Source organism: Girardinichthys multiradiatus, chromosome 20 (assembly GCF_021462225.1).
Source record: "Girardinichthys multiradiatus isolate DD_20200921_A chromosome 20, DD_fGirMul_XY1, whole genome shotgun sequence".
In the NCBI taxonomy this organism is placed as follows: Eukaryota; Metazoa; Chordata; class Actinopteri; order Cyprinodontiformes; family Goodeidae; genus Girardinichthys; species Girardinichthys multiradiatus.
In genome coordinates, this window is record NC_061812.1 from 2228505 (window position 1) to 2372683 (window position 144179).

A 144179-nucleotide genomic window follows, 5' to 3' on the forward strand; every position below is an offset into this window, starting at 1 on the left:
GACGTGTGTGCGCAGGCATGGACAGTGTGTGGCAGCGATCAAAAGTGTGACTTAACTTTATTAAAAGAAATGACCAGTCTGCTCAGTGCAACAATGAGTAAGGCTATATCATGCAAAGGAGGGAGCACAACCAACATGATTAAACACCTCGGATTCATGGTATAGAAGTAACAGGACGTCCTGTCTTTTACCCGCTGCTCCGGTCTTTATCCACTGCCTATACCTCTGCTGCTTTTTACTCTGCTGCCTCCAACGACGACGACACTCAGCCTGGCACCACACCGCAGTCAGAATTGGGTCAGCAAAATGATAAATATGTCTTAAACCGCCATTGTGGGAGCTAACATGTTATACTCGACCTAAAAAGGTGGGTCAACTCAAAGGTACCCAGCAAATGTTAACCCATGTTTTTATTTATAGACAAATGACCTGAAATGGTTAACATTAGCCATGCAGGTGACCAGACATGATGTGCACCATAGCATCCAAGGGAACGATGTTGGTGCATCAGATTGAAGAGTGCCACAGAAAGGTCACGGCATATATGTGGAATTACCAACATTTAGGTTAGTTAAGCAACAACGATGACAGAAAGGCTAATTAATAGTCCACCCTGTAAGTCCACAGTAACAGGTACATCACATGTTAAAAGAATTGGAATTGAGAATCGTGAGGACCAGAACCAAATAGAGGAATCAGAATCGTTCAAATTTAAATGAAAAACTAAAGATCAGAGTCTGAGGTTCCCCAAGCAGGCACCGTCCTGTCAACTGTTACATCCTGAGATCCTGTTCTGGTTCCCTTCTAGTCGAGTCCAATCTAAACAGAAACAGGCATGGACTTGTTTTTTGAGTCAAATTCGTCTTTAGTTGGAACATCGCTTAAAGATTTTTGGGACAGTTTGAGGTGACTGTAGTTTTGCTTAACGTTGCCAACTGATGTGGAAATATGTCCCAGTTTCAGCTCCCTCACCCTGCCCTGCTGCTCACCTCAGGGTTTTATCGCCCTCAGATAAAGTTACTGCGCCGTTGCTTGTAAAGTTCAAACCCTGCGCAGCATGAAGGCCTATCATTGAGTCAGTGAGCAGGATGCAGCCGTAGGCAAAGCCGTGCTGCAGGTCTCAGTTCTGCTGGTATGCAGCCCTGCACAATCTGAGTTACCTGACGCAGCTTTTTATCTGAAGGACCTTTGTGTTTGAGTGGATGCTGAAATTTCAAACGCTTTACAGGTGTCCTGTCATCCGAAGTACTACGCTTTGTTCCCTGCTGGTGTAAAACACAAATATGGAGGTGCTGATGGGAGCTTTGGGTGGTGACTGTAAAACCAGGCTGTGGCATGCCTTATTTTCACAGATTTAAAAGATATTTAAATGTGGCTGTAATTTAAGTGCACTACAGTTTTATTGTGTTGACATTATTTGAATGATCTTAGAGTTTTTATAGTGGTTTTCGTTTTTTGATTCTTTGTACACAGACAGTGTATTTGAATGTGAATTGTAGGAGTTAAAACACAACCTCTTGGTATTTCTATTTCACTTTTTATGAGACTTTGTGGTAATTTTGCCATAAAGATTCTGAGTTGAACCATCGTAAAGCTACAACAAGTTGTCATCTGCAAAACAGTAGAAATTAATATTCAATTTACAGAAAAAATTGCCAAGGGAAAGAATGTGGTGATGAAGAGAAGGGGCACTAGCAAAGAGCCCTGGGGGACACCTCTGGTAACGGGTAAGAGGTAAGATCTGAGGGGTTTGAGTTGGATGAACAGAGTGCCGTCAGAGAGATATAAGTGAAACCAGTAAGAGGTGTGTGTGTGATGCCAATGGAAGATACGCTGTTGAGGAGGATGATGTGCATCAAAGGTTGTAGTCAGATTGTGATGTAAACCGCAGTCCGCTGCCATGAGGAGGTCATTAGTCATTTTTATAAGAGCAGTTCTGTGATTTGGCAGGCCAACAAACCAGACTGAAAGCCAGAGGCGGTTTTGAGTAAAATGGGAGTTCTTTTTGTTTGTTTTGTGAAGTATGGGGTCTGAGCGCAGAGGCTGGAGTCTCTAGTGAGGGTAAGACCACTATTGTCCCCAAGCAAGTGGGGCAGGCAGCAAGGTCACTTAAAATGTCAGAAACTGTAGCGATGATGGTTGGATAGGGACCAATCAACTAAACACACTATCCATTCAAATGAGCTGAAGGCAGGCAAAGATACAGGCAGGATGCTCTAGTCAAGTCAAGTTTATTTATATAGCGTTTTCGGCAACAAGGCACTCAAGGAGCTGTACATAAGGAAAAACATTACAATGATACAGAAAATCAAACAACAGAAAAACAAATTAAACGACATTTATAATCCCTGGGGGTTTACTGGTAAGAGGTGGTTCTAATCCAGTCTTTCTAATAATCTAAAAATCTAGGAATCCTGATAAACTGGATCACTGGTATAAAACAGTTATAGTCCAAACTTTCAAATACTAATAATGTTTGTCTTTTACTGGTATGAAATAGTTGTAATACAATCCTTCTAAGAAATCTAAAAGTCTTTTTTCCTGATTGGCACCCTCTCAGTTTATGGTTATGTGTCCAAACTTGTTTCTAAATGGATAAAGGATAACATAAGGTTTCTGTAACGGCCGGGCGAAAGGTGTGAGGTCACATTTTACGGTAGTGGTTGTTTTGGATCTCCAGTACATCATTATTGAACACGCAGGAAATGTTTTCTTTATGGGACATTTTTTAAAAGTTCACGATGTGATTTGTTCACATTCTGTCACTTTCTGCCTTTCTCTGGATTCTTAAGGTTTCACTGTTTGAAACCTTTTGGATTTGAGTCACAATGATAGGAGACACAACAAAACAGAAAGTTAGGTCAGGTGTCTCTAAAACACTTAGACCTATTGTCCTTGGATCATGTGTGTGTGTGTGGTTGGGTGAGGGGGAGGGTGTTTCTGCACACACCGCAGCTGCTAGCCTCCCGGACTATCAGCCGTCAAACAAAAAAAAGTCCTTTTCAAAACCATAGGCAGGAACCAGCGCAGAGATGATTAAATTCTCCATGCGAGGAGTTCAAAAGCAATAAAAAATGAAATGAAAACACAGGCGGGTGTGCAGGACAAAGAGCTCATTGTTGCTGGGCAGAGGAATGCCTGAGTGTGTGTGTGTTTGTGTGTCTGTGGGCAGAGGCCATGAGGAATGTGAGTTTTTGCATGAAAACAAAAGACAGCCTATGGCTGAGCGAAGAAGAGGCACAGAGAGGGAAACAGATGAAGAGGGCAGGAGAAAGTCTCGTCTCCAAGCAGAGTCATCTCTACATGCAGACCAGAACCACCCGGTGGAAAGGTCAGACTGATGTCAGGTTCCACTCACAAAACTACACAAAGTAATCACAAATTCAGGCATGCACGTGAACATGCACTCACCTGCAACCTCATTTCCTGCATTCCCTCATCACCTGACCTCCGACCTATGTAGTGGTGTGGACAGATTTAAGACTCTCTGCTTCCTCTGATTTTATGGTTTCTCTGGTTTCAGAGCTGAGCAGAAACACTTACAGTCACAGTAAAACCTGAGCGTTGTCTCTTTACGTCTCTCTGGAATTCATTTATTCCACAGTCCAACTTAAAATTAGAACATTTGATTCTCATTCCAGTCTTGTCAGTCCGATAGAAGCCAAGATTTCTCATGTTTAGCTTCATCCGGTTTATAATTTTGGTTTATGTCCACTGATTTCTGCATTTCAGGATCCAACATGTTGCAAAGACCCGGTCAGTACATTTTATTACTTTATAAGGTTTCAGTTTCTTCTTCCAACTCTGAGGCCCCTTCACACTGGAGGAACTCTCCACCTGATTGGTAAAGAACTGGGTGGATCATGGCAAATTGGGAAAATCTCTTTCAGAATGAGGGCAACAATACCTCCCACAATGATAACACTATTTCTGCCTATAATCACACCACGCATAGATCCTGGCTTGGCCTGAATATCTGGAACCACATGAGGAAGCAGCTACTGCCCTGCAGATCACACCACACTACCATGATGTTAACACCACAGGAATCAAATCTGTCTCAAGTTGTTCCCATGTCAATGTTAGGAAATGATCCTGTGGCTCACTGGGAGGGGAACTGGTTCCAGCTTTCTCTCCTCACCACCGGCTGATGTGTCGTCAGGCAACGCACTAAACCTCAAGTGTTCTGTGTTTGGATATGTGCATGTTTATGAGTACATCTGGATGAATGAGGGTGTGGTCAATATACGAAAAAAAGTGCCGAGTATGAGAGGTTTCTGGGTTCCTACTTTCATTCGCTCCATGCTGATTTGGTTTGGTGGATTAACTCGACTCCAGAACACCTTTCACTTCTACAGAGAGACGGAGGGAGAGGTATTTATAGAAAACTATGAATAGAGCTATTAATGTTTCACAGTGGAGCAAATGCACAGATGCAAACTCAACTCACATGACTGCATCAGGATGACATTTGATAAGAGTGGAACAACAGCACTGTTCCTTTTTACAAAGAACCGGTTCACTGCTTCCTCCTTCTGTCTCCCAACATTCAAAGGAGAGCAGGAGGAAAGAGGAACGCTTTTGTTTAGATGCAAATGATCGAGACCTGATATCAAAGTGATGTTTTAACACTGATCACTGCCGTTCAATGACATTTATGCATCACTGAGGAGAATGTTTCAAAACTGATGGTTATCTGCAGAACATCTGCTCTGAAACCCAGAAAACAGTGTTGAACCTAGAAAAGAATAGAATAGAATAGAAAAGAATAGAATAGAATAGAATAGAATAGAATAGAATAGAAAAGAATAGAATAGAATAGAATAGAATAGAATAGAAATGTCCTTTATTGTCCCTTGGGGGATATTCGGGTGTGCCAGCAGCAAAGTGACGGGCAAGTCAAAATATGCAGATTCACACAAAGGTAAAATATAAGAACAAATGAGAATAAGAGCGTCCAGTCTGAGGAAATTTACAACCTAAACAAAAATACTGCACAGCTACTAAAAATCAAATATTCAGGTTCTTAGAAATGTGCAACTGAGTAGAATGATTAATATAATGTACAACATGTTCATGTATATTTGTGCACAAAAAGCAACAACAGACTAATTACAAGAAATAAATAAAAACAGCAAGGATGTAAATATCACTTACTGAGTTTGTTGGGAGAATTTTGGGTTATAAAGTCTGACAGCAGCTGGGAGGAAGGACCTGTGATAACGCTCCTTTGACAACATTGATCAACTGTTATTTTTGCCAGAGTCTTCCTGTCTGCCACCACCTGCACTGGGTCGATGGGGCATCCTAGGCTGCAGGTCCTAATGCCTAACAACAATTTATTTCACCTTTTATTCGTGTTCGTGGGCTGTGGCAGGATGCCAGAGAAACCATCATCATCACCTAAAGTGTTAAGATTGTTCATGACCTTATACCAAAGATTAATACAATTAAAGCATAAACTACAACTACTAGTCAAATCCAAAACAACTGCCTTCCCAGCCAAACAGAGTCCTGGGTTGGATGGATACACAGAGCAGTAAGATGTGACCTTCAGTTCAGATGAACTCATCTTCTCCCTGCATCAAATCTGATTTGTTTTTGTATATTAACTTATTTTACTCTCCGTTTGGTTCTGGAGAAGTAATGAGGAGCAGCTGGGGAGTTGTCTGGCTAATGTTTTTCACATATTGTTTGTAGGTTGATTAAACACTATTTTTCTATATACATTTGCTACACATTTACATATATTTTAATTACATTTTCTTTGAAGTCATGCATGCATCATGTGACCAGAGCCTTCACTCCTAAGCTCAGTGTGGAGAGAATACGTCCAGAATCAGTTTTGGCACTAATGGATAATCACATAAGCAAAAGGTCCAGGTTCCAGTGGGACCAAAGCAAGGATCAGCAGGTGGAGAGCTAAAGGATCACATGTTGACCTCGGTGTTTGGCTGCATTGTGTGAAGCCGCTCTTTGACTCTCCCAGCTTTCCTTTGACGTTGCTCTGGTTTCACATTCACTCCATTGGCCCACAAGACACTCGGGGACTCACCTGTGCCTCTTTGTCTGCTGCTGGCTGTCAAACATGCGAACAGCATGAAAGAGCATCTGGAGCTATCTTTCCAGGTTCTCAAAGTGGGATCAATCTCTCTGAAGTGATCAGTTATGTTGAGACATCAAACACAGTCATCGCTTAGTCATGAATGTCTTTCATCCAGTTTGATTCATTTACTCATCTAAATGTTTGTCTCATGCATCAATTTTATAACAGATTGGTGCAATCTTCAAATCTTAAAAAATACATAAACTGACATACAGGTCCTTCTCAAAATATTAGCATATTGTGATAAAGTTCATTATTTTCCATAATGTAATGATGAAAATTTAACATTCATATATTTTAGATTCATTGCACACTAACTGAAATATTTCAGGTCTTTTATTGTCTTAATACGGATGATTTTGGCATACAGCTCATGAAAACCCAAAATTCCTATCTCACAAAATTAGCATATCATTAAAAGGGTCTCTAAACGAGCTATGAACCTAATCATCTGAATCAACGAGTTAACTCTAAACACCTGCAAAAGATTCCTGAGGCCTTTAAAACTCCCAGCCTGGTTCATCACTCAAAACCCCAATCATGGGTAAGACTGCCGACCTGACTGCTGTCCAGAAGGCCACTATTGACACCCTCAAGCAAGAGGGTAAGACACAGAAAGACATTTCTGAACGAATAGGCTGTTCCCAGAGTGCTGTATCAAGGCACCTCAGTGGGAAGTCTGTGGGAAGGAAAAAGTGTGGCAGAAAACGCTGCACAACGAGAAGAGGTGACCGGACCCTGAGGAAGATTGTGGAGAAGGGCCGATTCCAGACCTTGGGGGACCTGCGGAAGCAGTGGACTGAGTCTGGAGTAGAAACATCCAGAGCCACCGTGCACAGGCGTGTGCAGGAAATGGGCTACAGGTGCTGCATTCCCCTGACCTGGGCTACAGAGAAGCAGCACTGGACTGTTGCTCAGTGGTCCAAAGTACTTTTTGCGGATGAAAGCAAATTCTGCATGTAATTCGGAAATCAAGGTGCCAGAGTCTGGAGGAAAACTGGGGAGAAGGAAATGCCAAAATGCCAGAAGTCCAGTGTCAAGTACCCACAGTCAGTGATGGTCTGGGGTGCCGTGTCAGCTGCTGGTGTTGGTCCACTGTGTTTTATCAAGGGCAGGGTCAATGCAGCTAGCTATCAAGGAGATTTTGGAGCACTTCATGCTTCCATCTGCTGAAAAGCTTTATGGAGATGAAGATTTCATTTTTCAGCATGACCTGGCACCTGCTCACAGTGCCAAAACCACTGGTAAATGGTTTACTGACCATGGTATCACTGTGCTCAATTGGCCTGCCAACTCTCCTGACCTGAACCCCATAGAGAATCTGTGGGATATTGTGAAGAGAACGTTGAGAGACTCAAGACCCAACACTCTGGATGAGCTAAAGGCCGCTATCGAAGCATCCTGGGCCTCCATAAGACCTCAGCAGTGCCACAGGCTGATTGCCTCCATGCCACGCCGCATTGAAGCAGTCATTTCTGCAAAAGGATTCCCGACCAAGTATTGAGTGCATAACTGTACATGATTATTTGAAGGTTGACGTTTTTTGTATTAAAAACACTTTTCTTTTATTGGTCGGATGAAATATGCTAATTTTGTGAGATAGGAATTTTGGGTTTTCATGAGCTGTATGCCACAATCATCCGTATTAAGACAATAAAAGACCTGAAATATTTCAGTTAGTGTGCAATGAATCTAAAATATATGAATGTTAAATTTTCATCATTACATTATGGAAAATAATTAACTTTATCACAATATGCTAATATTTTGAGAAGGACCTGTACATTAAACTTGCATTACCTCTAATGGCCACAGGGAGCGCTGTTTGTGGTAGCAAATGACCCAAAGAATGAAATATCACCTCTTTGTAATGTTTAATAGAGCAATGTAATGTAAAATGACCAAAATATGCTGCGACAAACAAGAGACTAGATACGACGGTGATAAAAAATGTAAATATAACAAAATGATGTTTAATTGCTTTGTCTCTGATTTGTCCATGTATCCTAATGTCAGTTTTGATAAGTGTTGATCATAAAGCCTGGAAGTTTTTCAGCAACAAACTGAAGGATGGAAAACAATATTCCATAAACACAGTGAGAATAAAATGCTACATTACAAGTGACCACAACAAGCACAAAAATAAAGACAAAAGATGTGAAATGGGTTCCGGTCAGTCTGCAACAGAAAGAAAGCAGGACTGCTGGGAATAAGTCCAGAACACAGAAAATATTCCTTCCTAATTCTACAGGTTTTACTGGAGGAAATGCTGAAGTTAAACCTGCATGGTGAACAAAACACCATCTGTGACTAAGACTTGTTGGTGTTGACAGTCATGCAGAACCAGCGTGTTGGTGCCTGCTGGGAAAATGCCACCGCAGGCGAAACCTGGATGAATGCAGCGTTTCTGGGAACGTTCCAGCTCAAACACACTCCTGCATCACACCCAACCATGCTTTCATATCCAGGCACACAAATTCAGGATGAATGGGAAAAGTTGTTTGCTCAGGTGGAGGAGGAGCGCTTTCATCCTGCTCCACCTGAGTGCATACAGAACCACGGTCGGCTTCTCAGAACTTCTGATTTGTCTCTTTCACGGTACCATTTCATTTAGCTAATGTCCGCATGCTTCGATTCAAACTCAGGATCAGTCGGTCACAGTCGAAAGAAAAGTTGGTGCTTTTTGACTGTCGGATCCAACAGGATGTAGAACCTCCCCTAGCAGCTTGTAGATTCCCCCTTTTGGGTCTTTGGTCATTTCTCAGAGCTTCACGCTCTGACCTTTGGCTGAATCTGCTGGGACGTCCACTCCTGGGAAGACTGGTGGCTGAGATGTTTCCAATTGAGAAAAAGGAGTTCAGATTGTTTGGAGATGACCTCATCACCATTACCAGATTGATGGGTAGCGAAAGCTGCTTCTCTAAGGCCCTTGCATTGCGATAAGACTTTTGTTGAACTGGTGACATTAATAACTCAGCAGCTATTTAAATAATTCCTAAAGAAACTTTAATTAGACTTTGGTTCTTTCCTTCTTTAGTTTAGCATTTCTAAATAAACTTCTCCATCTTTATGCAACCTTTAAACATCAGAGGGAGCCTCCATTTGGTCGAAATCAGGACAGGTTTGGTTTGTAACCAATGCATCTCTGTGGAGAACACGTTTAATCCGAGTGTTAATATTTCTGTTCAGTAAGTCAGACAACAGAAAACAGACTGGTTTAAACTGTGCATAAAAATAGCTTTATTTCCAATAAGAAATCAGAATCTGCATGTAGAAACCAATGATTCATTGGCTTCTTCGCTCCACTGGTGTTTGACATTAAGCAGCAGAACATTCTCTCCATGTTGACCGACCAGACCTGGGGATGACAGGGAATTTTGTTTTTTCCAACCCCTAATCTCAGATCCCCTCCTGCGACTGACGTCGAGGTCAGCTCGTACGAGTCTATCAGGACGTTCATGATCATTTCCTGGAAAGCAGAAGTCTTGAACTAACACCAAGGAACCAGAACTTCCCAGGTATGATTACTGCATTTTATTCCACTAACAAAGCCAGAACAGTAAAAGATCAGGCCCAGGTCTGCTGGTGTCAACATGGCTCATAGCACAACATCCCCTGAATATGGAGATGAACCACATGATCACTCCTTCTACAAATAAAAACAGCAAAAAACATAAATATGAAAGCAAAAAAGTCTAAAAGATACAAGAAATTCTTACAAAATAAAACGTTTCAAAACTAGGTCTCTGAAAATCAAACTAGTGTATAAAACTTTGAAAATCACATGTACAACAGCTTAAAGGGCCAAACACCCGAACCTGAAGGAAGGCAATAAAATTATTTGACAGTTAAATTAAAAAGTTGATCTAATGAAGGAAAATAAAAACAATGAGGAGGAGAGTTAGTATCAAAACTTTACATTTACAGTCGATCACATGAGCGTTACCGTGGGAAACAAACTATTTGGCATTTAAATATTTGGTAGATATTTCTGCTGCCAGGAAGCGGCCAAAGTACCAATCTTTAGATACGTTTTTACTGAAGGACTATTTACAGATCGGATCAGTCTGGGTCCGGCCGTCTCCGGCTGAGAAATGTGAGCTTCCGACCTTTTTTCATTTATTTCGGCATCAGATTTGCTCGTCGATCCTCAGGCTGATCAGAGAAAAACAGTCAGTGTAGCTTATCAAGGAAAGTATCGAAGCTCTCATGAAAGAAACAACAGAACCAAAACGAGACGGAAATGTTTTCCAGAATCTCCAGCATGACTAAAGTTAAGTTCTCCCAATCGTAACGAGGTTAAAGAACAGGATCATTACCCAGAATGCAACATGTGCAGTTATTCTAGGGCTGGACTGGCTGATCTGACAACAGAAAATATGTTTAATCTGCACAAAAACACAAAAGGTCAAAGTGGAATCCTGGACCTTTGACCTCTCATCCAACTGATTTTGAAGTTCTCCGTAAGAAAAGGGGGATTTATTTCCAGCAATGAGTGAAAACTTTGCACCATGTTGATGGAAATTTAGTTGAGAATTAATCCTAAAAGTCCTCAGGAGTTGAAGCCTTTTCATTTTAAAATGCATTTCTGCTGAACTAAAAACTGTTGAACATTTTTTCTGAAACTCGAGGCACTGCGGTGATCATTCCTAAACATCCTAAGGATTCTGCTCTCCTTCCCAGCAGCGGAGGCACCGTTTTCCTGGTGTGACCCGAAGCAGACCGTTTGCTCCACGCCATTCCCCGGATTCCTGATCGGCTCGAGCTGAACTGCTGTTATGTGCCGGATCGCTGGGCTTTTTCAACCCGAGGAGGAAGGGAAACGGCGCCGAAGGAATCGGAAGCTTGTTTTAATACAATCCTTAACAGAAGACTGCAGGAACTAAAAGCAGGCCTGCCTCTGGGATTCCAGCACATAAATTACAAATATTGACATGATTGTGATCTATAACAACAAATCTAATGGCTACAGGCCTCTTCAAAATAAAAGCAGTCTGAAAATCTTTTCGCATTATAAAAATTAAACGGTGAACAGAAGCTGCAGACTGAGGAATAAATAACATCTCTGTTAGTGTTTAACGGGAATAAAGCAGGAAGAGTCCATTCTGTTGTTTTCCTTTCAACTTGAGGACAGATCCGGAAAAACACGGCGTACCGCAGCGGAAACAGTCCAATCCTGCTGCTCCTGCTCCAGGAAACTCAGCCTCTGATTGGTCAGTAATAGTCGTAAACACCAGGAGGAGGAGCCAGTCAATCGATTGTGTTGTTGGGGATTTGATTTATCCAACGTCACTCTGCTGAAGAACACGAGGTGATGAAGATGAGGCACTGCAGGGCCGCCCGTCAGCCCTGATGGGTTTGTACAAAGCTGAGGTGTGTGTGTTTGTGTGTATGTGAGGTCATGGAGGATGGAGGAGGGACTGAAGGTCTAGGCGTAGATCTCTGTGGTGGGGGCCTTCTTGTAGATGGGCTTCTTCCCCAGATCGTAGCTGCCCTCGTCCTTCTTCTTCATGCGATAGATGAGGAGTAGGATGAGCAGAACGGCGAACATCAGGCAGACGGCGCAGCCCGCAATCACAGCTGGAGGACACAAAGAGACAAAGTCAGAACCAACGTCCAGAAAAATGGACTTCAGAAGAACCCAGAAGTTTGTTGGTTTTCCCTGGAGACGGGAACGCTGGAACTGAAAGCTGAAACAGCTGAAAACAGTCGCCAGCTCCCTCTAGCATGGCGCCTGTGGATCAGCAGATTCTGTTGGATCAGAACCTGATTCTGTCTGTGTCATTTTAGATAAAACCTTCTTGGTTCGGACATTAAACCATCTGCTTTGTTTATGTGGACTACTGACCTGCGAGAACCTCCGTCTTGTTCAAGATGCTGTTGTCTGTGGCCTGGGACATCAGGACATTGGACGGGTTCTCCTCCTTGGATCCAGGCGTGTTCCCCAGCGGAGGAATTTCATTTTTGTTCTTGACGTTGTCGATGTCATTGATGGTTGGTCGGACTGGAAGCTGCTGGTCAGGGATCCTGTTATCGTTGATGTCGGGCTGCAGAGGAAACAACAGTGTCAGAACTTGTCCATGAACTAGATCAGAACATCACAGAACCTGCACTCAGTAGCAGCTGAATGGTTCTCACCTTAACTGAAGGTCTGGAATGTCTTCCCGTGGACTCGGTTTCTGAGGAAAAGGATAGAAAACAGATTATTTACATCCAAGCAGAAAAAAATAAGAGTTTAGTTTTTCAAAACCAGGACCGACCTCCTTCTCCCGACCCGGATACATCATATTCATTATTGTAATCATCATCTTCATCATCCGAGAAGCCAAAGTCAGAGCCGTTTGAAGAGTCTCCTGACGCCTCCAGGTCGTCGCCATCCGTCGACATGGCAACCATCTGTGTGGTGCTCATGGGCATCCATGTCTCAGTCTCCCTCATCTGCTGGGACACAATGGACGGTTCAGAGACCAGCATTTCTAAATGAATTTCATTTCAAGTTCGGATCACAAACTCAGCAGCAGCAAGTTATCCGCTGTAGCTTGAGTCTAAAAATGGGATTTAAGTAATAAAATCTGCAGGAAGACGCTGCCTGTTTCACGGTCCAGATCCCAGCAGCAGATAAACCACAGAAGAAGAAGAACCAAACTGAAGCCTCATAATGAGGACGCCTTTAATCACTTTCCAGGATCACAACCACAAAGAAGCAAGAACCAGGAATAACACACACCTCCATCAGCAACACACACCTCCATCAGCAACACACACCTCCATCAGCAACACACACCTCCATCAGCAACACACACCTCCATCAGCAACACACACCTCCATCAGCAACACACACCTCCATCAGCAACACACACCTCCATCAGCAACACACACCTTCATCAGCCTAACTAGCAGCAACACACACCTTCATCAGCCTAACTAGCAGCAACACACACCTTCATCAGCCTAACTAGCTGTAACACACACCTCCATCAGCCTAACTAGCTGTAACACACACCTCCATCAGCCTAACTAGCAGCAACACACACCTTCATCAGCCTAACTAGCTGTAACACACACCTCCATCAGCCTAACTAGCTGTAACACACACCTTCATCAGCCTAACTAGCTGTAACACACACCTTCATCAGCCTAACTAGCTGTAACACACACCTTCATCAGCCTAACTAGCTGTAACACACACCTTCATCAGCCTAACTAGCAGCAACACACACCTCCATCAGCCTAACTAGCAGCAACACACACCTCCATCAGACTAACTAGCTGTAACACACACCTCCATCAGCCTAACTAGCTGTAACACACACCTCCATCAGCCTAACTAGCTGTAACACACACCTTCATCAGCCTAACTAGCAGCAACACACACCTCCATCAGCCTAACTAGCTGTAACACACACCTCCATCAGCCTAACTAGCTGTAACACACACCTCCATCAGCCTAACTAGCTGTAACACACACCTCCATCAGCCTAACTAGCAGCAACACACACCTCCATCAGACTAACTAGCTGTAACACACACCTCCATCAGCCTAACTAGCTGTAACACACACCTCCATCAGCCTAACTAGCAGCAACACACACCTCCATCAGACTAACTAGCTGTAACACACACCTTCATCAGCCTAACTAGCAGCAACACACACCTCCATCAGACTAACTAGCTGTAACACACACCTCCATCAGCCTAACTAGCTGTAACACACACCTCCATCAGCCTAACTAGCTGTAACACACACCTCCATCAGCCTAACTAGCAGCAACACACACCTCCATCAGACTAACTAGCTGTAACACACACCTCCATCAGCCTAACTAGCTGTAACACACACCTCCATCAGCCTAACTAGCTGTAACACACACCTCCATCAGCCTAACTAGCAGCAACACACACCTCCATCAGCCTAACTAGCTGTAACACACACCTCCATCAGCCCAACTAGCTGTAACACACACCTCCATCAGCAACACACACCTCCATCAGCCTAACTAGCTGTAACACACACCTCCATCAGCAACACACACCTCCATCAGCAACACACACCTCCATCAGCCTAACTAGCTGTAACACACACCTCCATCAGCAACACACACCTCCATCAGCCCAACTAGCTGTAACACACACCTCCATCAGCCCAACTAGCTGTAACACACACCTCCATCAGCCCAACTAGCTGTAACACACACCTCCATCAGCCCAACAGCTGTAACACACACCTCCATCAGCCCAACTAGCTGTAACACACACCTCCATCAGCCTAACTAGCTGTAACACACACCTCCATCAGCCCAACTAGCTGTAACACACACCTCCATCAGCCCAACAGCTGTAACACACACCTCCATCAGCCCAACTAGCTGTAACACACACCTCCATCAGCCTAACTAGCTGTAACACACACCTCCATCAGCCCAACTAGCTGTAACACACACCTCCATCAGCAACACACACCTCCATCAGCCCAACTAGCTGTAACACACACCTCCATCAGCCCAACAGCTGTAACACACACCTCCATCAGCCCAACTAGCTGTAACACACACCTCCATCAGCAACACACACCTCCATCAGCCCAACTAGCTGTAACACACACCTCCATCAGCCCAACAGCTGTAACACACACCTCCATCAGCCCAACTAGCTGTAACACACACCTCCATCAGCCCAACTAGCTGTAACACACACCTCCATCAGCAACACACACCTCCATCAGCCCAACTAGCTGTAACACACACCTCCATCAGCCCAACTAGCTGTAACACACACCTCCATCAGCCCAACTAGCTGTAACACACACCTCCATCAGCCCAACTAGCTGTAACACACACCTCCATCAGCCCAACTAGCTGTAACACACACCTCCATCAGCAACACACACCTCCATCAGCCCAACTAGCTGTAACACACACCTCCATCAGCCCAACTAGCTGTAACACACACCTCCATCAGCCCAACTAGCTGTAACACACACCTCCATCAGCAACACACACCTCCATCAGCCCAACTAGCTGTAACACACACCTCCATCAGCCCAACTAGCTGTAACACACACCTCCATCAGCAACACACACCTCCATCAGCCCAACTAGCTGTAACACACACCTCCATCAGCCCAACTAGCTGTAACACACACCTCCATCAGCCTAACTAGCAGCAACACACACCTCCATCAGCCTAACTAGCAGCAACACACACCTCCATCAGCCTAACTAGCAGCAACACACACCTCCATCAGCCTAACTAGCTGTAATACACAGTTAATCAGCTTTAACGATATTTCTCAGAATAAAAGGTTGAAAACGCCACATCCTCATTCTCGTCTGGCCATCGGAGCTGACGTCATGGTTCTGGTAATAGTTTCCATGCAGCGAAGTGTCGATCAAAGGGTTGACAGAACCCAGTTCTGATGGAGTGTGACTCTGCGGGGGTGAAACAGTGTGAGTTAATGCGACTCCCAGCAATCCCATTTCCTCTCCCTGAGTCCGCTTCCATTCCAGAGTCTGTCCCTTGACGAGAAAGAAGCAGTTTGGAATATTTTCTGGACCTTATTTAATTACTGATGCTTCAGAAACAAACCGGTTCTGATTGGACCACTCAGATCCTTTCAGCTCCTACACTGCACTTGGTTTCCCCCCCTTGGCGTTCCTGCAGTCGGTTAAACCTTCATCCAACATGAAGGAGCGTAAAATGGTGACTGGTGGCTCTGCATTTCCCGAGTCAGGCTGCAACATGCCTGCTGCGTTACAGGAATCCCATTCCAGAGTCGGGCTGATTAGACCCGGAATGAGTCACATTTTGTTTCTGTGCCGAGCCCTGAGGCCCGCTTGGCTTCGCTCTGCGGCTTCCAGCAGCTTTAAAAGCCCCGGAAAGTTTTTTCGCTCCGACCGGAATATTTGAGCCGGCTTTAACTGGAGCCGTTTTTGGGTTTGAGGGCAAATATTTATTCCGACTCAGCATCCTGAACCGGATTTGCTTGTTCTGGCTGCCAAAACAGTTCAAAGCTGTTCATTAAAGTTCAATTTACGAGGGGATCATTAATGGGATTCGGCTCCAAGCTTGAAAGGATCTGGAAACTGTTGTGAAGGAGAAGCAGAAGAGGAATTTAACCGAGCCGAATGTTGAAAGCAGAGACCCTCAGACCCGGATCTCACCGGCAGATAAACGGTCCTGGTTTTCACACATCCAGCCTGATCTGTAAAAAGTTCCACAGTGAAATGAAACATGAACGGTTTGGAATCCAACAGAAAACGGAGGAACAATCATCCTGATGTTTTTGTTGATGCAGTTTTCTGTTTAATGCATTTGATGAATGGGGAAAATATTCCCAGACTGGACCTGCAGCCTGGTGCTCAGAGACGGTCCCGGGCAGATCATCAGCCTGTTAATCAGTACCTAAAACCACCGAAGTTCTTTAATGTTTGATCCGAAATGTTGCTTCATGGCGGTTAATGAATAACCAGCAGATTAACTCTTATTTTGGGAATAATTCGGGAAGCTGGTCTAAAGCCGTCATTTTCCTCGTAGATCTTTGATTCTAAGGCTTTAGACTAAAGCCCGTCGAGCTACAGAAGACTCTGTGGTTCTGTGTATGAAGGTCCAGCCCAGTAAAGGTTAAACTGGTTCAACTGGCTGAAAACGTTCCCTTGTTAATGTTTACCAAAACAGCTCTTCATCCTGGCTGTCCCTGACCTTTAACCCCCCTCAGTCATGAAACTTGAGTGGATGTAGCAGACCGCAGACCATCCCAACAGGTCCGATTCGCTCAGTCGGCCATGGGTGGGAAGAAGGGTTCTGTTACGTAAAAGGAGAACTGGCGGGTCGGAGTTTATCACTCAGTCTGGAAAGTTTTAGTTTTTATTCTGACACTGGACCAGAGTCGGACCAGGTCCACGACGGCCGGGACAAAAATAAGCCCAGTTTGGTCCAGAGACACGTCTGAGTCAAATCCACAAACAGAACACATAAAATCCAACAGGACCCAGAAACAAACCTGAACTGGTTCCGGCAGAATCTAAAGGGAGAAAATGGATGAGCCCAGTTAAACCCTGGCTCTGACCGGGTTCTGCTAAAATCCAAAGTTTCTTTCCAGCATGTAGACACAGAACCTTGATCAGTTTAATGTGACATCTACTGCTGGGATGAAGTCATCCCGGTCGGATCCACACAGAACCGGTCAGCTGTAAACAAACGACCACCAGGTTTAGTGGGACGGCGATAAAAACATTCGGGTCCACTCGGCCCGACAGGAAGCTCAGGAGATGCCTCTAAAGCACTTATGACTCCAAGCTCCATGGATGGCTAGCCAAACACGGCTGTTGCCCTGGAAACGGCCCCACAACCATCCTCAGCAGCAGATTGGAACCAAATGGGTTCGCACTATAAAACAGAAACACAAAGCGGTCCCACAGCGGTCCAGTCATCCTGAAAAACTGGGAATAAATGGCACCATGTGCAGCAAAGACTGCCTCTGAGATGATGTTACTGTCACAGAAACATAACCGGTTCTCCTTCATTTCAGACAGGCAGGCAGATGTGGATCGGAGCCAAACCAGAGTATGGTATCCAGATGGACTCGATGAAAAAGAAGGGAAACTAATATTCTTCAAAGGAAGCAGAAAGGATCCAGACAGGACCAGGATCACCGATCATCTCCATCCAACCAGACCGTTTCAGCCTCAAAGGTCGACGCAACAGAGCAGCTCTTTGTTTTACAAAAACGTCCTAATTGTAGAACTCGGTTGGTGTCGGAGTTGCAGAACAAACTGCTGCCGATCACGTGACCCGGATTTCATTACGTGAAGCGCCACAGGAGCCAAATTACAGGGCGTGGTGAAGGAAGGAGGGTGAAGCAGCGGGTTCTGGAGCAGGAAACCCAACATGAACTCGCTCAACTTCAATAATCAAATATTAATAAACAACGGACACATTAAAACTTTGAAACCGAGATTTTTCCCTGACTGGAATGTGGTGGGAAGTGCTGCTCATTAGGATCTTTGCTACCTCATTTTCTCACTAAAACACTGAGAACTGCAGTCATTTCTGATAAGAACCAGAAGCTCCAGTTTTCTCCCAGACTTCCTGATCCACGGAGACGGACTAAACAGAAAGCTGTACAGCACCCGCTTGGTTCTGCACTAATGGGCCAAATGGAGGTCTGATGAGCAGCTTCCTGTGGGAGCGTCTGATCTCATCAACGCAGCTTTTATTGGCCACTTCCTTCCAGCCACTGGTTCATGATAACTGGACAATTCCCAGTTATTCCTGAAGACAAGACACATGCAGGACTCTTCCCTCCTTCAGATCTGACACATCTCCTCCAGGCAGCACTGGATCAAAGGCTGCAGAGCTTTTATTGGATGAAAGCGTTAAAGGTCAGGAAGTCTAAGGAAGAAAGGCAGGAAACATCCGTCTGAAACAAACTCATTCCGTGTCAAACAAAAGTCTCAGGAGACATAAGGTTATGGATCCTGCGAGGAAACTGCAGAGCTTCTGAATTTTCCTTCTGACACGTTCATTAGAGTCAAAGAGAGCCTGTGATTTCCAGTAAAAAGCTGAGGATCAGCCCAGTTAGAGCCATTAACTCTGATGGGAATAACAGAACGTCTCTCACATCCATTCAGATTTTACTTCCTGCACAAAATAAAGCAGAGCAGGTCTGGCAGACGGGTGGACGTCTGCAGCTGTCGGAGGGAAAATACTTTCATTTATTCTGTGAAGTTTCTACAGGCGGATGGTGGACTTCAGGTGGATTGTGGGCTGGAATCTCCTGCAGTCACTTCTGGTTCTGATCGCAATAAATCTGCAGCATATTGTTTGATCCTGACTTCCAGGGTTTATGTTCTGTTATCTGAGTCGGAAAAAACCTAAAAACTCTGGCCTGGAGCCACTTTTTGGTCCATTCCTACCTTATGCTGACTGCAGCTCCATCTGTGTGTGTGTGTGTGTGTGTGTGTGACTAAGGAATGCGCCTCGATGTGGGCCAGCTCGGTAGTCGAGGTCTCGGCTGCCCGGTCAGTCACCACATTCCTGTCTCGTCTCTGAAGGAGCCAAAGCAAACCGACACTCGGAGAACCGACATCAGCCTGCAGAGTCCGGCAGGAGAACAGTCTCAGAGTCTCGACTCAAACAACTGAGACTTCTGGAAAGTTACAGACGGATGCTCGGCTGATCACAAGAACACCAATGGAGGCCTGAAACTTGCACAAGTCACCAGAGTTCTGTAGAGTCAGACAAAAGCTTCAGAGACATGGAAACATCAAAGAAGAGCCGTTCTGCAGAGACTCATTCCTCAGGAAGGACATCTGAATGAAGCCCTCCAACCCCCCGAAAAACTCCGATCTGTGAAGTATGACGAGGTCCTTCACACAAACTCATTTAGTTGCTCTCATTTACTGAGGAAAATTCCACAGCAAAGCGTTCTGTTACACAACATCTGCAAAACGCAGCAGAACCTGAGTTAAAGTTTGTTTCCACAGCCGCACATGAGCTCCGGTTAATAATTAAACCTCAAACAGAACCGCAGTGAAGTAAATAAACAGAACTCAGGCAAACAAATCCCTGACGTCAGAAAACCACCGAGAAAAACAAGAAGGTTAGTACAGAGCCTAGTGATTATTGGACTTCAGCTCAGCAGTTCGGTTCTTCTAGTCTGGCAGACGTGTTCTGGTGAAAGCTGCAAACAAGCAGACTTTGGGCCTGGAACAACCGTCTGTCTGAGTCCCACTTGGCATCCCGGGTCAGCGAAGGCAGAATGGAGGAGCAGGAAAACTCTCAGGGATCTACGTTTCCGTTTTAAAGGAACATCAGCGGTTCTGCTCAGGACTTCTGGAAGTTGGACTGAAACTGAATCTAAACATGGCAGAGGTCAGCTTGCACACCAAAAACGAACCTGCTGATAATAAAATGAAGGGATATTCGACCCGTTCACCAAGCAGCTTTGTTCAAACAGCCTGCAGGTTTCTCAGCTGCAGCTCCGTGTCTCCCAGAGGCCCGGCTCGGTTCAGCGTTGCTGCAGGATTCATGGAAGTTTAATAACAGTTCTTGCAAAGACAGAAGTCAGATGAAAATGATAGGGGGGTTTAAAACTCGACTTCTGCTCTAAATGCATTCATATAGTTCCTGCTAGCGCTGCCAGAGTATGCAGCGGTTAGAAGGGGTGGAGGGAGATCGGGTTAGGCGGCTCGCCAGCACAGCCAGGAAGGACAAAAAGCTCCTCTCTCTGTGCCAACATTCCTCGGTCCAAAGGGATTTTATAGACCAGAGGACAGCAAAGCAGGAACCATTATTACATCGTAGTTATACTATTTATCACGGTCCCCTCCTTCCCAGCGTCCTTTCACCACACTGGCTTTCAGAGTGCCCCGTCAGGCAAAGGAGAGAAAAAAGAAAAACTTCCTTAAAAAAAGACCTCCCTCATTCTCTTGCAAATGATCCAAGGAGCAAGATGCCAAACCAGCCACATTCCTACAAGATCCAAGAGAATAGACTCAACAAGCCAAGGTTTGCTGGATTAACTCCGAGCCAAAGAGGATTTCTTTTACACTGATTAACAACCACAGGCGCCACCTTTAACGCACATTAATGGTGCCAATTAAAACCAATTTAAGATCAAACTGGTCTGTCACGCCTCAATAAGCCACAGGAAGTTCGTCTTCTCTAGCCTCACATGTGGCAAAACCTTCTTTATTTACTAGATTTTAAACCAGGATAGTTTTCCTCAGATCCGCGGGTGCTTTCCCATCTCCCACCCCCATTCTGCTGAGGAACGGGCCTGTTCCAACTCGCCTTACAGGAGCAGAAAACATGAAGGCTGACAAGGACACAACAGGAAGACTCGTTGGGCTTCCTCTCCAAAGTCAACCAAAACCAATCAAGGTTGGACTCTGATCAGTTTTCCAAACAAATCCAAAACTTCCCGTTGGTTTCCAGTGGATTTGAAATCCAACTTAATCCTCAAAGACATTCCGATCATTCCTGACGCTCTTCGCATTCAGAGCAGGTTCTTTTGTCAGGTGAGGGAACATTGTTATCGATTAACTAGGAACGCCAAACCCACATACCAACGATGACCTCAGCAGGAGACGAAAAGGGAGGCGCCGGGAAGGATCGGCAAAGCTTATCAAAGAGCGGGAAAAAAAAGCAAGAAATGATGGAGCGATGGGCTGAGGAGGCCAGAACCTAGAACTCATTTACAGAGCAGGAAAAATAGGACGAGGAGAATGTTTTGGTGGGAAAGCTGTAGGTGTATCCACACAAGGCCCAACTAAAAAAGGAGCCTGCCCTATTAAAAGACCCCAGGGCCCTATTGAGATCCCTCCAAGTGTGCAAAATCCTCCAAAGGGCTGGTCAAGATCACCAGAGGTCACATTCCAGCATGATGGTAGAAAAAACAGGAGGAAGAAGTGAGGAATATCTCGGACAGTAAAGACGAGGTGGATCAGACGTGTCAAACTCATCTTAGAAATTCCTGCTGACTTTCAGATGATTAAAATCTGCAACAGAATAAAAACACACCAGGCATGCTGCTAAACCTGCCATTACTGCCTTTTCACTCCATTTACACAGAGCAACTGGGCTCACTGGGAGGAAGAGTGGACTGTGGGTGGCCCACATTACCTCTCCAGCCAGAATCATCACCCACTGAAAACAACAAAAACTGGCAAAATAACCAGAACCCAACCAATCACACAACTGATCAGCTGGTTCTGCTTATAGACAACTAGGTCACATGACCAAACGGAGCGCAGAAGGTTTGAATAGACCTCACATTTACTCAAGAATCAAACTGAATAAACCACAATATGGTGACATAATAAACCTGTTCAACAGAACCAGGACATGGTTCTACAACAGCACAGGGGGAGGCAGCACCAGCACACCCAGCAAAAACAGCCATTTTATGGAAGTTGCAACAGGTTGCAGCAGATGGAGGCGTTTCCATAGCAACACAGCTCCACAGAGGAACAACTGGACCCACAGTGGTTCCAGGTTTACAGTTCTGGTCACCTGTTGATTCAAAAAGGAGCCGCTCTGGTGGTACCGGCCTCAACAGCTAATCCAGAAATCTACTCCAGGCCGGAGCATTCCCAGGATTTCCTCTTTCATGGGCAGCAACTAAAGAGTCCACACCAGCATGAAGGTACACGACTGACCCAATCCAACGTTGGGTCATTTCTGTGAGAATAATTTTATAAAGCAAGCCCACGCCATGGCATGTCGAGGTGGACGCCCATCTGCCAAATTAAATTCATTCAGCGTTGGTGGAATATGGCAAATGTGGGTTTTTCCCTCCAAATTCTTTCTACGAATACTTCCTGATGGATCCGTTCTAATTAAACCACTTCTGAAGAGTGAAGCATCTCTGAGCTCCTTTCTCAGGTATTTCCTGGATTGGTCTTTAAAACATACCTCTCAGGTGCTGCATTATAAAGGAATGGACCCGGACACATTGTCTGTGACTCGGTTTGAGCATCAAACTGTGTTTAAATTCGTTAACCTTCATAAAATCAGCCGAAGAAAGATAATCAAGCTGTGTGTTTTCGACAGGCAGCTAAATAATCTGTGAGAACTGATGATAGGGACTTTAAACATATTTAAAGAAAATGAAAATGCAGAGAGCTGTTGGACCAACATTGTTCAAAAAGCAAACATTATGGAAAACCCAGCCTGGCTGGGAATTTTTTGCTTCAGGGCACCAAACAGTACAGGGAGGGACTCTGGTACTTCCAAACCCGCAGCACACAAATTCTTTCAGGATTAAGTCAACCTTTTGGATCTGGGAACACAGGAAGTCCCTGTTTAACTCTTCCCAAATGTTTGGAGGAGGGGGGAAAGTTGCTTTTATCATCGGGTTATTCATGCTTTTTATGGCCAATAATTCTAAAATGAATTAATTTCTGTGGTGTGAGATTAGTCTGAAAATAAGACGAGGTTAATAGGGTTAAAAATAAGCAGTTTTCAGATCTAGAGCCACCCCCGTCCCCAATCTGGGCCCCGTCTGGGATAATAGGAGCAGTCTGTGGGAGTCCAAATCCCCCAGCCGAACAATCCTGCAGTTTTTCAACAAAACAGCTAAAAAGCAACCAAAGTCAAACCGTTAAATTAAGCAGGAGAAAGCAGTCTGCTCAGCTCGACCTGGATGGACTCACCGACTCGGAGAGGACGGAGACGGAGAACATCAACACGAGGCACAGGGAGAAAATCATGGCTGTCTTCTCACTTCGCAGCTCGTTTAAATCAGAAACAAGAAGATAAAACTGCGCCGCACGGAAATGTAACCGTTTTAATGGCTTCAGGGGCGGTGCTGCGGGTCTTCTCTGGTCCTGCGTCCGTCTTTAGTCCAGAAAAAGTTCGCTCGGTCCGATGTTTGTCGCCTAAACCGTTTATCTTCCGTGACGTCTGCCTCCGCTAACCGCTGGATCTGTACTGGGCTCCGTATCGGTTCCTCCGCTTTTCCAGAAGATGCAACCAATCAAAACCCGTGACGAGTGCGTGACGTTACGACATTTTCCGGAAACCAACAGCAGTCGTACGTCAAGACGGTCGCCATATTGAAGAGGACAAAGCTCATCAACGTTCTGGATTCCAACCCGAATTTAAAAGGAAATTAGAGCTGAAAGCCAGCAGACTGCTGGAGATAAGCACCAGCTCCCCTGCGACCCACTATGGAAGAAGCAGGTATGGAAAATGGATGGAACTGAAAGGGATACTCGACATATCTTAAATAAACTGATGTCCATTTGAGACCCAGTGAACCAAATTAAACCCATATAAGCAGCCCACAGTGAGCCCAGTCCCTCTTGGTATCCATCCTGCCTGCGCAAAATCCTAATGGGGTCTACTTCCACATGTTGACGTCACATAGACCACCTGCATCATTTGCTGAAGTCGAAATTCCCACTTGGAAAGTTGGAAGCTGCCTTATCTTTTAAATTCAACATGGCTGCTGCACATATTTACGCAGTAAAGTTGCATAAACAAAAATGTTTAATTGGGAAATGTTTCAGTCACCCTCATACAAACTTTATTAACAGAACACCTTTAAACAATGTGACGCAAGTGTTTAAAAAAATCCAAGCATGAAAAGAAAAATCAACGATGCTAACAATAAGACCACTAGAACAATGTGTCATAAAATGTGGATCTGAGGAAACAGCAAAGGTATAAAAATATGTTTTGATGTTAAAATGAGAACAAAACTCTGGGATTTGAAAACACAAAATGTACTTAGGAACAAAACGAAAAATGAAACGAAGACAAAAAAGAAAATTACATTTCATTTTTGATTAGATATAAAAAAAATGCTAAAACAAAATAAAAATATTAAAGGCAAAGAGAATCGGTCATCCAAACTGAATGCAACACTATTTTAATATTCTGCTGTAAAGCACTAAATAGCCTTAAGCCAAAATACATTTCTGAGTTGCTGGTCAGGTATGAACCATGTTAATTTTCATGAAATATCTGTATTCTGATGTCTCTTTCTGTATTCAGTGCTTTTACAGCTGTCTTATTAATAAACTACTTTATCACTCTGGTTTTCAGGTAAATAAAGTTAGAAAAGTAGTTTCACTATTTGTGGTGAAATATTGTAATTATGTATGTGGAAAAAATACTGACAATGTTTCTAATTATTCTGTATTTTAATGTTCATAATCCGTTCTTTCAGGATATGTAATAATGAAACATTTTGGCCTAAAAGACACCTACACTACAGGTCCTTCTCAAAATATTAGCATATTGTGATAAAGTTCATTATTTTCCATAATGTCATGATGAAAATGTAACATTCATATATTTTAGATTCATTGCACACTAACTGAAATATTTCAGGTCTTTTATTGTCTTAATACGGATAATTTTGGCATACAGCTCATGAAAACCCAAAATTCCTATCTCACAAAATTAGCATATCATTAAAAGGGTCTCTAAACGAGCTATGAACCTAATCATCTGAATCAACGAGTTAACTCTAAACACCTGCAAAAGATTCCTGAGGCCTTTAAAACTCCCAGCCTGGTTCATCACTCAAAACCCCAATCATGGGTAAGACTGCCGACCTGACTGCTGTCCAGAAGGTCACTATTGACACCCTCAAGCAAGAGGGTAAGACACAGAAAGACATTTCTGAACAAATAGGCTGTTCCCAGAGTGCTGTATCAAGGCACCTCAGTGGGAAGTCTGTGGGAAGGAAAAAGTGTGGCAGAAAACGCTGCACAACGAGAAGAGGTGACCGGACCCTGAGGAAGATTGTGGAGAAGGGCCGATTCCAGACCTTGGGGGACCTGCGGAAGCAGTGGACTGAGTCTGGAGTAGAAACATCCAGAGCCACCGTGCACAGGCGTGTGCAGGAAATGGGCTACAGGTGCCGCATTCCCCAGGTCAAGCCACTTTTGAACCAGAAACAGCGGCAGAAGCGCCTGACCTGGGCTACAGACACACATGAATTCACATGAATTCATATTTCTCACATACAGCCCTGTTAAAAGAAAGTGCACCCTGCAGTTAAAAGGCTTTACTATCAGAAAATTATGAAAGATAATTATATTATGGGAAATAAAATATATTGTAACAGATAAGTGAGAGTTTATGCTGCTGGGCAGAAATGAAACCCATATGCAGAAGTAGATTAGGAAAAACAGCAGGAAATACCCACATTATGATCAGCTCATGATTCAGCACTTTATTCTCTGTAATCCTTTTCTGCGTGATCTTATCAATCTCTTTTTTTATGCAATCTATCCTACCCAGCAAACCCCTCCAGATCGTCTGCAGAGACTGAAAGCTGTTTCCTAAGCAGAAATATAATCTGCCCACCAAGCCCCGGGTCCAATCAGATTCCTAATCCCACTGGGATTTGTCCCAAACCTCTCCCTAGAAAGGTAGAAAGACATCCAGAAGGGATCCTTTCAATTCAATTCAAAAATACTTTATTAATCCCAAAGGGAAATTAAATGTTGTTGTAGCTCATATTATGAAGGTTTCTTCAAAGAGCCGTTGTAGATGCTGATGGCTGTGAGCAGGAAGGATCTCCTGTAGAGCTCCGTCTTACAGCAGATCTGAAGAAGCCTCTGACTGAAGACACTCTGTTGTTGTAGGACAGTCTCATGAAGAGGATGTTCAGGGTTCTCCATAATGTTCTTCATTTTATGAAGAATCCTTCTTTCCACAATGATCTCCAGAGGTTCCAGAGGAGTCTTCAGAACAGAACCAGCCTTTTTTATCAGCTTGTTGAGCTTTTTTAAGTCCCTGGTTCTGATGCTGCTTCCCCAGCAGATGATGGCAGAAGAGATCACACTTTCCACAACAGACTTATAGAAGATATGCAGCATCTTGCTGCAAACACCAAAGGACCTAAGCTTCCTCAAGAAGTACAGTCTGCTCTGTCCCTTCTTGTAGATGGCTTCACAGTTGCATCTCCACTCTAGTCTGTTGTCCAGGTGAACACCAAGGTATTTATACTCCTCCACCACCTCCACTTCTTCTCCCATGATAGAAATAGTTTTTGACTTATTCCTGTTTCTCTTAAAATCTACAATAATCTCCTTTGTTTTAGTCACGTTCAAAATGAGATGATTGTTTCCACACCATGCCACAAAGAGGTCCACCACCTTCCTGTACTCAGCTTCTTGTCCATCTCTGATCCACCAACAACTCCAGAATCATCTGAGTATTTCTGCAGATGACAGGAGTCTGTCTTGTACTGGAAGTCTGAGGTGTACAGAGTGAAAAGGAATGGTGAAAGTACCGTCCCCTGTGGTGCTCCTGTGCTGCTGACTACCTGGTTAGACTCACAACCCTTCAGTCTCACAAACTGTGGTCTGTTTGTCAGGTAGTCTTTGATCCAGGAGATTGTTGAGGCCTCCACCTGAGTCTTCTGGAGTTTCTGACAAAGCCACCTCAGCTGGCTCCTGATGATCAGTAGAAGCAGCTACTTTACTCTGAGCTCCTTCCCCCAATACTTCAGAAAGAGTTCATTTCAGCCTGCAGTGCCTCATTATTTCAGTCCCAATCTAGAGATCGTGACCACAGGTGAGGTTTAGACTGTAGATTTACAGCTAAGCTGACATTTTCATCTTTCAGCTCAGCCATGTCTTCATCACAAGAGGCTGTAGAAACGTGACCTCAGTCTTGGACGCATAAAACATCACCCAAGCCAGTCCCTTTTGGCTGAAAACAGGTCCAGTACCTGATGGTTGTAAATTACCAAATAACCTGCACAGGACATTCACAAGTCTTCAACAAGTCAAATAAAAACACGAAAACAGGTTGAAAAATCTCCAATGCACCCCTGAATATTCATATGAGGACAAAGAGCTGGTCTGTGGATTTGTTTGCTTTGTGTTGATAACTGGTAATCAGTTTGTAACATCACAGTAGGGGAATTTTGACCCACTCTGCTTTGCTGAATTGTTTTAATGAAGCTACAATGGTATTTTTTTCCAGCTTAAACACCCTGGTTACGATCATGCCACAGCATACCAAAGGGATTTAAACCCAGACTTTGACTCGGCCACTCCAAAACCTCCACTCCAGTTTGTTTTTCAGCCACTCAGAGGTGGACCTGCTTGTGTGCTTTGAGTCATTGTCCTGCTGCAGAAGCCAAGTGAGCTTAAGCTAAAGGTCACAAACTGACGGTTGGACATTTTCATTCAGAATTTACTGCTAGAGAGCAAATTTCATGTTTCCAACAATTACAGCAAGTCATCCAGGTCCTGAAGCAGCAAAGCAACCTCAGACCGTCACCTTAACTGAGGCAAGGAGGCCTGCTGAGTAGCTTTTCTCCCTTAATAAATGTAATCATCATTAAAAAATTGATTTTGTTTTATTTAGGTTATTTTTCTATCCAAAATTAGTTTGATGATCTTATTAAGGTGTGACAAAAAAAGAGCAAAAACAGAAAAATCTTTTACAGCTCTGTATTTAGTTGCATGTAAATAAATGTAAAGATCTGATTCTGCTAGTTTAGAACTCGGTAAGCTTTGGAAATGAATGCATCTGGTCTGTTTCTGGTCATGTTGGTAACCTTGAAGGGTCACACGGACCCCAGCCAGAGACACAAAGGTTTGGTTTTGGACCGATCTGTCCTTAAAAACACAAACAACAGGAGAGTCTCTTAGAGTTTCCCTTGAGTTGAGCTCAAAGCCGAGTCACACAAAGAAAGTTCGAGTCATGGGTTGACAGACTAAGATAGACACAAGAAGAGGGCCCATTTAGAATCAAAACTAGCTTTAAGAATCTGCAAATTTAGTTGTTTTGTTTTCTATCCATCATCTATCCCTAGTTGTCCTTGCAGGGTCAATGTAGGCCGGTGCCTATCACTAGCGGTCATGGGGCGAGAAGCAGGGTCCATCCTGGACAGGTCACCGGTCCATCACACGGCGACACGGAGACACACAAGACAAACCACCATCCACACACACACACCAAAAGGCAATTTAGAGAGACCAGTTAACCTAACAGTCATGGTTCTGGACTGTGGGAAGAATCTGGAGTACCAGGAGAAAACCCACACATGCACAGGGAGAACATGAAAACATCTTTGTTTTTCTTTGTTCATCTTCGAATCTTTAGAGTTCCAGCAAGCTTTATTTTTGTTTGCATTCATGCATCTACAGCAGAGACCACACCCAGCTTGTTCAGCCCGATTACTACTGGACTGTTCTAATTCAGCTCCCAAATCCAAAGAGAGAAACCACCAAGATGTCCGGAATGTACCACAGAACCAACAGCTTCCCAGCCAGAGTGACCTTCAGGGTGGCCCCAGAGCAGAAACCCAAGCTGGTTCGGGGAAGGTAAACAGTCCTGTTCTATGATTAAAGCTGTTTTCTGGCTTCAGAACCTGTTGGACCTCAAATGCTTCTCTACTTTTAATTTTCATCTCCAACCTTTCCTCAGAATAAAAGATATTTCAAACTCTAAATGCTGATGTGCCAAACCTCGTGGTTGTGTTACCCTGATCAACAGCTTGAAAAACAGAGTTCCCCTTTCAGTTAAAGGTCCTGTTTGTTTGCTTATGTGTTGTTAAAGGCTCTTCATTTGCATTTCTTTTTTTATTCTACTGTTGTAAAAAGGGAGTTTTATTCTCTTTCCTCCCAGTGCAGCACCGGGTCCGTTTCTCTCCAGTTCCGAGACCCAACCAGTAAAACCAGCAAAGTATTTACCTTGTGAAATAATGAGAAATGGTTAAGTATAAAATCAAGATTTAATGCCAAAATGATCAGTGTACAGAGTATACAATTTAACAGATACAGAGTGACATTCACCTTCGGTACCGGGCCCTCCTCAGCCCATCTTAGGGATGAACCGAGAGGAGCAAATGAGTCCTGCTTTTATCTAAACCTGTTCTTAAACCTCTTAAAGGTCATCCTCTAGTATCAGTTTATCTTTGACTATGTGTTGCATCTTATGTGAAATCAACAGTTCTGTTGTGTAAGATGTAGCAGATATTTTATTTATATTTATATTATTTAATTAGGGCAGCAAAGAGGTGATTAGAAAATGCCACAGAATCAGACACCCTTAAAACTACTGGGATATTTACAGGGGATTCCTGGCTTAATATTTGCATAATGTTTTTAATCATCCCAGGTTGTTTATTGTGTTTTACATGCAGAAACCCACAGACCCACATTTAGGAAAAACTGACATAAAAGAGAAAAAAGCCAAAGGGGGAGTCCACAATCTCGTGTATTTACATCTCAGATGACATTTAGAAAAGGTTTCATGGTGTCAGAGAAAGAAGAAGTGAAAACGAAACCCAGAACATCACACCAGGATCTGGAAGAAGTCATGGGGCTGAAAATACCATAAGGTCACTCCTTACAGTCGAGATGCTGGGGCCAAATAAACTAAATTTACAGCTGTTTGTTTGATTATAACCACTGGAAAAGAGAAGGGGTCATACAGGTAGCAGAAACAACATGAGAGAGGTTATAAACAGACTGTTCATTCAGATTTTTATTGGAACTCTAAAACTTTAGCGCCCCCTGCTGCTCAGAACCTGATCTAAAGCTGAATTTATTGTGTTTCTGTAGATCATGTTCATCTTTCATCAAAAGTTTTTTTGGATATGTTTGTTCTTAATAAAAATGTACAAAAAAATGTTTTTTAAGGAAAAAATCTGATACATTTTACATGTATCAGATACATTTTTATGTTTTACCTTTTTTAAAAACCCTTTTAAAAAATGGAAAGAGTGAAGGTTTATGTTCTGTGTTTCATACTAGCCAGTGAAAATAATAAGATGCGAAATTTGATCCTTATGAAAAATGAAAATAAATAAACATTTAAAGTTTATTTTTAAAGGACAGCGTGTTTGTCGGACAATGCTGCCATCTACTGGTCACTGCAGAGAGACCGGGTTCAGTTCAGTGTTATTTCTATAGCGCCAATTCAAAACACCTTCACAATCAGTTCAATCGAATCCTCCAGATTTCAGATCAGGTTCATACAATCCGATTAATCCTAACTATCAAACAGATTAGAGCGAGTTATTTATTCAAACTGGTTGAAAAGTTTTTCTATCTAAGGAAACCCAGCAGATTGCATCCACTCAGTGACTTGCAGCATTTATCTTTTTGCTATTACGTTTAGTTTTCATTTAAACCATTTATTTTCAATCATAGTTTTTTCTTGAACTCAATATGTTTCCTTTTTTTATTTAATACAGGTGTATTTCTGCTGTTTCGTTTTTCCTACATCTTTTATATTTTTCATATTTATTAACACCCAAATATATTTAAAACATGTTTTTTTCTTAAAAAATATGTTAATTTTGAAATTATTTTAGTGTCCTTTTATCCTTTAAACCAGTGGCGTGCACAGACACTTTTGGGGGCAGTGGATTTTACACCTGATGCCATCTTTTTAAAATCAGTTTGTTTAGATCACATTGAGGCGAGTGAAGTTTTACTTTTTCATCTAAGGTTTAGGAAGCAAATCCACTCGTTCTGTTTGTCACCTGGATGGTTAGCCGGCCTCACGGGGGGCGGGGCTCTGTGTCCACCTGTCTGCTGCGCGCCCCGTCACCGTCCAGACACACTAGAGACGCCACAAACATCCGGATTATTACTGAAATAAACACGGTCACAAGATATGGTTACAGCTGTCATATGCTGTCACAGTGTATTTCAATAATGATCAGGATGTTTGTGGTCAAATGTTATTTTTTATTTATTTTAGGGATAAGGACCAAAACAATCACAGGAAGCGGAGCAACACATCAGAATCTAGAATCATCTGGTTTTATCTTGCCATACCTTTTCTTCTCCACACGGTGGCGCTATAGATCTGCACAGGTTCAGCAGAGTTTATCTGGCTGTCACTTTAGCTGCTGCAGATCATAACACAGAGGAAATCTGATGGAGGAAAGTTCAGATGGCAATGTTCCTCATTTTCCTGTAAAGATCTGATCCGTGGTCAGATGAGAAGTGTGTCCTCTTTAAATGTTTTCAGCTCATAGACTGTCTGCGTTCTGCTTCATTTTGCCAAGCAGGTTATTCAGAAGTGATGCCAACACATTCAGCTGTCCTCAGATTAATATAAAGCAGCTGGAGTGTGTCAGAACGCTGCAGTTTTAACAGTGGTTCTGTACAAAACCGAGCAGCAAGCGGCTCTGATTTAAAGTTAAGCTTTATGATTGTTACGAATGCAAAAGCAATGGTGATAAAATAATAAATAGATGTAAACAGACTCCATAGAAACAAAAATGAGGCTTACAGGATGTAAAATACACAGAAATAAAGCAGAAGAAACATTTTGATCCTTCTGTCCCCTAAATTAGTGTTTTTATAACACTTGTTCTCAAGGCACACGGCTCTGCATGTTTTAGATGTTTCCTTGCTTCAGCACACCTGATTTCAATTAATGGCTGATTAACGGGTTTTGCTGAAGCGCAATCATCTAAATCAGGTGTACTAAAACAGAGAAACATCTAAAACATGCAGGGCAGTGTGCCTTAAGGGTCAGGGTTAAAAACACTGCTCTAAAACATCAGACACTGGTTCTGGGGGAAACTGGTGTGAGATTAACTGACCTGTTTCAGGGGAAAATCCAGCTGATTCTGTGCTGCTTTCTGTGAACAACAGCAAGGTCATAACAGTGTGAAGGCATTAAAGCTTCCCTTCAACACATATCTGTCACAGAGACGTTAATGAGCTCAAAATTATACCATATACATGTGGAGTTCCTCAAGGCTGTGTCATGGGCCCTGTCATATTTTCATTGCATATGTTCATGTTTTCAGTTCAACAGTATTTTTCACTGCTTTTCTGATGATACATAGTGTATATCCCTTAAAAACTAAGTTATGGTCAATGGAGTCACACTGATTGCACTCACAATGACACAGATCAGTAGGCAATTTAGCATGTGCCCAGAGGAAGCTGGAATCGAGCCCACAACTTTCGTATTGCAATATAACTTCCTACTGAGCCACAGTTGCCAATTAAGTAAAGATTATGTGCAGCTTTTCATGGACTGCTTATAAGTGTTGTGGTCCTGAGACATTTTTTGTGTACTTTAGTTTTCCCTTTTTGTCCTTTTCATTCTTACCATCCATTCTGTCCTGCTGATCCCCTGAAAGGGTGGAGATCATCAACAGTTCAAATGAATCCAGTCCATTCTAGTACAATCCAACCATACAGTCACACTAAAATCCAGTAACATACAGCTCAGTTTTGTTCAATTCAGTTAATCATGTAATTTCAAGCAGTAAAACGTTATCTACAGAAGCCCAAGTGACTGCATCCAGTCATTAAATTTTTTTGATAATGGAGCAGAACCAGAACCAGGCTCAGGATGAGAAGCCTTCTCAAACACAAACACAGAAGTACTTTTCATGGGACTAAAATAAAACATAACATAAACATTAACAGCAACAATAACTATCTAAATTACATAATATAATGGAGAGTAGTAGGAGAAAATAGCATAGAGGGGAAGAATTCATTGGAATTTTAAAACTTTTAAGGTGATTTTAAAGATCCAGCTGTTCTTTTTGGCTTCAAACGCGAAGTTTGATGCGTTTATTTTATCTGAACTTTTTATTGCTTTGTGTTTGTTCTTCTTGTTGAATTCAGCCGCCATAATGTCTGTAGAATATTGATTAATCAACTTTGTTTTCGTTAATTTTGTTGTGAGGCCCTTTGTTCCAACTTTATTTGATAAAACTATGAGACAGAAGAACTCGGTGTGTTTGAGTTGGTGAGATGTAAACTTATCTCTAGCTGGAATTCATGCTTGAACATGTTTGTTCAAGCAGTTTCTTTTAAAAAAGGAACCAAGGAGTTTAACACAGCACCTCGTGTTGCACTCAAGACCCCGACAGTCATTAAGTGTGCCTGACGCATGGATGTGGACGCACACAGTCTGTCCTGCGTAACCGAAGCCTGCAGCCTGCCAGAACAGATCCATCATCATTTACGTCCTGCTGAGCGCCATTTGTCTCCTCAGGGACCCCACCACCACCCCCGCCTACCGAAGGTCAGGGCATAAGAGGGTGCTTAGAGGCTCTGAGCCGCCAATGAAAGGGCCGCCTTGAAAAGCTGAGCGAGAGGCTGCAGGAAATGAGCATGAAAAGGACGTCACATCTAAATCAAAGGCAGAGAAGATGAATGAGAGGTGGCTGAAAATCACCTGAGCTGAAAGAGAGATGGATGGACAGACAGATAGACCGGTGGGTGGAAGGACAGATAGATTTATGGATAGATGGATGGATGGGGGGTGGAGGAATTAATAGCCACTGCAAAACCTCCCCTCCATGTGTTTCATTAGCAGCCCGCTGTTCACACACAATCTCCTCTCTGTTGGGCCGTGCAAAGCTACGCAGTCCTGGTTTATTTGACCATCTGAAGTCTTTACAGTTAATACCTGCATGTTTCCAGGATAATATTGTCTCTGGCAGAGAGCGCCAGAAAACGGATCCCAGAGAAAACAAACAGCAGCTTTGGCTTGCCAGGTAACACTGGGGCCATGTGCTGCAGGGAGAGAGGGGAGGTCAAACCGGTGAGGCCTTAAAAATCATTTATTGATCACATCAGCAGAATCAGCTGTCTGATCAGAACTTTTCTGACTTCTGGAGAAACATGCAACTCTGGTGACTGAACTAACTGAACTTGATCGCTAACACAAAACAGGCGTGATTATTACAGAACATCTCATGTTAATGGAGCCACTGGAGCTGCTGCCGGTCCTGTTAGCCCGATGAAGAGCTTGGAGTTGGTTCCTCTGATGGGAGCCTCCTTTTCTGGCATCAAGGAGCAAACTGCAGAACTCTTTAACAGACAGAAACACAGACAAGAGTCTAAGCCTCAGTCACTGAGAAGAGACGACATCTGAAACGGTCCTGAACTGTGAAAGTGAACCAACTGTCTGCTGGGCTCACAGGTTCTGAATATTTCAACGGGTCAGAACCATCATCTCATAAAGCTGAACATTCTGTGGGAAAATGCTGAAACTTAACATGTGTTTGTGGAAAAAAAAAGTGGGAAAGAGATCAAAATAATAACTGGGTCAGAAAAAGTCCAACTTTCTGTGACCTGTTTAAACTTTGAATGGTTCTGATAGAAGGGTCAGCTGTAGAGGTCCAAACAGGACGGGGTTGATGACTACTTACACCTAAATCCAGTTGTCGTCTACGGATATATTTTGTGAATTTCATAAATCTTCAAACTTAATAAGACAGATCATAATTTCAAGTTATTTCTCCTTGAGCTGCAGTCAGAGAAAGAGCACAGCCAAAATCATGCAGCAAATAAAAAATGATAGAAGAAACATTAATAATAAAAAATATATTTTAATGTTTTTACTTTGGCAACTTCAGTGAGATGCATGAAAACCACTACAAATTTTACCACAACCAAAACGACACCAACAAACATGCAACAACATCCAAATCCAGACAGAGTGAAGCAGAGAATGAGCAGAACCAGAGGTGGCCAGAACAGCTGGAAGAACTAGAAAGATGCACCACGACCACACAGAACCACACAGAGATGCATTAAACAAGGAAACACATTTGAACAGGAAAACCTCCCAGATGTTAAAACCACAAAAAGATGTAATACAAGCAGAAAGAGAGACAACAAAACAAGAAAAATGATCCCTAAAAAGACTCGGTGGGAAACAGCTCATCCAGAACCGAGGGTCCAACTGGAAGGTTTCCTGTGTTTAGTTCATGACCGTCTTATTTTACACATCCATACAGGCCTGAATAAACTCACAGCGAAACACTGAGTGGGTCCTCTGTCTAACTCACACCAGGTGAGACATCCCTGAATCCTTTTTCCTCCATGTTTTGTCTTTCTTTGGTCATTTTGTAGCCATTTTCTCTTTGTTTGTCATTGTCTTTATTTTTTTGGTGTTGGTTTAGTTCTAGCACTGCTGCCTTGAAGCAAGAAGGTCCTGCGTCCAAATCCCAGCCTGGGTTCTTTCTGCATGGAGTTTGCGTGTTCTGCTTGCATAGGTTCTCCACAGGTACTCCAGTTTCTTCCCCCAGTCCAAAAACATGACTGTTAGGTAAATTTCTCTTTATTTGCCCCTAGAAGTGAGTGTGTGAATAGTTGTTTGTGTCTCTGTGTTGTCCTATGATAGACCCCACCTCTTACCTAATGACTGCTGGAGATAAGCACCAGCCCCAGATCATCTTCATCTTGCAGGGATGTATTTACACACTCAGTGTATCAGAGGCCATAAATGCTCAGTCTTCACTCTCCAGGGCTTCTGGGTGGAGGTGTCTGAAAGTCAACATTTCCAGCGTGAGGGTAAGTGAAGCAGCTGCAGGAACCTTAAGCAAACGTCTGAGACTCAGTTGGAAAAGCATGGCCTCTGTGGCTGAAAGAAGGTCTTTATCTGAGGTCTCAGATCAGGAACATACCCCAAACACCATCAGGGTGTCTTTTCAGCCATCATGCATCTGAGCAGGTTGATACCATTCTAATGCAGGAACATTTAAACAGGAAAAGGATACACCTGATTCATTTGTAGGATTGTTCTCACCAGTGTGGGAAGTTAAGTGTGTAGAAAGTTCATCCACACTAATTCCACAGGACGTAAAAAAGAAAAAAACGGATCAGATTAATTCAACTGACCATCATCATTGGGAGTTCCTCTATTAAAGCAGGAAAGTTTGGCGTTTTGCTGCTCTGCCTCATACATGTGAGTGCTACAACAATGCCAGGGCAGAAAAACATCAGCAATGACTTCAGAGAAGCAACTGTTGCTGCCCATCAACCTGGGAATGACTATAAGGTCATCTCCAGACTATCTACAGTCCATCATCCTACAGAGAAAAAGTTCATTCCCAAGAGGAAAACTTCTCAGACAGCTGCCAGTCTTCCCAGGAGTGGACGTCCCAACAGATTCAGCTCAAGGTCAGAACGTGAAGCTCAGAGAAATGACCAAAAACCCAAGAGCTCCATCTCAGTCTTCACAGACGTCAGTATTCAGGTTCACGGTTAAAGATCATGACAAGACAGAAAAACACTGAACCAGTGTGGCGGCATGGAGGGGCTGAAGGAGAAAGCCTCTTTTCTCTAAAAACAAGATGGCAGCAGGACTAAAGCTGCATCTGAAGGAAGGACAAGACTTCTGGGACTATGTCCTCTGGACAGATGAGCCCAAAGTAGAGATGTTTGACCATGATGCATAGCTCCATGTTTAGAGGGAACCAAACAGTATATCAGCACAAAGACCTCATACAAACTGTAAAGCATGGTGGTGGAGGACTGATGATGTGGACCTGTTCTGCAGTCACCAGACCAGGACATCTTGCAGTCACTGGGTGGACCTTGATCTCCTCTGTACACCAACAAGTGTTGTGGAGTCAGATGTGAGTCAGTCTGTCTGACAGCTGAAGCTTCGGCCTAAAGATCCAGTTTAGAAATGTTTTTTTTTTTTCAAAGCTGGTTGTGATTTTCATGTTTTTCATTTCGACACCAGTTTTTATCTTTCCTACTGTATGCAGTAAAGCAGCTCCACAGCACACCATTCAGTTTGCATTTTCATTAAACAGAGATTCACTTCTGGTTTCTTCTTTACAGACTGGGACCAACTTTGCAATCATGACGTTTGCTGTTCTGCGCTTCTGGTACGTTTTGGACTGAAAGCCGTCATTCCAGATTTTCCCCTCAGCTGTGTGAAGCTCTGCAGACCAAGGTGTGGTGTTTTTCCTTTGATTTTATTTGGTCTCCTTTTCAGCGTGCCTGTCTCCCTCCAGCAGGATTTAATAAAGGGGTTGGTGATGGTGAACACCTAGAAATCCCATCCTGACGCATAACAACAGGCTCTTTCTCCAGGAAAGCGGTCGGTTCCAGCGTCTACAACCTAACTAACATTTTCCCCCCATAAAGACAACAACACACGCTGACGTGAATGTGGTCCGTCTGATTGTACGTCTGTTCCTCTCTCTCTTTGAAGCCTTTTCTTTTCCAGTGCTGCTCTGTGTGAGGGTCACCACCATGTCCAGCCAGGTCACAGTTTCCAGGTTGGAGCCTCTTCTCTCTGTCAGGTGTTAAATCCTCCACCTCGTCCCGGGGAGCCTCCTACGTGTGTGAACTGATAACCACCAGCCTCTCACTGATCCCTGCAGCCAGTCAACTCCTCACTGCAGACCCAGCATGCTCCAGCAGAAACTCAGGCCTTTATTGGCCAACAGGGGGCACTGTAAGAGTGATGAGGATCTTCTCTGGGCTGGTTCTGTGATCAGTTCATGTCAGTCCATAAACCACAAGATGTGGAGCAGAGCTGGTGTCAAGGAGGGGGTAAGATCGGGGCAGATCAGGCCCAGTCGGAGCTCCTTAAAGTCTCTTGGTGTTGATGTGGTTGTTTCCAGGTGGTGTGGCTTCTGTCCTGCTGAACAGAGCTTTAACAGAAGGACAAATATTAGAAAATCTCTGCAGAGCAAGAGAAACTAAAACTAAATTCAGTCAAATTACCTCAAAACACCAAAGAGTCCTGAATGATTCTTGGTTCATTGATTGTGAGAAATGTCTGAACAAGAGTGACACTAAAAACACAACATTCGATTTGATTAACTGTTCTAACTCAATAAAACATGTCAAGGAAACCCCAAAAAAACTATTTCTGCTCTGTCTTTGCTTCTCATTCACAAAGCAAATAGCACAAATGGTATGACGGTGCAAATAGGCCCATCAGCTGCAACACCTTCCCTGTTTTTCATCCACTGCAACCACTGCACAATGAGAAGACACAAAAGACAAGAAAAATGTGTCTTACCTCCAGCTCTCAGCAGATAAAGAACCAAAACCTGTCACATAGTTTGTTTGTTGAGTGAAGCGTCTCCCCGTCAGGAGACTCCGGACTCTCCTTGCCCTCAGTGGAACGTCTATGTGGTACAGATTGTTCTAATTGGACCCATGCAGAGGATGAGGTGTGATGACAACAGTTAAATTATTTAGTTTATGATCTATTTGCCAAACTCTGGATGTGAAGCACCTGCTCTATAATAAGGAGGTTCTGTTTTATGAATAAAAAACAATAAAAACAGCATTTTATGCCCTTTTCTCAGCTCTATTTGTAGGAAATATATCTATTGCAACATCAGCCACTCGACATTTGAAGGGAGGTTGAATGATTTCATCTGTGAAATTCTTGCACTCTTTATTCTTAAAGTCAGCAGAGCAGCAGGTCTTTCGCCTCCTGCATCTGAGCGTCTCCTGCTGCCAGAAGATGATATCACAAACAGCTCTAATCTTTGAGAATCCAACACTTCTTACAGTGAAAGAGCTTTATGGACATTTACATAAATATATACATAATAAACCCACACACTGCTTCAAGTAAATGTGGACAAACTCCACCAGTGCAGAAAGACACTTAAGTTACTCAATAAAGTGAATAAAGATTTATATTTTTCTGCTAATTAAGGAAGAATGACAATATAAACCAAACACGATCGACTGCAAAACATCTAATAAATATTCAGGGTTTGTTGTGAGGATCAGATATTTCTAAGCAATATTAGATCATTTCTAGGGTTGTTAAGGAAAGCTGACAGTGATACCTAGATGAATAGATGTGACTAAATCCAGCAGCTGTTAAGCTCCTCGGTCAGCAACAAGTAGAATCTGATCTCGGCTGCCAGTCAGCAGCAAATCTTTAGCCTCACCTTGTTGGGTGTGGTCCCTGCTGGTGAAACATGACGAGCATGATGGAGTCAGAACAAACTAATATGCAGAACACATCTGCTGCAGCTGGACACTCTTAAATCATTTTATTGAGATCTTATTTAATTATGTGACTTGATATGTCATCAAGTCAAGTTTTCATTTACATTTAGTGTTAACTTCTGCTTATTTGTTGGTCTTTGGCCTAACTCTCATCTTTTTCACGTTTAAAGAAATTAATGTGGCTAGCTTTACGTTCATCCACATGTTGCATTGCGGTAAAAGAACGTTTTTACAGCTACTGAGGATGTAAAGGCACTTCCTGTATCTGAGGAAAGTGGGCGACGCTCAGATGTAAACAGATCATTCAGACCTCCAATTTCAGTCCAGAAAATGTCCAGCGCAGCAGACTGGGAGCAGCTTTGGAGGAAATGTGGTTTTTCACAGTGAAAGTTTGGCCTGCAGAGACTGCAAAGATGACTTGTTCATATTTCTAAGTTTGGAACATCCAGCTAAGATGCCGGACCAGATTCAAGCCAGATGACTTCTGCTCTGGAGACTAAGACAATCCTTGGCTCGGCTATAATGCTGCAGAGAGCTCAGCTCTGTTCTAGATAAACTCAGTTGCACAGTGATGGATCTGCCCGGACGCTGGTACCACCAGATGTATACATCACTCTGTGACAGAGCCGCAGCACAAACCAGTGGGATCAGTGGGACTACCTAAAGCAAACATCTCTAAAGGTCTTCTGGTGAGGCTGTGTGTGTGGGACACCTATAGGCATTCTGGGGACCAAAGCCTGTTCCTAGAGCGGCGGACCCCCCTTTTTAGGTTTGGGTTCAGATTAGGTTAGGTTTAAACCTAATATGGGTTGGGGTTAAGACCCCTGGAGTCAAACCCAGGACTTTCTTGCTGCAAGGCAACAGTGCTGCCAACTGCGCCACCATGCAGCCCTCGTATCAAAATTCATACATAAAATTGTAAGTAGGGAGCTTGGTATAAACATTGACATCATCATTTGGTACCAAAATAGATTTCAGTTCAGTTTATTTATAGAGCCCCAATTCCCAACACATGTCGTCTCAAGGCTCTTCACAAAGGGTTTGAATGGTGTGGGTTGTTGGGGAGGTCAGATTAAACTACTGAGTGTTAGAGTTTGACCATTTTAAAACGGGTTATGTTTAGGGGTACTAAGTAAAATAATAATTTGATAAAGTGTGTCCATGTAGAGCCCACTGATGGTCATTGTTATACTAAAAACCACAATGATTGGGATACCTCTCTCTGTCAGACTGAAGGAGTCATGCAGGTAGCAGAAATGGAGGGTGTGTTTGGACCTCAACCATAACTGAACCGGATTAGGTTAAACCTGACTCCCCCTTACTCCAACCAACTGGGAGGAAGGAAGGCAGAGGTAAAAATAATTGGAGAGTGTTGTTTCCTGTTGCATTGTGTGAAAGGTGGGTAACTTTAAAACGGGCTACGTCAATTCAATTGAATCGTACAGATTTCAGGTCAGGTTTATACATTCCAATTAATCGTAACCATTGAACAGTTCAGTCAGATTCAGTTCTTTATTCAAACTGGATAAAAAGTTTTTCTATCTAAGGAAACCCAGCAGATTGCATCCAGTCAGTGACTTGCAGCATTCACTCCTCCTGGATGAGCATGTAGAGACAGTGGACAGTCACTGGCGTTGACTTTGTAGCAATCCCTCATACTGAGCATGCATGTAGCGACAGTGGAGAGGAAAAACTCCCTTTTAACAGGAAGAAACCTCCAGCAGAACCAGAACCAGGCCACGACCCACTGGGGGTTTGAGAGAACAGAGACACAAAAAAACCCAGAAGCACTGATCCAGGAGTACTTTCTATGGGAAGGAAAAGTAAATGTTAATGGATGTAGCTCCTTTAGTCGTTTCATCTAGAAAGAAAGAACAGATAAACTCTGATCCAGTTTTCAAGGTTAGAGTCTGAAAGAGAGAACATAGAGTTAGTTACAGTAGAAGCTCAGTCAGTAGCCATGTCTAGGAGAGAGAAAGGGTTAAACACTAAAAGACAGGGCCATGTGGATCATCTGTAGAAGGTGAGCATTAAGTTGTTGCCAGCAGAAGCTCAGATGATTCCCCTCTCCAGAAAGGTGTCACAGGTAGACACAGAGTCAGGCCAGGTGTAGCTTCTAGGAAGAGAAAAGAGAGAACAAGGTTAAAAGCTGAAATAACAGCAAATAATGCAGAATTGGAGAGTAGTGTGAGAATGTAGCAAAGAGGGTGAAAGTGGTCATTATGTCCTCCAGCAGCCTAAGCCTATAGCAGCATAACTACACAGATAGCTCAGGATAAACTAAGCCACTCTAACTATAAGCTTTATCAAAAAGGAAAGGCTAGGAGAATATCATTAATGACTTTCAATTTTAGATAAGAATGGAAGATTGGATATAAGTCTGTAATTTTTCAAGTCATCTCGATCAAGCGAAGGTTTCTTAAGTAAAGGTTTAATTACAGCTACCTTAAAAGCCTGTGGTTCTGATCCATTTACTAAAGATAGATTAATCATATCTAAAATGGGGCTGGTTATCAGAGGGAACACTTCCTTAAATAATTTGGTTGGGATTGGGTCTAACATACAAGTTGAAGGTTTAGATGAAGCTAATATTTCTGATAACTCAGGAAGCTTCACAGGATCAGAACAGTCCAAACACAGATCAGGTTCTGCAGTTATTTCCAATGTTGTCTCACTTGCTGAGGATGAAGTAATCATCTTCAGGAGTATGTCAAAGATTTTATTTTTAATAGAATCAATTTTATTTAAGAAGAATCCCATAAAGTCATGACTGCTGAGAGCTAAGGGAATGGATGGCTCAACAGAGCTATGACTCTGTGTACGTTTAGCAACTGTACTAAAGAGAAACCTAGGATTATTCTTGTTCTCTTCTATCAATGATGAGAAATAAGCTGTTCTAGTTTGGTGAAGTGTCTTTTTATACAACAGTAGGTTATTTTTCCAGATTAAGTAGGAATCCTCTAGGTGTGTAGAGCCATTTTCTCTCCAATTTTCTAACATTGTGATTTAAAGTACGCAGCTCTGAATTAAACCAAGGAGCAAACTTACACACTGAAGCAACACTAACTTTGGTGACCTCCGATTGACGTAACCGGGTGTCATTACCGCCAGCGTGAATAACAATCTTACTGTATTTACGCTGATCCTTAGCCAGCAGTTTCAGGTAGGATATGATGTCGCCCGTTCTGGCCCCTGGCAGACATTTGACTATGGTCGCTGGTGTCTCTAGGGCCACGTTTCTGACTATGGAGCTGCCAATTACCAGAGTTGGCTTCTCAGCGGGTGTGTCACTGAGTGGGGAAAATCTGTTAGAAACGCAGACGGGTTGGTGGTGACCTGTGGGCTGGGATCTAGGACTATGCTTTCTACGTACCGTCACACAGCCCCCCTGAGGCCCCGGCTGCGCGGGCTCTGCTGGAGGACAGCTACGGGGAGCTACCCTCGGTGGCTCCGCGCTGGCTAAGGGGCCTCGGCTATCTGCTGGTTTTTCAACAGCGCGGAGCCGGGCCTCCAATTCCGACACCCTCGCCTCCAAAGCTACAAAAATGCTACATTTATTACACGTACCATTATCACTAAAGGAGGCAGAGGAGTAACTGAACATCTGACACAGAGAGCAGGAGAGAGGAGGAGACTCAGAGAGAGAAACAGTAGAACGGGTAGCCATGCAAGTAAAAGCGGCCATCTGCCACGACCGACTGGGGGTTTGAGAGCTAAAGCTAACGCTAAATCAGATCAAACAAGAGAGCCTTCACACACCAAACAATCCACCGAGTGCAACAGTGAAAACAGGAAGTGACGAAGGCGCGGTAAGGCGTAGTAAGTATAGATTTACCATACAATGCAACAAAGTTAATTACTCAGTGGGATTTAAATCCTGATGTTCTATTTATATAAATATGTATAAGCAGTAGTTCTGTGCATGTCATAAGTAAGGAAATATTGCTTCTGTTTTCTACATCATTAACTCGTTCATGGAAGAACTTTTATCGCTATTATTCACTGATAGCAATGAAAGATCAGAAAACGGCCTATATAAAATTTTATTTGCTGCTACTTGTGTAACTTTTCTTTTAATTTGACTTTTTACATTATTCTATCACCACCAGGGGGACCCTCAGTACCAGCATCCCATCTTTTCTAACCTTTATTGGGTAAGATACTGACTACTGGTAACAACTTTAATCCCTCCTCAAAAAATCCAAAAGCAAATATTCATAGAAATCATGATAACATTAATGGTTTGAGTCAGTTTTCTTTGTTTCAGTTGCATTTCTGCTCTGTCAGATTCCCTCAGCTGACATCCTCAGCCTTACTCCATAGATGTTAAGTCTTCTGATTTCTTTCAGTTTTTGTCCGATCCTCCTGTTGTTTCTATTTTCATTTCTGCTGCAGCATCAGGATATTTGGGTTGTTTGTCTTGTTACCTTGCTTTGCTTAGCTTTGGGCCTTTTCGTTACAGTTCAGGTTTCCACTTTTATTCATACCTGCCTCCTGCCTGCATAGAACATAATATGTTTCTTGAGCTACTTTTCTCATCACATTTGATTAGAAACTTGAGTCTTAAGGCTGTCTTTGGGTATCTTCACAAAATAAATCCAATCACCTTGGTTTGGATGATAAAATATTTAAAATAATATAAATTGCTTCAAAATCTTTACAACATGCAGAAAATGTGCAGAACAGCTGAGTAAACAATTAAAACTGCAATATTAATGTTGATCTTTGTGGGATGAAACAAGCACAACTGCCTTAACTCACTTCATTTTTACTTGCAGTGAAGACAAGTTGATCTCTGGGGTTCCTGGTTTCTGTTTCATCGACAGCAGAAGAATTAAAGCAGCCACCTGACAGAAATCAGAGGTGTAAAACTAACATTCATGCTTTCACCACGAGGAAGAAAAAGGTGTAAAAAGTTTACTGAAAGAGGAGAAACGAGGACAGGCCTGCTGTCTAGCTTCACCATCAGCCCAGACAGCGTTTTCAGTGTAATAAAGCCCATTTTAATCAATCATTTAGTTTTGTGTTGCGTAATGAGCCACACAGCTTCCGTCACAGTTACCTGCATGTAATCAGCGCGCCAGCTCAGGCTGCAGCCAACACAAACCCAGTCACCATCACCCGGATTCTGCAGCTGCCCAGTCGAGCCGACTGCATCAGCACCGGCCCACATCTGATCTGCGGCAGGTTCGCAATGTCCAATCACTTCACCTCATCCATCATCCCCACGTTCTGATGCTGAAAAACACGAGTCAGCAGAACAGAAAGACAAACAAGGCTGCACCAGAACCAGAACCAGTTTCAAACCACCAGGGGCCGTCTCCGCTGCCAAGAATTTTGGGTTTGACCCAAAGTCTCTGGCTGCTAATTAGTCCTAAAGCTTGGTTGAAACTACGTTTATGGCTCCAGACTGTCGCTGTTTGTGGTGTCATAAATTAGACTGGGAAAGTGGGTTAAAATCAGAACCAAGAACGCTGTAATGTAGAAAAGAAGGAAAATAAAACACTGTAAACCTGACGGTTTGTTTCCGACAGAAAACCTCGACATGATGGGATAAAATGAAGATATACACTGAAACCACAAGGTCAGACAACAGGGGGCGCTGCAGAAAGCCTTCAAGTAACAGACGTGACCAAAGTTCTCGTTCTCCATCTACCTGACATCTCCTCATGTTCCTCACTTTGTCCTGGTTTAAAACAGGTCTGTTGCTTCCTGCTCATTTTACTCTGAGGGAAATGTTCACAGCGAATAAATGGACCCACCTACAGCCAATCAGATCGGCCTTTCCTGCTCCAGCCTAGATGGTGGCTCTAATGCTCAAAATACAAGAAAATGTTACAGTTTAAAGAGGAAGGTGAGAGGGGTCCAAAAACCTGGACTAAGGATGTCCTGAAAAGTGAGCCAAAAAGGAAGAACAAAGTTTGACTTCCTTGCAGGCTCACGTCAGTTTACCTGTGAGACCCAATGATGTTCGTGAACATCTGCAGCGGGGCCTTCTGGAAGTTCAGCACCTTCAGTTAAGATCTTACCCATCTTTGAAACCGTTGTTCTGGTTCTGGTGAAGTTCATCAGCGAGGTTTCTCACCAGTTGTCTATGTGTGACAGACTCAGCACTTTGATCTTTAATTTACAGTAGAAAATGTTACATATGCTGTAATATTCAATAAATTAGAAAATCATCAGAAAATCATCATAATTACCAGAAATAAAGGCTTGAAAACATCCGTCTGTGTAGAATAATCCATAAAATGTTTAATTTAGTGCTAAAGTTGCTGAGAGAGCAGTAAATTATGACTAAAACTTTAAACATTTAATCAGCTTTGATCATATTTACCATTTTTTCTTGTTCAGAAAAAAACTTTCTGCTTTTTATATTGTAGAAAAGGTGTTAGTGCCTGTTTGTTACCTTGCTTGTTACTTTATTAATCATTAGGAAATAAACCAAATGGTTTAAATATGATAAATATGATCCATGGCTGAACTGTAATCATGTTAATGATGCTAAATAAATCTTTGTTATGCAGAATGTCTTTGCTTCTTTACGTTTGTGATGAAGTTTGCTCCCTGGTGAAGAACCCATCAATAGATGTTAAACTGATACAGATTATTTTTGTGCATATTCATATCTTTAATGTAGCTCATCAACTGATCCAGAAGTTCATCTTGACTTCATATTATCTGAAACAACAATTTTCTTGGTTCAAAAGCTGCTGTTTGTTTTTTGATTTGTTCAAAACCTTTGAGGACTGAAAATCCTCCAGATGGAGAAGAATGCAGCTGCAGCAGGGGCCCTTCAGGGGCCCTTCAGGGGCCTCTGTGCAGTCACTGCAGGCCCTGATGTGGCTCACATCACTTTGGAGCAGAGACCCTGTTCGCTTCAGTGACATAATGCACTTTTCTCTCCCGCTGGTTAGTGCGTTGAGGGGGTCACTTTGTGCCATTTCGTGTTGCAGTCTCAGTGAGTCATCGGTGGAAAAGAAGGAGGAAGATTTGGGGTGAAATATTGCTGTTAAATGAGTCCGGACAGCATGACATCACGGCATAATTAAAACCGCTTTCTGGAATTCCGCTCCCAATTCCTGCGCTCAGGTTTGCTGGAGGATTTCTGGAGCACCTGCAGGTTGGTGTGTGTGTGTGTGTGTGTGTGTGTGAAATATTTTCACTGGACGGGGTTCAAACTTTTGGAGGAAAAGAGAAAAAACGGAGGCAGCGGCATTACGCCATTCTTGCCTCTCATGGGAGAAAAAAAGTGGGATTTAAAGAAGTTTCTTCCAGATATCCAGCAGAACAGCGCGGTGGAGTTTAACTGGACTCTGGTCTGTCACCGGCGGGATCTCTCCAGCATTATGGTTCCTCAACATCACAGATGGAACAATAAAGTTTGCAGCAGTTGTTTTATTTGCATCTTTTCTCTAAATATTTTCTTGATGTTTTTTCTCTGTTTCTGAGCGAAGAGGAACGTTTTCCTGAAAAGCAGAGACTGAACTGAAGATGAAACTCTTCACAGGACTGGACTCTCTTCTGCTTTCAGCCCAACAGGTCAATTAAATCTCCAGTGACTTTCTTCTTTATTACAATGACTGTGTGCCAGCAGGAAACAGGGCTTTAGGATGAACGCTGTGAAGCGTCTTTCTCTCCTGCTCAGCTGCTGGACTCTCATTTACCTGCAACCCGTCCGCGGCTCTCTCAGCCGGACCAGACCCACAGAGCACAAACTCGGGCAGGCGGTGGAGCGCACGGGAGGAGCCCATCGTGGAATCGGGATGTCTGCGCACCCCGCAGGGAGGCAACCGGTTCCCGCTGCAGGTAGCAGGAAACCTGCGCCGCGAACTCGCGCAGGACTGCCGCTGATTAAAGGCGAAACAGCCGCGATGAGAAGCAAACAGACTGCGGGGTCCTCAGCGGCGGCGGGGGTCCCTGAGCCTCAACAGCAGCTGAATTTGGGCCGCAAAGAGGCTGTGCGCTCCTGGCTTCCCGCAGCGGATGCGCGCTTTCAGCCGCACCTTCCCGCAGCCGTTAACGCACATGCGGCAGGAGCAGTTGGAGGTGGACGCTCACCGGGGAAACATGCGGGGAAGGTCGCTGCCAGGGTGAGCGCAGCGGCTGCGGCGGCGCGCAGCGGCTTTCCTCCTGCTGCGCATCGCGGAGTCTCCAACAGGAGGCAGAAACTGGGCGACAAGCAGCCGCTGGTGACCCCTCACGACTACATGCTGTCTCTGTACTGGTCCCTGAGTAGCGGGGACCTGAACAGCAGCGCGCTGCATGAAGCCGGCCTGGCCAACACCATCACCAGCTTCGTGGATAAGGGACTCGGTAAGAGACTGTTTCCCTCTGGCCAGACTCAGTGAAGATCTGCTTTAACTCATACAATATGTGAAAGTCTTGACAAGAACTGCGCTAACTTTACCTACTGAAATCAAATCATTTTGAACACATGCAGAAATGAATATTATAGTTAGTTAGTTTCAGGTTTATTTCTTCTTAAGGCAATAAAACATTATTAAATTCAGAGAAATTAATGTTGCCTAAATCATGTCCGGAGGACAAGTTTCTCTGCACTTTAAATATTTTATTAAAAAGCTCTGGAGTTTATCTCTTCTACTAAGTTCAGAGCCTATTCTTATAAGGTCTGCGGGTTTTCTGGGCTGAAACACCGGAGCCTAGATAGTCAAGCAGCAGAAGGGTTGTAAGAGGTGAAGAAGAACTGGACGATATGAGGGGGTCTGATAGATAGATAGATAGATAGATAGATAGATAGATAGATAGATAGATAGATAGATAGATAGATAGATAGATAGATAGATAGATAGATAGATAGATAGATAGATAGATAGATAGATAGATAGATAGATAGATAGATAGATAGATAGATAGATAGATAGATGCTATATTGCCAAATGTATGTCTACTTCTACATGTACATAAACTTTGATGACCTCCTATTCTTAATCTAAAAGGTGCAGTTTGTTGATGGACCCATCGTTGCCAGTAACAGCAACTTGAACTACTCTGTAAACTTCTTCCAAGGTTTAGGAGTGTGTTCAAACCAGAACTGCAGCCTCTGTTCTAATTCATCCCAGGTGCTCAAGAAGGTTGAGGTCAGGACTCTCTACAGCCCAGTCAAGGTTCTGGAGTACTGGTCACCTACTGGAGTACTTTTGCAGTATATGATATATATATATATATTTATGGCAAAATAATGGTCTCCTGTGATCAACATGGCAGGAATGGGTATTATAACAGCAGTAATTCAGACATATCACCACAATTTATTAATATTTTACAGGAGGGGTGCAGTGGTATATGTATGAGCCAAAATGGGCTGCTGAACCATTTAAAGAGACCAGAAATTTGTATGAGATTACAATTTTTTGGGTGTTAACCAATTAAATACATTTTCTGTGCTGGCTATATATTCAGATTTTAAGTGGTTTTTAACGACGCAAGTTTCTGTGAACAAAGTGCATGATGGAGTCCGAAGGAGTGACCTATGGCGTGACAGCCCGGGGTAACAATTAATGTTGTTGTTAATCCTCTATTAGCAGAATAATATTGAATATTGGGATAATAAGCAAGCCTACTCAATTACAGGTGTTAGCTCGGTGCAGCTTAGAGCACAGAATAATTATACATGTAACAGATACTGCTTAAATCTTTCTGGACAAATCTCTCCCATTTTCTCTGAAGGGTCTTTCATAAACAAGAGCACACCCACACCATGCTTTGAGGTAGGGGTCTGCAACCAGCAGCTCCAGAGCCACATGTCTCTTTAGTTGCTTCTCAGTGGCTGTTTATAACAGGGAAGCTAACTATAGCTAGTTTTAGTAGCTATTTCAACAGATCCTTTACCTGAACATTGGCATAGACATTCCTAAATAAATGACACTACTGGTACAAGTGCAGGTTTCATTTTATATTATTAGTAGGACTACTGAGCAAATGTTCAAACCACCTCAGCTGACTCCTTTTGGTACTGAGGTGCAACAGCTCCACTGTAAGCTCTCCCAACACAAAAGGGCAGTTTATGGTAAACTGGGGCAGCATCCTCTATCCAGAGGTTGAAGCTTGGCGGTAGGCATCTGATGTATGAGCCTTGGCTCTGAGGGTCATACAAAAAAGCCCCAAAAAGCTACAGTAAACCACCTCGACACGGTCCTGCACCTGTGAGGAGAGGCTTTGAGGTCAGGCACTGTGTGTGATGGCTGCCAGAAGAGGTTAGGCATGCCAATTCTCAGCATTAGACACCAGGACACCAAGACGCCAGGAGACAGAGAATCTCATTTTCCGTGTAAATCCAGAGTTTCATAATCCATGGAACCAACTGTTTACATTTATGGTGACATTGAGCACAATCCTAAACTGCAACATTGAACAGGCACCATTTATTCTAACAGCAGCTTCGCTCAGGGTGTTGCAGCGCTGGCCACATCCATTGCCCAATAGTTAGCCAATATATAACCACAGACCCTTCACCCCTCTGCTCATGCAGACAGAGAGGACAACAGCCATACTGAACAATCATGTACAGTTTGAAGAGAAAAGAAGTGAAAGAGAGAGAGAAGCGGGAAAAAACGGCTCCCGTCATTCACTTCAAAGAGGCGGCTCTCAGAACCGTTTTGTTCGCGATTGACACGTCACTACTCAGCATCATAATCTGGCCCCAGCCACATTTTTCGCTACATCAAGCAAAGTTGTAACTGACCTGTACATATGAATGATTTAAATAAAGACTGGCATCAGTGTTTTGGACTTCAGGATTTTTGGTGCATCTGTTTTGTGTTTTTCTTGAACTCCAGGGTGAGGACACCCAACTATCCACCTGAGAAACTGAATCTGAAAGCAGAATTCTGATTTGTAAAACTTTAGTTTTTTCACATCTACTGTCTTCCAACTCCAACATGGCTGCCTTGAGCATAGCAACTACCATGCTCACTGAGCACAACACTGAGGAGATCCTAATGGTTTTCCCTCCCATTGATCTGAGGATTGATACATAACTCCAGATTAGAATCTTAACTCAGGATTAAAATGTTTTAGAGATCAATGTCCAAATTATTCCCTTTAAAGATGGTGGGGCTCATGACCTTTACAGTAATTAACCACCAGGGGGCACTCAAGATGCTGTATGTAAGCCTGGCTTCTGAAATCCTTTTGCAGAAGTTGGTTCTTGTTAGAATCTCAAAATGTTTTATGGAAGCATGGTGTTTTGCATCAACTGAAACCAAAGCAGAGTCATGTTTTGCTTTTCTAACCAGACTTCCCAGTGCTTCAGTCTTTTGAGCATGCCTGGGAACATTTATGTAGGTGTGTGTATTTGTTCTCATCTATTTGTGGATGTACTGCAGACTTTACACGTCTGTGAGTTGCAGCTGTGCGTTTCCAACATCTGGTGGGCTCTCAGTTATATCCATCTTCTGGAGGGTAAATAAACAGTCCTCCCGGCCCCCTTTGGTGTAATGTTGTCTTTACAGTGTAAAACTGTTTAAAGCAATGTTTAAATGGCCAGAGTTTAATATTTCTGCTGCTCCTGGAAGGTTTATGTTTCCAGCACTTAGTGCACTTGTAATTTAGGTCTTGTTTATTCAGTGAGTCTTCAACAGGATGCTGTTGACCTTGTCAACATATTTAGAGAAGAGACTGCTGACCCGATAACTTCCCTTCCTCTTTTATGGTCTTGCTTCATTTTACTGTTCATTCTTCCATTCTGTTATATTGTTTTATATCTTTATTTTATATTTTCTTTCTGTTCTTTCTTCCTTTTTCTCTTTGTAATTTTATTATTGTAGTTTATTATTGAGTGTCTTTGAAATGCTCCTGTGGACCCTTGAAGAACCACCTTATAGGCACTTTTGGAGCAAACTGTTCTGAGGGCTGTTCTGAAGTCCACCTGAGCTGAATCAGATTCCTAGCCTCTACCTGCCTGGATTTAACTACTTTAACTGTAACTCACCACATGAATGCACAGAAATAAGCCTGATGATTGGTGCATTTTTATTGGGACTTTTGAGGAGACTTAAAATCAGGACAGCAGAAAAATCTGTGTTAAGACCTTTTCAGCTAGAACACCACTGAGTAGGTCGGCTAAATTAATAAAAAGATTCAGTAGTTTTGGGTTAAATGTTGAAAGAAAGCACATCTTGAAGATACAGATACTATTACCTTCTTCGTTAGTGGTTCCAGCTTAATCAGTAAACCCAACCACTAAAATTTAAGAAATTTAACTAACTGTAATCGGAACAAACAGTTCTGAGGACTCTGAAGATGATGTGGACTGTGAGTCACCTACTGCCCTGTGAATTATTCAGATGGATTAAGAACAAACTCAAAAGAAGAAAAAATATTTTTTAAATGGGATCTTTTGACTCTTAGTAACCAGCTGCCTATGAAGAAGACAGGATTTGTTCTCAATGCTTTAGCTGAGTCCATGAAAAATCCCAAAGACAACTGCTTGAAAGACAAAAAGTAGTATTTTAAATCACTGTTGTCATGCTGAACTTTGGAGGTAGGACCCAAATGCAGGATTGAGTGGAGTTGAAAAAAAGTTTAAAGAAAAAATGAACTTACAGATGACCAGGTACAGGCAGGGGAAAAACAACATCAACAGGTTGGAAGCAAGTGCACGAAAACCCTTGCAACAGACATGGAAAGAATCAGGACTGGACCAGGGCAAAGACACAGAGTAGGTAACAAGGATGATAACGGGGTGTTAATGGAAGAAACCAGTGGAGAACAATCCAAACCAGAGAGCTTATAAACTGAGGGAAGTGAGAACAAATTAACTGGGAGAGAAGCTAATCAGGAACAATATGGCACAGGTGTGGACCAGGTCTGCAGGAAGACATAGGGAGTGACTAATTAACACAAATGAGCAAGGAGAGCATGGAGGTGACCAGAATACAAGAAAACAATGACTAGACTAAGAACATAAATAAGAACCAGATCCATCAGAATATAACTGAATGTATCTAACACCAGATCACAGAAAAACGACAAAACTAACCAGAAGGAATCTAAAGAACCAGAAATGAACAGAAAAGCACCTGGCTGAGCAAAAAGTAAACAAACACAAACCTAACAGACATATACTGCCAACTGCAGAGGTTCAGAACACTTCAGCCCAATGTGAAGACTTTTAAAAGTGTCTGAGATTTAATATTTCACCTTCCTGTCAGTTTGCTTGTTGGGCAACTTAGATGATGTCACCATAGAGACAAATTCAATTCACATGGTTTTCACTGCCTTTTGTACCGCTAAGAAAACCATCCTCATGAATTTGAAAAATTAAAAACCATCTTAATATTAACCAGTATAGAAACCTTCTCTTGGATGATATAAGTCTTGAGACAGCCTCTGCCGTCACATCAGATCAATCTCTCTGGGCTCCTTAAATTGACTCCATCACCTAGTGGGGGTAGGGCAACTTTGGCTCCATCCTATGGGCCGTTGTTACGAATGCGAGGGGGGTGTCCCTGGGCTGGGGTTGCTGGGGGGTCTGGCGCTGGAGGCTGTAGCCTCCACCGGGGTAGGGATTTGGTGGCTCTCGGGGGTGACATCTGGTGGCTGCATGCAATGCTTTTGGAGGGCCTGTGATGGCTCACATAGGTTACTGGCCTTGGAGGCAGTGCTGCTCCTGGACGGGTCTGGGGTGGGCTCGGGGGCTATGGGTGCTTGCGCATGTCGCCCCGGGCTGGGACCCTGGCCCGGGTCTGCGGGTGCTTGGGTCCTGGTGAGTATGTCGTGGGGTTTTGGGCCGGTGCATGCTGTGGCACCCGGCCCCGGCCCAGGGGCCTTCAGTTCATCAGTGGGCATAGGGGCCTCCTAAACTGGCGGGTAGGTACCATCTCATAGGTTTCTCTCATCTTCAAGGAGTGCAATTTGTTGGCAGGACGGAGGGTCTGTGGGAGGGGGTGGGGCGGAGTCAACTTGGGTGTCTAATGTCTTATGTTTTCTGGGAGTTGTTCAAACACTGGGGTGGGTGTAGGTTTTTTTCTGCAGTGGAGGTGGGTGGTTGGCCTTAGGTGGGGATAGGCATCGTTTGGATCTAAGTGGTTCCAGTTCTTGGTACCGGTTCCTGGTGCCGTTTCCAATTCTGTCTGGGGGAGGGGGTTAGGAGGGGTGGCAGGTTGGCTGGGGTTGATCTCGGGGTGGACTGGTCTCGGCTTCTTGGTGGGTTTTGGTTTTGGCTCTGTGGGCTCTCTGCCTTTTGTGGGCTTGAGTGAGGGCTTCTTCAGGCTAGAGTATGGGTGTCGGGCATGTTTTCTGGTCTGGTTTCTGTGTGTCTTTTTTTCACGGGGTTTTACTTTTGGAGGGCTGTTGGGGCGTATTTGCACATTGTGGGCTTTGTGCACAGCTTTTGCTTTGGGCGCTCTTTGCTGCATTCTGTCCTCTGCTGTATGACGTGCTGTGGTGTTGGGGCGGTGGTCCTGTGCGCGTTGGCTCTGGCCGCCAAGTGTGTGTGCTGCGGAGCGGGTGGGTTGCATCGGGCTTCTCGGCCTTATACTGAGGTGGGTTTGCTTGTCTGCTGGGTGGTTCCTGGTGAGTGATGTGTGCTTGGGGTTGGTGGTCTTCACCGTGCCCTTACCAACGTATAGAAGAATGTGTGCTGTTGCTGTGGTGTTGGCACGGGGGGAACTGTGGCTTGGCTTGGCTCCCTGGGGCTTCTGCGCTGTGGCTGCTGGGTGGTTCCCCTGGGACTCTCCCCTGCTCTTCTCTCAGGGGGTTACAGTAGTCCCGGCGATGGGTCTACTGGGGTTCCTGTGCTTTGGGGGGCCTTTGGATGTCTATGGCTCGGATCACCTCTGTATCTGTCCCAGGTCCAGGGGGGCAGGTCTGTGGCTCCTCACATTCGCTATTGCATATTTTTATGGAGAAACCTTGAATACACAAGCCCGCTCAGACTCACAGGTGTTTAGATTCAGGTGTTAACAGATACACAAATATTCGCTATGGAGCCACATTAACCACTAATTACATCTTGCATTCATAAGTACCGTGCACTTTTTGGTAAAAAGGCTGTTAATATGAATGTTTCTGCAAGTGTAAAAGCAAGCAGGGTGTTATATTGTTTTCTCTTCATCCTTCTTTTCTCCTTCTCTCCCCTTTTCCCTTTTGCCCCACCTCTCTCTCTTTCGTGCTTCTTATTTTTTCCTTTTCATTTTATGTCCTTATTCGTAATCATTTGAAATAATTCCAAAGCAGTTTCTAATAAATGTATTTTATAAATATCAAGCAGAGCATTATATTGTTAGCTGTAATGCTCCACTTGTTAAAGTAAATCTATTGGGCTTCTTCTTGGCACTCAGACAACCATTCTGAGTGCTACTCTGCTGGACAGGACATGGTTAAAAAAAAAAGACCACTTCAGCCCTTCAAACCAGTTTTTATAGCCATTTCCCAGCCACTGTAAATCATTTAATCTCTTTCTCCTTTATTTTATACTAATAAACAATCCATTTCTGACCTCTTTCCTCTCTCTATTATTTAAGTGATTTTAGAGATTATTTCATTCATTTATTCATTCATGATCTAGAAGTCATAGGGGTGTCACTGAGGCTTTTTTTTCACATTTATGAAGATTATTTAATTTAAGTGTATATCATTTACAAAATAAATGTGGTATAACACTTGATTGTGGTTCTGATTTCCATTTGGACAGTCAGCTTTCCAGATATATTCTGACACTTGGCTCCAAAACAAGTAGCAGTGACCTCCTGCTGGTATGAAAGCACATTTCCTTTGTTCAGACTTTAAATAGGTTATAGGAAATTTCTTTAAATCATTGGTTGTCTAAGGCAGTATGAAGCATCTTCAAGGTTGGTCCAAATTGACACATGATAACTATAAAAATCATGTGGCTGTTCCGTTCATTTGGTATCTGAGAAATATGTTTGTCAAATGACCAAAACTTCAAAGGAATGAAATGGCAAAGTGGCTAAATGACCAGCACCAAGGAACATCTTCACATTGTGGTTGGGCTATTACTCACTACTGGAGAAGGAACTTAGCGTAAAGGATTAGCAGAACTGGTAAGAGAAGATTGGGTATGATGTTAAGTTAAAGAAATAAAGAGTAAGGTTATTACTCCCCTTTTTAAATAGTTTCTTTATATTTCTGTACTGTTTCACATGTTAAACATTAAACATTTTTGCAGAATAAACTGAAGACAAGTGTTAGACCTAATGTGCCATTTTTTAGTTTTGGGCCAACTTTATTCCGATGAAACTCAAGCATGAAAAGAAAAACAAAATTGCAAAAGTACAAAATGAGGGAGCATAATATCCAGCAAACCCACTGTATATATATATATATATATATTTAAGCAGCTGGACTTATGTGAAATGTACCTGTGGTCAGAAGAAAAATTTATTTTTGGGAAGCCCTTTATACAAGGCCTGTCAGTCTTCTTTACTTAGCATTAGTTACATGTGCCTAATCGAACAAACATTCGAATGTAAGCTCACTTTTAGATAACCAGTTCACTTGGAGGTTTCACTGTCGGCAGCTCTGATCAGTGTAAAAGCCCACCCACCATCAACTAGCCTGAAGGGTATGACAGGGTGAAATCTGAGGCCAAGAACGTTATTTAGAGAATCAAATTATCTCCATAAAAACCTTTTCCATGTGGGCGTAGTGTCTGAAATAGTTTAGATTTACTTTTCGAGATTAAGGATGTAAAGCCTGAGGTGGTGATACAGAACACACCTGAGAGCTCCACAGCTTGCAAACATTTTCACATTTTCAACCTTTTCCTTTAAAGTATGTGAGAGTTTGTGAAATCAAATTCTTCTCAGCTTTAATCAGACCATCTGTAGAGAAGTGCCAACTTTTCTGTATGTGTGTTTGCTGTTGATGGTTTGTTTCCTCTGCAGCAGATGCTGGTTTGCTGTCAGTGGGGAATAGCTGCAGGTTTGTAATAAAAGGCCTGTTTGCGGTCAGATGTGGTCTCCCTGTCTGGTTCTAATGTACTTTTTTGTGCATGCCGCGGTGCTGTATGGGAGGAGGGGTGTCGTGAGAAGGAAGAAGCTGTGTGAGAATCCAGAGGTTCCTTTGAGGACTGTGATGAGTTTCAGGACATCTTTAGAAAATTAAGGACATTACATTGTTGGATTTTGAAGGTTCAAGCTTGGTTTTCAAGTTCAGTTTGGGATCAGGTTTCAGGTTAGCATTATGGTCCTCAGAAATCCTTACATGAGCCAGGGTCCTCAAAATAATACAATTACAAACACGCGTGTTTGTGTGTGTTTTTTATAATCTCTTTGCTGGATTTCATTTATATGCTGAACTTGCTGGTTTCTCCTACTAAAAACAAACAAACATCTCACATAACTCTTCACCTGAGCAAAGTTCATGTTGACTTGTTGAATAAAAAATGTAAAGTTTTTCATTGTTTTTTTAAGAAAACAAAAATCTACAGAAACAGAAATGTAAAACACGAAGTTTTTACAGTTTAGTTCTGTATATTGATGGTTGAATAAAAATACATCAGTACTTCATTTGAAATCAGAACAGTTTAAATAAACCAACTATCATGCTCAACATTTTAGATTCCTGCAGTATTAAAGCCTTTGTGGTTTAATTTAGACCTTCAATTTCTTCCAGTTATCTATTATAAGTACTGAGAGCACCAACAGATCATACAGATCTCTAGGAAAAAACTTTTTTCATGATATACTTAAAATACTTGTCAGCCCAAAGTGTCTTCGGCAGCATTTCAAGAAAAAGGAAGGAGGAAAACTTAAAAAATTCATGAAAAATCAAAAATATTGCAGGAGGAAGATTTTCATGACAGAAGTGCTAGATGATCCCATGACCTTAGACTGATAATTTTTGAAAAGATAAGGTTTGTTCGAGAGTAAAAACGCCATTTATTCTGATACATTAACCAAAAATCCCCAAATTCTCAAAATATTCTCAGATGATACGCTTTCCATCTGGTACAAGCCTCAGTGCTACGAAGCCTGTGAACCAAATATTTTCTGAAAGAAAAATACTTCAAATTCAAATGCATTTTTCCCTTAAGCTTTATTGAGCTTAGATTTAAAAATCTATTACATGTGAAAGCAGTATGCATAATTTGATTAGAATCGACCAAGAGATGTGAGAGATATAAAGATTTCATTAAAACACAAATCTTTAAAAAAAATTAGAGCAAAGAACTTTGAGATAGAGCAAACTTTAGAGCGCATCAAAATTCTAAATTATCTAAGAAATATCCTGAAGATCTGAGCTCATTACAACAATTAGGTGATTTTTTTTAATCTGGCAAATTTTCCAAACTTTTGTTAATAAACTTCTGTCAGTCATAATCATATCGCACACAAAGACTCTGGCCTTCACCCTAAAGTTATGTGCAATGTTTTGTGAAAATACAATTTACAATACAATTTAATAAAATTCTCAAAAATGTCTGTCAAGAACAGAACAGGATTCGTCAGGACAAGATACCAAAGAAGGCCAGGTTCTGTTGTCCTGGGAAAACAGTGCACTGAGATTAGTGTCATGCAGCTCAGCAGATAGAAGATCTGCTGGCATCTAACATCTGATTATCTAATGATAAAATTAACATCACAGCCAACAGCTCAGATTAGAATATTGAAGCATATACCTTCCTTGGTCCCTCTTCATTAATTCCAGGACAACCTGCTTCATGGTGTCTTTTTGAGCTGGTAGTGTTTAACTGTCCCTCCATGACTGGTGTAAAATGTTCGCATGTGTCTGTCCCTTCCCTTGTGGTGCCGGCTTTCTTTTGCATCTCAGTGCAGACTGCAGGGATACTCACCTCTTGAAAAACATGATCTCCATCTCTCTCAGGTTGCTTACAGACATTCACTCCCTATAGCTCAGGAGGACTCAGTCTCATTGGGAATCTATCTACTCTAGATGATGACAGATGTTACACCAAGGTAGATATCCCAGACAGAATTTGCTTCCCCCATGCAGGGAGTGCACACTTGTTTTGTCTTTTTGTCATTATCTGAGGAAAGTGTCGACCATTTTAATTATGTGCTGCATTTATTCAGTTTTTGCACATAAAAAAGGCCACTAGTCAAATAATTTTGTCATAGTTTTGGTCAAGGAAGTTAATTAGATGCTGAGAGGTAGAAATACTGAGCTGATAAATGCAGCACAATGTGACAAGATAAGGTCTGACTGAATCATTAAGAAAAGGGAGATTTTCAGCTGCTTCCTTTCACTTCTGCTGTATTATACACAGTGTCTTCATGACAACAGAATGAAAGGCCAATCAATATTCTGCTGTATAAACAAGGGTAAGAAATGCATTTACACTGATGTTACATAACAATTGAAATGAAACATCAAATGTCAAATGGGTGTAAACCATAATTGCCTGTTTTAGTATTACATTCTTTGTTTTTTGTATAAAACGGCTGTCAACTTCCTGTCAGTTTTCTATTTTCCATCATTTTTTACAGGTGATATAAATAACAACTGATTATCATATTTTGACATTATAAGTCAGAGATAGCCAAACATTGTGAAAGGCTGGTTAACTGCCTTAATGTCCAAAACTGTTTTCATATTAATTCACAAAGTGGAAACAGTTGTATGAGGCAACTGTTTCATAATAAACTGAAATAATCAGATAGTCAAACTCAAGTCAGACTGTCAGTCAAGCTCACACATTTCCAGCTGGAAGACATTTTCAAACAGATGTGATTTATCAAAACTGAAACCAAAGTATAACAATGCTGCAGCTTGGAAACCTGCAGGCATAACTCATGCATGTACAGTGGAGGTGAAAATTTAATCTGTTAACCCTGTTTTGTGTCTTTATTTTTCCTATCTCTCTGGCAGATGATCGAGGGCCTGTGTTGCGACGTCAGAAGTATCAGTTCAACATCAGCTCTCTGGAACGAGACGGGCTCCTGGGGGCCGAACTTCGCATCCTGAGAAAGCACATGTCTGACCCCCTCTCAGCCTTGGTTGGCCCCGCAACAGCAGAAGAAAGAGGAGGAGGAGGTTCGATCCCATGCCTGAAGCTGTACACCTGCGCTTCAGGCAAACAGAAACCTGTTCTGCTCCAGATGAGGACTGTGGAGGATCTCCTCAGTGGATATAGCAACAACTGGGAAGTCTTTGATATATATAAGATCTTCAAGGGATTCAAAAACCAGCAGGACCAGCGCTCCCAGCAGCTGTGCTTTGAGCTTGAGGCCCTGGAGCACAGAGGAGGTCGTCCGCTGGACCTGAGAACTCTCGGGTTTGCTCGACTCGGCAGGACCAACAAGGAGAAAGCTTTCCTCCTGGCTTTTGGGAAAAGCAAGAAGCGTGACCTCTTTTACAATGAGATCAAAGCACGTTCGGGTCATGACAACAAAACTGTCTACGAATATCTTTTCAACCAGCGACGAATGAGACGAGCTCCTCCACCAAGAGGCTCCAAGAAGACCCTCCGCCCCCCTGCACAGATCCTCCCCCAACACCAGGCGGGAAAGACGAAGCCACGCTGCCACCGGCGGCGACTTCATGTCAACTTCAAGGAGATGGGATGGGACGACTGGATCATCGCTCCTCTAGAGTATGATGCCTACCACTGCGATGGTGCCTGTGACTTCCCCATTCGCTCGCACCTGGAGCCCACCAACCATGCCATCATACAGACCCTGATTAATTCCATGGACCCAGAAGCGACTCCACCCACCTGCTGTGTCCCAACACGCCTCAGCCCCATCAGCATCCTCTACATCGACTCGGCCAATAACGTTGTCTACAAGCAGTACGAGGAGATGGTGGTGGAGTCTTGCGGGTGCAGGTAACAGAGACAAAAAATGAGTAATGACTCATCTGTTCCAACTTTTCTGAATCATCACGGAGCAAAAGAGCTGTTACTTCAGACCCACTGCTGTGTCACAGACATGACTCTCACCACTCCAGTGGGCTATCACACTTCATACCAAAGGCTGCAAAGACTAAACACAGAAAGATAAACTGATGGAGATTGTGCTCTTAAACACAGACTCACTTAAACTGTTGATGTTGTCAGGATGTGTCTGAGAGACGGCCGAAAACAAAAACAGAAAAAAAGTCTCTTCTCAGATTCGTATCTGAGTTCTGATTGGTGGAAAAAGTTCTGCAGAAACATTAAGTGAATTATATACAGAACTGCCCTTTTTTCCAGCACTTATCTGATGGAGTCATTTGTATTCCTTAACCAAGATGTGTTTTTTCTGTAAAGCATGTGAAGAATCCCTGATGTATAAATACCAGTCAGTGATGAAGTGCTAATCTGACCTGCTCCAAATGTGGGAAAGTTGTTTAGACTAGTCTTCAATAAAAAATTCCTGAAGCTCTGAGCTCCTGTCAGTGCAAACATCTACACCCCCTCCCTCAACACCCACTCACAGAGATGATTTGCAGACTAAACTATTAGAAGAATCTGAGAGTTTTAGATGCCAAAAATAAAGTTTAGCACAACAATGCCTTTTTTTATTTATAAGACCCGTGTTTCACTGGGGCCTAACAAATTCCTATAGTTTCTGGTTAGTGGTGTTTTGCTTTTAATCTGCTTTATTAACACCATCAAAAAGTTCAATAATGTAAAATGAACCAGCACTGTAAAACTGAGATGAATAAAATCTAATAAAAAAATGACAGATTTCCTGTTTCCTGTCAGTAATGACTGATTATTAAAGAAAAAACAGTTAGATGATAATAACTATAACTGTTTATCTGCATTATCATTAGTGTGTGTCTGTATTACCTATTTAAAGGTATGGATCAGATTTTTAAACATTTGTCAATATAAAACGTCTGAGTTTGAGTTGTTTCATATGACAGAAATCAGGATCCCAGGTCTGACTTAACTGATTCACTTAGAAACAACTCGCTGCAATTATTTCTCCTTTACAGACCCACAGCCATAAAAACACTGCAGATAAGCTGACACCTACTGAACCTCGCTTCAAGAAAAAACACATTTCCCATTTTTGACAGGTTTTTGAAAAAGATTTGACCTTAATAAAATCTCTGTGAAATATTCCACTTAAAGAATATTTACTCTTTTTTAGTCTGTGCTCTATGACTTTTTTCAAAGCTCTGTTAAAGTATGCACACCCCTAAACCTTCTGTCATGTTCCAGCAGCAAAGTTTAATACATTCACCACTTGTGCTAAATAAAGAAAATCTCCACAGTTAAACATGGTGGTGGCCGTATCATGCTGTGGGGATACTGTTCTTTAGCAGGGACAGCTTATCAGATGACCTTATTGATGTGAAGATGGATGGAACTAAATCCAGGACAATCCTGGAAGAAAACCTGTTAGAGGCTGCAGAAGACTGGGACTGGGGTGGAGGTTCACCTTCCAGCAGGAGAACCGTCCTGAACATACAACCAGAGATACAATGGGATGCGTTAAAATAGCCTAGTCAAAGTCTAGACAAAAAGGATTCCAGCATGGATGGATGGATGGAGCTAAGTATGATGTTCAAAGCTTGGGATATTATTTACAATCCAACCCTGCTTTAAACGTCCTCCCTGGTCCGTCTGCTGTGTTCCTTGGTCTTCATGATGCTCTTTGTTCTCAAATGTTCTCTAAAGAAACTTTACAGAACATCTGCATTTCTAATCAGATACAACTACAAAAAATTATTCTATTTTCCAACTAGAAGACTTCTGAAAGCAACTGGTTGTACTGGATTTTATTTACAGATACCAGAAGAATAACTTAAAGATGCTTCAGCCATTAACAGCCATTTCCACTTAGGAAAAGTTACATCTGTGTGGAGAAGAAGACAGTTTGGAGTAAATTGATTTCAGGATCTCATTAAAACATCACACAACATATTGATGGAGCATTATTTACCTCTTTAATTGTTAAACCATCTGCACCCAAGAGCTGTTAGGAGTAGCTGGTTAATGGATCCAAACACAGGCACAGAGGATCAGTTTCTATCTATAAAAACAAGGTTTAGATGAAAACAATATGGAAACAAGAGGATTTAACAAAGACCAAAATAAACCATGGGCTTTGATTGGGTGGACACAGGTGAGCTGATAGAGAATAACAAAAGCTACAACTAGAGGACCCAAAGGCTATGGCAGCATCTGGGGATGAGAGCAGGTTTACCACAAAAAAACATAAACATCACACATCAAAACTGAAAAAACAGAAGAATATGAATAAACAAAGGAACCAAACCCAACAAACACGAAGAGACGGAAAAAAACAAAATAAGACTTTCCACATAAATGTTACCTGTAACAGATGCAGAAAATGGAAACTAAATCCTCGCATGACATATATTATTATTATTACTATACTAAATGAACTTGTGTCGTTGGTGGCCTCTGATTAGTCTTTAACAATTTGGAAATGTGACCCCTGGCTGCAGGAGCATTGATCCACTGAGTCCTGCAGGTTTATTTCTCATATAGCAAGGAGGTAGGTAGGAGTACAGTGAGGAAAATTTTCATCAAAAAATGAGTCATCACAGACTGGATGAAAAACATCTGGAAAACTAAGCACAGAAGAGATTTACGGCTGCATTTCAATAAATTAGAATATCATCAAATGTTTCATTTATTTCAGTAATTCAGTTCAAAGGGGAAAACTCCCAGATTATAAATATTTATTCCAAAAAGAAAGAATATTTCTAGTGTTTATTTCTATTAATTGTCATCATTATGGCTTAGAACTGATGAAAACCCCAAATTTAGTGAAAATTAAAGAAACATGATGCTCTGATCGAATACTGCTGACTGACAGTTGTCTAGCAGACGGTCATTAATGTCATTTTGCAAGGAGGGTGAGCCACATCAGATCACCGATATAAAACCTCTGTCTGTTGCTGCATCCAAGCAGATTTATGGAAAGTTAAGTGGAAGGAAAAAGTGTAATTCAGAAAGTGCACATCACAAGGAATACATGCAGACTTGAGAAGACTGATAGAGTAAATCATGCTAAAAGGAGCCTGAATGCTGAATGTTCATGCGCAGTGCATGAACATTCAGCAGGCTCACATTTCTGTTTTAAAGTAATTTTGTTGGTCTATTGTAATTGCCTAATTTTCTTAGAAATGGAATTTTGTGTTTTCTTCAGCTGTAAGCCATAATCATTCAAATGAAGAAATAAATGTTTGAAAGGTATCGCTCCTGTGTAATGGATCCATATCATGTAGTAGTTTTACTTATAGAACTACATTTCTGAAACAAATTACGTTTTCAATGATTTAGTTTTTGATATGCAGCCGTATACAAGGCAGCTAGAAACTGAAATCAACTACATATGGTTATATTCAGAACAATCAGAAGACAAATTGAATAAAATAAAATGAAAAAGAATAATAAACCGAAACTGTAAAGAGAGAGAAGTTAAACACTGGAAAGATGCACAGTGATGCTGAAAATATACCAATGACTTCTGAAAGGCTTTTATTATTATTAATTATTTTCTGATCTGTCTTTAAAGATGCTCATTTAATCAAAGAATATTTCATGCTCCACATTTTACTGTTGTCATTTTTAGCACAGCTGACAGCAGCAACATGCCTGTGGGTTTGGTACCGTCCGCAGGGAGCACACCTGTCTGTCGTCCAGGTTAAGGCTATCTATCCACAGCCAAGGACTTGTTTCTCTTGGAGACGCAGTGATGTAAGCATTTCCTTTAATCAAAGCTGAGGCGCACCAGTCGGACCCCCTCTTTCCTCACACAGAGAGAAACACACACCACAAAATCGTGCTGACAGGGAGAAGCTGAGCAGAACTGCAGCAAGAAGAACTTTAAAGGACCATGAATCCTGGATCAGACATTACAAAGTGCAGATCAGTGGTTGGGATCCTGCAGTTAGTCTGTTTCAACAGGAGCATGAGAACTCAAACAGTTCAAGTCGGGCTTTAATCCTGAGGGCGTCGCATTTTTGTAGCGGCAGAGATTGTCTGCTTCACGCTGCTGGACAACCCTTAGCTCCTCATTAACACGTAATAAAAAGTATTTAGAGCTGCTGTGGTTTCTGTCACCGCTCTTTAAAAGTCCTGATTTTGTTTTGTTTGTCTTAAATGAAACTAAATTTGTTGGAAGGCCATGATTTATGGAGCTTTGTGATTTGTGGCCTGCTTTAAAAATCGGCTCATTCTTTTTGGTTGTGGGAAGAAACATTTTCTTAGAGCTGATCCAGCTAAATATCAGATACAGATAATAGAACTTTCTATTTGTTTTAATCTGAACCACCCTGGGAGGAATACTCAGGTCAGACTGCTGCTTCCAGCAAACACAAAGATATACAACTTAGTTAATAATTAAAATACACAAGATTAAAAAGAGCCTTGTTTCTATAATCTTTACCTGACCTCTAAAGAACACTTTTTAATAAAAAATAAATACGGAAGAAGCTTTTCGTCAGCTATGTTTGCTTGGAATCAGCAGCCAACTAGGCTAAGCTAGCTATAGGCAAATAATTTTGTCACAATGGGGTTTTGGGGTGGACCAAAGCACAGACAAGAGCTCGGGCGCAGCATTTCAACTGGCAGTCTTCAGCTTTATTCAAAAATACCAAAACGTAACAAAAACACACTGCAGGTACTGACCAGAGTCTGGATCCAAAAACTTACAAAAACCTGTAACACTGCAGGAACATGGCATGAACGAGGGTAGCGAGCGTGAGCGAACAGGCAGAACAGAGTGTGAACAAACAGAGGAACCAGCAGGGAACAAAGAGCACAGACCAACTAATATAAAGGGAGACGTGAGAGGAGAACAAAGGACAGATCATCAAAAAGACACAGAACAAGTGTGGCAAGGAGACAGGGAGGCTGAAGGGACAGGTGGAAACAATAAACCATAAAGAGAAACATAGACCTAAGCAGAACAATAGACTAAGATAAAATAACCAAAACATAAGAAATCTAGAATAACCAAGAGGTAAAGGAAACAGAGGAACTGGAAGGAACAGAAGAATAACTAGAACCTAAGGCCTAAGCAAAAGGAGACCATAAAGAAACCCTGACTACAAAATTAAACACTGATAGAACAACCTGAGAATGAAGCAGAAGAAATGAGGACTAGAATAAAAGTAAACAGTAACTAAAGCTAACCTATAAAAGGAGGGTCTGGAGAATAAAGATAAATGAGAGGAAACAGAGCTAAGAGGAACAATAAATGTAAAGGGGACAAAAACTGAGTAATTAATAACTAAAAGAGGAAAACTAATGAGAGGAGAACAGAGACTGGGAGGCAAAAGTAAACCAGAACTGTCAGAACACAGAAAGCAATAAACATGAATACAAAACCTCAAACAAGAAACATCTAGCAAAACAAAACACAAAACCACAAACAAAGTCCAAAATGTGACATCCTGACAAATTTAGCTTGTTTTGAATGGGGTTTGAATACTTTATCTAGGGTTGTGTTATTAAATAACAGGATCAGACGTCAAAGTAGACAAATTCAAAAGTTGCTTTAGTTCAATGATTTCCAGACCTTCATTCAAGCACAGTTGTAACATTTCTTATCAGTATTTAAACCTCGCTGATATTTGGACTTTGACTAGGCCTTTGCAACACCTTCTTTACTTTACTGTTCCAGCCATTCTGTTGTAAATCTTCTGTTGTGTTTTGGATCATTGTTCTGTTGAGCCCAAATTCCTCTCTCAGGCAACTGCAGCTCAGTGGGTAGAGTAGTTGTTGTGCAATCTGAAGGTTGTATGTTCAATTCCTGCCTTCTGCTGTCACATGTTGATGTGCCCTTGGGCAAGGCACTTAACCCTAAGTTGCATGCTGATCTATGTGTTGGTTTATAACTGAGCATGATAGGGTAAAGTGTCTGGTATGACTGAATAAATTACGAGTATCTTTTGTTGATGACCCAGTGTAGACCAAGCTTCAGCTGCAAGACAGACGTTCTCACATCTGAATACGTTGACTGTAGTTTGCCCAAGTTCTGTTTGCGCAACACAAGCCCATATCACCAACCATCTACCACCGTGCTTTATCAGTATGAGGTGTTTGTGCTAAAATGTTTGGTTTTCTCATAACATGCTTTATGATGACCAAACATCTCTCCCTTGGTCTCCATCCATCTAAACATTATTCCAGAAATCTTATGGTTTATTCAGATGTAGCTCCTTTAACTCTCCCAAACAAGCTTTGTCCTGTCATGACCTTTAACCTTTCACCTGCTAACTGAAGCCTGTAGACAAATGGAGCTCTGGGGTTTTGGTCATTTCTCTGAGCTTAACGCTCTGGCCTTGGGTTGAATCTGGGACGTCCACTTCTGGGAAGACTGGCAGCTGTCTGAGATGTTTTCCTCTTGGGAAGAATCTTTCTCTCTGCAGAAGGACGGACTTCAGATGGTTTGGAGATGACCTTATAACCGTTCCCAAACTGATGAAAAGCAACAGCTGCTTCTCTAAGGTCATTGCTGAAATCTTTCTGTTTTGGAATTGAGCTAAAATACAATTAAGCTTCTCACTTTGATAATAATCAATTAGTATTATTTATTATTATCAAATATGTTTGATGCTAGACTTGGTCACATATTTTACTGTATGTACGTTTGTCTTTTCACAAAAGTAAGAAGTTAAAAGTTTGTTTCAATTTTCTTTATTCAAAATTGTTCAAAGAGCCAATTACAGGTCATAGAAAAGTCACCATGAAGACAAACAGCTCTTACAAACCCGAGTTAATGTGAGCTACTGTCACGCTGCAGCAGAGCTGGAACGAGCTGAAGGAGTGCTGGCATACCGGCACAGAGAGAGCGCCTGGATTTAATTATCATAGATTTCCACACATTAGTCCATGTGAGATACAGCCAGCAGATTATGCAAACACCTGATTTAAATCTGTATGTATGATTTATGGTGACTGATATTTCCTATGATTTATGATGGTGTAAAAGCAGGTTGGCTCAACAGGAAATGAAGCATAATTGGAAAATTGACTTTCTGGTATGGATCCCTTTTTTCTTGCTTTGTTGGAAAAGGATTGTTGAGGAGAAAACATGACGACTTGGAGGCTAGGCTGTTGGAAGGTTCAGTATTAAAGTCCACCATTTTTTTAATTCTTGGCCTCTTAGTCTAAAAAGAAACATGTTTATTTTCTGTTTTTATTTTGTTTTGAAATTCAATAAAATGATTATCTGATTATGTTGTGCGATTCTGTTGAGTTAATGCCGACAAAAAAGTGAAATGGAAGAATGTTGAAATGTTGAAAGATTACGAATTTATGAATTTAGCAACTTCTTCAAAATAAAATATAAAAAACTTTGATGAAGATGGGACACCAATTATTAAAGTCTTGCTGGGATACATGTTTGATGAGTTTAAGCTAATTTTTTAACAACGTGTTTTTGTTGCCACCAGAGCTTTAAGAGAAAAGCAACCTGCTTACTGGTTCACTGATCAGGGGTCAGAATAAACCTGGTGCCTTCACTTCCTCCGTCACACAGAAACATTTGGTGAATTTTCTTCTCAAGCAGTCTTATCTGAAGGACTGTGGTGCTCCGGCTGCAGTGAGGGATTCAAACAGAAAGCCTTGCAGTGGTGGACGTTAAATCATGTGCAGAAATGATAACAGCCTCAATTTACAAGAAATCACACCTTAAAAGGTACTTTAAAGAACAAAGAGGTCTTATTCATATCCACATAACCAAATTATATAACCATGTAGACACAATCAGTCACACACATTCAGATTTGGTCCTTCTTATAACACAATCCACTCAAATTAAATTTATAATGCAAAACTGCAGACAAGTTTTTAATCCAGGGAAGCCCAGATGATTGCATCGAGGCATGGACTTTGCAGCAATCCCTCCTCCCAAGCAAGCACGTGGCTACAGTGGAGAGGAACAATTCAGTTTTAAGGAGATGAAACCTCCAGCAGAAGAACCAGGCTCAGAATGAGGGCCAGCTTTAAATTTAATGGTGGCTTGCTCTAGGAGGGAAACGACTAAACAGAGAAGCTTTGAGCCAGTAGCACCATTTGTGGAGTCAAGAAGAGAACATTGAATTCCCAGCAGCAGCTCCATAAATAGCTTTGTCCAAGAATGAGAAATGGTTAGACACAAAAAGATGGCAACTATCATCAGACACAAACAGAGAGAGAATTAATGCCAGTCATAGATAGGGTGTCTAAAACCAGGAGTTGGTTCCACAGGAGAAGAGGCTGATAACTTGAAGATCTGTCTCCCATTCTACTTTTAGAACCTCGGGTTTATGTTAAAACCAGAAGAAGTATTCACTGATCCCTTGTCTTCACCATCATTCTAATCGTGACAAAATCACAGACAGACTTTAGCTAAATGCCTCCTGAAAATAACACAAACCAGGAGAAAATTAGGTTTCCCTGTTTGGACTTCTTACAGGTAGGCAGTAAACTACCGTTTCTTCAGTTTAATACCTTAAACATTTTACACCGATTTAGTTGTGATGCTTAATGGGTTTAAACCATGTCAAAGTAAGGTCAGCCTGTTGTGACCAGAGCAACAGCCACCTCTTTCTTCCATGCCTCTTGTAATCAGATTACTTTGCAGTGACTGCGGTTTGCCTCGTCAAGCCCAGAAATCAGTCGCTAAGCAGAAACATGGGCTGTTTATAAGTTTCAGGTTTCAAGTATTTCTGTTTGTGGCCGGGAATTGTGGCAAAGTGTCAAGCCAAATCGGAGCGAACAGGATCAAGAGCCCGGCTGAAGAGGCCTATTGTGTTTTCCTGCTCGGTTGTAATCAGAAACAGATGCTCTCCACCGTCGACGCAGGGAAGAGGGGCTTGTTTAACTGGACTTAACTTCATCGAACACAACTTTAATGGTCGCCCCATTACACCACTTAACAACATTTCCCCGGAGAAGACTGTGCGCACACCTTCAGACCTGATCAGGCTGGTCCAGGGTCAGTGGTCCACATCTCCACCTCCAAAAGAAGTGACTGGCACTTCTGTATGAAGTCAAAGATCTGCTCCATAAGACGTTCCCCAGACTTTCATTATGGTCCCTCTTAGTTTTCTCCATCCTGAAGAGAATCCCAGAAAGAAAATTATCAGGAAATCCTTCTCCATTAGAAGCTTGCTCTCAAGCTTCAAGTGCATTTGTCAGTCCTGGGAGGTCCATTGTAAACATTTAAATGTCCTGTTAAACATTATTTAGCATAGAAAAGTCCAGAAATGTAGATTTTCTTTACCATTTCTGCTCAGACACCAGGATGCAAAATGAAAACCTTCAGACAATTTAAAAGTGTCAGAAAATAGAAATGTTTGCACCATCAGTGCACAACTAACAGACAAATGCTGAAGGTAGTTCTTGTGCATTATTAGATATCAGAACATCCTTCCAGTTCCTCCATTATTTTGGGCCTCTCTGTGCAAAACTTCTGATCCAGGTCTCATATCTTTCACATGTTCCTAAATACATGCAGTGGAGGTAAAGTGTATTAATTCCAAAAGAACAGCTCCACCTGATGTAACCTGTATTAATTCATATTAACAGTTTTTTCTTCATAACCGGCAGCCGTTTAGCCTTCAGATTATCCCACAATCCCGGTAATCATATGTTTTTTCCACTCTGTGGCCTTCCTTCCTTCCTCTTCTACCAGATTTCTTTCCAAATCTGCTATCATCAGGTTTTCAGCGCTATCAGATCTGGCTAGGACAACCGGATCATTGTTTAACTTTTCAGTGTTTTTTTCCCTGACAGATGTTAGGGAGGAATTTCATCATGAAACTGTGCCGATCGCTACTAAAAAGAAGAAGCACTGCAGTTTTTTCTGGCACGTTGTGTTTGACACCTCAGATCACAGCTGTGTGCACCTCTCCCAGCATGCAGGAGCATTTATTTGCATATTATTTCAGTTTCTTGTCGTATGGTGCCGGTATGTGTGTCTTAGACATGGAGGGTGTTTGAAGCTCTCATTCTGAATGAGAAGCCAGAGGGGGGAGTTTCTCTGGACCCTTTGGCCTGTTTTGGCATCAGAACGGAGAGCAGAACATTTTAATCTCCAACTTTAAATCATAAGTAAGTGCTGTGCTGATGATTCACTCTCTTCCATCTCCAGAAATAAAACGTCTTGGTGCTTCTGGGCAAACATAACTGTCCAACCATCAGCCTGGAAAGCTTTCAGTTTGGAGGTGCAGGTTTCTTGTTGGGGTAGTTGAAACAGCGTTCCACCGTGGAGTTGATGAATAGACATTTTCTTATTGCTTGTTTCCCCTTCATGTTTCTCATTCTTCATTCTTTGTAATTTTTTCACTTCCTGCAGCTTCAGTGATCAACAACCTTCTGCCCTTTCTTCACCCAGCTGACACTAAGGTATTTGTCTGCAATCCGTGGTTCCGGGGCCACATGTGGCTCTTTAGGCCCTCAACAGTGGTCCTAAAAACAACTTTTAGCTAAAAATCATCAGGAACTGAGCAGTGTTTCTAGGCCTCAATGGCCTCAATAGAATAACACTATTGGTGCAAGCAATTTAATTTTCCGTGTCGTGTAACCTTCGTGACTCTTAACAAAGTGGCTCTCTGGATCGTAAAGGTTGCCGACCCCTGCCCTAGGGAAGTAAAATACTCTGGCTTTGTCTGCAGCAAATAAACACCAGGGGGAGCATTCCTGGTTCTCCTGCAGGTGTCCCTGCTCCAACATGGCTGGTTCAAATGGCTGAATGAGCTCTTCAGCATGTCATCAGATTCTGCAGGAGCCCCAAAATGACCCATTCATTTGATATGGGTGTGCTGAACAGGGAAACATGCAGAACAAGCGGGCGTGTTGGTGACTTTCGGAGGTGGGTTCTGTGGGAGTTTAAGGAACCTGGATGGATTAAAGGGCTGTCCCATTCTTGCTAGTTTCCACTGCAGCTCTCTCTCCATCAGAAAGGAAGACATTTGAACAAAAAACATCCACCTACCGATTGTGAGAAAAAAATTCTGTCCCAACTTGGTTCACCAGTCAGCACAGGGTTCTGGGTGTATAGCAAAACCAACCAGCCTTCCGCTCTGGATGTGCAGGAAATGAAAGGCCCCTAGACAAGGTCGAATGAATGATCTAATCTCATGATAGAAACATGTTTATACCTTTTTACTAGCAGAACTTCAGGTTCTGGTTCCAGAAATAACCAGAAATCTTCCACTTCTGTTTGATGGTCAAGCCGTTTTGGGACCAAAACGAGATGTACAGAGAGAGGTACTGATTTGAGGTTCATCAGCCTGTTATTTAGTCTCAGGAGGAAAATTAAACACAAGCTTGATCTAAAGTCGAGTCTTAAAGTCAACATTCGCTCTGGATTTATGGTCAGTAACTTCCACCCAGATTTACGGTTCAGAGACGGATTCATCCGCTGATCTTCTACAGGCCTTCATCCTGCTCCCAGAGAGTGGGATTTATTTCTTTAAAGATCCACAGAGGTGAACATTTTCACAACTTTTGAGCGCGTAGTGTTTAGTTTCTGTCACATTTCTGCTAGTGGGCCTCTTTGTTGTTGTCAAGATTGTGGGCTTGGAGGCAGGACCGGAATAAAGAACATGGCGAGGAGGCAGCATGGTGAGTAGATTGAGGTTTAATGTAATAACTGCACACACAGACTGAATGGAAGGCATCCTGAGTTCAGAGTACAGGCAGGTCAGAACAAGATCAGGAGGCAAACAGAAAACAAACCACTCAGAGGAACTCTGGAACATAACTAGGGAGTTGACGTGGATGTTTACAGGAGGAACCAGCAATGAACAATGACAACTAGAAAGCTTATAAACTGAGGGAAGTGGAGTGTGGACCAATGAGAGAGGGAGGCAGGTAATCAGAAGAAGTATGAACAGGTGTAGAACAGGCTGTGGGAGACTGAGGGGAATGTGTCTAATTAACTAATGAGCAGAGGAAGGACAGGGACATGAAGAACTGAGCCATAAAAGAAACTAGACTAAACATAACCTGGGGAAACGCTGACCAAAAAGGAAAATAAACCAACACATGAACACAAGAATGTAGAAAGTAATAAACTCACAAAAAACCCACATTTCTTCTATTTTAGCTTCCCTTCATTGGCTCCCTGTTAAATCCAGAATAGAATTTAAAATTCTCCTCCTCACATATAAAGCCCTTAATGATCTAGCTCCATCATACATCAGAGATCTGATTGGTCCATATGTTCCTAACAGAGCACTTTGTTCTCAGACTGCAGGTTTACTGGTGGTTCCTAGAGTCTCTAGAAGTAGAATGGGAGGCAGATCCTTTAGTTATCAGGCTCCTCTCCTGTGGAACCAGCTCCCAGTTTTAGTCCGTGAGGCAGACACCCTGTCTACTTTTAAGGCTAGGCTTAAAACTTTCCTTTTTGATAAAGCTTATAGTTAGAGTGGCTTAGGTTATCCTGAGCTATCTCTGTAGTTATGCTGCTATAAGCTTAGGCTGCTGGAGGACATAATGACCACTTTCACCCTCTTCACTACATTCTCATACTACTCTCCAATTTTGCATTGTTTGCTGTTATTTCAGCTTTTAACTTTGTTCTCTCTTTTCTCTTCCTAGAAGCTACACCTGGCCTGGCTCTGTGTCTACCTGTGACACCTTTCTGGAGAGGGGAATCGTCCAAGCTTCTGCTGGCAACAACTTAATGCTCACCTTCTACAGATGATCCACATGGCCCTGTCTTTCAGTGTTTAACCCTTTCTCTCTCCTAGACATGGCTACTGACTGAGCTTTTACTGTGACTAACTCTATGTTCTCTCTTTCAGACTCTAACCTTGAAAACTGGATCAGAGTTTATCTGTTCTTTCTTTCTAGATGAAACGACTAAAGGAGCTACATCCATTAACATTTACTTTTCCTTCCCATAGAAAGTACTCCTGGATCCGTGGTTCTCTGTTCTCTTTGTGTCTCTGCTCTGTTCTCTCAAACCTCCAGTCGGTCGTGGCAGATGGCCGCTCACGCTGAGCCTGGTTCTGGTTCTGCTGGAGGTTTCTTCCTGTTAAAAGGGAGTTTTTCCTCTCCACTGTCGCTACATGCATGCTCAGTATGAGGGATTGCTGCAAAGTCAACACCAGTGACTGTCCACTGTCTCTACATGTTCATCCAGGAGGAGTGAATGCTGCAAGTCACTGACTGGATGCAATCTGCTGGGTTTCCTTAGATAGAAAAACTTTTTATCCAATTTGAATAAATAACTGAATCTGACTGAACTGTTCAATGGTTACGATTAATTGGAATGTATAAACCTGACTTTATGAAGAACCTTGAGACAACATGTGTTGTGAATTGGCGCTTTATAAATAAAACTGAATTGAATTGAATCACTTCACCACGAACTACTTTGAAAACTCACATCAGAACATGTCAGGACTTACAGAAAGACTGAAGAAAAATTCAGTTCCTGCTGTTGGCAAATCTGCAGATGACAGAAATGAAAGTACTTGTTGTGTTTTAGAAGTTTCACTTTCACATGTACGAAGTGCGGGTTGGGGGCGTGGCCAGTTACACCTAATTTGCATAAAAGTGCAGAGACCTAAAACAACTCAGTGTGAAGGGAGCTCAAAAAAGGGGGAACTGAGGAGGTGAAATCTCATTATCTGAGAATGATTCTATGCAAAAAATTTAATTAACATGTTTTGTATAGGCCAGGGCTTCTGAAGCCCCGGATGTTTTCTGAATAGCCCCGGACTTCTTGATAGAAGAAATTTAGAAGTATTAAAAAGATGCAGCCACAAAATGGTATTGGACTTCATATTTTTATTTAAAAACAATCAGGTTTTTTTCATATAATTACCTCCCGCTCCACCTAACCTGACAATGAGTTTAAAGAAGAAGACAAAAAAATGTGCGCACTCGCGACACCACAAATACCACAACTACGCGCACAACCAGAGACGGACTCCATTCTGGAGAAGTCCAGAACAGCAGTTTACTCCAGGTCGACCTGCCTCCTTCATTACCTGAAAAGTTACACTGACCTCCTCAAACAGAGATCATTTCAGAGCAACCAGAGCCAACCGAAAAGTGGGAGCCTGGTGGGTGTTTTCAGGAAAAGGTGGAAGCAGAGCGGTATAACCCAGGAGAAGATAGAGGTATAACCTGAATGCTGACTCAGAATGGGCTAATTGTAAGTTACAGCTAATCACTGATTCACCCAGCAAGACATGAGGTGGAGGTTCACTCTAATGATCTAATGAGCATCTTCAGGGTCACGATGAGGGACTTTCACCTGAGCTACAGGTGAAGTTAAATGATCTGTGATAGAAAACAGCAGCAACCTTCTCTGTGAGCTTCTAGCCGGATTTGGATCATAATGTGAAAAATATCTGGTCCTTTACTTCAGTCAAAATAAAAGCATTTAATCCTAACGTAGCTGAACACATTAAAAGGTCCTTCAGATCATCACGTTGATCTCATGGCTGCAGCCGGTCTTATAGTCCAGTTCTACATGTAGACAGAAAAAAGTGTTGCTCAATAAACCAGGAAAATATCTCCTGGTTCCAGTAAGACGTGGTAGAAAGTTAGAAAGTAAACCTCCCTCTTCTCTTTCATAGAATGTAATGTTTAAAAAGGTAATTTATGTAGATGAGAAAAGAAGCACATTTATCTGACCCAAAGTAAACATCTCTGAGTTTAAGAAAAAATTTTATCAGTGAAAAATTCATATTAAGTTCTTTTCTAAATACCTCAAAATGTGTCATTATTTGCTTCAGCAAAATGGTTTTTCTTCAGTCCTAAACTTTCTCCGTATCCTTCATTCAGCTTCTAGCAAAAATAAAAGTAAAATTATTCTTAACCTTTTTTGTTTGATTCACAATAATTGACATTCAGTCTAAAACCAGCCGAGACAGAGAACTGGTACAATATGTACTATGCGATTTTAACTTTAAATTACTTAGAAACTGTCTCATGGAAATTTTAATATTTTGGGCTAAAGCCCCCAATGTTTTGAGACCCTAAAAACACCCCTGGTATCGGCCATAAACCTATCCCAAATGTTTAAAAGGAAGTATAATAGGTCACCTTTGATGTTGGTCAGCTTGTGACTTTATTTCATTTGCTGTTAATTTCTTTCTTTCTTTCTTTGAGAACAGAGCAGAACCTTCTCAGTTTACACTAGTTTATCGCAGCATCCTGATGATCCTTTTTTTTCACCTGTGGTATGTAATGAATCTTTTATGCCTGTTTAGTTGAAATAAAGTGGATCGGTTTCCCGGCCACACACCGAGCAAGAAACTGCAGATGCACACGAACTCTCATCAGCCTGCATGCTGTGCACCATTATCACTGCCAGGTGTTAAAAAGAGGACATATCTTTTCTGGTGGTTCATTAATCACAACAACTTTCCTCAAACCAAACACGCCTCCAGCTGCAGAAAGGAACCTTTTTCTCTAAAGATGTAAAACATTCTGACCATCTGTTTAATTTGGCTCCATGAAACCAGATTCATTTTTCACCTTTTCAGAGAAAAGATTAACATAGAGGCAGAAGGTTTTGTCACATGAATGGTGAGGGAATTCAAGAGGGGTGAGGTTCTGGCCAAATTATTTTTTCACCTGGTGACCTCTCCCAGCTCACCATGGAGAAGGCTTGAAATATCTGGCAGCCTCCAAGACTGGCTCGAGGTGAGGAGGGATTTTTTCCCTGATCCTCGGATCCACCACATCACTGAGGCCGAGCGACAAAGGGCCCTGGGAGAAATCGACGCTTCTATGAGGAGATCTCCCGCTCCCTCCTCCACCCGCCTCTCCACCGAAGCTCATCACGGTTTTCCGGTTCGTGGTTTAGCTCCTGATCAACCATCGCCGCTGCTTCCGACTCCTAATCCTGTTCCTGGTCCTGCTCAGGAGGGGTTCATGGAAGAACCGCCTCCACACCCTGATCCTGTTCCTGGTTGTGTCCCAGAGGGGTCCCAAGCCGAGCCGCCCTCACACTCTGTTCCTGCCCGTGAGGGGCTCGTGGATGGACTGCCTCCACTTCCTGCTCCTGTTCCCAGTCTTGTCCTGGAGGGCTCCGAGGACGAACTGTCTCCATTCCTGGTTCCCGTTCCGGAGGAGTTTGTGGAGGACCTGTCTCCACTTCCTGTTCCTGTCCCTGCAGGGTGGGAGGACGCACCCTCTCCGCCTGCTGTGTCTCGGCGGCTTCGCCGCAGAACTCCGCAGCCTCGCCGATTGTCCCAGCGGTCTTCGCACTGCGCCTCTGAGCTCCACCGTGGGTTCTCCTGGTCCCGCCGCCGGCTGTCAGATCATCGGCTCTTACGTCGCCGGCCCACTGATCGCCGGATCTGCCGGGGACGGCCTCTGGGCCGGCCGGCTGAACTCTGGGTGTGCCGGGGACGGCCTCCGGGCCTCCTGAACTCTGGGTGTGCCGGGGACGGCCTCCGGGCCTCCTGAACTCTGGGTGTGCCGGGGACGGCCTCCAGGCCTCCTGAACTCTGGGTGTGCCGGGGACGGCCTCCGGGCCTCCTGAACTCTGGGTGTGCCGGGGACGGCCTCCGGGCCTCCTGAACTCTGGGTGTGCCGGGGACGGCCTCCGGGCCTCCTGAACTCTGGGTGTGCCGGGGACGGCCTCCGGGCCTCCTGAACTCTGGGTGTGCCGGGGACGGCCTCCAGGCCTCCTGAACTCTGGTCGGATGTTTGTTTTGTTTTGTGGGCGTCTGGGATCCGCCCTTAAAGGGAGGGGCTGTGTCATACCTGCTTGTGTTTTTGTCATATTACCTGGTCTAGTCCTTTGTCTTCTTTCTCCCTGCACCCCAAGCCCACACCTGTTCTGTGTTTTCCCCTGATTGTCTGGTCACTTGTGTCACTGGTTTCCCCTGCTGTCCAGTTTTTGTATTTAAGCCCGTTTGTTTCCTTTGTTCCCCGCTGGTTCCTTATGTGTTGCTTGTGTTTGTGTGCTCGCCTGGTACCCTGTCCGTGTCCAGCCGTGAGCAATAAAGTGTCGTCTTACCTGCAAACGTCAAGCGCTTCAGGAGTTCTTCCCCGCATATTGGTCCAACAGAAACCCACATTATGACAGAATGGATATGTTGTTGCATCTCCATGACTGCAACTTTATGGGATGTTCCTGGTCCGCAGAGCTATAGATGACCAAGGTTAATGTATGCATCTGGCCCATCTTGTTGTGATCCAACAGACTGATTTATTTAATATATTTGTATACAGACAAATGCTGCACAATTTAACATTTATAGGCAATCCCAATATGCAACAAATGTCACAAGCTGGGCTTTGGGCTGGATAAAAATATTAAAAACATAATACAAGATTTTAAATGCAAATACAAAACCGATAAAAACATGAATTAAAACACTCATTGACCCAACCAGAACAATAATGAATCCCATCACAATCATTAATGACCACACTGCTGATCTTTTGTAGGAAACTGCTTCAGGTTTAACCCAAACCGATGTCAGAGTTCAGTTTTAGTTCAGCAGGAGAGGAACTCCACATGTTACCTCCTCCTACAGAGAAGGTTCACATAAAGGCACCTTTCAGTTTCACATGGATTTTTCACCAGTTACTGAACCCCAAGATTTAGGAGGAACCAAAAGGTTACCAAGCACCCTCTGAACCTTATGTGAACCTGATGTTACCTAGCTGGCTTCCTGTCCAAGATCCTAAAGGCTCAGAAGAGCTGCTGTACCTCAAACCGCTGTAGCAGCAGACTGCTCAGGAGGTCCATGCTAGGTCCAACCTCAGAACTGGAACATAGAGCACAGGCACGTGAGTTGGGGAGTCAGCAGACGGACAGAAACCACTGAGTAGTGCCAAGGAAAGGCCTATAACAAGGTCTGTTGGTCTCCCGACAGCAGCAGTAAACCAGAAGCAGCACCAGTTATGGCTTGGGCAAGGCCCGGACTAGGATTAAGTACTCAGAGCGTGCCAAACCAAACCAAGAGATCCCTTCTAAATGTTTGCTGTCTGCACTAGACGTTTAGACTTTTAGGGTTTAAAAGACTTTTATCAATAGGACTTTTATTATTTGTAAATTTTTTTGCTGTACTGGATTTCTTGCCTCCTTTTATAGACTGTTGTCATTGCATTGTCTTCTCTGCCTGAACATGGCTGAGAACATTTGCTCTGGTTTGACAAACTCTTCTTTTTCTCCCTGACTCTTCTGGCCAAGTTCATCAGGATAATAATCCCTGCAGAAATACTTCCTGAAGGGTTTGATGAACAAACACTTTGACTTGGCCTCCAGGTCAATTCATCTGCTGCTGAGACCTTGGAGCAGAATACCACAGACCTTCAGAGACGTTAAACATGGAGCAGGAAGGTTTTTCTGCTGCAGACCGACAGTTGGTGGCTGATTCATTTATATTTATAATTATAAGATTTCAAAGTATAAAAGCTAATGTTGCCCACACATCCACTATTCTGTAGATAACTGCTACATATTATTTGCATGACAAAGATGAAACTCAGAACATAATAATGTTTTTATGTATTATTGTATTTACAGCTGAATGACTGAAACACAGAGGCTGAGGAGTCTGTACTTCTGATGCCGACTATATATTTGCACCTGGCAAGAGCAAAAAGGAAAATCTAAAGCATTTTCTTGGTGACACCTTTAGTGCTTCCTTCTTCCTGCTGCACTTCCCAAAACGCAGCCTTTAATCCATCAGTTGGCTATAAATCAGCGGTCAGTTTGTAAACATGGAGCTTTTTATTTATATGAAAATATTCCAGATAATTACTGCTGCTGTTTCTCTGCTGCTCTACAGCTGACTGCTCAGAAAATGTGAACTGACCAACACATCCACACACCTTGTTTTCATTTACCAAGCTGGCACATCGGGGAAAACACGGGTGGTACAAATGCATTAATTGCCTCCAGTCGCAATATTCCGCCGAAGGTCTCCATCAAGACATTCCCGCTGATTATTTGTCTGTTTCCTCTCATTTTCATGCTGAACTGCCTCAGTGTGAGATAAGTGTGCATACCTGGAGCAGTCAGACAATAACAAACTGCTTCCTGATGGAATTTAGGTTGAGAGGTTTCATGCATCTTCTGGTGTTTCCTGCTTCTTCTAACCACAAGAAAGTCAGCGAGCGAGTATCCCCACATGGAAATCCCAAATGCAGTTAGTAAAAACGTCCGTTCCAGGTGGTTTATTCCTGTTTCCTCTCAGTTAGACAGAAAACAAACACTGGGAATGTTTCATGTAGAGGTCAGGAGTTTTGGAAAGCTGAAGGAAGCTAGGGATGAATGTTTGTATATCATCCCATTATGATCTGTGCAACTCCTTGTTCCCCAGAATCTCCAAACCAGAGTCAGGCAAGTTTATTTCTGCAGCAACTTTTATACACAAGGCAATCCAAAAGTGCTTTACAGGTCATTAAAGGAATGACAGACAAAAAAAAATAACAAAGTATAAAAGCATCAAATAAAAGAAACAGATTCTTCAAACAGTTCATTAGTCCGATTGTTTCTCCAATAGCTGCTGTTAACAGAAATGTTTTCTGTCCTGTTTCAAAGGAACCATGGAATCTGAAAATCTCAGGTTTTCAGGCGGTTTGTTCCAAAGCTGAGGAACATAGAAAATAAATGCTGCCTCACCTTGCTTGGTTATGGTTCTAGGAACATCGAGTAAGCACGTCTCTAAAGACCTGAGGGGTCTACATGATTCCTACCTGACCAGCAACTCAGGAATGATTTATGACTTAAACAGAACCACAACCCATAAAGGATTTGATTTGTTGATGTGTTCCCATGTATCTCTGAGATAGACTGCATGTAAGAGCATCTATTTGGGGTTTTCAGTTTGGTTTTGATGTGTTAAAGCTGTTGTTGGGTAGTGTTTCCATGTTTATCCATGTGTGTGACTCAGTCTGGGGGGTTTCTACGTCTGTCGGTGAGAAGGAATAAGTTATTTAAACAGCATTATTCTGATCATGATCTGTCAAGAACGTGTCATCTCCATATTTCCTCCACTCTTTATCTTCTCCTCCTGCCCTGTAAAACAATGATTTTACAAAAACTACCAACTATGATGTGTATTTTTACTCATCAACTCCATCATCCTGTTTTCTTTTGTTGAGCTCACTGAAATAACCAAATGGTTTTGATTTAAGAACTGTTCTTCCTCATTTTCATTGTCAGCATCTTAGTTGTCTAAAAAGATTTCAACACTTGAATTTCAGGTAAAACGTTTCTATGTTTTCAGCATTTTTTTTTAGGAAATACCTTTAAAACACCATCACTGATCACAGTGCTGCACAGTCGGCAAAGCATGAAAGAGGCAGGAAATAAAGATCAAGAGTTTAAAGGCAACACAAACAAGATTTCAATTTAAAAGAAGTCAAATCAATACAAGCCTGAACTGGACAGGCATCACTTCTGAGACGTGGTCCTCATGTCAGAGGAGAACTCAGCCCAAACCATAGATTTGGACACAAATGGTACTTGGGAGGAGCATACAGCCAAGCACCAAGGAAGCAATAGAGTCGGGTCTTCAGTGAAGTGGCACACCTTGTCACAAATGAATGAGGTTGTTCACACCGACATCTCAGGAGAACAACTGGACCTCAATCATTTGGATTTTCTACAATGAAAATAGGGCCCATTACTGAATGCTACTGTACCTTACCCTTTCAGTGGCTGCCACTGCTTACGCTGCATATGCAGCTCACATGTGGGGTGTGCCCCTGTGCTGTGGGGAGGGGATTCATGACATTTGGGTTCAGGGGCATGTGTTCCATATCTGTGTCCTGGTTGGGGGTGGCCCTGTGGGGAAATTCATGCAGGGGTTCATTGGGGATGGGGGACTCATGGGGTTAGGATCGGAATTCATTGGGGGGTTGGGACTGTTTCATCCTGTGGCGGCTCTGTTTGGCAGGCTAGTTTGAACCATGTAGACCCTCTTTTGTACATGGCCCCTTCTCGTGAAGAGGATGGGGCCAGTGTCGCTATGGTTCAGGCACCAGCCCAGGCTAGCGAAGCCCAGTTTCAGGTGCTGGGGTGGTCTGCCTGTCTCCACCCCCTGAGGGAAGGGGACCACCTCCTGGGTCCTGGGGCTGGTTGCCCCTATGGGGTATAAGTGGGCGTGAGTGTTTTTATGTGTATGCATGAGGTTGGGAATGTGTGATTGTTACTGCCTGTTTTTTGTGTCAAGTTAGGTCTTGGACTGCTAGCTCAGTGGCTGCTTGCCAGGGCCTGGACACCTGGGCACTATCGGGCCTCTGCCTGGGGAGTGATATGTCCTAGGGTATTGGCTCTCTGGGTCCATGGCTGGATCTGCTCGGTCGTAGACAGCTGCCGGCGGGGCATGTGAGCTCATGAGCTCATTGCCGCTGCAGCTCCCTGGGGTTTCTGCACTGTGGCTGCTGATTGGTTCCCGTGGGACTCTCCCCGCACTTCTCTGGGGGAGAGGGGGGGGTTGCGGTAGTCCCGGTGATGGTTCTCCTGGGGTTCCTGGGGGCCTTTGGATGTATATGGCTCAGATCTCCTCCGTATCTATCCCAGGTCCAGGGAGCCAGGCCTGTGGGTCCTCACATTCGCTATTGCATATTGTTGGGATTATGAATGTGAGATTATTATTTAATATTAATATTTTAATATTTTATGAAATAATATTTCGGTGTGTTAAGGGTTGTCCTGTGAAAACCAGCCCAGTAAGGCGATGATATTAGGACAAAATAGAAAGGTGTGAGACGAGCTCTGACATTATTGAATAGCATAAACTCACATATATGGAATAAATTCACACATTTTCTTAAAATACAAGAATTTATTAACAAAAATAAGTCAACTCAAAGTCAAACATATTTCAATCAACAAACTCTTTACTTTGCTAAAACAATCCAACTAAACTACCAAGCAGAATTAAAGAATAATGAAGACTAATGGACTATGTACAATATAAACAAGTTGATTAAAGATGATTGATAATTATGACCAAAAGAGTGATGCAACATTACCATGCAATGTTTATGTTTGAGAACCAAGGATTATCTTGAAGAATCTGGAAGTGAAGTTAAGTTAGTCTTGGAATCAACTTAGACAATAATCAGCAAACGTTTAGACAACCATTCACAATGCAAGATCAGATAAAATATTATTTTAATAAAATAATGTTTTAAATAATGATCTGCTGAATAAAACCAACCTTATGGATGACTAATTCTCAATGGTGTCTCATTAGCTGCCTTACTTTACTCGTACTCGTCGTCTTCCGCTTATCCGGGACCGGGTCGCAGGGGCAGCAGACTCAGCAGAGACGCCCAGACGTCCCTCTCCCCAGACACCTCCTCCAGCTCCTCTGGGGGGAGCCCAAGGTGTTCCCAGGCCAGCCGAGAGACATAGTCCCTCCAGCGTGTCCTCGGCCGTCCCCTGGGCCTCCTCCCGGTGGTACGTGCCTGGAACACCTCCCGAGGAAGGCGTCCAGGAAGCATCCGGTATAGATGCCCGAGCCACCTCAACTGGCTCCTCTCGATGTGGAGGAGCAGCGGCTCTACACCGAGCCCCTCCCGGATGGCCGAGCTCCTCACAGTATCTCTAAGGGAGTGCCCGGCCACCCTAAGGAGGAAGGTCATTTCAGCCGCTTGTATCCGTGATCTCGTTCTTTCGGTCATGACCCAAAGTTCATGGCCATAGGTGAGGGTAGGAACGTAGACCGACCAGTAAATTGAGAGCTTTGCTTTTCGGCTCAGCTCTCTCTTCACCACAACGGACCGGCACAGCGCCCCCATTACTGCAGCAGCCGCACCGATCCGTCTGTCGATCTCCCGCTCCATTCTTCCCTCACTTGTGAACAAGACCCCGAGATACTTAAACTCCTCCACTTGAGGCAGGAACTCCCCTCCAACTTGAAGAGGACAAGCCACCCTTTTCCGGTCGAGAACCATGGCCTCGGACTTGGAGGAGCTGATCTTCATCCCAGCCGCTTCACACTCGGCTGCGAACCGCCCCAGGGCATTCTGCAGGTCTTGGCTAGAGGGGGCCAGCAGGACCACGTCATCTGCAAAAAGAAGAGACAAAATCCACTGGTCCCCAAACCAGACCCCCTCCGGCCCTTGGCTGCGCCTAGAAATCCTGTCCGTGTTTACTTAGTTATCAGATTTAGTAAAATGATGTTAGGGAGACATTATTTACTGGATTGAAAACGAAACCTTTCTGGGTAAATATTCTTTAGCAGCAAGCACATGTCCTTACCTGTTAGCACTTGAAGCTAACAAAGGAGGCTGATAGCTTAGCACCAGAATCAAACACACACCTTAAAAATACCATCAATAAAAGGGTTAAAATGCATAAGCGCGGACGGCACGTTATGATCAATCTTCTGTGTTTAAAATCACCCTTCAAGTAAAGTTTGTCTTAACTTTAAAAACACACAAACACAGAACACAACCTGAACTCGTGTGCTGCAGATAGGTCTGCTAGCACCAAGATAGCTGAGTTCAACACAAACAAAACCAAACTTCATAAAATGAAATCGTTTAGATCATTTCAATCTAAATCACTTCTATATTATTCTGCTCAAACACTTAACCTCATGAACTGTGGTGAGGAACGTTGTCCAGGGCGGAGAAGTTTGAAGAAACGTCCACAGTCTTTAAATGGTTAACTACAGCTAACCTTCTTAGCTTTGGGGAGTGGCGGCTGTTCTGTCGGCCGGTAGAACTGCACGTTACCGTAACCACGATGATGCGGCTCCTGTTGTCCTCCTTGAGACTGGGACAACCACTTCACTCGGCTTGTAGAGACAGCGTCTCTACTGGGGACTTCTCTGGGACAGTTTGCTTCTGCAGGCCTCAGAGAGAAAGTAAGCAATGCTTATACCTTAATTTACCCTTTTTATGAATGAATACCGGATTCTTTCAACAGTATTTCATCCGTACTTAACTCAGCGCATATGATCGATAATCGTATGACACCCTTGGATCCAGTTTGAAGAGTTTATGTCTTTTTGCCAGCAAAGAGACATTAGCGCGCTGTTCCTCGCCGGCCAGTCTCTCAGCGGAGTCCCGGGTGGTAGAGATCGGACCATTGGAAAGGGGGTGCTTTTATGCAGCCAGTGGCATCATGGGAAGTCCGCTGCTACAGTTTGCTTGGCTGTGCCGTAAGCAAGTTAATGCAATTTATTTTGAAAGTTCCAGAAAAGTTTGTACCGGAGTTTAATGTTGAAATCCATGGCTGGGTCCCAACAATACTTTTATGGAGAAATCTTGTATACACATGTGCGCTGACACTCAGACCCACAGGTGTTTAGATTCAGGTGTTAACAGATACACAAATGTTTTATATTGAGCTGCATTTACCACTAAATATATCTTGCATTCATAAGTACCGTGCACTTTTTGGTAAAAGCTGTTAATAGGAACGCTTCTGCAGGTGTAGAAGCAAGCATGGTGTTATCTTGTATTCTCTTCATCCTTCTTTCTTTCCTTCATTGTTTTCTTCTTCTTTTCCCTTTTTCTTTTTGTTCCATCTCTCTCTCTTTTGTGCTTCTTGTTTTTTTCCTTCTAGTTTCTGTCCCGTCGGTTTACATTACCACAGCATCATGTAGTTTTTACTGCACATCTATTGAATGGATGAATAATCTAAGATTGAAAGTAGATGTAGATTAGGAGAGTGCTATCAAAACTAGTCTCTGAGTGATTCTGTCAATGTGAGGTCTCCTTAAAGATCTGTATGCAAAATGTGGTGTTGTGGAAATTCCATCATTTAAGGAATGATGTTATGAGTCCTTATTCTTTTTAGTTTTTCATCCAGAGTTTAAAAAGACATCCACCTTCAGAAAGTAGAGAACAAACTGAAGAAACCAAGGTAAGAAAAATTGACAGCGTGAACTTTTTCCGATTTCTGGAAGATCCAACTGAAATGCTTCTCCATGCCACTCCTAAAGGATATTCTGAGTTTTTCAAGGATTTTCTTCAGAAAATGTTGGATTCTGGTCTTTTCTCAAAGCAAACTCACTAAATGTTCCAGAGACTTAGTGATAGATGTTTGAACACACTAAAAACATAAAAATGTTTCCTGGAAATAGCCTCCTGCAGATTGTTGCAGATGTGTGAACTTTTTATGCTACTCTCTGAATTCTGCATGTAGTTTTATTTCTTTTCTTTTTTTTTTAAGGAATTTTTTCAGCACTGGAGGCCTTTATTTTTGATAGTAGGCAGACAGGAAGGAGGGGTAAAGAGAGGGGGAGACATTCGGCAAAGGTTGCTTGGTCTGGGACTTGAACCCGGGACGGCTGCTTCGAGGACTATAGCCTCTATATGTTGTCGCGTGCTAACCCCTATACCACCAGCGCCATGCCATGTAGTTTTATTTCTGATGTAGTTGCGGTCCTCCTGTTTATTACTGATCTTTTGTCCAGTTGTGTTCTGGTTTTCATCCTTATTTATTTTTTCATCCAAGTTTCAATCATCTAGCTGCTGATGAGAAGTGACATTGAAGAATTTGGAGGTAGTCCTACTTTTTGATCACCCCACTGTTGGTATTATTATTATAATTATAATATTTAATATTTAATTAAATAATAATTTGGTCTCTGAATACCAGCCCAATAAGGCGGTGGTATTAGGACAATAGAGAAAAAGGTGACTCAAGCTCTAACATTACTAAACAGCAAAACTCTGTACACACATTCTTAAAATACAAGAATTTATTAACACAAATAAATCAACTCAAAGTCAGACATATTTCAATCAACAAACTCTTTACTATCCTAAAACAACCCAACTAAACTACCAAGCAAAATGAAAGAATTTGGAAAACCAACTATTTACAATATGAACAAGTGAATCAAAGATGGCTGAAAACCATGGTCAATAAAGAGAGGCAACATTATCATATAATATTATTTATGTTTGAGAACCTATGATTATTTAAGGAAATATTATATTGAATAAAACCAACAACCTTTCTGGATAAATTATTCTTAATGGTGTTTAATTAGCTATCACATTTAGTAAAATAATATTTAGGGAAATGTTTTTTTTCCTGGATTTGAAACTAACAACTTTCTGGATAAATGATCCTTCACTAGCCCTCACCTGAGTCACGTGTTACCCACAACTTGACTGGTGTTTCAGCTAACAAAGGAAAGCCTATAGGTTCCTTAAAGTCAAACATGTATCTTAAAATACCATTAATACCAGGATCAAAATGCATAAGTGTCGGGGCCTGGGAGATTCTGTTTTTACCTGCTGCTAACTGTGTTTGAGCACTAGGGGGCACAGCTGCAGGTGTGGGACTGACGCAGGTCTAATCTGTTACCTTATTGCCTGAGGAAGATAAAAGGAGAAGGCCGTCAGCACGTCGATGCCTGAGTGTTTGCCATGGTTGTAATCAAACGGCCCTGAAGCTCTAATCAAAAACCTCGTCTGACAGCCACAAGCTCCTAGTCCTCCTGGTCTCAAGCAACTAACCCTGCTCACCCTCCACCGTGCACACCCACAACTGTGCTCGGCCTCCACCGTGCCTTCATCCATCCTCTTCCCACCAATAACCTACCTAAGGTACTGTGACTCACCTTACTCCCGGACACTTCCTTGGATCATGAGCTAAGTCCAGCGACCTGTCTCCCAGGCACCTGCATCAAGCTTTTCCCTCTGGCAGATCTACCTCCATTCCACCCTTTATGTGGGTTCAGTTCAGCTCCGATTCCCCATCATTTACCTGTGAGGAGAATAAACTTGTTAAACATCTACTGTGTCTCTTGAGTGTTTCTCATATGGGTCAAGTCCGTTAAAAAACAAACATGACAGAACACTCAGGCCAATCTGACCCAGCAGAATCACTCTTGAGAACCTTATCAGAACATAACTGCCAGATTCAAGCTCATGGACACTCTCTCTGTTCTCTCCTAGATCAACAACAGCAGACAAACCAGCAGCCTGATCAGATGGCTTCCATGCTACAGCATGCTCTAAGCACTTCACCCTCCACGCCTACAGAGGTCGCCGCTGTTCCCCCGCTCTCACAGCAACTTCCTCCGAACTGGTTATAATCATTAAACCTAGCTTCGGCCCAATGTAAGGCCTTCCCAGTGAGTAAACCCAAAACTAATGAAATCTTGACATCATCATGTAGGAAGGATTGTGGGGAGCGATTAAACACAAGGGCGCATTGTAAAAGAAATCCCGCACAATTTCCTACCTCACCGGAAAATTTCTCTGGATTTGGGGAAGTGACGTCACGTGAGTGGCTGCACTTTTGATGAGTTCTATCAAGAATTTAGACTAACATTTTCCACCGGTACTGATCAGACGACCATAGCTCGTCGTTTGTGGGCGCTAAAACAAAAAGATTGACAAGTTACCAAGTTTGCCGTAGAGTTCCGTACTTTGGCAGCTGCTTCAGGCTGGGACTCAATAGCCCTTAAAGAAGCATTTTTTTCAGTCCCTTGATGAGTCATTAAAAGATGAGTTGGCACTCATAGATGAACCAAAAACCCTGAATGAACTAATTGGTTTAACCTCTAGAATCGCTAATTGTATGAGAGATAGAAGAAAGTCTCATTTGGAGAGAACTGCTGTGAGACCTCAAACCTCAGTAAAATCACCATCCCAATCTAAATCACCACACCATCCATCCCCATTGCAAGATCAATCCTCCATGTTTGAACTTGAACCCATTCAAATAGGGAGAATGCGCCTTTCCCCTGAAGAGAGACAGAGGCAAAGTAAATCTAATCAATGTTTATACTGTAAAGAACGAATGGAAGTTGAGATTTTTGTTCAGAGATTCAGCTCTGACTCTTCCACTTCTTGGGCTGAGCTGAAAGTAAGTTATTGTGATTTATTTTAAAAGTTCAAAAAAGTGCGTACCAGCCCTTAATGTTGTAATCCATGGCTGAGGTCCCAACACCCACCCACTCTGTGAAATGCAACAGTATCGCTGGCAATGAAACAGCCCCAGAGCAGGATAATAACACCACCATGCTTAACAGTTGGTGCAGTATTTTGGGGTTTTAAAGCCTCACCTTGATTACTCCAAACATTCTTCTTGGCATTGTGTCCAAACAGCTCAATCTTTGTCTCACCTGTTATGTTATTAAGTTATGTTCTTGGTTTGATATCCTCTCAGTCCATGATTATACAAAACTGTCTCCATGCTGGATTGTGGGTCTTTCAAAAATCCAGTAAATGCAGAGCTGTACAGCCTCCAGCATGGAAACCTGAGATGCATAAGCTCCTCATCAACCCAGTTCCACAAAGGGAGATGGCTCACACCCACACGGAGATAGGTTTGGCTTGAACGTGAAACCTGTCTCCCACTCTTACCCTCTTCATAAACAGTCTTACTCGGACATGAAACCGCTAGGAGCTGCCACGCTGTGATGCACACAGTAAAAGCACATAAATAAAGTGACTAAATAAATATCACCACAGGGTGGCCTGCAATTATTATGAGAAACTGGTTTCCAGTGAAGTAGGACAAGAGAGATATGTATGTCTGTATGTATGCATGTGTGTGTGTGTGTGCTTTTGTTTTTCTAACCCTGTGGGGACTTTGAATTACATTCATTTTCTATTCAGTTAAATGAACTAACCCTGACCCTTACCCCAAACCCAATCTAAACTTCATTCACAACTTATCCTAACCCCTAACCCAACAACAGCAGTGGGTCCTCACAATGTAGTATATTTTCAGGAAATGTCCCTCATCATGTAACAAAAACAAACACATACACACACACAGTACTTCTTTATGTTGCATATTGATGACCTCATACTCGTCGTTTTCCACTTTACCCTTGACCGGGTCATGGGGGCAGCAGACTCAGTAGAGACACCCAGACGTCCCTCTCCACAGACACCTCCTCCAGCTCCTCCGGGGGGAGCACAAGGCATTCCCAGGCCAGCCAAGAGACATAGTCCCTCCAGCGTGTCCTGGGCCATCCCCTGGGCCTCCTCCCGGTGGGACGTGCCTGGAACACCCCCCGAGGAAGGCGTCCAGGAGGCATCTGATATAGATACCCGAGCCACCTCAACTGGTTCCTCTCGATGTGGAGGAGCAGCGGCTCTACTCCAAGCCCCTCCCGGATGGCCGAGCTCCTCACCCTATCTCTAAGGGAGTGCCTGGCCACCCTACAGAGGAAGCTCATTTCAGCCGCTTGTATCCGGGATCTCGTTCCTTCAGTCATGACCCAAAGTTCATGGTCATAGGTGAGGGTAGGAACATAGACCGACCGATAAACCGAGAGCTTCGCTTTTCAGCTCAGTTCTTTCTTCACCACAACGGACCGACACAGCGCCCCCATTACTGCGGCAGCCGCACCGATCGGTCTGTTGATCTCCCGCTCCATTTTTCCCTCACTTGTGAACAAGACCCCAAGATACTTAAACTCCTCCACTTGAGGCAGGAACTCCCCTCCAACCTGAAGAGAACAAGCCACCCTTTTCCGGTTGAGAACCATGGCCTCGGACTTGGAGGAGCTGATCTTCATCCCAGCCGCTTCACACTCGGCTGCGAACCACCACAGCGCATGCTGTAGGTCTTGGCTAGAGGGGGCCAGCAGGACCACGTCATCTGCAAAAAGAAGAGACAAAATCCACTGGTCCCTAAACCAGACCCCCTCCGGCCCTTGGCTGCGTCTAGAAATCCTGTCCATAAAAGTTATGAACAGGACCGGTGACAAAGGGCAGCCCTGCTGGATTCCAACATGCACCGGGAACAGGTCCGACTTAGTGCGGGCAATGCGGACCAAACTCCTGCTCCACTTGTACAGGGACCGGATGGCCCCTAATAAAGGGCCCCCGATTCAATACTCCTGGAGCAACCCCCACAGGGCACCACGAGAGACACAGTCAAATGCCTTCTCCAGGTCCACAAAACACATCTGTACCGGTTGGGCAAACTCCCATGAATCCTCGAGCACCCTATAGAGGGTATAGAGCTGGTCCAGTGTTCCACGGCTGGGACGAAAACCACACTGTCACTCCTGAAGACGAGATTTGACCATTGGCCGGACTTTCCTCTCCAATACCCTGGCGTAGGCCTTATCAGGGAGGCTGAGGAGTGTGATCCCCCTGTAGTTGGAACACACCCCCTTCTTATGAAGGGGGACCACCACCCCAGTCTGCCAGGCCAGAGGCACTGTCCCCGACCGCCACGCAATGTTGAAGAGGCGTGTCAACCATGCCCCACAACATCCAGAGACTTGAGGTATTCAGGGCGGATCTCATCCACCCCCGAAGCCCTGCCACCCTGGAGCTTTTTAGCCACCTCGTTGACTTCATCCTGGGTGATGAAAAAGTCTAACCCCGAGTCCCTAGCCTCTGCGTCCACCAGGGAATGATGGCAGGATTGAGGAGATCCTTGAAGTACTCCTTCCACCGCCTGGTAATGTCCCCAGTCGAGTCAGCATTCTCCCGCCCCCACTATAAACAGTGTTGGCGAAGAACTTCTTCCCCCTCCTGAGGCGCCGGACGGTTTGCCAGAATCGCTTCGAGGCCAACCGGTAGTCCTTCTCCATGGCCTCACCGAACTCCTCCCAGGCCTGAGTTTTTGCCTTTGCAACAGCCCGGGCCACGGCACGCTTGGCCTCACAGTACCCGTCAGCCGCCTCTGGAGTCCCACAAGCCAACCACAGCTAATAGGACTCCTTCTTCAGCTCAACAGCATCCCTTACTGCCGGTGTCCACCACCGGACTCGGAGATTGGCACCGCAGATCTCACGGCCGCAGCTACGGGCGGCAGCATCGACAACAGATCCGGAGAACATGGTCCACTCGGACTCTATCTCCCACATTCCCCAAAATCTGGTCAAAGCTCTCCCAGAGATGGGAGTTGAATACATCCCTGGCCAAGGGCTCTGCCAGATGTTCCCAGCAGACCCTCACTATGTGCTTGGGCCTGCCAAGTCTTTCTCCTCTTCCAGTGGATCCAACTCACCACCAGGTGGTAATCAGTGGACAGCTCAGCCCCTCTCTTCACCCGAGTGTCCAAAACATGTGTCTGAAGGTCTGACGACATGACAACAAAGTTGATCATCGATCCTTCTGCCTACGGTGTCCTGGTGCCAAGTGCACTCATGGACCCTTATGTTTGAACATGGTGTTCATTATGGACAATCCATGACTAGCACAGAAGTCCAATAACGAAACACCACTCGGATTCAGATCGGGAAAGCCATTCCTTCAAGCCTCTCCGGGTGTCACTGTCGTTTCCCACATGGGTGTTGAAGTCCCCCAGCAGAATAATGGAGTCACCCGGAGGGGTACTATCCAGCACCCCCGACAGGGATGCTGAGAAGGCCGGGTACTCAGCACTACCGCTCGGCCCGTAGGCCGAATGGACAGTCAGAGACCTGTACCCAACCCGAAGGTGCAGGGATGCGACTCTCTCATCCACTGGGGTAAACCCCAACACGAGACGGCTGAGCTGGGGGGCAACTGGCAAACCCACCCAATCCGCCGCCTCTCCCCGTGGGCCACTCCACAGTAAAAGAGAGTCCAGCCCCTCTCGAGGAGATGGGTTCCTGAGACCACGTTGTGCATGGAGGTGAGCCCGAATATTTCTAGTCGATATCTCTCGACCTCCCGCACAGGCTCAGGCTCCGTCCCCCCCAGTGAAGTGACATTCCACGTAGCCTAGAGCCAGCCTAAGCATTCAGGGATCAGGCCACTGAGGTCTCCACCTTCGTCTGCCGCCAAATCCCCTTTGCACCGGTCCCTCACGGTTCCCCCTGCAGGTGGTGGGCCCACTGGGGGATGGCCTCGCGTCTCTCATATGGGCTTAGCCCGGCCAGGTCCCACGAGGAGCAGCCACCAGACGCTCTCCGACGAGTCCCGACCCCAGGCCTGGCTCCAGGGTGGGACCCCAGCTCCGGTATCTGACATCACGTGCCTCGATGTAATGGTCCTCATGAGGGTGTCTTGAACCGCTTTTTGTCTGACCCGTCACCTAGAGCCTGTTTGCCATGGGAGACCCTACCAGGGGCGTTTAAGGCCGAGACAACATAGCCTCTAGGATCATTCGAGCACTCAAACCCTTCCACCACGTTAAGGTGGTGGTTGAAGGAGGGCCCATTGATGACCTTTTCTAGGAAATTCACAAAGCTTTTGAAGATCAATAGGCTTCATAGGGCCTGGTCATAATGCAGTGAGGGGTTAGATTTATAGGTATGGTGTGAATTAAGTTTAGGCTAATCTTAGTTTTAGGGATATATTGGTAATGATTAGGGTAAGTGTCAAAGTCTTACTATGGGTAAAAAAACAAACGTGTGTGTCTGTGTTCTTGCATTTGTTACAGTGTAAGACCCATTTTTCCAATGAATACTATGTTCTAAAGACCTGCTCCTTTATGGGGCCCTTGGCCCAAAAAAAAAGTGCTATTTTGGGGTTAAAGGTTAAGTTTAAACATTAAACAACATTAAGTTGATCCAAGAAATTAATGATGTCATTGATCTAACTTGTTTAATTCATTAAGAACAGGGAGCTTAATGCAGAAATAAACTCAAACCACAGAGCTGGTGGAAGCTGTTCAGAATGAGGTCTGTCTTGTTTTTGCTGAGAAAACCATGGAGCTCCTGGGGAAAGACTGCAGCTTGATGGAAGCATATCTACTGCAACTATCCACCTTTGCATTTCAACATCAGCAGCAGACACAATCACAGGCACTGGTTTTTACCGCTTTCACTACCACCTTGTTGGTGTTTGAGCTAAAAGGTTCACCAACACTTCACAGCACTCGTCTCCACAGCTTTTCTGTCCATCTCAGATTAGGCTGGTTTTGGATCTTCTCTGTATAAAGCAGTTTCAGCTCAAGATACATCAGCGAGCTGTGTTGATTGGAATTTTTCCATACTCTGAAATATTAAATGTTCTGAACCACAGATGTCAAAGCTATGCTTTTCATGGTCAAACTGGTTAAACTGGGGCCGCTGTGGCTTGGTGGGGAGGTTGTAAGTTCAGTTCTATCTTCCCACTTCCATATGCTCTGCTGGCTGGAAAATCTGATGCTCTTGTGTTACTTTGACAGCTGTGGGCCACCTAATACATTTTTGGATCTTCTAGATATTCATGCTCATACATCAGCATTTTAGAAATAACCTGAAAAAGAAAACAAAAAGAATCTGGATTTGGAAGTCGCCCATCCTGATTGGATCTATGCCAATTAGGATCTGACCTGCAAATCCCAGCAGTCACAAATGTCACAGATGTGTCTCCAGTGTATTTCAAGAGTGGTCCAGCATCTTAACCGGTCAACGAAACAGTCCTTTATGCCATCAACATAAATATTCAAATAGTTCATAGGAAGGTCATAGAGAAATATACTGAATTACACGATGCCACTGCAAGCATAGAAACTATTCTTATTTTTCTCCATGGTTTTGGTTGTTGGGTAATCCAAAGTAAACATGCCAGAAAAGACATATTTGTTTGATTTTAACCACCTGAATCTCTCTAAAAAAAAGCCCAAAATGTGAAAAATTCCTTTAAACAGACAGAAAAAGTGAGACGCAGCTCAGACAGATGACGTACATGACATGGACCATAACCTGCTGAGTCACAGAGACACTCCTGATCATAATCCTATTTAAAGGACGAAGGTCTCACCTATAATTTTCACGTCTATATTCAGGCCCATCTGGAGCGTGGGTAGTCTGCTCTGTTCCTACTGTTTACTTCTTCCATCTTCTCCCTGTTTATGCAGAGCACTGAGGTGTGCAGACGGATCAAAAGGCCATGTCCATTTATTCATGTGTTTCTATGGCCGCTGCCATAGAAACACATTAAATATGTTCACAACTATGATATTACAAACCTGATGTAGTTCAGAGGCATTTCTCTGTGTTTAACCTGTGAAACAAACAAGAAGAGGAAGGACATTTCCATTGGCACCAGAAGACAAATGATGAAGAGACCAGGTATATTTGATAACTTGCAGCCCTCATACTAATATCCACAATGGCTCTTAAAGGTTTATAAAACCATATTATAGTGTAAGTTGATAATTAATTAATTAAATTGATGTCTATTCTGCACATTCAACTGAAAAAACAAACATCAAAACACAAGAAAAACTATGAAGAAATTAAAAGCTGCAGCAACAAAGCTACATAAGTGCAAATACCCTTAAACTAATATTCTTTTTATTAATTTGCAGCACTAAGTCTTCTTTGGTAGAAGTCCATCATAACCTCACATCTTGACTTGTCAATATTTCCCACTCGGCTTTGCAAATGTTCTCGAAATCTCTCATATAGGGATGACATTTCTGGTCCACAACTAACTCCAGGTGAGCTGATAGAGTGTGTAAGTTTGCCAAAACAATGTCGGACTCCATAATTTTTTCTGGTCCCCTCCCCGATCGGACCAGTGACGACGACATGTTTAGCCGCATGCTGTCATTCAACCACTGGCTGTCTAGGTGGTGTCCAGAAAACAATGTGGGTTACATTGATAATTGGTGAACATTTTGGGGAAAACCTGGTCTGATCCGGAGAGACGGCATCCATCCCACTTTGGATGGAGCAGCTCTTCTTTCTACGAATCTGGCTGAATTTATTAGTTCTCCAAAACTCTGACAACCCAGGGTTCAGTCCAGGAAGCAGGGTCATAGTTTAACACTCCTCTCTGCAGCTTCTGTACTGCTACCCATCCATTACCCTATTAAGACAGTGTCTCGCCCACGGCCAAAATTTAATAGATTAAAAAATAATCTAAAAGGAGGAAATCATGAAAATCTAATAAAAATAAACACAACTCAGACTAAAAATAAAAAATAAAACAATTAAATGTGGCTTATTGAACATAAGATCTCTCTCTTCAAAGACTTTGCTAGTTAGTGACCTGATTTGTGACAATCAGATTGATTTATTTTGCCGCACAGAAACCTGGCTGCAGCAAGAGGATTATGTTACTATAAATGAGTCAACTCCTACTAATTATTTAAATATTCACATTCCTCGAAATACTGGGCGAGGAGGAGGAGTAGCAACCATCTTTCAGTCTGATTTATTGATTAGTCCCAGACCAATCAATATCTACAACTCTTTTGAATATTTATCCTTAGTAGTAAATTACAGACCTATATCCAATCTTCCATTCTTATCTAAAATTCTTGAGAAAATAGTTGCTAATCAAATGTGTGAACATTTATACAGCAATGACCTGTTTGAAGAGTTTCAGTCAGGTTTCAGAGCTCATCATAGCACTGAAACAGCTCTGCTGAAAGTCATTAATGATATTCTTATTGCCTCAGATAATGGACTTGTGTCTGTTCTGGTTCTGTTAGATCTCAGTGCTGCATTTGATCCAGTCGATCATAATATTCTCTTAGAAAGGCTGAAATATGCTGTAGGGATCAGGGGAACAGTGCTAGGCTGGTTTAAATCTTATTTGTCTGACAGATTCCAGTTTGTTCATGTAAATGATAAATCATCTTTAAATTCCAGGGTTAATTATGGAGTACCACAGGGTTCAGTACTTGGGACAAGTCTCTTTACTATATATGTGCTTCCAATAGGTCAAATTATCAGGCAGCATAGGATAAATTTTCACTGTTACGCTGATGATACTCAGCTTTACTTATCCATAAATCCTGATGAGCCCAACCAGTTAGATAGACTACAAGCATGTCTTGAAGATATAAAAACTTGGATGACTTAAAATTTTCTTCTTCTAAATTCAGACAAGACAGAAGTTGTCGTCTTTGGACCAAAATCTTTAAAAAAGAAACTGCTTAGTCAATCATTTAACCTGGATGGCATTAAATTGACTTCCGATAATAAAGTAAAAAACCTTGGTGTTAACTTTGACTAGGACATGTCATTTAAATCCCATATTAAACAGGTTTCTAGGATTTCCTTCTTTCATCTCCGGAACATTGCCAAAATTAGAAATATCCTGTCCAGGAGGGATGCTGAAAAACTAGTCCATGCATTTGTTTCTTCAATGCTGGACTATTGTAATTCTTTACTATCAGGATGTCCACAAAATGCAGTTAAAAGCCTTCAGCTGATTCAAAATGCTGCAGCAAGAGTTCTGATGAAAATTAAAAAGAGAGATCATATTTCTCCTATTTTAGCTTCCCTTCATTGGCTCCCTGTTAAATCCAGAATATAATTTAAAATTCTCCTCCTCACATATAAAGCCCTTAATGATCTAGCTCCATCATACATCAGAGATCTGATTGGTCCATATGTTCCTAACAGAGAACTTTGTTCTCAGACTGCAGGTTTACTGGTGGTTCCTAGAGTCTCTAGAAGTAGAATGGGAGGCAGATCCTTTAGTTATCAGGCTCCTCTCCTGTGGAACCAGCTCCCAGTTTTAGTCCGTGAGGCAGACACCCTGTCTACTTTTAAGGCTAGGCTTAAAACTTTCCTTTTTGATAAAGCTTATAGTTAGAGTGGCTTAGGTTATCCTGAACTATCTCTGTAGTTATGCTGCTATAGGCTTAGGCTGCTGGAGGACATACATTTGTGTTATTTGCTGTTATTTCAGCTTTTAATTCTATGTTCTTTCTCTGTTTTTTCTCTTCCTAGAAGCAACACCTGGCCTTGGCTCTGTGTTTAGCTGTGACACCTTCCTGGAGAGGGGAATCGTCCGAGCTTCTGCTGCCAACAACTTAATGCTCACCTTCTACAGATGATCCACATAGCCCTGTCTTTCAGTGTTTAACCCTTTCTCTCTCCTAGACATGGCTACTGACTGAGCTTCTACTGTGACTAACTCTATGTGATCTCTTTAAGATTCTAGACTTGAAAACTGGATCAGAGTTAATCTGTTTAGCTGTCTTTCTATCCTAAATGAAGCCACTGAAGGAGCTAGAACCATTAAATGTTTACTTTTCCTTCCCATAGAAAGGACTCCTGGATCAGTGCTTCTTTGTTCTCTTTGTGTCTCTGCTCTTTTCTCTCAAACCCCCAGTCGGTCGTGGCAGATGGCCGCTCACGCTGAGCCTGGTTCTGGTTCTGCTGGAGGTTTCTTCCTGTTAAAAAGGAGTTTTTCCTCTCCACTGTCGCTACATGCATGCTCAGTATGAGGGATTGCTGCAAAGTCAACGCCAGTGACTGTCCACTGTCTCTACATGCTCATCCAGGAGGAGTGAATGCTGCAAGTCACTGACTGGATGCAATCTGCTGGGTTTCCTTACATAGAAACATGTTTTAACCAATTTAATAATAAACTCAATCCGACTGCGCCGTTTGATAGTTAGGATTAATTGGAATGTATGAGCCTGACTTGAAATCTGTATAATTGCATTGAATTGACTTTGTAAAGTGCCTTGCGACAACATGCGTGATGAGGCGCTATATAAATAAAACTAAATTGAATTGAATGGAACTGAATTGAAAGGCTTTTTGTGTTTTCCTAAAATCCACTATACTTGCAGTGAATACTCGTATGCTCGCTGTTGTGCTGTAACAGACTGTTTGCAGCCATGTAGCTCGCTCATGCTGTCCCCTCAGTTCATTTATTCTCCTTGTCCTGCCGTCAGATCCAGGTGGATAGTTTTGGTTGAAGTTCTTATGTCTGCTTTCCTAATGTCTCTTTACATCTCCCAGTCCGCTCCCTAAGCCCAACTGATTCAAAATAGATGACAGAAAGAAAAGGGTATGCTTCTGTCCATTCATCTTTAAATGGACGAATTTCATAGTCCCCTTCACGGATTTTTGACGTAGCCATCATCTTTTTCTTACTCATCTGTGCAGCAAGTCATTGTACTATCAGCAAACGTGAGCTCCCAAGCTAGTAACTTAGCAACCCGCGATCAAGCCAAGAACCCCACACAGCTCCTTCTTCTTTGTCGTTTTCTGGCGGTTGGCATACAACGATGTGGTGCATTACTCACACCAGCTGGTTTGGAGTGTGGACCAGTATGTCGCTGACCTACATAGATTTTCAAAAGCCAGAGGCGGCAGGAATAAATTCTCTTTATCTACATAGAAAATGAGAAAACGTGTTTTGGTCCGGACAAAACGCTCTCTGGGTCCGGATTTGGACTGGAGTCCGGGCTTTGGGGACCCCTGTTGTAGACCATCTACCAGATTTAGTTCTGGACTTTGGCCCTGCCATTCCCCTTCTTATGTGTTTTTGTTGCTTTGGATGCATCCTTGGACTCACTGAAATGCTGGAAACTAAATTTCTTCTTCAGTTTCAGCTTCCTAGCAGACACCTAAAGGTTTTGGGCTAAAATTGACTGGTATTTGGAGTTGTTCACAAAGTCATCTCCCTCGAAAGCAAACCCAGATCCATCAGAAGAAAGAGAACCCCACAGAATGATGCTGACCACCACAGCCTCCCCAGCATGCCTTACTATGGGGAGGCAGTTCTTGTGGTGATATCCTTTATAGTTTTGGACCAAGATCAAGTTTATTTATTTTACACACATTTCAACCAAGGTCTCAGGAGATTTTAGCCATTTCTGAATGTTTTCTGTGGAATAAAAGGCTTCTGTCTTACAATCCTGCTCTTAAGTTCAGACATGTTGACTGTACTGATTAGTGTCTCATGTAAAACACAGCCAGTGATAATCAGAAATCCCAGGGTTGCTACTGGCAACCAGTGACCGTCTTGTATTTTCACTTTTAGAACAATCGGTTTCTTTATTCTCTCTGTTTTTCCACATTTTCTCCTGTTACAGCTGGTAAAAAAAAGGTATTCAACACACCAATGAATATGTTTTTCTTAGCAAAAGTATTTCTACTGAGAAGAAATTTACACCAGATGTCAGGGAATAACCCAAATAATCCTCAAATCGAAAGAATTCAAACCAAACTAGAAAAATTTGCATTTCCTGCCAAAATGCAGTGTGAATGCTGTAAGCAAAATTTTTAGGTTCAGGAGAGGCGACGATTCGAAAACATGTGAGTTTAAGGATTTTCTGCTCTGATTTTTTCTGAAATTCCTACGGGTGGCCCATGGTGTGTTGACTTTGCGTTGCCTCAGGGCATGTTGCCGGAAATCTGTTAGTCCCACATCAATGAGGGTGACATTTTCTGAATAGCGAAAGAAAATCTTACGTTCTGATATATAATTTGTGTCAGTAGAGTAAAAAATAAGCGAGTGAGGAGAGTTTGTTTGTTCTTTCTCAGGTTATTCAAAAACCTAGAGTATACACTCTAGCAACTGCCGAATTCCACCATTGGATTACATTACAAAATTGATAACTTCAAAAATCTTGCATAAAATTTGAATTGCGATTGTAAAAGAACCGTAAGAGATATGAAAAAGCTGAATTATTTGAAAATAGCTTAATGGCTTGTGAACATTTAAAAAGTTGAATGGGGTTTCTAGCTGAAGGTATGCAGAAGTAGTAAGCTGTGAAAGAGCACAAAGTTTTAGCTAAATTTTGTGGAATTGTTACGATTTTCCATTCATTTCAATGGGCCAAAAATTAGCACAAAAAGTTGAATATTTTAAAAAGTATAAAAAGTATTAATACCAAAAGTCATAGCCGTAATGTCCTAAATGAGCTGAACATTTTAAAAGTTGAATGGCTGAAATAGCACAAAGTATGCAGGAGATAGGTGCCAAAAAATGTGTTAGATATATATAAGAGAAACAGGATCTCAATAGGATCCAAAAATCTAGTTATGTGTAAAAATACAATGAAGTCACAGAAGACAGAAATGTATTAAAGACTTTGTTGGATTTGTTGGTAATGCTTTAGGATGTCTCCTGTATGGAGAACTAGTCACATGAATTGATCAGGTGTGATTTTGACCAATTCTTCCACACAAATTGTCTTCAAATCTCAAAGGTTCTGGAGGTTTCTAAGCTCTCTGATCTTCAGTTGTTTCCATAGATTTTCAGTTGGAATCAGGTGACTGACTGGGTCATTCTAACAGTATTACTTTATTTCTCAGAAACCAATTATAGGTTTCACTGTCTATTTGTTTGGGACCATTGTCTTGATCGGAAATCCAGAATTGTTTAATCTCTCCCAGAACATGTATCCTTCCTTCAATTATATGTCTGGCTGAGCCATATGTTGCAAGACAGCCCACATTACGATGTTCCCACCGAACGTTGGCCATGGTTTCTTTGCGGTGATGTGCAGAACCGTTCTTAATCCAAACATGGTGTGTGCAAAGAGTTCAGCTTTGGTCTCATCTGGCCAAACTGTTCTCAAAGTATTTCACTGACTTATCCAAATCTTGTGCTGCAACTATGGTTTTTCTTCAGAAGTAGAGACTTGTGCAGTGAGAGCCCATTGGGGTCATTGTGGGTGAGTGTATAACTTCTTGTTTTCTTGTTTTCATGGGTAAAACTGTAGCTACTGTTTCCAGGGATTTCTGAAGCTCTTTGAGAGCTCCTTGGCCCTTGCTGGTTTTTGGAGAATTGCTGTTCTTCCACTGGTGGTTATGTTGCCAACGTCACTCAGCTGTAATCACTGCTTTTAGCATGTTTGCAGCAGTAGAGTTTTTCTGTGAAGGTTTCTTTTACTACTTTGTACAATACTTTGGCAACGAGAACCCTTTCATAGACTACCAGCTAACCTTATACTAGCTGATATTGATTTACACAAAACAGCAGAAAATCTTTCTAAATATTGACAGATTTTAGCTTGTTTCTTGGCTTTTTATGACTTTATGCACATCCTTTTGTTCATGTTAATTATTTACCCATAACTTCAGTTATGGACTAATTTGCCTTGATTATTTTGTATGTGTGGATTTAATTGGGTTGTTCTCCAAATCTGGTGTGAATATGTTAATTTCCCCAGTAAGAATATTTCAACTGAGAAAAATGCTTAACCCTTATTTTAGCCTCTGTATTGATGATTATCTCCACTTTGATATAGTCTAAATACATGTATATGATGCTGTGGACTGTTTTTTGTCCCTGACCATAGACCTTGGAGATAACCATGTTTTTGATCCTTTTCAACCTCTCTGCAATCAGTGGCTTTAGCAAAAAGATGCAAGTAAGCAAAAGGTCTGGGAAGTCCTGGCTTTTATTTCAGGTTAATCGGACCCACTATTACTGGTGGCAGATATGAACACAAGGGGACTGAGTGTGGAAACTGAATAAAATGTGCTTTAATAAAGTAATAGTGTAAGGGTGTGTACATTTATGAAACTTTTATTGTATGTATAAGTCCTTTAAAAAGTGTGATCTTGTTTGTCACCAACTAGGCACATTAACAGAAGGCTACACTACCCTACAGTGACATACTGAACAAAGAGATTTCCACTGGGAACATTATTCTGGATCCTATCCTTCTAATCCTATAACAGTTGATTCTGTAGCATTGGATGTGTGGGCTAATAGAACCTGCCTGCTCTTAGTGGTTCCGCTAATTAATAAATATGCTTAATTAGGTGTTGACGGCTCCTGTTTCTGTTAACGAAATAAGGTGTCTGGGACGCTCCCCTTGTGCTGCAGCGAGCCTCTGAACTGTACTGACACACAAACGGACTGTGACGTGTGTGTGTTGACGCTCAGCCTCACCCCCACCTACTGAGACTGACCCCCGTCCTCGCATCACTGACGTTCACCCGGCATGACGTCCATACGTCAGGCAGCACTGATGTCGCCCTCTTCAGGTGGCTGGGAATGCTGCTCAGGTGTTTATTTCCAGTTGATCAGAACCAACTAGAAGCTCCTTTAATATTTGCATCTGTCTTCCGGATGTGTCTCTGTTTGTTCATGTGTTTGCCCCAATGACTCTGTGCAGTAATGGATCCCTCTTTATTTCCAGACTGCTTCCCTGTGCTGGTTGTGTAACCGGACCCTGAATAAAACCCAGTGTTCTGGTTCTGGTTCCTCCCACATGCTCTGTTAGCTGACCTTCAACCTCATTAAGGGATTCCATCTCTGCTTTGTGGAGCTGTACTGCAGCTCTATTGTCTCCCTCTGCAGAGATGCAACATTTTCCTGATAATATAATTTAATAATAATGTTTCCCAGCTTTTTACTGAACGTATCCTGTTTCCTCATTTTTATAACCCTTAATCCCCCTTAACCGCCAGAGAGAATATGGAATAACATCAAAGGATACTTGGTATCCACTTTAAACAGTGACTCTGCAGCTTCATACGGACTCACTTATGTCTTTTCTGAGAGGACGACAGCAGCATCCCTGAGACAGAAGATAACTCCTTCCTATACTTGCAGGGTCCATCTCTCCAACAAATAAAGACAGATACAGATGCTGCTGGAGGGATGCAGATTTACCAGGATCTTTTTGGAGTGTCAGAAAACAGCTGATCAGAACTCTGCATGATTGTCACAAAAAACAAGGTGCTGCAATGTTTAATGTTACCTTTAAACGCAGTCTGAAGACATGGCATATCACATATCACTGCATGATTTAACCAAAAATGTCTTAATATTAAAAATAAAGTGTTATGATGGATGGATGGATGGATGGATGGAGACTTCTTTTAAATTGGTTGGTTTCCAGGATTTTAATCCATTTTAATTTGTTTACATTTTCAATAGGCTGAGGTAGAGTTTTGGGAAGGCTTCTGCAGAAGCTTTATGTTAGCCTCATTTATGGTTTCCAAAACCTGTTTCGTTGCATGTTTGTTCGTTATTCTCTTGAAACATTTTGTGTCAAAAATTGGACCATCTACCCAAAAAGGCTACCCTTTAGATGGAATGAAATTGGTTTAGAGGCTCAGGAGCCTTCCGAAGATGGAAATGTTTATGGTCAATGATTGGAGGGGTCAGGGTGTATCAGGGTTCTGGGTTGTTGTGCCTGGGTGGAAATTTCATCTAAGCTCCAGGTTTCCTCCTCTGGAGGGTGGGTCCAACCAGAGTGCTCCTGGTGCACCTGCTCTTCATCAAGCTTCATCAAGCTGTAGACAGAAGAACCTGCCTGATGGCCATTATTAGCCTAAGTGGTATCTTCGGGTCCTATGTGTTTTCTCCTAGTGGTTTTAATTATTCTGAGCAACTTACCATGATCTCTAACTGTGTCTTCTCCTTGGTTGTGTAACTGTGAAACTCTCCTGGTGATCCCATGCATCAAATCTCCCAGAAAACTCAGAAGATCGTTTTCTTGCTGTAAACTTATCTGGACCTTTTACCTCCACGACCAGCAGCTTACAGCTTTTTCCTTTGACCTCCTGAAGCTCCTACCTGTCCTATTTCACTGCCATGAGTATTGGTGCACTTCACACAATGGTTGGAATGAAGGGCCACATCCAAATTTTTCAACTTCTCCTGAAATCAGCAGCAGGGCAGTTAAAACTTAGACTAAGTTGGAAGCTACAGCAGGACAGTGATCTCAAAGATGCATCAGAACTGGTTTTGAGTTGGATAAAACTTGATAATAACCCATTTCTATTAAGGAATTTCTTTACTAGTGCCTGTCTGCAGTGGTGGGATGGGGCACAACCTGCACTGGTTTATAGTCCGTCACAGTGTGTTTAATCATAGTTCTTATAAATAAAATTCATAGATGATCTGAAAGGAGGGATTGCTGCAAAGTCAACACCAGTGACTGTCCACTGTCTCTACATGCTCATCCAGGAGGAGTGAATGCTGCAAGTCACTGACTGGATGCAATCTGCTGGGTTTCCTTAGACAGAAAAACCTTTTATCCAATTTGAATAAATAACTGAATCTGACTGAACTGTTCAATGGTTACGATTAATAGGAATGTATGAACCTGACTTTTGTGAAGTGCTTTGAGATGACATGTGTTGTGAATTGGTGCTATATAAATAAACTGAATTGAATTGAAAGTTACACCTGTTAATTATGCTTCTTCAAAATTAAAGAAAATGGAAAACAGTCAGATCCTGCTGATTTATTCTGTGTAGCACAAATGATGAAATCATGAGTTTAGAACCAAACTGGTGGAAATTTATGTTGCTTTTTATCTGATTGCACAGAAATGCTGCAAACAAGTAACTGCTCATCTGATACAGTTTGAAAATGGTGAATATGCTAAACTCCTTCAGTGTTTTTTTTTTTTACTTTTTCTTCAAATGTTTATTCTGAAAAAAAATAAATAGAAGATATATAAAATTTTTATGGGCTAAATCACGCTTTTGCCTCTCTTACGTGTCACAAGGGATAACTATTAGTGCCAGGACAGGGAGAAATATTAAACAGTAGACCACTGAGGCACCAATACAATAATTTCCTGTGTTTCACACCAGGAGTGAAAAAGCCATTCAAACCAAACCAAACGTTACCTCTTGGAGCATTTGTGGCTATATCAACTATCGACTGACCTTCAGTGTCGCTCATACTGGGACTACAACAGAGCATGTATGTTTCTTTTAGATTTTTCTGTATGAAACCTGAGCCAGGTGGGTAAGTACAGAGTAGTGCCATTTGCAACAATGCACTGCCATTATGAAACAAATTACTACCCAAAAGTCCAAGGACCAGAATTATTTCGCTTCCTGAATAAAATGTGCCTGTGTGCCCTTGAGCCTCAGAGTTCAGCTCTGCCAGCGAAGTTTTGAATGAATGTTCGTTTTGGAAAGCAGGACCAGGTCTGTTTCTGGTGGTTTGAAGGAAGCTAAGGTTGTAAAGGAGCTGCAGGGTGAAGAGTTCAGCTGAAGAAGGCAAACTGACGACATGCGAGACTATTACTGTAACTGCAATAATTCATTTTTAAACTGAATGAACCCTGAAACAGAAGGAGAGGCTGGAAGAACTTCCTGAAGGTTATGAATGAACATGTGTGAGTAGAAATCCACAACTTCACGGTGCATGGAGTCACAGACAGATTGAAGATAGAGGAGAATCTGCCATCAGGAACAAGTACAGGGAGAGCTAACCTGTGTGCAAACACGTACACAGAACACCTGTTCTTTCTTTGGGTTTCTTCATCTAAACATGTGCTTGAAGGACCTCTGACTACCTAACATCAGTGTTGGGACCCACAGCCATGAGTTACAACAGGAAATGCGGTACGGACTTTTCTGGAACTTTCAAAATAAATTGCATTAACCTACTTCTGGCACAACTTAGGAATTGGGGGTAACAGCAAACTTTCCATGATGTTACTGTCCACATAAAACCCCCACTTCCCTCACAAGTATTTCTCTTCCACTGTTCCTCTTTGCGGGACTGGTATTGGAGAGACAGCGTGCTAATGTGTCTTTGCTGGAAAAAAGACATAAACTCTTCAGACTGGATCCAAGGGTGTCATAAGATCACGCGATCATATGCACAAGTTGAATACTGATAAATTACTATTGAAAGAATCCGGTATTCATTCATAAAAAGGGGTAATTAAGGTATAAGCCTGGCTTGACTTTCTCTCTGAGGCCTGCAGAAGCAAACTGTGTCCCAAAGAGTGGAGCGGTTTTCCCCGGTCTCAAAGGAGGACAACAGGAGCCTCATCCCGTGGGAACGTGCAGTGTGGTCAGCGGACAGAACGGGCCGCCCAGCCACTGCTCCGGAGGTTAGCTGGAAGCTAACCCTTTGTTCACAGAGCTTTCTTCAAACTTTGTCGTCGCCCAGACAATTCCTCCTCAGCATGGGTCAGAGGTTAGGTTTGGGCAGAGTAATAGAGAAAGATTTAGATTGAAATTATCTAAATGTTTTTCATTTTATGAAGTTTGGTTTTGTTTGTGTGAAACTCAGCTATTTTAGTGCTAGCAGAATATCTGCAGCACACGTGTTCAGGTTGTGTTCTGTGTTTGTATGTTTTTAAAGTTAAGACAAACTTTATTTAAAGGGTGATTTTAAACACAGAAGATTGATCATAATGTGCCGTCCGCGCTTATGCATTTTAACCCTTTTATTGATGGTATTTTAAAGGTATGTGTTGATTCTGGTGCTAAGCTATCAGCTTCTTTTGTTAGCTTTCACTGCTAACAGCTAAGAACACGTGCTTCCTGCTAGGGAACATTTAACAGAAAGGTTGCTAGTTTTCAAGCTAGTAAATAATAGTCCTTAAACATCATTTTACTAAATCTGATAACTAATTAAACACCATTAAGCCCCATTTCTCCAGAAATATTTGGCTCTTTTCCAAAATATCCCCTTAATAATATTTCTTCAAATATTATTTTAATAAATAAAGGCAGCTAATTAGACACCGTTGAGAATTAGTCATCCAGAAGGTTGGTTTTATTGAGCAGATCATTATTTAAAACATTATTTTATTAAAATAATATTTTATCTGATCTTACATTGTGAATGGTTGTCTAAACGTTTGCTGATTATTGTCTAAGTTGGTTCCAAGACTAACTTAACTTCATTTCCAGATTCTTCAAGATAATCCTTGGTTCTCAAACATAAACATTGCATGGTAATGTTGCATCACTCTTTTGGTCATAATTATCAATCATCTTTAATCAACTTGTTTATATTGTACATAGTCCATTAGTCTTCATTATTCTTTAATTCTGCTTGGTAGTTTAGTTGGATTGTTTTAGCAAACTAAAGAGTTTGTTGATTGAAATATGTTTGACTTTGAGTTGACTTATTTTTGTTAATAAATTCTTGTATTTTAAGAAATTGTGTGAATTTATTCCATATATGTGCAGAGTTTATACTGTTCAATAATGTCAGAGCTCGTCTCACACCTTTCTATTTTATCCTAATACCATCACCTTACTGGGCTGGTATTCACAGGACAATCCTTAACAGACCCAAATATTATTTGATAAAATATTAAAATATTAATATTAAATAATATTCTCAGATTCATAATCACAACATCAGCATCTCCTTATCTGCAGAGTATCAACACCAGGTACAACATTATGACCACTGATGGCTGAAGGCAGTAACATGGATCATCTTGTCTTCATGGCTCCTGTTTGTGGGATATATTAGGCTGCAAGTGAACATTTTATCCTCAGAGTGGAAACTCATGGAGCTTGAAGGCTGGGCCATGTGCCTGGATCTAACAGATGAGCTAGTGTGACTCAGGCTGCTGAAGAACTGCTGGTTTTAAAGAAAGGTTTCAGAAAACACAGTACATCACAGTTCGTCATGCATGGGGCTGCACAGCTGCAGAGTAAAAGGGTGCCCATGCTGACCCCTGACCTCCTGACCCCTGACCTAATTCATGCTGACACTGAAGGAACAAACAATGGACTCATGAGCATCAGAACTGGATCATGGAGTGATGGAAGAAGCTGGTTGGTTCTGGTGAGTTTCTCTTTTTCCCTCTTTCTCTCTCATCTTGTGGATGATCTGTGCATCACTAACCTGCATGGAGATCACATGGTACCAGGATCCACTATGGAAAGAAGGCAAGTTGGAATAGTTTTGAGCAAAGTTCTGCTGGGAAGCTTGGCTTTTGGCATCTATGTGGATAATCAGCAGGACAATGAACCCTGCCAAACACAAACATGGTTCAGGAACAGTTGGAGGTGTTGACTTGGTCTCCAAATTATCCAATCTTAGCCCTACTGAGTATCTTGATCCTGTTCAGCATCCAGCAATCAGTCCAATCTGCAGAGGCCGCACCTCCTTTCAAGGTTTAAGGATCTGCTGCTAACATCTTGGATCCAGATTCCGCAGAAGGATCATGGTGATGTTCACAACTTTCCAAGGGTGTAAAAAGTTCAGGTAAAGTGGATGAATAGTAGTTAGAAACCAGTGGATGCTGCAGATTAAAAACTCACATCAGCCTTGGTTTTAACAGAAAGCATACATAAACTTATGAAACTCTTCCATCTTTATGAATGAAATCAAAGCTTATCATCAGTCACACCCTGGTCGTTGAATATTTCCCTGCTTCAGTCATTTACTGGCTCTGTTTGCACTTTCTGTGGTGAACTCTGAACCTTTCAGGGAGCTCCCTGAAGAAAAATGGCTGCAGCAGCACACACATCAGGGGGGACTGTGAAAGTGCATAAAAACTGTATTTTTTATCTGTTTATCTGAACATTGGCTGCAGCCACTGTTCCTCAGGGTTTTATCCCAACAAAGGCGACTTTATCCACTCTTGTCGACAACCTTTCCTCTCTGCTAGCCCCACTTCTGCAGCATAGTGACACATTGTTCAGGCCAGACCTCCAACATCTTACTCAGCTTTTCAGGAGCTCAGAGAAAAGGTGAATTCAGTGTTGCACCTGCTCCCACTCAGCACTTTTATAAATTGGATTTTGATATTTAGAGATATTATTATCCTCAAGTTGTTCCATGTGTTATCCTGACAAAGACTACTTTGTCCTCTGAACAACCGTTTTTCTTCCTCTGTGGTTTATGAATACTTTTGTTTTCAGGCTAAAAGGCTTAAAACGTTCAGTGAGCTGCAGGAAAAACACATCTTAATCCTGTGATTTTTCTAGAATGTAGAAAAGACCCTTTTTCCAAATAATAAAGTCCACATAGACCTGGATCTGAGTTCTTTCCAGGATCATCTCATATGGGTCAGTGGTCCGGATCTGATTCTCCTGACACATTGGTGGATCTGGGCCAGTCTGATTTTCTCTCTGTTCAGGCTGTAATCTGGCTCTTCCAGCCAACATGACCCTGAAACTATTTAACACGAAGAATGATGTTTTATGAACAGAGCAGAAAAAGTTCCTTATATGAAAAGCCACAGTTTATTTTTCTTCTGTAGATGCATCAATCCAGAGTCAAACTCCAGACTTTCCCACAGCAGAAAGTTGTGTTCACAGTGCAACAGTGTCTGGTACCAGTAAACAACTGTAATATCTAAGTTCAGAAGAATGCTCATAATGGGGCATTTTACCTGATTGTTGCTGAGCTACTCTGCCAAACACACAGTCATGTCTGCCACTCTGCCAAGCAGCAGAAACACGGTGCAGACAGATGTTCACGTCTCTGCAGAATTCCCAGGAGAATCCTTTGATGCCTTGCACCTGCTCGTGACCGTACTCGGGTCCAGATCCTGGACATTAATCATGACCAGCTTCTAGGGCAACAGAGGAGCCCAATCAAAACAAAAACAAAGACGACATGACAATAAAACAAACAACAGTACAGTTATAGAAAAGCTGCCTGCCTCAGTTTATCCAGAGTCCTGAAACAAACCAGGCCCACCGGAATATTAGTACTGAACACATTTTCTCAGTAAATATATATTTTTGATGAGGCTGTTTACCTGAAATTCACACCAAATGTCAATAACAACAAGTAATTTACTCATACTTATATGTGTAATAAAGTGGAATGACACAGGGAATAAACATTGAACACATGAAGAAAAGAAGCTTCAAAAAATGGCAAATGGCCTTTATCAAGTCCTCAAAGCGCTTCGAGCTACATTCATTCATCCACTGACAGTGGTGAGCTACACTGTAACCACCGCTGCCCTGGGGCAGACTGACAGAAGTGAGGGCACCACCGATCCCTCTGACCACCATCACCGGGCCAGGCAGGTGAAGTGTCTTGCCCAAGGACACAACAACTGAGACAGACATAGTAGGGCTTGAACCAGCAACCCACCAGTTACAAGATGAATCCCTGACACCATCACCACAGTTGCCCCAAAAAAGCCAAGAAGATCACTGAGATTTGAGTATTCAGAAAACAATCCATGTCCAATATCAGCTGACCAAAAGGTTATTCAATATCAAAGTGCTGCAACAAAAAGCATCTCATCAAGGGTAAAAACGAAGAGCACTCTCAAGACCTCCACAACCTCAGTGTTGTAAAATCTGCTGATGATATTGGCTTACGACATATTTCTAAACTTCTAAATATTCCAGTGAGCATCATTAAGGCAGTATTCCATAAACCGCACGTGACCAGGCGCTCCATGGCAGATTTCCAACAGAGGAGTCAAAAGAATAATCTGAAGAATTCTCCAGGAACCAGAAGCTTTCCAGATTTTTTCCATGAAAACAAGAAGCAATCCCCTCAGCTGCAATGATTTCTATGTATGCTCACTGCACCTTTGCTGAAGCATCTGACTCAGAAGCTACTTCTTGGTTCATCTAAATGTGGGATTTTGAAGCTTCCATGTTTATACTATTGGGCTAGCTAGGATAGTAGCATTTCAGCTTTTCAATATGTTCCAATCTCAACCATGTGTCTTGTTCCAGTAATCCACTTTCCATCAGAATTTCCTGGTTCTCCAGCATCTGACGTGGACCTTGGCATGGCATCATTTGTGTGCCCCTTGCTAACCTTTTTCTCCAAGGTCACTTGAGGTCACTGAAAGTTGTCCTAACTAGAATTTGAACCCATGACCACTGCGTTGCTCAGTTGAGACCTGATCTGGGGGAGAATACATTCACTGAAGCAATAGAAAAACTTTCATGCATTAAAATTTCTCTCTGCTTTCTCTAATTGACCATGTGCTCTAATGAAACCAAGCTCAAGTTCTGCAATGGTCATGAAGCAGTCTGGATGTCCTTTAAAAGCAGACCACAGATTTGGGTTCCAAATGAGGCATTTGTTCATGTCTTGGTTTTCCTTCAATTTCAGCCCCTAAAGTTCTGATTTTAAGACTCTGGTTGTTGTTCAGGTTCCTTCCTCTTGCCTATAACACTAAGCTTTTGTTGTTTGTGTTATTTTGTTAGTTTTTTATTCAGAAAGTTTCCAACTGAGTGAAAAATGATAAAAATAGGAAGCAGCCATAATAAAAGTAGGTTAAAGAAGCATCATTTCAATGTCCTTTCCTTTCTCTAATTCTTTGCAACTGATCGTTAAAAGCCACACCTGATAAATTTTGGAATAATGGAAATTAATATAAGTATCGTCATGTTTTGGTCACCTGATAATGATTAGATATCCTGTCTAGTCTAATGTAATAATGTATCTTTTTAAACTTGGACATCATCCTTCACTGTGATTTTTGGAAAAGTTTTCTCTGTTTTTGTCAATAGTTCCTCCTCTGAACCTTCTGAACATCCTGTGTTTTCATTCATTTGACTCTGATGGTTTTTGGCATCAGAAGCATCGTGAAACTAGAATGACTAATTTGGCTTTTTAAGGCAAAACTTGGTTCAAACTATGGCAAACCAGAACCGTGACTAATTCTGAGTGAATGGACCTGTTGGGTCAAAGATGATATGTGATAAAACAATTGGAGAAAGAACTGTGAGCTCTAATCTGACGCTGAGTCATGACTTAATGTGACTTTTTAGATGATTTTAGTCAGCATCTTTGTTCCATGCGTAGCTCAGAGGCAGCAGGTCACTAAATCCTTGTTTCAGCTAAAATCACAAAAACTTTTTTATTTAAGTCAGGTTCAGTTTCTCTTTTAGTAACTCTAGATTTATTAAACCAAAGCGAAACCTTTAAACTGTTCTGAGGTTTGTTACTTGGTGCCACCTTCAGCTGCAGGTGGGAAGATGTCTGAGGTTATCAGGAATTTGAAATGTAATTCCTACAGCATTCCTGAGAAGCCATCAGGATGAGAACAAGTTCCTCAGGAATGGAACTCAGCTGAAAAAAGGTGGAATGATTTTCTCCACTTGGGATGAATATCTGCCTCAAGCAAAGAAGTTCCTGTTTGTTGTTCCTAAGCGATACCACTTTGGACCAGGAGATGGTCTAAACAGATTGGTCTGCAGTGATGAAAGTCCTATCTTCATGGTGGAGAAGGATCTGTGCTGAGAGAAGAAGCTCTTGTTTTCCTGCTCCCACCGTAATGGGATCTGGATCATAGCTGATAGAACAAGATCATGGAAACAAGCAGCTGAAATGAGCTTCCTCTGGAAGGTGGTCGGGCTCTGCCTAAGAGATAAGGAGAGGAGCTCCATCATCTGGGAGGAGTTGGATTAAGTCAGTGTTCCTCTGCACTGAAAGGAGTGAATTTAGATGGTTGTGAAATCAGAAGATATCCTAAGAAGATGGATGGATGGACGGACGGACGGACGGACGGACGGACGGACGGATGGACGGACGGACGGACGGACGGACGGACGGACGGACGGATGGACGGACGGACGGACGGACGGACGGACGGACGGATATTCTTGTCCTGGAATCATAGCTTTCTTCTTCCTCTAACCGTTGAGTCATCCTGTTTGTGTTCTTGCTGTTCTGGGATCAGAAATTGAAACAGCTGTTCTGGCAGTGGACTGTGACTGGATAAGGCAGATGTGGTTGAGACGTCTTTGATGAGTCAGTACCAGAACCAGCATCTGATTTCAAAAGAAATCCTCAGTTTCAGTCAAAAGTGAAAACATGTTGAAGACACGTTTGATCTGCTGGTGGTCCAAAAAGACCTGGCTCACCTGGGAGCAGCTGTTTGTTTGAAAAAATGAAAACAATCTGATGTTTTTGTTTATTTGTGTTTTTAACAGAACCCAGAAAAGTCTGTTATGATGCATAAAAATTACATTCATGAGCTGACCGCCAGAAGACTCCGTGCTTGTTAAATGTGCTCAATCAGAGGCTCCAGGCAGTTATACTAAAGTCAGAAGAAAAATAAATGACACCTTCTTTCAAGTGCAAGATTTTATTTACTAGGACGAAGCAACAACCCTCAGTAGTGGGTTTCTGTCTGACTTCATCTGTCTGTCTCATTGTTGTGGAAATACTTTATTTTACTCTTCTATCCAGCGTTGCTTGAGTTCTCTGAGGTTTCTGCACAGCTCTCTGAAAGTAACACCACAGCCTTTAGTCAGGTGGAAGTCTGGACTTTGACTAGACCATTGCAACCTTGCTTCATTCTTTTTTTCACCCATTCTGTTCTGGATGTGCTGCTGCTGGGATCATTGTTCTCCTAGCATCTGGCTCTAGAAGGAGCCAAATGTGAGGAGACAATGTCCACTCCTGGGAAGATTGGCAGCTGTCTGAGATGTTTTCCTCTTGGGAGTAATCTTGAATGATGGACTTCAGATAGTTTGGAGATGATCTTATGACCCTTCCCAGATTGATGAACAGCAACAGTTGCTTCTCTAAGGTCATTGCTGATGTATTTCTGTCCTGGCATCATGCTAACACACTGACTAAACTCCTGCTTTTCTAGAGTTGGTCGCATTGATGATTAGTTAATTAATGTATTTGATCAGGAGGACCTGACTGCTACTTTTCCTTTTAACTTCAGTTAAATCAGCATTTGATGGTTTTGCTGTACATGCTGATGATCTTTGTATTTTAGTAAGTCTCAACAGAACTGCCTGAATGTGGTGGACGCTGACAGGTCATGTTTGAATCAGCAGTGATTTACTCCAGGCTGTGCTCAGAAATGCTATCTTTATTCAGCAACACTTCAAACACACCTTCAGTTTGATTTCACCGTGAGACATCAGAGGTGACCCAATATTTTAGGGAAAAACAGCTGAATCTGAAACTGAGAGCATCTTCTCCATATGAGCAGGTGACGTGTCCAGCATCGGTTACCACGGCAGAATGAGAAAGCAAGCAGACAACAGCCCTGAGGATGACGGTAAATAAACTGTATACATGTGTTAGTGTGTGTTCCAGCATTCAGATCAGGCGTCGTGTTACATTACCATGAAGCCACAGAGAGAGACAGCAGCACTGGAGTCTGTCAAATACATTCAAACCAGGACATTAAGAGGTAAACTTTGTCTGGGTTGTTTGGATCTCAGTTTCGTTTTGGATGAAGAAAGAAGAAGAAGAAAACTTTTGCTGTAATTGTTTCAAGAACTTTCTCAAACAGACAATCTCAACATCAGAAACAGTTGTTTCAGAGAAGATTTTCCCATGTTGACATGTTTCCATTCCTTCTCTGAATACTTGAAAGGTTTGTACTGTAGATGCTGTTGATTTTCCACTTTGGTCTGGAGCACACAGCACAGATCTGGAATACAGATCCATCTGAATAAAGCCCACATGTGTGATGGTCCACCCTAGATGCCTTCGGGCCCAAAGAAGTGGAGGTCACGTCTGGACAAGGTTAACATTCAACATTTTTTCCTGCAAAGTAAAGTTTCAAGTGCTGCACACATGTTATTTAGAAAGAAGAACTCGGAATGAGGGCTGAAAATATTAAATGAAATTAAACTGCTTGTGTTGATCGGTCATGTGACTGCAGGACAATCAGTACGACATCAGATCAGATGGATAACAGGGAGTATAGTACGGTTACACTGGTGCTCCATGTCCGCAGGGTCCACTCAAGCCTGGACACGTGGTGAATGTGGACCAGACCAAATATAGTTGTCCCCTCCTGCAGCAAGTCCACCAACAGCAATTAGAATCCAGCAGAACTGGTTCCCAGTTTGGGAAAGATGGGAGGAACTTAGCTGATCACAGCAGGACCTCAACATGATGCAGGTGTTGTGTAAGGACGGGCTGAGATTCATTGCTGAGCATAACGCCACCCCCCTCATCATCAGTCCGAGCCTCTGTGCTCAGTAACCAGAACCTTCATGACGGGGTAGTTGTACTCATTGGTTCTGTCACTGGTCCACTGTGGCATCTGGCTTTAAGCAAGAAACATGAGACCCATAAAACACCATCAGGTGCTGGTTGTCGTGAAGCGACATCTTTGGTTTTGTTGTGGTCTTGTGTTTTCTATTAGTTTGGAATTTCTCTAAGTTATTTTAGTGGTTTATTTTCTATTATTTGTTATGGTTTTCTTATGACTATTATTATATTCGTTGTATTCTAGTTCTCTTGTCTTTCTTGTAGTTTCTAGTTTAGTTTCCCTTTTCGTATATCTGTGTTTATTTATGTTTAAATATTTGTTCACCTGCGCTCTTTGTTTCCTAGTTTATTTGCTCTGTTCCTCATTATCCTGGTTCCCTTTCTGTGGTTTAGATTTTGTTTATTTACAGTCAGGGTTCCTTTATGGGTTCTTTGTTAATTATTAGGTTTTGGTGTTTCTTCTATTTCCTTTAGTTTCTCAGGTATCTTTAGTTAATGATTATTGGAGGTTCTTATGTCTCTTTTGGTTTATTATCTTCGTCTATAGTTTTGCTTAGTTCTGTTATTTATAGTTTTGTTTTTGTAGTCAGGTTCTTTTGGTCATGTTCTTATCTAGCTTCCCTCATGTTTCGTTTTGTTTCTAGCCTTGTCACCTTAGCAACTATTCACATTCCCTCAGTTCTCTACTACCTGGTCCACACCTGAATTTCATCTCCTCTGATTACCTGCCTCAGTTTCTCATTGGTCCATACCTCACTCCCTTCTGTTTATAAGCTCTCTGGTTTTGATTGTTCTTCACTGGTTCCTTCCGTTACTACCCCGTTCCCTTCCACGTCTAGGTTTTGTTTATGCTTTGCTCTTGCAGAGTGACTTCTTGTGAGTTTTTGGCTTAGCACCTTTGTACACCTGCAGTGATTTTGCTGCGTCTTGCTTTGTTTTTTAGGAAACGTTAAGGATTTCGACTATGCAACGTTTTGTAAAAGACTTTGGAATAAAGAAGAAGTTCTGACCTTCACAGTCAGAACAGCCTTTCTTGTCATCGTCACAAGTACAAAAAACCCTGTCTGATCAGTGCATAGAGCAATAAATAATTCATGTAAAATAGAAAAATAAAAGCAGTTGTTAAAAAGGTCAAATAAAACCAGACGTTCACTCATTCATACTGAAGCTCATCTCTGCATCTGCTTCACATTCTGGCTGAGTTGAGTTTAGCTGCTGCTGCTGGACCGAAACTGTTCAGTCTGCTCGTCTGCCTGACGGTACCAGTTCTAACAGGGCTTGACCCGGGTGAGAAGTGTCCTTCATGATGACCTGGGCATTTTGGAGACAGCAGGAACTCTGAAGTTCTTCAAGTGTGAGGACAGGAGAGCCATCGATCTTCTAGGCCACCTTAATGACCCTCTGGAGCTCTCTGAGCCACTCTACAGCTGGTGGACCTCACACAGATGCAGTAGGTCATCATGCCCAAAATAGAGCAGTGTTGGAAGGACATCATGATGTTATTTCTCCTAAGCACCCTTCAGAAAGTCTCTGCTGAGTCTTCTTCAGCAGCTCAGAGGTGTTCTTGCTCCAAGTCAGGTCCTCCTTGATGTGGACTTCCAGGAAGAGGAAGTCAGTTGCCCTCTCCACACAGTCCCCACTGATGGTCAGTGGTGAAATGTTTGACTTCTTTTTCCTGTTGTCCACTATTATCTCCTTGGTCTTGGAGATGTTGAACAGTTGTTGTTGTCTGTGCACCATGCTGTCAGCTGCTCCACCTCGTCCCTAAAGGAGGACTCCCCAGAATTCACTGTTCTGACTCACTGCTACAGGAAATGCCTGGTGAAGTTTTGTTGCCACCACTGATGGACTTTAGTGGCCATTCTGTTCCAGTTATTGAAAGCACCTACTGATGAATCCTGACTCAGTGCTATCTGAAGGAAATATTTCCTTTCTTTCTTCTTCTCTGAAACATTAGACTAGCCCTGAAAAATATCAGACAACTAAATGAAATAAAATGTTCAGCTACCTCTGGATTTCCCTCCAGTTGATGTCTTTAACGAACAGAGTTGTAATCTGTCGCAGTAAATCTGCTGCAGTAAAACGTCATCCAAACATGCTCCTTTGGTGACCATAAATTAGCAGGAAGGAAAAACACAGTTTGACTTCTAGAAATCACCAGTGAATATCATAAAATATCTCTATGTTTGCCTCAGTGGTGTTACCATTCCCTGACCGGTGGCTCCGATCACTCTGCTGTCAAATAAACCCCTAAAAAATATACTAAAATGTGTAAAGTGCAGTCAGAGTGAAGACCTGTCAGTGATCCTGTGATGTCAGCTTTCTCCTGTGAAAATGGCCTTCATGTTCTCCTGACCAGAACCACAGTTTCCCGCATCTCTCAGTATTCCCAGACCTCTCTGAGCCGCCGTCCGGCAGCGTCTCGGCGTTCATGTCGGAAGCCTCTGGGAAGCCGAAGCTGTTCATATGAGCCGAGTGCTGACAGTTTGAGAGGGTCATGCAGGCTCATTAAGAAGCGCTCAGGTTTTGTTGAGTTTCCATAAAAGGTTCAGACTGGATCCTCTTAATTAATCAACTGCAATTTCTTCCTTCAGTTGCCCCTAATTAAATAAAACGAGAACCCTTAATCTGCATCTGAACTACTCTTGAAAACATTTAGAAACCATTTAACAACAAAATGTTCCTGACTTGGTGAAATAATGTTGTGATTGTGGAAATGTTTGCTGGATTAATTCTTCAGCTGGACTCAAAATGACCAAATATCTCTAGCAGGAAGCAGGTTCGGTAAACTCAGGATTTCTTTAGGTAGGGGCACAAATTTACTGGTTTTAATGGTCACCATGAAAACGGTACATAATCACCACACTAATAAAAACTCAGGGGTCTTACATATTCCTCCAAAGAGATCTTCTTAGATGCTTCACCACCAACCAACGCAAAAATGTAGAAAGATTTCAACCAACTTAGCGAAACTGACTCTTTTGAGTAGTTTTATGTTAGAACGCCGGTTTCTGCAGCAGCTAGCTATAATTGCTCATCTTTTAAATGAAGCTAACATTTAGCCAGAGGTTTCTGGTCTTATTTCCAACCTGGCTTGTTAATTTAACTTGTTACCTCCTTATCTGACTTCTTGGACCAATTTCAAGAGTTAGTGAAACGATGAGCATAAATACAGCAGATGAACTAAGACAATACCTTGAAAATAAGAGTCTTAAGCATATATAAAGTTATCTAGTTTACAGCACAGCAGAATACAACAGACGTAATAGACTGAGGTGGGGGACACCCTGGACAGATCACCAGTCCATCAACAGCAACATGGAGACCCACAGGACAGACAGCCATGCACACTCTAAAACCTGAGGACAATATAAAGAGACCGGTTAACCGAACAGGACTGTGGGAAGAAGCTGGAGTACCTGGAGAGAACCCACACATGCATGGGGAGAACATGCAGAAAGTATTTCAACCAGGACCTTCTTGCTGCAAGGCAGCAGTGCTACCAACCATGTAGCCCTAAACCTCAGCATCCAATAATACTTTCAGCACATTTTAACCAACCAACAGGTTTATTCTCACAAGAAAAATGATAATAATAATAAAATTATTTTATCTAATTCATGACTATCCTCTGTTCTCTGGTTCCATTCCTCGTCTTCATCACTCCTTCCTGCTTGTCTCCACCTCCTTCCCACTGCAGCTCCTCCTCCATCATGAAGAAGGTAAACTTTCGCTCCGGGAAAGAAAAACAGGGAAAACGCAGCTCTGCCCCGTAGCTGTCATGATCTCACCGGGTTTCGGGTTAAGTTATCTGCAGCCTCTTTATGACTCTGCTCAACGTGTGTGTGTGTGTGTGTGTGTGTGTGTGTGTGTGTGTGTGTCTGTGTGTGTGTGTGTGTGTGTAGGCTGGGCGCTCAGGGTGCTTACCCAGCCTAATAAATCCTGAAAGCCTCTCGACGGTAAACTGGATGAAGTTTCTCTCACTGTGCTCCGCTCGCCGGCTGCCTCACCTTTGACCCCTGCTAAATGTTAAACCTGCTGCCAAGTGTTTCCTGAGCCATTGCACACGTTTCTGCGCCATCTTTAGATGCACCCTGGGCCACAGGACCTAAATGTGAAGCTTAAACGTTTGGTTTGGCTGAGTTATAAGTTTGTGGTTAGGAGACATTTTCAGGAGACGTTTTCTGAGCAGCAGTCAGAAGCAGAACTTCAGGGTTTACATTTTTCCCTTTACACCAAAGTGTGACCAGCAGGCTACTGAGGAACCCTGAGCAGATGTTTTCTACACATCTCATGTGTAAAACCTAGTGCAGTGCTGAAAACCAGCAGCTGTTTCAGGACTTTTATACTAATATTCTTTGTTTTTCTGGTTTGCATAAAACGTTCTTTACCCGCTGACTTTCAAACCTGTCCAGAGACCTCTGCTTTTGGTTGACACCTCACTGAGCCTGTAGGACATTGCATGGAGTCCAACCAAAGTCCGGTCCTCCCTCGGGAAAAGCTGCAGAGTTTTGGTGCTGTTGGTCTCAGATTTGGACTGGAACTGGGTCAGACATTGTTGGGTTTTCTACCTTTTAAACATGAAGAGTTCAGATGGAGATGTTCAGATGTTTGGAACATAGTTGTAGATACATTTAAAAGGATCCTGTGAGCTTCCTTTAAAAGTGAGACAACAAATCAAACATTTTCCTCCCAGAATTCCTGTACCAGCTTGTTCTGGATACATTGTGGATCTACCATTCCGGGTTAAAAACCTGATCCTGAGCACACTTATTCTTCAGCCCAGATTGATCAGCACCTCCCATTAAAGCAGGATCTGTAACTTTCTGCGTCTTCCAGGCTTTTATTTCACACAAGCTGCCGTCCTGCACACAGACATGCAGCGAGCAATGAAGTCATTATCAGCTCCAATAGGTGGAGTGGTGCCCACTTCCACGGCACTGCAGGGAAATAACATGACAGCAAAACAAACGACACCATTAGTCATACTTAACACCACCTGTAAATCAGCCCCCTGCATGTATGTGAGTGTGTGTGTGTGTGTGTGGGTGTGTGTGTGTGTGTGTGTGTGTGTGTGTGTGTGTGTGTGTGTGTGTGTGTGTGTGTGTGTGTGTGTGTTAGGAGCTGCTTTAACAGGTTATTTTGCTTCTCGACTCCAAGCTGTGGAAACTATGAAGCACACAGATGAATGACAAGGTTCACTGAGTGATTATTCAGATTATTCACACGCTGCAACTGCTTCATATTTTCCACTATAGTTTGAATTGAGCCTGGATGAAGCTCAGTCCTGCAAAGGAGCAGATTCTAAGTGGGTTACTTGGTTCTGAAGGTTCCAGAACATTACTGTCTGTGCATTAGGACTGTTTTTTATCTCGATGTAAGCCCATTCTGAGTCCATGAGGTCAGGATCAAGATTTGGTTTTTAGTTGAGATATTTTCTCTGATTAGTACCAACAAACAATGGGAGTTTACCAGTTTAATTAAGTTGAAGAACAGAGAACCGGCTCCTTCAGGGAAATCTCCTGGTTAAAGAACAAACAACTCACAACGGGAATAATGGGATGACAAGAAAATGGCACGGCTAGTTTAGGACCCTTCCTCTTTTTAGGAAAGAATAACGTAAAAATACGAAGGAATAAATACAAAATTGATTTGTTGTTGTTGGACCTGGACTGGATCTGGACTGGACACATTCTTTTATTGCACTTCAGATGACCTTTGTTGTGAACATGCCTGGTAAACATAAAACTACAACAGAAATAAAATGAATCCAATAAGTTTGAAAGGAAGAAAGGGATAAGAGAGATGAAAAGATTTTTTACTTGTGCAGGTCTGATTTTCTTGTTTTCTTCTGTTTTCACATGAATCAACATGTTTTAGTGAGATCAGAACCATTTGTTTGTTCTTGTTATAAATAGATCAAATTCAAATCTAGATGAAGCAAATCAAGAAGAGTTTAGATTGGTAAGTTTCTCAGTAAAGCCAAGAAAAGTCAGCTATAAAAAGAAACCATACTGGTGCTGACTGAGGCTCACCACTTTAACTCTGAGCTCACTGTGGATGGAGAACGCTCAGCTCCTGGTGGCGGCTTCGGTGCCAATCCTCAGCAAAGCGCCAGCAGCTGGACCTACAGGAGGTCCAACACAAAGCTGGGAGCTGCTGAGGTGTAAAGAGTCTGATGGGACCGTCTATAAAAACCAGGCTGCAGCTATAAACCCAAAACCAAACCGGGAGCCTCTCAGCACAGCATCAACCCCCTGCATGCATGTACTCACTGTGAGCGAAGCTGTTCTGGCTGCACGACTCCACTCACAACTATAAAACTAAAACAACACCATTGTTAAATAGTTGGACTGTGTGTGTGTTGCAGACTGCAGAGTTAACAATAGAAACCCCAGAAGATAATTTGTGACTGCAGATAAAGCCAAAATGAACGGCTCAGGCAGTCTGACAGCTGAATAACAAAAGAAGAAGAAAAATGTGTCAGAGCAGGAAGGAAGTGAAGAAACGGCCCCCTCACTGTTCTCCAACCAGCAAAACATCAACTTGATGGCACACATCTGTCAGCGTCACTTTAAATTAGTTATTCAGCCATTCCTCTCCTCTGATAACTGAACTAGTAGAGTTTAAACAACCTAATTTAATTCTGCATCTGATTGAATTCAGATCAGATCTTTTTGTTTTTAAATGACCAACTTACAGTAAACAACCCAAAGATCAGTTCAATTCCAGGTAAATGCTGTCACGTTCAGTTCATTTGAACGTAGACCAGTACAGTAAGCCCCTGTTCATAAACATCTCTCTGCGTCATTTCTTCTTTTGTTTCTTTTGTTCTCTGATTCACTAAGCAAATAGCGGCAAATAATTTCTTGATACAAAAACAGTCCAGCAAGAGAAATAAGGTTTATTCTTCCACCAGGCTCCAGTATTCCTAACCATGACGTTTCTTCACAGACACATCTAGTACCAAAGTGACGGAGTGAACATAAACACTCACTCTGTTAGGAAGAAATCCTGTTGGGGATGAAATTTAAAAAATGATAAGAAATATGGACAGATTAGCACATTGCTACAGGTTGCAAAAGAAGTTTATGTCTTTAACTGTTTCACACAAAGATAAAAAGTCAGTCAGTCAGTCATTTTCTACCACTTCTTCCATAGTGGGCCACAGGGGAGCTGGTGCCTATCTCCAGCAGTCTATGGGCGAGAGGCGGGGTACACCCTAGACAGGTCGCCAGTCCATTGCAGGGCAACACACAAACAACCATGCACACACTCATTCATACACCTAAGGACAATTTAGAGTTACCAATTAATCTAACAGGCATGTCTTTGGACTGTGGGAGGAAGCTGGAGTACCCGGTGAAAACCCACGCATGCACGGGGAGAACATGCAAACTCCATGCAGAAAGACCCCTGGTCGGGAATCAAACCCAGGACCTTCTTGCTGCAAGGCAACAGTGCTACCAACTGTGCCACCGTGCAGCCAAGATAAAAAGTATTGGTTGCAATTAAACATGTATCAGCATGTAAAACTAGTGCTGGGTTAAAGTCCTGACAAATATGAACTGTAAGAATTTGCACAGAAAGCATCAGTGCTACATCCTGGTAGTCTTGTTTAGCAAACAGGAAAAAGGTTTTTGTTCCAGACAGACGTGTCTTCGTTCTGCGCTCTCTGCCTAAAGGTCACGACTCCTCTCGCCATCAGTCCAGCAGCCGACTGACAAGACTGTCTTCGGTTCACCTGAGTCATTTATGCGCAGAGATGTCAGGTCTTGTGTTCAGATGTCATGATAAGGACAGTTGATATAGCAGCACTGCTGGGTCTTTGTATTAGTCTCACATCGGTGTTTTAGTGACACTTCATCTATATGTGCATCTTTATCTCTTACATGAAGCTACATGTTTTAATGAATCAGCAGTTCAATAAGTCAAAGAACCATACAATTTTGAATCAGTCTTGGTCTTCTTCAGGATCATTGTCTGCTGTTTTAATTTGATTATACTAATGTTAATGATTACATTTATTGATTTCTGTATATGGAGCGCCATCTGTTGGATTGGTTTAATGTCATCAGTTTAAATTGGATCAGAAAACAAGATTCTACACTTGGTTTTTCTGTGAAGTTTATAGACAATTTCCCGCAGACTTCACTGAAGGAGAAGATGACCTATGTCTTCTGTGACATTCCTGCCATCCTTTAGTAAAACCAGCAGTTCAGCAGGTTTTCACCTGTGTCACATTTAAGATGGTTCCTTTATTGCCCTGGTTGTAATGGTTTATGCATTATTTGCATTAACATGGGTATATTTCCCTTAAACACATGCATGATGCCTTTATTTGTTTGGAAATTCATTTTCAGATCTCCCATGAGAGGACATTGTGAATTAGATGGATGTTCACATGCAAATGATGTGCTTTGCCAGTGAATCAGAGCCTCAGGTTCTGATCCAGTTACTCAATGGTTCGCTGGCACAATAAATCAACATGGTTAATCACATTTCTGATGTTTTACCAACAAATCCAGAATTATAAAAGAAGTCTAAAAACGCCACAACATGCTTAATTTCTGCTTAACTGATATATTTTATTAGCTCAAGAATTGATACTGTTTGAGTTTGGGTCAGAATCCATTCTGCTGAAATTAAAGCTTCGGTTTAATGCAGGTAGACGTTAATATTCATATGAACCTTCATGATTTACAGGGAAACATTCAGAACGTCTGTTTTCTTGATGACTTTCAGCAGCTTTTGGTTTGTTTTTGGGGAGAAAAATTAAGATTTTTTCTAACAGAGTCGTCGTTCTGATCAAACAGAAGTAAATATTTTCCTCACAAACGTTGGGTCTCCTGATTTCTCTAAAAACCACAGTGTGAGGTTAATGCTTAGGTTTGTTTTGTGGTTTGAAGTGTTTGCTGGGTTGTTGTCACATAAATGTGTGTTGATTGTGTGCATGGGTATTTCTTTGTGCGCCTCTTTCTGAGCTCTGGGAGTCTATTAAATGGTCTGTGGCTGTTCAGTGGGTGATTATATGTTCACACAAACTTTACATGAGTGAGCTCAGCGCTGCTGTGAGTGACTGACGCCAACATCAACATGGAGCTGGCTGAACTGATCAACCCGCTGGCTCCTCATCAGCTCCCCGTTCTTTCTAACTTAAAGAAGAATGATGATGACTCTAGCTTTACCCTCTGATGTGGCTCAAGCTGACTTCCCCAGTTTCAAGCTGAACCAGTTCAGGAGAAAACAGGATCAGTTTAAAGACTCTGTCATTGTGATCAGTGACCTTCAGCTGATGTTGGTCTGAAACTGGTATCTAATGGCTTCACCTAATGGTGCCAGGTGAAACTTCACATCAGAAAAACTTGAGACAGAATAAAACATTTAAAGGAAAATCTGTACCCAGTTTTTTTGACTTGATCTTAGCGCTTGAATGCGATTAAAAAACGCATCTCTTTATTTAGAGGCTTTGTAATTAACTAATCACATTTTGTATAATGTATTATTTATGGGTTAATGACTAAAGAAGTATAGCTATAAGATTAATTAACATTATGATAATGTAAAGCAGTTTCCACCTTTATTGGAAACTGATATGCTGTGGCTTCACTTTCATGCATTGGTTCCTTCAAACATACAAATCCAAAATCAGTTTCTTCCCATATAAAAAGCAGCAGCTTTATTCCTGCAATGCTGGGAAAAAGGTTAAATGTTTCTATAGTTTACAGAACAGGGTTTCTGTCATTTAGTTTTATATTAAGAAATGTTCAACCTTTCTCTGAGTCACTCTTTACAGTCACTGTAAAAGAGTGGAAACGTAATTCTTGAAACTTTTACATGTAGAGTATTTGTCTTAACACCTTCCGTCTGAAGTAAAAGGTAATAAAGTAAATGTTTCCATAACAACACTAACACATATTCAACTGCTTGTTGTTTCCTCTCACCTCGTCAGGACTTCTCACTCCACCACAGATATTCTCTGGCTATAGATTTTAAGTGTTGGGCCTCTGTAGGACCAATCCTCTGAGAAGTTCACTCCTAGAAGCAGTACATTCATTCCTGTTATCTAGCGCTGTCTGATGACATAACCTGTCAGCGGGGCTCTCACACAAATGCAACACCAGCTCCGCTGCACCATAAAATCCATTCATTTATACATCAGCTTCTCACTGCAACACTTTTGCGCTACGCTGACTGCAAGTGGACGGAGACAGAATATCCTCCAGGCTGCCATGGACCCAGCAGAAAGCAGCAGGTCAGAAGGGATACTGAGGTCCTCTAAAAGCTACACACTGTTTTCTGGATCATGGGGTTGATGATCATTTGTCTCTCTATGTTTTATTTTCTCTTCCTCTTTGTGTCACTATGCCAAGTTTAGTTCACATGTTGGTTTTAGCACCAGGAAAATTACACTTTTGCAGACAAATCGTCGTCATCATTTGCTTGTTATTCAAAAATGGTTTTGCATTGTACTCTGCTGTGGATGAACAGAGAGCATCCCCATTTGTGTTTTCATTTTGGCTCCACAGGGTCTACTGCGGAAACCTCAGCGAATACTTTATTCGGTGTGGAAGCTCCTCGCCATTATGCCCTGCAATCACTTGATTTACATTGAGTTTAATTTCAGCCATCTACGATCAGACAGCTGAGGCCTTCAAACTGTCACCCAGTTCACCTTTATGGGGCCCCTCCATCCACTTCCTGCCTTCTGGTGTTTTCAAGTTGAAGCTTTCAGTCGACCAATCGACCAATTTATCTACATTCGGCTAAAGTCACAAGGCGTGGGCTTGATCTTCATCTGTACGGTATAAGCGCTAACTGACCAGGTGAGGAGCACAAAGTAGAGATGTTCTTCTCTGCATAGAAAGAAACCAGGCTGGTTCACCATCCGGACACATACAGTGCTAAAGGAAGCTTTTTGGCCATGTCCTACTGGAATGAGGCCTCTGGGAGGACCCAAGACTGGGAGGAAAAATGATTCCTCATGGGTAGCTTGGGAGATCCTCAGATGGAGGATGGAGCTGAAGCCCTGGAGATGAATGGATGACTTTTTTAATATCTCCTATTCATCTGACTATCTGTTCTTATAGCTAACTCTTAAATCCATAACATTTAGCTGCTATTTTTTTCTTGTATTCCTTTCTATTTTGTTTAATTTCTGTTCTGCTTTCTTAAGGCTGAGGGTTTCTGAAAGTTGCTGCACATATAAAGTTGTCCATTCTCTCTCTGCAGTCTTTGCCACATTAAAACACAAAAACACAAACTCTGCTCCGTGCAGGCAGAGGGCGAGGGGTGGGGGGTTGATGTTGGCGCTGGTCCCGCTGTAATGAGGGGCGTCTCTGACATGTTAGTTTCTCCACCTAAATATGACCTGCCCTCAGCCAGGAAACCCTGAACAAACTAATCCTGAGCTTCAGGGTCTGCATGTTTCACTGAGAACAAAAGAAGCTGAGCCTTCGGTGGGAAGTGTGGTTGTAAGATGACCATTAAAGATGAAGTGCTCCTCAAAGAGCTCCACTGGATCCAAGTCAGAGACTACAGACTGTTTGATCAGCTTGAAAATGCAGAAACATAAATTTAGGAAAAAAGTAGCAAAACAACAGAAATATGTTCAGAAAATTCTGTCCTTAAAAGGGAGCTTTCATGCAAAATCCACTTGTTTAGCTTTTAAATACATTTTGTTGTGTAGTTGGAGAGCAGAAAAGTTGAATTTAGTTTCTCCGGATGTTGCAAAGATATCTTTACTTTCTGTTTGGGTCGTATTTTTCAGTCCATTCAGTTTTCTCTATCATCTGTTACATTTTTCCAACTGTTACGTCACAGTGTTTGCTGCGGAACAGTTAAATAAAGTCATTGACTTCTGGTTGATCCATTTCGCCTGTCCGTCATTTTTATTTCTCGCTGCAGGTTTGTAGTCCAAGCTCCAAGATTTCAGGCACAATGAAACATGAAGTTTATAGACAGACATGGACAGACAAGAATGATGGTAAAATAGAAAAGTTCAACCAGCAATCTGAGGAACAAATCTAGTAAAACACTTTGTCCTGATTTCAAACACAACCAGTCCCTGAAATCAGCAGCAACAGGCTTAGAGAGGCAGGCAGGCGTCATTGGTAAAATCTGTATGACCTGCAAGCACCTACTGAATGGCCATGTCAAGACTTCATGTCACCAAATCCTCTTGGCAGCTATGACTGGAGGTTAGAGAAAAATTTGGGACCCAAAGGTTGCCAGTTTGCTTCTCTGTCCTGGCAAGAAGTTGCTGAGGTGCCCTAAACCAGGGCGCCCTGGACCCCAGGAGCTCCGCAGGTTACTTTCACCTTGTGGCCATTTGTGGTATTACACAAACATCCAAGCATATTTTCACAATAGATCTTTGGTACCGTAAAAAGGCAGAAATATAAACCTACTGCATTATTCTCAAGTTGTTTTAGTTAGTCCAATTAGGAAAGATTGTGAAAATTTTGAAACAGTTAAAGAAAGAATTTGATTGTCAACAGCTACCTCTGAGCTCTACTGTGTGTCTGCTGCAGAAAAATACATAAAAACCTTTGACAAATTATTGAATTTAATTTAATTTGACTAATGCATGCCCACATTATTCTTTCACAGAGGCTTTATTATAAATGTATTAATCTGTTTTTGCTGTGTAATAAATTCTATACCTGTTCTCATTGGCTGCTCTGAGTCTTCATTACCATTCTGAAAAACTGTACATATGTATCTTTGAAAGAGGGAGCTGCAAAGACAACTGTGGGCTTAAATCATCTCATTATTTTTACAAAGGATGCTCCAGAGAATGTTCTGCTAAAAGAGAAAATGAAACAAGCTTTGAAGCGTGTTTATGGTGGCTGTTGTCAGCCTCCTGGGAAAGCAAAATTATTCTGACTTTTGCTGTAAGTACTTACAGTTTCTTGTATTTGGAAGATAAAACATTCATATAGGAGGAAATTCTGTCCTCTGGCAGTTGCAGTGAGGTTAGACTTGTTGTACTGCCAAGAAACACCTTTGGGAAACTTAGACCTTCATCATCGTTTTTACTCCTCAGTGTTGTTCCTTCAGCTCAAGGCCACATTGCTCTCGTGTCTCTCTCTCATTATGCAGATGGAAGCGTCTCCAAGTGGTGCTGTCAACAGATTACCGTCTCTACCTGCATAAAACCGTCAACTGTTTTCCCAGGCAGTGTTTTTCTTAGTCAGTACTCACAAAGAATGAAAAATCAAAGCAGCTGCAGGGGCTGATGGGGTTATGACCTCTGTAATGTAAAGAACTGATTATAGTGCAGACCTTGTTAGTTCTCTGTTCGAAGCCAGGTCTGTGTTTAGAAATTTACTTTGTGGTATGGGACAGCAGGGGCACAATGAGGAAAAAGGTGGCACAGGCATTAATTCAGTTACCATAGTTTGCCACAGACAGGGTCAAGACTTTAAGGCGTCAATTTCAATGTATTAATTACAGAAAACATAATGCATTAAAAAACGTTGTGTATTTATTCACACATATTTATTGGCATCTTGGCAGTTCCCTAATTCCTGTCACACAGGTAGAACAGATCCCCATACTCCAGCCTGATAGGTGGAGGTAATGCATTTAAAATTAACTTGCCAACCGCAAGGGCCAGTCTTGGCATTGGTGTTCTGTCCAGGTGGCTGGCACAGTGCTGTAGCCCTAAAACAAACCTGCAGAGCTTCTTTGCCTTCTTCTGACCATCTTCTCACATTTCTATTTATTACAGGTTGCTCTGAGCCATAGGTTTACACTCCAAGCGCAGAAAATAAGATTGGGATGTGATTTACCAAGAGGAAGTCTTGCTTTGAGGTGAATCTTTGACATTTGCTTAAAACAAATCCAACATTTTGTTTTCTCTGGTAGAGCAGCTGATGAACTGTTGAAATGTTGGAGGGATAGAGGAGAGGGAGGGCTGATTAAAGCAACAACCGAGCTGATGACATCACATGCAGTGTCGGCACCAGTTGATGGTGCAATGTATACTGTGGCTAAAGCAATGCTGGTGAACTCTCGTTGTAAATAATATGGACAAAACCCTGCTAACAGTTCAATTTTCGGACTGCAGAGACAATATTTCACAGTAACAAGTCCTGGATTACAACATTTGCTGCTGATCTACTTTATCTGCTTTTCGACCTTAAATCTCTGAAAACCAGAAAACCAGGCAGGGAGACGTTGGAGTCGGGAATATGACCCTGCAGCCATGTCTCGTTGAAGCACAATACAACAGTCTCTATACTCTGGCTGGGACCTCAGTAACGTTTATCCAATAAGTTTGCTACAGCTCTCACGTTGCCAGGTTTGATCAATGGAAGAGATGATTTGAACTTCCTTCTTGTCTCTCTCCTCTTTGCTCCTGCTCTGCATCCACAGTGCATCTTTTTCAACAAATCTAGGATTTGAAGCTGCAGTTGAAATAGCTTTTTAGATGTCAGCTAAAAAAAGCACCTTGTTGCTGTGGCAATGCATCATAACAGCTGTCCAAAAGTAAAAAGGTATCTGCAAAAACCTGTTTGGCTGCACAGCGTCCAATAGAAGAGGGAATAATTGTCCAAAAAAGCAATGTTTCATCCAGAAAAAGAAGGAAATAAAGTTTTTAAAAAGAATAAATCAGAATGAATGTAACAGAGCAACTTCAACATGTTGCCATCTTGAGTTAAATCTAGAATTCATTATGTTCACATGAAACCATTAACATTGGTATTTGTGTCTGACATCGGCTTAAGAAAGCTGCTCATCTGGCTGGACTTTCTGGATCTGGTTTGTTTTTAGTAAAACTGAAGTATTCAAGACATCAGAACCATGACCCAGACTGCATTTGGCTCACTGTCTCTGTAACTTTGGCAACACCAGTACCTTTGGCAAGATGGCTGAGCTTCTCCAACAGCAAAATCTCATAGCTGTAATTAGAGTGGAAAGACTTTCAGAGATCATCACGTCTCATTAGGGACAAACGTGTGTCTTACTGTATCCGGTGTGAAAAATCATTTACCCAGGTATCAAACTTAACCAAACACATGTACTTGTACACCGGAGTTAAACCTCCCTCTAATAAATGTGGTCAGACCTTTACTTTGAAAGGTTGGAGTTAAACCTTTCCGCTGTGGTTATTGTGGGAAAAGCTATATTGGCTCATCAAAGCATCAACTCTGAAGAATAAAGGCATCATTGTGGACATTGTGAGAACATTTTGGGACACATTCACAGTCTAAAATTTAATCAAAGAAACTTCCTTGATTAAAGGTCCTCCAGCTGTGCCAGGTGTGAGGAGACTTTTACATCTTCATCAAAACCAACACAGCAGAGAGAGTAAACTCACATAAAGTCACTGTAAGGGATGTAGAAATGTTTTAAGTTCAGACTATTATTAAAGATTATTTATCAATATTAATTTTCATTTTCTATGGAGGGATGTTGTATTCTGATGCTAAAATTAATGAGGACCACTTTAGGAACACCATAGTCCCAACATTAGAAAAGCAGCAGGAAACCATGAGTTCTTCTGTTTTTGTGTCTTTGTTGTTTTAGAAGCAGAGCAGCAAATGGAGCCAGTTTTCAGCCCTGTCAGAACTGGGCCAATGGCAACCATTCTGTTGTGACCAATGTGGAAGAATCATCAGATAGTGAACAATGCGAGCACAGTGAAGTGGTCCACACACTTAAAGACACTGAGATCAGGCTTCACTTGTTCATTTCTGATGTTTTTATTTCTTCCCAAACTGTCTCAGTGAGTCTGAGTAACCGAGACAAAACTCCCATGTTAGGGAAGTTTAGATGTTGTCAGATCTGAACTCTGATGATCTCAGATGATCAATGACTTGTAGATGTAGTGTCTTGTAGAACCACTTGGTAGGGCATTTTCCTCAATGTGTTTCTTTCAGATTTTAGGAGAAATTGAAGTAAATTTATGTATTTATGTTTGTTATAGCAGCATAGCTACTTCTCATATAAACCTTCTTTGATTTCTTTCTAGAACCATCTCAGTAATTTCATCTCTCGGTCTGATGAGATGTGTTAAAATAAAAGTTTCAAATTTACGTTAAAGGCGCCACTTTATGAACATTACACGCCTTATAAGTGAACAAATTCCTCCTAGAAGTTTCAACATCAAAGTCAGTCAGTATATTTGACACATAGCTGATAAAACAATCAGAGGATTAATGTTTTATGAAAGCACGTGGGCATGGCAGGAGCTCAAAACTAGATTCCTCACCATCTAGCATGATTAAACACAGCTTTGGGATGACTTCCTGTTTCCTTGGAGAATAAATACGATGTGACACTGGGCACAAGGGTGGATGCCACCAAGCACAGTGAGGAGGAAGGTAATGACTCCAGCAGTGATTGACATAATGAGGTCTACAGGTCTCCATAGTAACCTCTAGATGCTATCAATAGCCTAAAGAATTGGAAATCATTACGGGAAAAAGTTTTCCCAGTTCTACCATCACATACGTATAATATGTAGCCTTATTTAAACTCTACTGGAACTTTAACTGGACCTCTGTGCTTTAGTCAGATGAGACTAAGGTGGAGCTTTTTGTACCTAAAAACCCTCCAGACAGGTCTGCTGTGAAACAAAGGACGAATATGTCAAAAAGCACCTTATAATCACTGTTGAGTATGGTGGAGACTTTGTGATGCATCATGAACGCTTTGAAACACCAAAATCTGGTAACCTCTAGCAGAAAACTGAAAATGTGTCGCCATCAGAACTTCCAGCATCATAATATTGAGACAAATCAACACAGAAAGGGTCATTTTTTAGACTTCCTGGTTTCCCTGGTGTATATGTTGTATTCAGGTGTTTGTTCCTTTCTGAATGTTGAGAAATTAAACAAAAAATTGTCTTCTTATGTATTCTGACCTTTAGTTGTTACTTTTTTAGTGAAAAATAGACTTCAGTAACGTTAGAGCCAGTTTAAAGCTTCTTGTTCTGTCCTGCATGTTGAACCTCACCGACTTACTCATTAAGAGGAAGCGTATTAAGTTTCATTAAAACACACACACACACACACACACACACACACACACACACACACACGCTCAAACATGGCGAGTTGGAGTTAAACCCACAGCTGGAGCAGCTGCAGAGGTTAGATCATCAGTTTGTTCAGCAGGCTGGTACCCCGTCCTGCGTCAGGAGGTGTTAGTAGTAACATTAGCAGGAGGGAGTGATGGAGGGTAGAGCCAGCAGCTGAACATGAGCGGGGCGTTACCATAACCAGCAGCGCCAACATGTCACTGGTGTTGTTGATTTAGCCCCACTATGAAAATGCTGAGGAAATCGGGCCTTCTCTGCAGGAGAGCTGCACAAACGGTCCTGTCCTCACATCTTCTCCTGCATCTCTCACACTTCTTAATATACGACCAACAAGCATAAATTTAATGAACCCAGGGCTTCCCTAAACAGCACAAATCCCAGCATATAATCAACTAAAAGTTATATATTGGTATAAAAACATAAATCCTATGGCTAAAAAAAGAAAACAACCTCCAGATATGTTTGGAACGATTTATAATTGTTTTTACTGCATTTTATCTGTTGACTTGTTTTTCTTATTTGTGTATTTTTTTTTTTTTTTTGTCATTTTGTGCCATTTTTTGTTATTGGGTTTAAAGTTCGTTCTGGTCATTTGGGTCTTTGTTATCTTTTTTATTTTCAGTCCTGTTGATGTTTTTATGCCTTTGTTGGGAGACATCTGGTGTTACTGAAAGATGTCTCAGCGTCAAGAACCATGATTCATCCACAGATGATAGGACCACATGGAGCAAGGATCAAAAACCTTCGTCCAGCTCTACAGGTCCTTCTCAAAATATTAGCATATTGTGATAAAGTTCATTATTTTCCATAATGTCATGATGAAAATTTAACATTCATATATTTTAGATTCATTGCACACTAACTGAAATATTTCAGGTCTTTTATTGTCTTAATACGGATGATTTTGGCATACAGCTCATGAAAACCCAAAATTCCTATCTCACAAAATTAGCATATCATTAAAAGGGTCTCTAAACGAGCTATGAACCTAATCATCTGAATCAACGAGTTAACTCTAAACACCTGCAAAAGATTCCTGAGGCCTTTAAAACTCCCAGCCTGGTTCATCACTCAAAACCCCAATCATGGGTAAGACTGCCGACCTGACTGCTGTCCAGAAGGCCACTATTGACACCCTCAAGCAAGAGGGTAAGACACAGAAAGAAATTTCTGAACGAATAGGCTGTTCCCAGAGTGCTGTATCAAGGCACCTCAGTGGGAAGTCTGTGGGAAGGAAAAAGTGTGGCAGAAAACGCTGCACAACAAGAAGAGGTGACCGGACCCTGAGGAAGATTGTGGAGAAGGACCGATTCCAGACCTTGGGGGACCTGCGGAAGCAGTGGACTGAGTCTGGAGTAGAAACATCCAGAGCCACCGTGCACAGGCGTGTGCAGGAAATGGGCTACAGGTGCCGCATTCCCCAGGTCAAGCCACTTTTGAACCAGAAACAGCGGCAGAAGCGCCTGACCTGGGCTACAGAGAAGCAGCACTGGACTGTTGCTCAGTGGTCCAAAGTACTTTTTTCGGATGAAAGCAAATTCTGCATGTCATTCAGAAATCAAGGTGCCAGAATCTGGAGGAAGACTGGGGAGAAGGAAATGCCAAAATGCCAGAAGTCCAGTGTCAAGTACCCACAGTCAGTGATGGTCTGGGGTGCCGTGTCAGCTGCTGGTGTTGGTCCACTGTGTTTTATCAAGGGCGGGGTCAATGCAGCTAGCTATCAAGGAGATTTTGGAGCACTTCATGCTTCCATCTGCTGAAAAGTTTTATGGAGATGAAGATTTCATTTTTCAGCACGACCTGGCACCTGCTCACAGTGCCAAAACCACTGGTAAATGGTTTACTGACCATGGTATCACTGTGTTCAATTGGCCTGCCAACTCTCCTGACCTGAACCCCATAGAGAATCTGTGGGATATTGTGAAGAGAACGTTGAGAGACTCAAGACCCAACACTCTGGATGAGCTAAAGGCCGCTATCGAAGCATCCTGGGCCTCCATAAGACCTCAGCAGTGCCACAGGCTGATTGCCTCCATGCCACGCCGCATTGAAGCAGTCATTTCTGCAAAAGGATTCCCGACCAAGTATTGAGTGCATAACTGTACATGATCACATCTACAACAAGATGGCGCCGCAGATGGTCGCCTCGGCGTGTTGGTGCGCATTGTTTTGTTTTGTTTTTTGCTTTAAAACGGTCTTCTGTGATGGTACCCGGAGCTCTCTCACCAGAGAAGAACTCATGAACATCAGGGCTACTACACCAGAGGAGTTATTTCCAACATTTCTGCCTACTGCTCTGGAATATTTGGACATTCTGGTCAAAGGTGCGCTCACCTTTGTTCACGCGGTGAAACGCCGGAAGAGAGGGAAACGGGCTGGGGTGCTGGTACGTCTTCGCCAGCGTGGACTACGAACACCGTTACCTGGAATATTTCTCTCTAACGTGCGCTCACTTCCCAACAAAATGGAGGAACTACAACTGTTGTTGGGGAAAAACAGGGACTTTTATTCATCGGCAGTTTTGTGCTTCACAGAGACGTGGCTGTGTGGATTAATACCGGACTCTGCGCTGCAGCTGGCAGGATTCCAGCTCTACAGAGCGGACAGAGACACGGAACTCTCCGGCAAAGCGAAAGGTGGAGGAATCTGTTTTTACCTCAACAGTGGTTGGTGCAACGACGTGACAGTGATTCAACAGCACTGTTCTCCAGACCTGGAATCCTTCATCATAAACTGTAAGCCTTTCTATTCCCCCCGTGAGTTCGCTTCGTTCATCCTGGTCGGTGTTTACATCCCGCCGCAAGCTAACGTGCAGGTCGCACAGCGCATGCTCGCTGACCAGATACTGAGTGTGGAGCGGACCAACCCGGACTCCTTAGTAATCGTCGCTGGTGACTTTAACAAAGGTAATCTGACCCACGAACTTCCCAAATATAGACAGTTTATAAAATGTCCGACCAGAGAGGACAACATTCTGGATCACTGTTACACCACCATCAGAGACGCTTATCACGCCGTCCCACGTGCTGCACTGGGCCAATCCGACCACATCATGGTCCACCTGATTCCTGCATACAGGCAGAAACTAAAGCTCTGCAAACCTGTTGTGAGGACGACAAGGAAGTGGAGCAGTGAGGCTGTGGAGAATCTCCAGGCGTGTTTAGGCTGTACAGACTGGGATGTGTTCAGGACTACTACCAACAGTCTGGACGAGTACACAGAGGCTGTGACTTCCTACATCAGCTTCTGTGAGGACAGCTGTGTACCATCATGCACCAGGGTGAGTTACAACAACGACAAACCCTGGTTCACAGCTAAACTCAGAAGGTTAAGACTGGATAAGGAAGAGGCCTTCAGGAGTGGGGACAAAGACATATACAGAGAGGCCAAGTACAAGTTTGGCAAGGCAGTGAAAGAGGCCAAACGACTGTACTCTGAGAAGCTCCAAAACCAGTTCTCAGCCAACGACTCTGCGTCTGTCTGGAAAGGGCTCAAGCAAATCACCAACTACAAGCCGAAAGCCCCCCACTCCATCAACGACCGACGCCTCGCCAACGACCTGAACGAGTTCTACTGCCGCTTTGATAGACAAAGGGACAGTCCTGCAACCATCTCCCACGACGCCCCCCAACAGCTGCAGCCACAATCCACCACCCCCACCTCCCCAACCTCAAGAGGGGCCTTGGCACCTCCAACCCCCACCAGCCCCCTACCCACGCCGAGGACGGCTCTTTCCATCCAGGAGAGGGACGTCAACAAACTCTTCAGGAGACAGAACCCCCGGAAAGCTGCTGGTCCGGATTCTGTCTCACCAGCCAGCCTGAAGCACTGCGCTGATCAGCTGTCTCCAGTCTTCACAGACATTTTTAACACCTCACTGGAGACATGTCATGTGCCAGCCTGCTTCAAGTCCTCCACCATCGTCCCTGTTCCCAAGAAGCCAAGGACCACAGGGCTTAATGACTTCAGACCCGTCGCCCTGACCTCTGTGGTGATGAAGTCCTTTGAGCGCCTTGTGCTCTCACACCTCAAAGACATCACCGACCCCCTCCTTGACCCCCTGCAGTTTGCCTACAGAGCCAACAGGTCTGTAGATGATGCAGTCAACCTAGCCCTTCACTTCATCCTCCGGCACCTGGACTCCACAGGAACCTATGCCAGGATCCTGTTTGTGGATTTCAGCTCTGCCTTCAACACCATCGTCCCAGCTCTGCTCCAGGAGAAGCTCTCCCAGCTGAGTGTGCCCGACTCCACCTGCAGGTGGATCACTGACTTCCTGTCTGACAGGAAGCAGCGCGTGAGGCTGGGGAAGCACGTCTCTGACTCCCTGACCATCAGCACCGGTTCCCCCCAAGGCTGTGTTCTCTCTCCTCTGCTCTTCTCCCTGTACACCAACAGCTGCACCTCCAGTCACCAGTCTGTCAAGCTTCTGAAGTTTGCGGACGACACCACCCTGATCGGACTCATCTCTGATGGTGACGAGTCCGCGTACAGATGGGAAGTGGACCATCTGTTGGACTGGTGCAGCCAGAACAAGCTTGAGCTCAACGCTCTAAAGACAGTGGAGATGGTTGTGAACTTCAGGCAGAACCCAGCCCCACCTGCCCCCATCACCCTCTGTGACTCCACAATTGACACTGTGGAATCTTTCCGCTTCCTGGGAACCATCATCTCCCAGGATCTCAAGTGGGAGCCAAACATCAGCTCCCTCATCAAGAAAGCCCAGCAGAGGATGTTCTTCCTGCGGCAGCTGAAGAAATTCAACCTGCCAAAGACTATGATGGTGCACTTCTACACAGCCATCATTGAGTCCATCCTCACCTCCTCCATCACCATCTGGTACGCCGCTGCTACAGCCAAGGATAAGGGCAGGCTGCAGCGTGTCATTCGGTCTGCTGAGAAGGTGATTGGCTGCAGTCTACTGTCGCTCCAGGAACTGTACACCTCCAGGACCCTGAAGCGGGCAGGGAAGATTCTGGCTGATCCCTCCCACCCCGGTCACAGACTCTTTGAGACTCTCCCCTCTGGCAGGAGGCTGCGGTCCATCCGGACCAAAACCTCACGCCACAAGAACAGTTTTTTCCCATCTGCCACCAGCCTGGTTAACAAAGCCCGGAAACCACCCTGACATTCCCCCTTTCCCCCACACCCCCCCTTTTTTTGCTGACAGGACACCTGTAACCTGTAACTCTATGCGTTACATTAACGCTCAGCTTGGACTCCTGCTTTACTTGCACAATGATCATCTGCACTGTTGTATTGCTCTTGCATCTTATACTGCTCTATATTTACTCTCACTCACTTAAAACTGTGCACTTATATTTATATTATATTGTAGATATGTTTGTACTGTTTAATTTGTACTGTATTGCACCGACTACGCCAAAACAAATTCCTTGTATGTCCAAAAACGTACTTGGCAATAAAGCTTTTCTGATTCTGATTCTGATTCTGATTCTGATTATTTGAAGGTTGACGTTTTTTGTATTAAAAACACTTTTCTTTTATTGGTCGGATGAAATATGCTACTTTTGTGAGAAGGACCTGTATATTACAGAGAAGCCTAATGGTAACCTTGTCCAGAGGTGGAGCCAGCCTCTCTGGGTTCAGAGGGGCCTGGTGTGGACCATCACACAGTGGGAATGTGGATTGTGTGGATAGATCCGTCTTTCAGAACTTTGCTGGAAGAAATGGAGTTAAGAGGAGCAGACATAAAACCTACTCAGCTTCTCCAGGTTTGAACAAAGATGAAAATTCTCTTCCCACACGGTTTCTTGTCAGATGTTTACATACATTTATCATGGACATGAATGTCATATTAATTTGGGTCTTATTTTGATTCATTTGAACCATTTTTAAATATTTGACTGCCCTGCCTGGTAGAACTGGTAAAGTTAATTTGAACTGATTTTAAATCTTACTCTATACAGGGGTTGGACAATGAAACTGAAACACCTGGTTTTAGACCACAATAATTTATTAGTATGGTGTAGGGCCTCCTTTTGCGGCCAATACAGCGTCAATTCGTCTTGGGAATGACATATACAAGTCCTGCACAATGGTCAGAGGGATTTTAAGCCATTCTTCTTGCAGGATAGTGGCCAGGTCACTACGTGATACTGGTGGAGGAAAACGTTTCCTGACTCGCTCCTCCAAAACACCCCAAAGTGGCTCAATAATATTTAGATCTGGTGACTGTGCAGACCATGGGAGATGTTCAACTTCACTTTCATGTTCATCAAACCAATCTTTCACCAGTCTTGCTGTGTGTATTGGTGCATTGTCATCCTGATACACGGCACCGCCTTCAGGATACAATGTTTGAACCATTGGATGCACATGGTCCTCAAGAGTGGTTCGTCCTTCTTGGTGGTATGCTGACATTACCCTGGATACCGTGGCTCTTGATACATCACAAAGACTTGCTGTCTTGGTCACAGATGCGCCAGCAAGACGTGCACCAACAATTTGTCCTCTTTTGAACTCTGGCATGTCACCCATAATGTTGTGTGCATTTCAATATTTTGAGAAAAACTGTGCTCTTACCCTGCTAATTGAACCTTCACACTCTGCTCTTACTGGTGCAATGTGCAATCAATGAAGACTGGTTACCAGGCTGGTCCAGTTTAGCCATGAAACCTCCCACACTAAAATGACAGGTGTTTCAGTTTCATTGTCCAACCCCTGTAAATGTTTAAAAGGCTTAAAGTCACAGATTTGGGATGACCATTCTGGAAGTCTAATGTTAGCCTGCTTTATTCATCCTAAACCAGTTCTGACATGTGTTTGTGATCATTTTTCTGAAACACCCAAACTGGGTCCAGGTTTAGAGCATCTAGCAGTGGATTTGAGGTAAAGTTGGAGAATTTGGAGGTAGACCTTCTCCATTATTCCATCTACTGTGTGCAAAGCACTTGTACTGGTAGTGAAACAGCTTTAAAGCATGATGCTACCTCCACCATGCATGACTGTTGATGGTGTCCTTAGGTGTGAAAGCCTCAACTCCACTCCTTGACTTCTTCTACTTCTTTTCACTCTACCTGGACAGCTCAGTCTCTCTACTGACCACCACACCTTTCTCCAGAAGACATCTGGCTGGTCCATGTGGGCAGCTACAGAAAAAGGAGACGGTTTTGGAGCAGGGCCTTGTTTCTTGGTCAGCACCCTCCAGTCCATGGAGATGAAACCACTGGTGTTCCAGCAGTTTCCTGGACATGACAGTCTTGAGCTGTGATGCTTCTTGAGTTGTTCCTGGACATTATACCCATTTCCTTTCCTCAGAGGGTGCAGTTTGGATCTGCTTCCAGACCTTTGGCAAAGTGGGGACACATTGGATGTGCTCGGAAAAATTAGTTGTGCAGCTCTCCTTAGATCTCCAGTGAAGTTCTTTCACTGTCCCAGATTTAGGCGCATGTTTTTATATATTATAATCCAGAAACAAATCCACAATAAATTTAAGTTAAATTATTTTAAAATGAGTAAAGATTCCCCAAGTTTGTTGAAAACTTTGGCTGCTTTCTCATTTTCCATCTCAATCTACAATAATCCAGCTCCAGCTTCCCAGAAGTTCAACACATGGTTTTTAGTTGCAGTATTTATGGGTTTTATTTAAAACAGTTTGATAGGTATATGTATAACTTCCTGTTGTCACACATTTTAGTTCTAACTGTGTTTCTCCATCATGTGGCACCGACGGTTCGGTGAGATCTTAACTTCTAAATAGCTGTAACTGAATCCCCTTTGGCACGGTCCAGGTCTGGAACAGAGGCGGACTGCTGGGTTTGTTCTGACTTCCTGGGAGGGTTATTACATGTCGGATCAAGGTCACCAATGAGGAATGGTGTGTTGTGGGCGAGGTCACTGCAGGGTGAACAGCATCTGACTGACTGACTGACTGACTGCAGAGGAAACAGCAGCCCCGCTCAGTCGCGTCTCATAACTCACAGCTGAAGTCAAACTTCGATCTGACGCCACTGATCTCATTTCCTCCAACGTGAATGTTCAGACATTTGGTCCAGAAAGCTGCACTTGACCTTCCAGTTTTCCCTTTTATGCCAGTTTCCTTCCCTGACGACCCCTGTGTTTTCTGAGCTGTAAGCAATCCTGTTATTCTAAACTGAACTTTCCTATCAGCCGTGAGGTCGAGTCTCTGAGCCTGCTGCAAGGCCAACATGTTGACCCTGGTGAGCAGTGATGATTACGACCTTCCTTACTTGGACATGCTGCCTCCTTCACACAGATGCTTCCAAATGAGAAAAATAAAACCACAAAGTGATAAAGGAGCAGCTCAGACCTCAGCTTCCTATCTGCTCTCTGAGTTAAATGTTGGTTAAAAGTGAGAACGCACTTCAAACAGGGGTGGAGCTAAGAGTTGGTCAGAGGGTCCACCTGGAACAACCTGTAGTCAAGTCCTCCACGAACAGAAGATGCAAGGGAAAGTCCTTGATGGTGCCTTCACACTCCAGTCCCCATCAACCACACCACACCTGCCCGGCCAAGAAAAATACAGTTAGAAAAAAGGGAATTTTAAACTCTAGGAAAATATTAAATGGGCAAAAATATTCTTTTCAGTTCATCCATATCTTTTGCTTTTCCAGCAAAACAGGTCCAGGAGGACATCTTTGATATCCCTGGGTCTACCCTGGTGTCTCCTTCAGGGCTACCTGTCTGGAAGCACTAAAAGAGAGGTCTCTAGATCAGAAGGACCACCTCAGATGACTCTTTTCCATGTGAAGGTCACAGCCACCAAATGTCTGATTCACCCGCTTGTCTCTGGGATCTTATTCTATCAGTCATGAACCAAATGTCAGGACCGTAGATGAGGGTTGGAATGTATGTGGAGCAGTGAACTGAACACTTCATCTTTCAGCTCAGCTTCTTCTTTCAGAACAAACTAGATTGGTTATAATGGTTATAATCAGTCTGACAGAGGGAGGTATCCCAATCATTGTGGTTTTTAGTATAACAATGACCATCAGTGGGACCCTTTGTGGGGTTCCTTGAGACGACATTGTTGTAAATTAGATCCGTTTAACTAAATAATCTGAACTGAAACTATCTGTGTAGTTATGCTGCTATAGGCTTAGGCTGCTGGAGGACATAACGACCACTTTCACCCTCTTCGCTACATTCTCACACTACTCTACAATTTTGCATTATTTGCTGTTATTTCAGCTTTTAACTTTGTTCTCTCTTTTCTCTTCCTAGAAGCTACACCTGGCCTGACTCTGTGTCTACCTGTGACACCTTTCTGGAGAGAGGAATCGTCCAAGCTTCTGCTGCCAACAACTTAATGCTCACCTTCTACAGATGATCCACATGGCCCTGTCTTTTAGTGTTTAACCCTTTCTCTCTCCTAGACATGGCTACTGACTGAGCTTCTACTGTGACTAACTCTATGTTCTCTCTTTCAGACTCTAACCTTGAAAACTGGATCAGAGTTTATCTGTTCTTTCTTTCTAGATGAAACGACTAAAGGAGCTACATCCATTAACATTTACTTTTCCTTCCCATAGAAAGTACTCCTGGATCAGTGCTTCTTTGTTCTCTTTGTGTCTCTGCTCTGTTCTCTCAAACCTCCAGTCGGTCGTGGCAGATGGCCGCTCACGCTGAGCCTGGTTCTGGTTCTGCTGGAGGTTTCTTCCTGTTAAAAGGGAGTTTTTCCTCTCCACTGTCGCTACATGCATGCTCAGTATGAGGGATTGCTGCAAAGTCAACGCCAGTGACTGTCCACTGTCTCTACATGCTCATCCAGGAGGAGTGAATGCTGCAAGTCACTGACTGGATGCAATCTGCTGGGTTTCCTTAGATAGAAAAACATTTTATCCAATTTGAATAAAAAGCTAACTCTAACTGCACTGTTCAATGGTTACGATTAATTAGAATGTATGAACCTGACTGTTGTAAAGAGCCTTGAGACGACATGTGTTGTGAATTGGTGCTATATAAATAAACTGAATTGAATTGAAATTAAAACATATTTTGTCATTACTGTAGATGAAGCCTCAATCAAATGATTTATCTCTACTCTATCCAGGCACTAATCATGAACACCAGGGCAGCTGGAGCTCCCACCAAGCTCCATGACCTCAGACATCAAGGATATGTGTTTCCAGAAACAAGGATTAGCCACTTCAGGCCACATCAGACTTTCAAGGGGCAGCATTACTCCACCATCGTCCCTGTTCCCAAGAAGCCAAGGACCACAGGGCTTAATGACTTCAGACCCGTCGCCCTGACCTCTGTGGTGATGAAGTCCTTTGAGCGCCTTGTGCTCTCACACCTAAAAGACATCACCGACCCCCTCCTGGACCCCCTGCAGTTTGCCTACAGAGCCAACAGGTCTGTAGACGATGCAGTCAACCTAGCCCTTCACTTCATCCTCCGGCACCTGGACTCCACAGGAACCTATGCCAGGATCCTGTTTGTGGATTTCAGCTCTGCCTTCAACACCATCGTCCCAGTTCTGCTACAGGAGAAGCTCTCCCAGCTGAGTGTGCCCGACTCCACCTGCAGGTGGATCACTGACTTCCTGTCTGACAGGAAGCAGCGCGTGAGGCTGGGGAAGCACGTCTCTGACTCCCTGACCATCAGCACCGGTTCCCCCCAAGGCTGTGTTCTCTCTCCTCTGCTCTTCTCCCTGTACACCAACAGCTGCACCTCCAGTCACCAGTCTGTCAAGCTTCTGAAGTTTGCGGACGACACCACCCTGATCGGACTCATCTCTGATGGTGACGAGTCCGCATACAGATGGGAGGTGGACCATCTGTTGGACTGGTGCAGCCAGAACAACCTTGAGCTCAACGCTCTAAAGACAGTGGAGATGGTTGTGGACTTCAGGCAGAACCCAGCCCCACCTGCCCCCATCACCCTCTGTGACTCCACAATTGACACTGTGGAATCTTTCCGCTTCCTGGGAACCATCATCTCCCAGGATCTCAAGTGGGAGCCAAACATCAGCTCCCTCATCAAGAAAGCCCAGCAGAGGATGTTCTTCCTGCGGCAGCTGAAGAAATTCAACCTGCCAAAGACTATGATGGTGCACTTCTACACAGCCATCATTGAGTCCATCCTCACCTCCTCCATCACCATCTGGTACGCCGCTGCTACAGCCAAGGATAAGGGCAGGCTGCAGCGTGTCATTCGGTCTGCTGAGAAGGTGATTGGCTGCAGTCTACTGTCGCTCCAGGAACTGTACACCTCCAGGACCCTGAAGCGGGCAGGGAAGATTCTGGCTGATCCCTCCCACCCCGGTCACAGACTCTTTGAGACTCTCCCCTCTGGCAGGAGGCTGCGGTCCATCCGGACCAAAACCTCACGCCACAAGAACAGTTTTTTCCCATCTGCCACCAGCCTGGTTAACAAAGCCCGGAAACCACACTGACACTGTCCCTTTCCCCCACACCCCCCCTTTTTTTGCTGACAGGACACTTGTAACTTGTAACTCTATGCGTTACATTAACGCTCAGCTTGGACTCCTGCTTTACTTGCACAATGATCACCTGCACTGTTGTATTGCTCTTGCATCTTATACTGCTCTATATTTACTCTCAGTCACTTAAAACTGTGCACTTATATTTATATTATATTGTAGATATGTTTGTACTGTTTAATTTGTATTGTATTGCACCGACTACGCCAAAACAAATTCCTTGTATGTCCAAAAACGTACTTGGCAATAAAGCTTTTCTGATTCTGATTCTGATTCTGATTCTGAGACGACTCCCTCAACATTCTACTGTGTTGTTTCCATTCTTCTTTGCATTTTGGACCTTTAACCCGGATTTGTGGATGGCACAGCAAACTGTTTACAGGTAATCATCGGGTTTTAATGTAGACAGGAGACAGGTAAAATCTCTAATTTAATACATTGAAAATGTATACTATGTGCCTGTTTGAATAAAATATTGAGTTGAGATTGGAAGATCATTGCATTCTGTATTTATTTACATTTTACATCACATCCCAACATTTTAAGAATTGGGCCTCCTTCAGAGAGTACTGTGTCTCCCTTCAGCATAATGCAGCTGTAGAACATGGTCTGACTCTTCCACCAGACATGTAAATCATAACTACCCAACCATGCATGGAGTTTATGCAAAAACACCCCCAACACTGAACCTTCTTGCTGCAACAGTGTCACCAGCTGCTCACAATGCATCCCAGTAAATTATATCTGCAATTGTTCGTATTGCATTTTCATACTTGAGACAGCAATACTTTTGCTGTCTCATCCGTTCACCAGATAATTAAAATATACTTACTGTCTCTAAAGTCTACAAAACAAATTTCAAATATAAAATAATATACATATAAAATCGCACAATGACTTTAATCCTCACTAAGAGCAGATTCTAAGTTTGATTGCAAAAAAAAAAATATTTAAAACACAAAAACTACAGATTACATCACATCCTCAGGTTACGTTGTGTTATAAAACCATGCGGATCTTTTGTTCGTTGCACGGGGTTCCGGTCGGACAGTATTCGCTGCAGGACAGATTAAGTTGACATTGCTGGGACAGGTGTTACCCAACCAAAGCTGTGACCGCAGGTAGCCGCAGAGAAGTGGCTGGCCGCCCCTGCTTGGCTCTCATCCCCGGGACCTGGTGCAGTCATGTACCGACGGCCGCTGCAGGTCGCCGCCAGGTGCGCCCTGAAAGCGGCGGCGTCCAGAGGCGCCTGCGCGAAGGTAAGAGCTAACAGTTAGCCTGCTGCTAATTCAGGAACAGCTAAAAATCCACATAATTTAAAGGCAGACAGGCAGAATCTGCTGGGTTCGGTTGGTTCTGATGTGATAAAACAGCTGAGAGTGACGGATCTCAGTTTC

General features: G+C 42.9%; 3 protein-coding genes across 3 annotated transcripts in view; 2 read left to right on the forward strand and 1 right to left on the reverse strand.

Moving 5' to 3' along the window:
* Nucleotides 1-9322: 9322 nt before the first annotated feature.
* On the reverse strand, nt 9323-23542 carry sdc4 (syndecan 4). The gene is made up of 5 exons (XM_047347674.1): nt 23263-23542; nt 12367-12544; nt 12245-12285; nt 11955-12153; nt 9323-11686 (listed from the first exon to the last, which is right to left on the reverse strand). The coding sequence occupies exons 1-5, from the start codon at nt 23317-23319 to the stop codon at nt 11535-11537; spliced, it is 627 nt and encodes a 208-aa protein (XP_047203630.1). The 5' UTR covers nt 23320-23542; the 3' UTR covers nt 9323-11534.
* A 22668-nt stretch (nt 23543-46210) lies between these two features.
* On the forward strand, nt 46211-61305 carry gdf5 (growth differentiation factor 5). The gene is made up of 2 exons (XM_047346359.1): nt 46211-47616; nt 59119-61305. The coding sequence occupies exons 1-2, from the start codon at nt 46914-46916 to the stop codon at nt 60078-60080; spliced, it is 1665 nt and encodes a 554-aa protein (XP_047202315.1). The 5' UTR covers nt 46211-46913; the 3' UTR covers nt 60081-61305.
* An 82508-nt stretch (nt 61306-143813) lies between these two features.
* Nucleotides 143814-144179, forward strand: part of LOC124856831 (ubiquinol-cytochrome-c reductase complex assembly factor 1) — a 26428-nt gene continuing 26062 nt past the window's right edge. Inside the window, exon 1 of the mRNA XM_047347715.1 lies at nt 143814-144041. Coding sequence (XP_047203671.1) covers nt 143967-144041 — 75 coding nt within the window. The 5' untranslated portion in view covers nt 143814-143966. The remainder of the gene's footprint in view (nt 144042-144179) is intronic.

Bases quoted from the DNA above. Each gene is read 5' to 3' on its own strand.
- sdc4 (XM_047347674.1), bottom strand. From the start codon at position 23,319: ATGATTTTCTCCCTGTGCCTCGTGTTGATGTTCTCCGTCTCCGTCCTC. The intron at 12,545-23,262 runs GTGAGTCCATCC...GTGTCCCAGCAG, and splicing joins TCTCCGTCCTCTCCGAGTCG to ATGAGGGAGACTGAGACATG. The intron at 11,687-11,954 runs GTCAGTAGTCCA...TGTGTCCTCCAG, and splicing joins CAAGACGGAGGTTCTCGCAG to CTGTGATTGCGGGCTGCGCC.
- gdf5 (XM_047346359.1), top strand. From the start codon at position 46,914: ATGAACGCTGTGAAGCGTCTTTCTCTCCTGCTCAGCTGCTGGACTCTC. The intron at 47,617-59,118 runs GTAAGAGACTGT...TCTCTCTGGCAG, and splicing joins CTTCGTGGATAAGGGACTCG to ATGATCGAGGGCCTGTGTTG.